The 137,197-nt window shown below is 45.5% G+C and overlaps 4 protein-coding genes across 5 annotated transcripts in view; 3 read left to right on the top strand and 1 right to left on the bottom strand.

The window, feature by feature from the left end:
- Positions 1-38,909: 38,909 nt before the first annotated feature.
- On the top strand, positions 38,910-82,141 carry LOC131258586 (adenylate cyclase type 6). Its single transcript, XM_058259938.1, has 17 exons — positions 38,910-39,023; positions 39,483-39,713; positions 46,204-46,300; positions 54,025-54,164; positions 67,163-67,346; positions 71,316-71,643; positions 74,827-75,249; positions 75,887-76,046; positions 76,120-76,938; positions 77,008-77,339; positions 77,415-77,499; positions 77,563-77,679; positions 78,638-78,718; positions 78,859-79,016; positions 81,145-81,385; positions 81,461-81,812; positions 81,882-82,141. Exons 1-17 carry the CDS (start codon positions 38,910-38,912, stop codon positions 82,139-82,141), a joined length of 4,122 nt encoding a protein of 1,373 aa, XP_058115921.1.
- A 1,954-nt stretch (positions 82,142-84,095) lies between these two features.
- LOC131272503 (SET and MYND domain-containing protein 4) lies at positions 84,096-86,379 on the top strand. Its single transcript, XM_058274254.1, has 4 exons — positions 84,096-84,654; positions 84,719-85,082; positions 85,144-86,065; positions 86,141-86,379. The coding sequence occupies exons 1-4, from the start codon at positions 84,096-84,098 to the stop codon at positions 86,288-86,290; spliced, it is 1,995 nt and encodes a 664-aa protein (XP_058130237.1). The 3' UTR covers positions 86,291-86,379.
- LOC131272505 (proton-coupled folate transporter) lies at positions 86,373-89,305 on the bottom strand. Of its 2 annotated transcripts, XM_058274258.1 has the most exons (5): positions 89,192-89,276; positions 88,555-88,670; positions 88,248-88,481; positions 86,739-88,165; positions 86,373-86,673 (listed from the first exon to the last, which is right to left on the bottom strand). In XM_058274258.1, the coding sequence occupies exons 3-5, from the start codon at positions 88,278-88,280 to the stop codon at positions 86,541-86,543; spliced, it is 1,593 nt and encodes a 530-aa protein (XP_058130241.1). In that variant the 5' UTR covers positions 88,281-88,481; positions 88,555-88,670; positions 89,192-89,276; the 3' UTR covers positions 86,373-86,540. The 2 variants fall into 2 exon arrangements, with proteins under 2 accessions (XP_058130241.1, XP_058130240.1); XM_058274257.1 differs by lacking the exon at positions 88,555-88,670 and having other exon boundaries at positions 89,192-89,305.
- A 35,037-nt stretch (positions 89,306-124,342) lies between these two features.
- LOC131258575 (uncharacterized protein DDB_G0271670) overlaps positions 124,343-137,197 on the top strand; it is a 19,153-nt gene continuing 6,298 nt past the window's right edge. The window contains exons 1-2 of the mRNA XM_058259927.1: positions 124,343-125,377; positions 126,913-127,051. Of these exons, the coding sequence (XP_058115910.1) occupies positions 124,343-125,377; positions 126,913-127,051 (1,174 nt within the window). The remainder of the gene's footprint in view (positions 125,378-126,912; positions 127,052-137,197) is intronic.

The raw sequence follows: 137,197 nt of genomic DNA, 5'->3' as shown, positions 1-137,197 counted from the left end.
GCTCGCCGTTCTGAGGCACCGGATCGGGTGAAGCCGGCTGTACATGCCCTGTTGAGCCATTCCTATCGCATTTTCCCTCTGCCAGCCAATTGGTTCACCGTGTTTTTGTCGAACCATCCGTTGTAGACGATTTTCACTTGTTCGATCGCCTGAAAGTAAACGTTCTTATCCACACTCTCAGGCACGCACGTGTGATCGAAGCGCGTGTTTCATCCTCCATACCACCCCTTAACCCACCCCGCTTCTCCCACTCCACCACCTCACAAATAAGCGCCCCGGGGAAACTGATTCTCCATAGAATGGTAAAAGAAAAATAAAATCATTTTCACCCACCCAGCGGACCAGCCATCAACAGATAAGATCTTCTTCCTCGTGTGGCGGCGCAGAACAATCGTGGAGGCTGAGAAAACGTAAACAACTGAGAAGGGAAAAAGTTAGAAAAAGAGAAAAAAAAACCAACGCACAATGCGGCGATTTCGACAGCGAACTGCTCAGCTGGAGCACCCCGGGGAAGTTAAATCAACCTGTTGTGCTACCTCCCGTCCCGGCGGAGGTGTAGACGGCATTGAGGTGGAATTGAGGGGTTTTGGTTGCCGCTTTCGCAGGAAACTTGTTTGATTTGCGCATGGGGGTGGGTTTCGAATGATAGCACGAGATAAGCTGGTATATTTTTTGTTTTTGTTTTGTATGGAAGGGGGTTACTCTGGTGGAATAGTGTGTTCGCTTTTGTTACGCCCAGCTTGGGAAATTGATTGCATTCTTGTGTTTAGGGCAAGATGATGTTGAGGTATAATTTTAAGGTAGAAAAATTACTCTAAATATGTTCCTTTTCTTTGAATGATGAATTAACTGTTATCAATCTTGGCAGTTGCCTAACTGTACATCTCTTCAACAAAGAATCGAGGTGGTTTTAATCGTTTCGCTAAAAACTGTCCTGCAATTCAACCTTATTTTCCGTTGGAACGTAGGCAAAAAACACAGTAGGCGTTGTCATCACATTATCCCCCCAGGGGAAGTCGTTTCTTTTACGATTGACATACATTATTCTCTTCGCCTGTATTGTATTTTTTTTTTAATATTTCCAGCGAACCGTACCTACCATTGGTTTTCTCACCTTATTTCATTTCATTTGCTTTTTCCGGCAAAAGCCCGCCAGAAATGTTTCCGGTTCCTGACGCTCTCTCACGGGGGATTCGCCCGCGTCACGCCGTTTCCCCTCCGGGGGAGCGGTTTTCGTTCGTGCGATGTTTTTCGTGCTCGGAGTCCGTGCGTGTGCTCGTGATTTCGATGTTTTTAATTCATTTTTCCTTCTGGTTCGAAAAGAAAAAAACACAAACCCCAGTATGCCTCTGAGAAGCTTCCCGCGTGCAACGTTTCATGGAGGCCGGGAGCACCTCCGCCAGCCGCAGCATCCCCTCTTGACCCTCGGCCCACGAGAACAAACGTCGGCACGGTCGGTCGTCGGATCGTCTGTCGGAATTTCGCCGCCATTCGTTCCGTGGGCATCGGACCAACCGGACGTGCGTCCTCGTCTGTAACCGTAGATAACAAAGTGGTAGCGAGAGAGAGAGTGAGACAGTGCGCAAAAAATCGTGAAATTCGTGAAAAACCCTCCGAGCCGATCGGTGCTAATTGTTCCGCCGCCTTCCAGGGTTCCGGGCGGGATGTTCCGTTGGTCGAAGAACTCGTCGCCGCCCCAGACGGCCGCACCGTGGCCCCAGATCTCGCGTGAAGTAGTGTAAATAATCAACATTTCCTACGTTCGTGTTCCCGCGGGCTACGGCGGTGCCCCTCGTGGGCGAGAAGTGTGGCGCATTCGTGTTTGCGGGCGCGCGTGTGTGTGAGCGTAAGTTGTGATTTTTTTCCTCCAACTCCTTGAAGATATGTAATTCGACACGCGATCCGCATGTTGAACTCTTCACCGCGGACAGACTCGGCCCGTGTAAACTAAAACCGTTGCCGATCTTCACTCCAAATCCGAGCGAATGTATCGAATGATCGAGCTCAACTGTCCGTTGGCCGCAAATAAATAGACTCGAGTCAGGCAAGCATTGTGGCCAGCGCTGCCAAAAAGAGGCCAAAATCACCCCCCATTTCCATTGCCCCGTGGCAGCTTGGATTTGGAGTGGGAATTGAATTCTTTTTACTCTTCTTCCACCGGTGCATTTTCCGCCAAAAGATAAATATTTTCTGTGCAAACTGTCGAACCGGCGTGTGCTTTGAATGTGTGTTCTGGTGTAAGCCGTCTGTTTTTCCGCTGTAGACAAGATTTATGGTACGATCGGGTGGGTAGGGTTACGCCGGTGGGTGGAAAGGGATGTTTGGGATCGATCGGATCTTCGTGATGTTTCCAATCAATCCACAATCTGGCGTCCGGGTACAGATCCGCATGTTTTGGATACCTTTTCTGTTATTCGTTTTAGTAAGTAATCTTCTAGATAAATATGCAAACTTTGGTATGGCGTTGGAAAAAATGTATCATTCGGAGGAAAGAAAACATACAGAATGCGCCATGTGTGGAAAACTACTGCCAGTTAGTTCGATCTGTTGTGGAAAGATGTTTTTTTGCTACCAACCGCAAACATGCTCATGAGTAATTTCCTCTGGTATTTCTGAACATTACTCGATGCGACCGGAGCGCAGTCGATTAAATTCCCGTACCGAGCGGGGGTTCGGTGACTCAATGTTATGACAACCGCGGAACTAACAGCGCTCACCGCATTGGTTTGAAAAATACCAGAACTCCCCATCCCCCTCACCTCCCCCATCACCCATTCCACGGCGTTCTTCGCGTCCAGATAGTGAACAAACAGAGCGTACTCCGCGTATCAACCCACCCTGTGTTGTGTTCCCTTTAAACCTTCAAAACCATACCTGCAAATAGAACCAGTGAGTCGCCACAAACCATTGTGAATCGATAGTGTACGAAAAAGTATCAGAATTTATAGGCCATCCTTCTTGGGAACGAGGAAAACCTTGGGAATGTTCGAGGAAACCCCTTTCCCGGTTGTTCAAGTGATTAGTGGGGCAGGCCTTTTCCCGGAACGCCCAGGTACTTTTGCTTTCCCTTTGGTCAACGTGAACGGTCCCAAGAGAGATCCATTGTGCTAGATATCGCTTGACTGAAGGATGTCCCGGTACTTTCGTCTAGGTTGCGAGAAGTGGTTAAAAGGGAAAAAGGGTCCGCAGCCATTGGAGGAGCGCATCGAACAAAGATTAATCGGTGTCCAAACCCGGGAGGGTGTTTGAAACGTGGAACAAATTTTGTTCCCGGAATGAAAAATTGAAATTTTCCTACGAATCAAATCAATATCAAAACTTGAATTCTGGACCGAAACACTAATTGTGATCGTAAAGCATTTCTTTCGATGGTGATTTCCCACACAGGATCTGTGCCCGTTACAGCTCCCTGCTCGTGTCATTAGATACCGAAAGTGTACGAATTGTGGTGCTTGAGTGATTGGGTGCAGAATGGGTGGCGCTAATCGGGAGTGAAAACAGTGAAGGGCCGAAAGAAGGAAAAGGAAACTTTCATCCACAAAAGCACCGTGACAGTTTGTGGTTGAATCGAATTTCGCTTCGCCGTTCGGTTTCAGATCAGTGGCCGTGAAAGGAAGGCTTTCCCGGAAAAGCGGAAGCAACAAACCTGGACCGGACGAACGCTCAAAGGTAAGCATTCCATTCCTTTCCGTTTTATTTTCCCTTAGTTTTTCGTGCGGTCAGCGACAGGGCACCGGTGACCTGCTTCGGTCATATTCGGCCAGCCTTCTCACCCCTTCACTCCACTGGAGTTGAAGTGCTTGATTATATCTCACCTGGGTTAACTTTCCGATAATCCTCCGGAGGGTGTCGCTCGAGGGTAAGGACCTGCCAGAACGAAAGGATACATTGGATGATGAAACATCCGGAAAGCTGAAGGAAGTAACGAACATTCGGAGAAGGAAGCCCCGGTTCTAAGCACGTGCTTCGGAAGGAGAGTCGGTGAGCAACGGGGAATGACGTCACAAACGTATTTGCTGTCCCTTCCAGGAAGTGGGATCGGTCAGTTAGAGAAACCGTTCCCCCACTACGAACAAAATGGAAGTGGACAAAGAACGCGAAAAATTTAGTCTCAAAACCGTTCACCGAAACATTCCAACCATTATTGCAAATTCCCAATGTCATGTCGTCTTTTACAACATGGTTTACAAAAGGAAACATCCACTACGTGACCGTCGGAAACTCTCTCTCCCTCGATATCCGAAAGGGATGATTCATGGCTTAGATTTTTGTAGTGTTTAATCGCCTTTCGAAACCATAAACCTTCCCCAAACGAACTGCTCGTGCTAGGTCGGCTCCCCTCACCTGGCACACGCAGTTGCTGATTGCGGTTACTCCGGTGTAATTACGCCCAATAAAGTCCAAGGTAAACGCGCTGGGAAAATTATCTCTGCCCAGCCGCGCGCTTGCGTTTCCACCTCGCCCGTTGCCGAGGTAACGAACTTGGACATGCGAGTTTAGCGGCGGACGGACCCCATTGCATCGATAAGCTACCGCGCTGGTGAAGAGGTAAAAAAACAAATGTGAAAAGCTGCTAGGAAAAATGACTTCTCTAATGACCTCTGCAACAACAAACCATTCGCAACTCGAGCAACGTAGTACATTCGGAGAGCATTGGCGCTAGCAAAAGACGTTGTTCGCGGCCGGTCGTTGGCATAGGGTCGCTCGGTAGATGTTTAGAAAAGTAGGCGAAGAAAATTTATTTTCCCAACATTGGCGGTCAGGGCAAGAAAGGAAAAAAGGTCACTGCTTCTAGCACCCTTCCCCCACCCTGCTACCATTCCTGCCTTGGGGTTCCGCAACACGCGTCCCGGTTACTATTTTTAGTTCCAGTTTCTATCGATGGTAATCGATGATAGGTTTCGTTTTACATGCACACACCAAACCCCCTGCACGCCCTCGCGGGGGCTGGTGGTTTGTGGTCGGTTTAGAATGTTCCTTCCATCAGCGCCAAGCGGGCGGGAAAGCTCGACTTGATTTCCCGCCCACAAAATGAAGGGTGCGGTCGTTGAACGGGCGAGATAAAAATGGTGTTTTTCCAACATGTCACTGCTGCGGCGGTGAGGTGCAGAATGGAATCTTTGCTTTTCCATTTTCTTCTCCGCTTTTCCGCGCACCCAAGTGCACACATACACACATAATGGTGTGTTGAGATGATTATTATGGTCGGGAGTGGGGCCTGATGGTTTTCACACGCAGCCTCTAGAGCGGCCGCACCGGGTGTATTTTAAAGGTAGGTCGTTTGTCAATCCAATTGAACGCTGGAAGTGGTTTTTAGGGCATGGAAAATGGCCCGAGGCGTGAGCACAGATTTTGGAGAAGGATTTCGGGTGAGTTTGATTAATGAACAGTCAAATGGCTGCGCTTCAAAGGGCCCCTAAAGGCGTTCCTCGTTCGTTTCAAGTGGTAAAAAGGGCTTTCCTAATTGTCGCACCGTTCTTTCGCATACCACTTTCATGCTCTCAATCTTGTATCAACACTCGAAGGAACCGGTTTTATGTGGGAAAAGGTAAACGCGATAACGTGTCTATTATTTTTCACATCCTCATAACCAAAGCGCCCGACATGAAAGTGGCAACCTGCTAAGTACTATCGAGGATCTTCACACATTACCGAGGAGAAGATGGTAAGAAATTATTCTGAACGGTGCTGTGCGATCCTTTGTACGAGGGAGAATCCTTTGCCGTCGCACACGGCTAGTAATTGAATATTTTCTTGTGGCCCGTTTTTCCCGTCGCCCTTGAAGCGGCACGTGGAAAAGCTGACACGGACGTGCATCGTTTTATGCAGTGAGCGTGGGCTCTTGCCGGGCTCAATTTCCGTACCAGAATGGGTCCCATCGGAAATAACTCACACGTAGAACGCGCTACGATAAGGTATAACAATAGGCTTTAAAAATACCTCTTCCCCATCGTTTCTGCGCCAAGAGCATTTTTCATGGCCGCTTATATTTTCCCATTCGACAACCGATGATCGATGGACGTAAAACAAATTGCCCATCCTTATCTTGAGCTACGGCACAGTTTCGCAGCATAAACATTTGTCGTTTAAAATGCCTGCGGAGTAACATGATCCGATAACCTTACGGCTGGCAGCGTAATGGTGAGGGGAAATTTATGGTAACCAAAAAATAATGGATCTATAGAGAGAAGGAAAGAATAGAAAATACTGAAGAGTTTGGCGTTCGATAGAGATTCACTGTGTTTTGCTAAGAAATACCGGCGTGTTTGGGAAATTAAGTAGCAAGACAGGGTCTTGCTTTTCCGTACCGGCCATACTCGCTGAACGCTTTATCAGCTGGTATCAGTTTACCGAGAAGGTACAACATTCCCTTGGTAACGACTACGAGAGGAATTAGTGAATTTTAAAACGGGAAGTTAAAGAAAACATTTTCACAACATCGTCCAGAACCTCCGTCCGACGACCACCTCCGTCCGACGGAGAGGGTTTTGTGGTCACTTCATTCCAGCACTGGAAAATCCTGCCTTTAAAATAAAGGATAACAAGCACCCAGCTCCGTTTGGGCAACGGAAGTAGCTCCCGGTCAAAAAGGCACGGTATGTTGATGTAATCCTAACCAAGCTTCCCGGTTGCCTTTTCACTCCGGTGTGAACTGTTCCCAGTTGCTATTTCGACTTCGTCGCTGGGCCAACATTCTATCCTTCTGTGTTCTGTGCGTGTTGCACAGATGTTCCCAGTATTTTTCAATACTTCCTTTTCTTCCATTTCTGGTCGGCGTGCCAACTTCTCCGTAAACGCTCAACGAACGATAGTTTTCGGTTTAAACTTTTCCGGGTAATTGGAATGTAAAAAACAAAACTACTCGAATTTCCCCCATCCCAGGAAAATGGATGCAGATTTCCATCGAATCCGTAACAGGTGGGCGTACGGTGGAGTGTACGATCGGTTTGTCGAGTTTTCCACCGGCTTACTAAGTTGCTCGGGAAGAGGAAAGGAAAACGGGGTGGTGAAGGAGGTGGATGGGAAAGTAGCGCTTGTTACCAACCCAATCCGACAGACAGTGCAATGGGTCATAATCGAAACTAAACCCATGTTCTCCGGTTGGCGAAGCTTCCAGAAACCAGCAAAGTTTTCCTTTGTTGCAAACATACTGTGTGAAGGTTCCGTATTTTTTGTTCTCGCTCTCTCCCTTTCTTCCCTTCTGTGGATCGAGCGAAACGGGACCGGGGGGTCGGAAAAGGCTATTGTTTCACCCGCAGGTTTCACGACTTTTTGCCCTTTGCCAAGCGGGGAGGTTTTCTGCAAAGTTGTAATGAAATGCCCTTCGCTCGGTGCAGGCTAACTTTTGCACCCCATTTTCCAACGCCAGAACATGTTGCTAGTGATTCCGTTACGCTTTCTACCCACCTAATGGTTTCTTCCGCTGAAGTCTTTGTGTCCTTTGTGCACGGTGTCAAAAGTGTACCTTTTGAAACAATGCTCCAGCACGGGATGCTGGCATGCAAGTGTTTATGCTTCAATCTGTTCTATTTGTTCATTCAATGAGAGCCTTCATCGGCTTGTGGAGCTTAAAGAAAGAAGAAAAAAAAGCTACACAAACACACCCATTCCGTGTGACAATCCGATAGGTTGTCCGTTCCGTTCGATGGAGGTACTCCTGGTGAAGAGTTGGGCCCTCCGTGACACTTGAAACGACGGGTGCAATGGTGGCAATTACGCTCAAAGGGTACCGAACCGGAGACGGAAGATTACATATTTGGAAAAATTGTTGCCTGTTGCTGGCTGTGAGCGTTTTCCCAGCGGTATTTGTACAGCTGCATTGTGTAGCCGAGACCGTAGGGGCTTTGTTCTTTTGTGTCCTTTTGAGTGCACAATGGTGGTCGGGGTGACATTTGAGCACTTTTCCGATTGAGTTGTCCTTCTAAAAGAGCCCTCTTTAATTCACGAAGAGTAGCTTTTACCAGTGTATTTGTTTATGATTTTGAAGTTTCAAGGAAGTAGCCCCCGAAGCGGAGGGAAAGTGCTACAACAAATCTTAATGAAACGCCAGCAAATGACGCAACGGTTTGACCTTTTCAAGCCACATCGGACGAGGAAGATATTGGTTTCCTTAAAAAAAAAGGAAAACACAAGCCATACCAAAATTAAACCAGCATCAGACGGTGCAGTCAGCAGCAACCTTTTAGTGGCATTGCTGCAACTGACGGGGCACCGCAGGAATCGAACTTTTGCGTGCTGCTCATGTGAAGAAAGTATCCATTGAAAGTTTTTACCAACAAGTTGGATGATAACAAGTGTGTGTGTGTGTCGAATTTGAGGAATTTGAGCAGACTTCTGCGTATTGAAAGTTATTTTAAAACCCATTCCACATATTTTCAGTTGAGGAAAGGATACTTCTACTAATGGAGGAAGCTAAAACCATGACCAAGAATTTAATTCGGATGTCATCGATTTGAGGTTCGTTTACTCCCGGATCGTATGAAATGTTCTTCTTTGATCTCTGAAGGTTGGGTTAGATAGAACTTCTCGTAGGCAATCAAGTAAGTAAGTAGAATTTCATTATGAATTCGACTCTTGAGATTTTTGTCATCTCTCTAAATCATGATGAAAAATATTATAGTACTTCGTTTTTCCAAATTAGAGCCTAAGATTGTTTTGAAGAGTTTTGGGCAATTATATGTTTTAAAGCATTTTATATATTTTAAAGCATTGTGGTGCAGGAAACAAACCTCCTTAAAGTACTCATGCCCGACAAATTCCCTCAACTTGTTGTCAAACATTGAGTCGTTCCTTTGACAGAAACGGTGGAAAATTACTGGCAAACTTAGCGAAGCAGATATCGCAGGCCAGCACGCCATACTGTGATTCGCTCGCTCGTTATCCGACACGCTGGGCTCCGATTTAAAAGAGAATATTTAATGCGAACCTCTCCGCCAATCTGGGCTACTGAAATTCCAATCGTTCAGCATTCCTCCGGTTGAGTTTGTGCTTCCGTGCCCATTTTGGGTCCACGAAATATGAAGCATGGCGGACGGCGCAACATAGCTCGGATAGTTGATGAAGATGCTGTACATGGACATTTTCAATGCGGAGAGGGAGTCGCAAAAGTGGGCAAGATTTATGAGACTCGATGTCAAAATCGTCCCTCAGCTTTTCCGCCCCATTCGCCAGTTCATTTGCATTTGGGTGAATTTTGCGATTTTCCCGCTGCGAGACGGAGTTGTCGTTTTCCGCCGCAGCCAATGCGTGTGTTCGCGAGACGGACTGGGCGCCTCCATTGGCCGGGAGAAGGCAAAAGCCATGTGTCTGCAACATACGGGCCCGGGCTTGACAACTTCTGCACGCGTGGAACACCAGTGCAGCAGTGGCTCTGCGATTGATTGATTGATTGATTGCGGAACCGACGGGGCCGGTGTCTACCCGTCACGGCAAGTGTGTGTGCGTGTGTGTATCGTGCGACACGATGGCTCCACTTATGGCTCGTTATTGAGATTTTCCGCCATCATCTTTCGTGCAGACCCCTCAATGGGCTCTGTCGAAAGGAAAAGCATGATTGATGTGAATTTTTTGAAAATGTATGTAAGCCAGCGAATCGGTGGAGCCTGTTTTATTAGCGAAATATTTTTATCATTTGTAGGAAAAACAACCGTAATCACTGAGATTATTTTTCGCATTCGACTGAATTTTTTACCATTAATGATTAAATATTGCTGTTTGCTTTTACTCGCTTTTTACCACAGTATCACAGCATTTTGAAAAAAATGTGCGGTTTATTTTATTAATTTAAATCGCACCGATTTCTTTAATTCCGTTATCGTCGTTTCTCTTGCTGTATGGCTTTGTTTATTTGTAATTTGCAGCTGTTTTTTTCATATTTTCCAACTGTAATCCCTAGGTCACACATAATTTTCTGTTTTGTACAACCAAGCGTATCGAGAAATCTGTGGCAAAAAACAGATGGCAACAGCTAAAAGATAAAAAATGAAACTTTTTGCAAAGCCGATGCGTTCGCTTACGCATTTGAAAAATCTATATGACGACAATATTTTACACTGAATCATAAAGTTACGTTTTTTGCCCTTCCATGGACGAATGATTTTGTGTTTGTTTTATTTATGGGTTGTGCCTTTCCTGGTATCATACAGTCCATAGATAGAATTTTAAAAATGCAGGTATTAAAACTATATATACATTTTATTCTTTAATCAGCGTTCAATTTGAAAGGTGTGCAAATTAATTTGTTTGAAAGTTCATTGATTTCTTAGTAGTTGATTAAAGTTTGTTTTCCGTGTAGAAATGGAATAGAAATAGAAAATATTGAAAATATAAAGCTTTCCTACAAGTCCTCTCTTTACCATCATAATGCTTTCTATTCCCTATTTTCCCTTTTTTTCATTTCAATGTACGGTAAACCCTACACATATCACTTCCGTGCGTTACAAATAAGCACTGGTTGGTCTCGCTAAAACTCTTGGGAATTGTATCCTTGAGTTTTGTCCATAAGTTTCTTGTAAATAATCCACGTACGAAGCGGCGCATGATGTTTTCCTGATTGCCAGGGGGGAAACTTTCCTGAGATGAAATCTTACCTACAAATGGCGTTATAATTATGGATACGTACGTAGAGTGTCGATCTTCAAACCACCTTCTGGAGATGTGGAAAATATACTTTCAAAGCTCATCCAATAGACAACACGAGCGAAGGTACACAAACTCATGGTATGGTAGAAGAAGGCACCACAAACCTGTTGCATCGGATAGCGAACGAGTTCCATCGAGCAGAAATGGCGCAAAGAAGATGAATTGGAAAAGTTGTGTGGTTAGATTTATGAGCTCCCAAAGTACCAATATTTCATGTTTCCCTCTTTAAGCCTGTATTAAATCTTAACCTTCGTATGCTTAAACGGTTGTGCCTGGAAGGGATAAGTTTCTGTTTCTATGACATGAAGGTTTCATCAATTTGACATGAGGGTTATTCATCCGCTTTGAGGCGGAAGTGATATTTTTCATTTATGGATGTGAAAAGTTTGCGTGATATTTTATTCAAAAGTATGGTATAATGCTACGCTGATGCCATTGCGAAAAAAGGCTACTCCAGGTTTGATGTCGACGCAAGCAGACAGTTTGCCAGTGTCAACAATGTCGACCATTGTTGCCCAACGTGTAGCGACGTGTGGATTAGTCTTGTAGCTCACAAAGTCGCAGTGCAGCAGGGCAAGATTGGGAGTAAAATGTAATGCTTCCACCACCGACGGAAGCGCAACACGGAATGAACGGAAATGTGTGCCAGCTGCAGTTGGTTGAATGTAATCCGAACTGTATGTTTGTCTGATAGGTTATGATCCTGCTGATGAGATATTTTTTCCCAACTGCATGAAATGTCACACCGGATGAGTGGTGTTGGATGTTTCAGAAGTCAGAATTACTCCGAAATGGATGAGATTTTCCGTACGCCTTGACCGTTTCCCCGCCGGACCCCGGCTGTGAGTGGTTCCGGCAACGAGCCGGATTTACCGCGCTGTCAAGGGATTAGTCGAATGATATGATGTTCGCCCTAAATCCGTTCACATGAACATCTTGCCCGGTTCTCAGCGGGCTTCCGACCTGAGCGATGTGGAGTTAATGTTTTTGAAGTTGGTTCGGTTTTCATTCATCACTTTAGACATACTTGAATAAAGTGAATAAAGAAGTACAAGACCAAGGGAGCAACGTATTTGACATGGGATACAAATTTAATCATCTTCGTCGATGTGCTATTGAAAACTTGTGCTTGGAAAATTTTCTGTATGTCAAGTTTAATATTGCGAACTTTGCATTGAGGTCATTGGTGTGGTAGAAAGTTTTTCTTTTATAACTTTCTCTATTCAAGAGAATGTATGTCTATGAATTACAACTTTAAAACGAAGTGTGATTATTATTTTTTCAAAGTAAAGACCATGTATATTTCCAAGGCAAAATTTAATATATCTGTATAAATAATTTCTTTGCCTCTCAAAAACTAATTTGATGCAAACTGATGACGTTCTTGATGACCCAATTGCGCACAACCAGAAGCAAAAGAGAAGGATCACAGCTTCACACCAAATTATTTTTCAATCACCGAAGGGAGCTTGTTTCCTGGGGCTGAAGTTATTTATAGTGCGTTTCCAACCCCCAATGAGAATAATAATGGCACTAGTTATTTCTTAAAGAGCGGATACAAATACGGGTCCGCTTTGAGGAAGGCGTTACCAGTTCCACCTCCCTTTCAGAAGCTCCTGCTAGGCCCTGCCGGTAGGATAAGGCAAACGTACAGGAGAGAGAAATCTCGTCGTTAGCTTTTCACACCCACCCCCAAACGGTTCATCCATCCCCCCAGCGAAGGCCAACGGTCCGATGGTGGGTGACAGAAGAAAGATGTGGTCGATGACAGAGCAAGCGGCGAAGCGTTACCCTAATTCGCATCCAGCCTTCGATTCAGCCGAGGCCCAACGGTGACGATGATGATGTCGATGATGGTGTTAATGGTGGCGGTGATGATGTCCCAGAAGTGGGCACCCTTCTCGTGGGCTTCCGGGGGTGTTGGGATGGATGGCTGGAGGGTAACCGGGTTCAATGGATCGAATCGCGCTGGGTCGCGAAAGCGTGGGAGGGAGGGTGCTTGTGTTGTAATATTAATGTGCTTCAAGCGCTATTGCTTCTATTCCAACATTAAGCATATTGAGTTAACATTCAACCGGGGCACGGGATGGGAGAGAAGCTTCACCTGGAGCAGGTTCTTCCAACCAGAAGAAGAAGGATCCAACCGAGGGGCTATCCAACCTCACCCGAGGAGCCGACAGTAGAGTCTTGCCCGCCCTCAGCCTGTGGCCTGGTGGGGGTGACTTGTGGGATCCGGATGCCGGATGTCGTTTCCAGAAGCCATCGTCTTTCTTTTGCCAACGTTACTCCCTGACTCACTGTCTCTCTTTGCCCAACTCTTTTCCTACACATTGGGACCCTCGGCCCGGTTGCTCGGCGACGGTGAAAAGCCATTCAGAGTAGAATTTGTAACGCTTTTCTCCATACGGACCCATGTTTTCCAACCTTCACGACATTTTTCCTGCTGCTAGGAGGCTTTCGGCGGAAGAAATCGTGTTCGTTCAGGCACGTAGCGAGAATGGCAAAGAGAATAAAACTGCCTTAGGCAGGGAAAATACGGGATAATGTGGTGTTTAAAATTTCCACTCCCGTATAAACCCCCTCCTCACTCCTTCACAACGTTCAGCAGAGTTGGCCCATGATTCGACATCGAAGAGAGGACAAATTTACGTACTTCCAATACGATTTGCTAATGGGGATGCTTGTTTCGTTTGGTACGCTTGTATTTTTTTTTATTTTATCGGAATATTTTAGATAAGGAGCTACTTTCTCCCATCGAAAAGAGCATATGTAGATCGGTTACTTACGAACCATCGGGCAGCTTTCCGTCCGCACGGAGCAGCTACGGCAGCCCGAAGGGAAGGCGTACCGTAGAACGTTTACCTTTTGTGCTCGAGGAGTCTAAGTGCAGTTTCTTGTAAAGGAACCGTTCGCGTGCGGACCATGGATTCCGGCAACGGTTTCCAACCGGCAGAAACGCTGAGAAACGAGCTCCGATGTTTTTTGGTTTTTGTCTCTACGATCGATTTCCTTTCACCCCTCAGCAAATGCGAACTGATGGCTTGTGAGCTCTTGCTCGATTGGATTAGCCACTGTTGGAGGTAGGATATAATGGTAAAGAAATTGAGCACGAAATTGATTGGTTTACGATTTTGTTGCGTCGATGTTGGTAGGATCGAAAGACTATTCGATACACTTTTACTTCTTTATGAAAACAAATTTTATTAGATAAAAGTAGGTGGTAAAAGGTGAGTTAAATAATTGCATACAAAGGCCATGCCAAATAATGTTTGTTTATGAATATTTTCTCATCACTATTTAGAAATATTCCATCACCGTAGCTCATTTATTTTTCCAGCTAATTTTCTTCCTGTTTATTCGAGCATCTATTTCCTATGCATGGCATTTTTAGCATAATATTTTCCATTCTGTTCGTATTCTTGTTTCCCAGCCAACGCAGCCATTGCTATTTGTGGTGGTAAATCATTTCGAAATTATGCGAACGCCAAATCCCCGACCAGGAAACTAATAAAAAGTCGTTCGAACGTAAGCTTACCAATCCCACCGCGTAACCGTGTCAAGCATTTTCCGGCCCACTCCGGGGTTTGACTGATTTTCCTACGCCTTTGTTTCAATCCCTTCTCTTCACCCCGCCCCTCGTCTGCCACACTGGAAAACCACCCCCCGGTCGGCACAAAGACTTGAGCCCACGCCAACGAGAGGGCAGTAATAACTCAATTACCGATGACGTGAATTCGGGATGGCCAGATCACCGTGGCACCTTAATAGATATTTTATTATCGCACGCGCTTCCGCCGGTTTCGGTTTATCGGCCGGGGGGCTAGTGTGTTTGTGTTTTTCCTCTTATTTTGGGTGAAGGTACGAAAGTTGCTTTCGTTTTCCTCCCCTCATGCGGGGACCGGATGGTCGAAAGTAATTTCCTCCAGGTGGCAAAGTTTTCCGTTGGAAAAGCGATTAAACTGACCTTAAGTGGAGTTTCCCTTTTGCGACTGTTTCCCAACCTGCCGGCCAGCCTGGTGGTCTAGGGAAAAAAGAGGGGAAAAAAGATACACGAAACGAAAAAGGGAACCTTTAAACCTCCAGACAGCGATAAAACAGAATCGTTACAAGTCGGCTCGGTGCGGAAGGCAAAAGAGTGCCGTGAAGACAATAAATTTTAAATCAAAGCTGTCCGCCGTCGTCCGAACGTGTGTCCCGGGGGCAAGGGCCAGACCGGAAAGACTTTCCTCATTCACGCTCCCGAAGCGCTCGCTGCGACACGATGCGCCACTGCCCGCCCCGTTTGGATTCGTGTCGGAAAATTTCGATAACTTCGGAGGGCTCAGCATATTGCTTCGGGAAACATGCTGAATTCATCATTTCCTTGCCGCTGCGTTCCTTGCGTCCCCTTTCCCTGGGCAGAAGCACAGGAAGAACAAAGAGTGGAACAATTATTTATGGACGAGTAAGGAAATGGACGGTGTCGGGCATCGAACGGCCGGGCATGTCCCGAAGATGTGGAAATAATTTATGTCGCTCGCTCGCCATTATGCGCCCGGTTCGGCCCTCCCAGAAGGCTGGTTCGACTTTTCGGCCAATTTCCCGGCGACACGCTGAGAATGTATTCTTGCACCGGTGCGTGGCTCAGCTGGCCGCCTTCTATCTGCCCCGATGGGAGGGATGGACGGGGCGATGGGGCTTTGTGGAGATTAATTTAAGTCACGTAGGCATTCAAATTAAATTACAAATCCTTCTCCCGGTCGTTTCCACGGGTGAGCGTCACGTTATAATGCTAAAAACATTCGCCTTGCGTCGTCGAAGCCTAAACGCAAACGCAAGCTGTTGGCCAAAAATATACTGCACCGCCACGCAGAAAGGGAGTGTGCAGAATGGGAAAACGGGCCACCGGGAAAAACGTTCTGACAGGGAGCGATGTCTTTTTGGTGAGTGTTTTCAAGGAGAAGGTCGTTCGATTTTTTCCGTATCCACAACTCTCAACTCGGCTGACCCCGGAGACCTTTTACGGTCTGTCCTTCAAATGGTGCCGGCGACACTCAACACTTGCACGGTCTGGTCCGCGACGAGCAGTGTTGGCAAGCGGCCCAGCGAGCGATCGGCAATGGACGAACACAATGCTGCATGCTAATGTCGGGAAACAATGCTCAGTAAATTTGGCGTTCCATTCACCATTTATTTTTTGGTGCATTTGACATTTTTTATGCTTTCTGATCCCAAGTTTACGCAGCATAGTTCGAGGGGTGGGCTCATTTGAGGCTGGCTTGGGACGGTGCGAATTGAGCGAACATCAATAGAAGGGAAATTGGACATGATTCAATGAAAAATAAACACCACCGTCGATGCCAATCAAAACACGACATATTCAGGCCAGCGAATGGCATTGCCACGTAGTTGGTTTTCGGGGCAATAGCAAATATTGGTGAGGAATTGTTGACTGTTGCAAAAAAAAAAAACGAGCCAATCAGCAGTCACCGAACGCTTTTCATGTACTGAATAACATTTTGAAGGCTTATCACACAAATAGGGATTTGAAGATTTTCTGTTAACTCTGCAAAAACTTTTCCATTAATTGGTTTTTGTGTTTGAAATAGTCAATCCATTATGCTTGTTTAATAAATGAGTCTTATTTTATACTGTTAACACTTCATTTGCCTCATTGTTTCTAAAAGAAATGCTCATTTTTTTTAACGGTGTCCTGTACCATTTATCGATTTTATATACAGCTGATTTTCCATGAATTTGTCAGCAGCATAAAACTTAACAGACAACAGTTAAGCTGTGTTTATCAGTTGAAGCAGCTTGTTGAGCTGAAATGTTAAAGTACCTTTGGCATAAATATAACGTAGCTTTAAGGATGATTCCTAGAAAACAAAGAGAACGAATCAAGTGGAAGACTTCTCCGAATAACTTTTGGGCATTTTATGAGGGTTCGGTTTCATTACTGGCTCAGTTTGTGACGGACCAAAGGAAAACCTACAGCATTAGGCCCTAGTTTATGGCGAGGCTGGGGGATCGTGATTGGCTTTTTCATGACTTTTCCACATACAGTATTTATGTTATGAGAGAAAAGTAGAAAATTAGACGGAAATTAGACAGTTAGTTCATGTTTCCATAGAAATACGCACGCTCCTCGTGTTCTAATGTTTTTAATGTTGTGATCCTAATCAATGACAATACTGCGTTTTCATAAAAAAAAACTTAGTAGCACGTAGTCTACTTGAGTTTTTCTAATGTATATTCGTTTGTATGAACTAAATCACTTTCATACGAATACATATGTAAAATTGGTTCATTTACAATTGTCCTCAAGCAGCAGACGTCGATAACAAACTAGGATTGATGTGAAAATGAGATGGTTTCTGTATCAGAAAGCTCCTAGCGAAAGTTTCCATTTTCCGTACACCATCAAACAGAAGAACCTTCAATTCACTTTTACCGACACGTTTAGGGCCCCAAGGGTCATAGGTTGCATAAGCCCAGGCAGCAGAATACTTTTTTTTCTAATGTAGAATCAACCGCCCGTTACGCAAGAAGGGATCGTGATGAAAATCTGATTAAATAGGAAGCCAACTGCCAGTTCCTAATGACCCCCGGGGGGGGGAAGGGGGTCGGTGTAATGTAACGAGTAGTTACATTTCATTATGCTCGTTCCATTAGCCGCCTCGTTTGTAAGGTCTCTCTTTTTCCGATAGTGTGTGTAGATCTTTTGTTTCCGCACTCTGAAAATGTATTGAAATGGAAAATCTAAAAAAAACCTTTTTGTGTGAAATGCGAAACAAAGCAAAGAAGCCAATATTGAACCCTTTTTTTCAAATATTCATTTACGTTGCGAATAGTAATTACGATTGAAAAAGTGTGGAAATCCCCAAACCCAAAACAGGAAATGAGAGCTTTGGGATGGATTGGTTAGACCTCCGGTGCGCGCCTCGCTGGGTGAGGCTAAATTTGATTGTACATTAATACTTCCGTCAGAATCGTTCGTGCGTGCGGAAAAGTTGTTTGCAGCGAAGCCACCACCGTCAGCATCGGGCACGTTTTCGGAGACACGCTTCCAGCTAGCTAGCGTCTATCCTCCTATCTCAAGGTAGGCATTCTCCAGATTGCCAGAATCAAGCTCAATGAGCCAACAACACCGACGCGGAGAAAAACCATCTGTTTGCGTCCGTGCCGGATGGGGAAATCGAAACCGAAATCGATAGCTTTACCGGAGCGCTCGATCGTTTACCCGTGCCGACGTGCGATCGCCAATCAGGGGCGGAAATTAATTTCCAAATAGCTCCACTGGGTGTTTGTTTTTTTTTTTGGTGTTGAGTGCGATTGTTCGTCCCGCGAGGGAAAAGTGTCATGCCGTCTACGGACACGACACGGGAGCAACACTTCCGGTTGGCTTTGAGCTCGAATATCGGACGACCGGAGTACTCGCCACGTGGAGCGAAATCGGAAGGAAAAAATCGAAAAAGTGGTATTACCAAATTTTGTGGGTTGAAAGGAGGAAAAGCAAAGAAGCATGGAATGTGCTTTTTTCATTTCCTCGACAGGCTTTTCGTCCAATATTTGGCCGGAAACGGTTGAGGTTGGGTTACGAAGGAAGCAATAAGTCCACCTTTACCGAGCTCTATTTGGAGTGATGGTTTTCGGACACTGTTTACTATTGTTGTTTTTCCTTCCGAAGTCTATGTTGCGCTATATTTGGTCTCAAAGCTTGACCCACGTCTCCAGTTGGCTTCGGAAAATATCTCTGGAGAAAATGGATGTCCGGCTGAGTGATGTATAGGTACTCTATCGTGTGAAGATCAGACAGGCACGAGGACATTCATTTTCCATTTTTCCACCGATAAAACCGGGTATTCATCGTCTCGTTCGACCCAGCGTATGGTCGGTTAAGCGGTGAAGATAATTGGCAGATAAAAATGTGATTAAAACGTGCGTTTCCTGTAATTAAATAATGATCATGCAGCAGAACGATATAATCGTAAATAATTCGCTGAATGTGACGCACGTTCGTTTCGTTTTTCATCGCTCGAGTACAGTGAACCGTTTGAAAAAACTGCACGTTTAGCAAGGAAAGTTCAGTGTGGTTTAATGTAATTCTATCACGTTAATTGAATAAAGGGGACTTTTTTAGAAAGTGGGAAAGGTTATCCACCCCCAGGGCCTCCCGGGAGCGAAACTTTTGAATGTGCTTTTCGTGTTTTTAATTTTCCTTCATAAGCCGAAAAGATTCTTACGATTTTGCTTCCATCGACCACTCAAGTTTTCCAAATAATATAAATAATTCATTGTGGCTCGTAATATTTCTGTCTATTTTTAGATACAAGTATTCAAAACTTACGTTTTACAACTCTGTTTTTGCTTTTTTCCCACTTGCATTTATACGGAAAGGTGGATTAGGTTTCCTTCCTTCCTTACTTCTAAGCTCTGAATTTTCCGCCATGAACCCGCCGTCAGTTCGCTTCCATTCGTGATCGGAATCCATCTGACGTCACCAGCTACCAACTGAAGGTTTTCCGTAACTAAACAATGTTACCGAAATTGTTTTGCCGCTGCTGCTATAAAATATGACATTCCATAAAATCGGAGGCGACAGGGAACGGCAACAGCAGGAGGTGTATGGCAGGCAGACAATATGCATAAATTTCGACGGAATCGATATTATTTCCCCTCGCCCGTTTACTTGTTCCCCCAGCAGTTTTTCCTCCCACCTAGATAGTGTACCGTCGCATGAAGCAATGGGAGGGAAAATTGATGAGCCAACTGGTAATCAGTGGTCGAATTGTTGCTGCGATGCTTGTTTACGAACCGGTTGCCCACGTTCGGGCGATAGTTGCCGATTCCCGATGAATTGTTTACGCTTCGGTGTGTTTCCGTGATTTGATTGGACACCATCGAGGTAACTCCGTTGTTTTCGCTTGCTGTTCTTCAATTTCTCAGTTTTCTCTCGCATAGATGTCGCGTATGACTTTAGTACATGCTTTCATCAGGTTGAGAAATTGGTAACCGACCTTGGGTAGATTCTGGTGTTTACTTTTTCACTTCATTCTAACGGAAACTGCTGGCACGAGGACATTTGTCGTAAAGCTCTTCTTTATGGCTTTCACCCAGTCGGCATCGCATGCAGAAACTTTCTCTTAAGGGGACACAACCACCGGATCCGAAACAGACCGACGTTATCGACAGACGGTCTGGCGTCGGACGTTCGGTGACCTTCGCCTTGCAAGCCACGGCACCATTGCCCCGAAGTTCGGTGCTGGTAGTAATTATAGATTTCCATTCCGCGTGTAGCTTTGGTCATTTTTTTGTAATAAGCGTAGCTTCGTGTTTATTTTTAAATACATCGTTCAGTTTTATAACCTTGGTTGCTTCTTCTCGTTTCCTTCAATTTATTCTGCCATACGCTCTTGAGGGTTTTGCTGTCGGAAAAGTTTTCGGTTCGTTCACGTGAGCGCTTTTATCTGGATGTTCTGGTCTGGTCTCCCTCTGCTGGTTATGCTTTGCGTAATAGCTTTCGTTTCGTTAGCTAGATTCTATTGACAAAAAATAAGTATAAAGTAGTCTTAGTATAAGACAAAGTGAAAAAGTTCAAACCATAGACAAAAATAATTGCTCTTTAATGTTTATTGTCTTATAAAACTATGGTTTATAAGTTGACTAAACTAAAATTGGAAATCCTTAAAGTAACAAAAAATCCTTTTAAGATTTTCCGCATGCCAACCACTACAAATAAAAACCGAGTGGTTACTTATGTACTATTTTACATAGAACTTTACTTATTCCATTGTGAAATTGCACTTGAAAATAAAAAAGAATGCACATAGAACAGAAGGTTAAGGTACGTGGTGTCCATGAAAACCGTAGAACGACAACCAAGCGAGCAACCATGCGTCCCGCGGAGTCACATTCAACGCTCGCAGGGTGGCGGTTTAATGAGTTTAGGAAGTTTTAATTGCTAAATTACGTTCATTCACTCCCACTTCGAAAGGGTGCAGCAAAGTGGTTAAATGAATCCAATTGGTGCGCTAGTAATGTTTTACCACATAAAATTAGCTTTCTACACTGAATAAACATGAGAACCAATTGTGTTTTTCTGTAGGTTTTTAATTGAAAACCACCGCTTAATATTTACTTTTATTTCGTATTTCTAATGTTTTACCGAGGGTTTTTATTTCATCAAAAAACAGTAAAGTTGAGGGGAATAAGATCATTGGAAATTTTTGATAGCTCGTCAGTGGACAGTGGACACCCCGAATGCAATCGATTGGTCAATTGAGGCAAACCAGGTGCGAACGCATCACAATTGTTTTTCTTTTCCGGATGCTGCGGCATCTGCAGCTTCTCATCCCACTACCATTGCCCCTTTCTGACCCGTTCTCGTTCCCTGCCTCAAACGCCCAGCGTATGTTATTAATTACCGATTATCAATGCATGAGAACGTTTCCCTCGGCAGTCGGGGCACGCACCTCAGAATCACCGCTCCGACCGCCGGCCGATGGGTGGCGGTACGCCGTTTGCGTAACACTGCAACTGCTCGCTAATTAAGCGTGGAAATAATATGCATCCTCCTTTGGAACGGTTCCGGCTTGGTTTGGAGCAGGGTGTAAGTGTGCTTGCATAAAATCATGGCATCGTGCAAATGAACTTTGTCGACGCACGCTGGACTGTTGGGGAGTGGTGGGAAGGTAGTACGATGAGAAATCGGCCAGTGGTGCTGCCAACCCGGACGAGGGCACGACGAAAATGATGAGCAGCGTGCGATAGTTCGTGATGAGTGCTTCAAACTAAAGCCTCAGATATTGAAAATATGGAAATGAGAACGTTCCCAGCAGGGGGGAAAACACTTTGGCCCCCTAGCTTCGCACGTCTCCAGGCGTATGGCAGCCTCTTTCACATACCGAGTTCTTCCAATTTCATCTACACCGCTGGCCCAACCTGCCGATGCCCGGTTTCCAAGCGCATTACCAAGCGATCCGGTAACGCGTACGAATTACTCGACGCCATCGCATTCGTGGCTCGTGTTACCAGCGACATTCGGTGCGGGAATGTTTAGCGGAATTTTTCCACTCCCAGCAGCATATTAGCGGAATTGGCAGGCGGTATCACATTTTCGGGGCCAACAATTTGCGACATGTGCACGCGCCAAGCGTTTCGGTGTTTTGTGTGGTTTGGTGTTGTATTTTTCCTCCTGCTTTTCTTGGTTCAGTCGTTGCTGGATGATGGGCGCGTGTTGCCGTCGGAACTTGATATGCATATTTTATTGTGAGGGTTGTGAAGTGGAATGAAAATTTTTCTTTTTACTTACCTCCGTCAATTGTCCTTATTATCATGGTTAGAGGTTTCTGTATTCCAGGGCATGTCTCCTATTTAGGGGTTTTATCCCAATTACTCTTAAAAACGTTGGTTTCCGTTGCCCAAATTTTTTTAAAGTTTTCAATTAGGTGTGGTTGTGGAACGACTGTTTGGATTATCCTGTCTTATAAAAGGAATTGAATGAATTTAAGTAGAAACGAAGAACATCTTATACTTGGTTAAAAATAAGCAATTTGTTGTAGTGAGAAGTATAAATCGGAAGAAGGGACTTACTCGAGTCAGTTCAATACATTTTCAATCCTTGTTAACATCAATGCTTGGTATGAAATTGAAACATCACCTAAACGAATGGCGACCGGTGGAAGTGGGAAGCCGTCATGCTGCATTCGTGACAGCGCGTAAAAGCACCACCAGCTGCAACTAATTACACTCCTGACACGTCGGGTGACGCTCAATTAGCGCACTGAGCACTCGAGACCATGGACAAGCTACGGTGAACGATTCCAGTCGACAATATGGCGGCCCGATTGCCCCCTTTCGCATGTAGCTCCTTCAGCCTCGCTTTCACACTTACTGATTAGCCACTTCAAAGTTGTCAAAACTGCATTCTAGCTCAATAATAATTTCGCTCAGAGAAAAAGGTTTAGCGTGAGTTGACATGAACGCTGCCTGAAGTCAACGAGTGAAAGTTTGTTAACTCTCAAACCTCCATCCCCTCCGAGGGAACCCTATGGCAACCTCAACATGTGGCTATTAATTTTCAAGCTCAAAAGTTTTCTCATTTCGAAAACGGAAACCATCACGTAATGATGGTACGGAAAATTCCTACGAAAATTGGACGACTCGTGTGCATTTTCGCTTCGTCATAAACGGGAGCCATTCGCTTTGAGTGGTTGAGCGATGAAGCACGAACTAATGAAACATGGTATTTCAAGCGCATGGAATGAAGTTACAAATATTACGGTTCTGTATACAATTGGTAACATTTTGTGCAAATAACAGGTATATCACCTTCAAACAGAACCCTTTAGTAAATAGATCATGTTGTGGAAAGATTTGGTCGTTTTTGGTTGCTTACAACGGTACTGCAACAAATAGCCTAATCTTTACATGCACTCTCTATTTGCTAGTAAATGTAGTTGTCTAAAATATGATTGACATTTCAGAAAGCTCTGTTTTAAATTGCTCTTCCTACGTAATAGACAAAATGGAATTGGATAATGGATGTAAATGGTTGAAATATAGTTGTTTGTTATAGAACTTGAATGGATATACCATTTACCGATGTTCTCTTTTTCCTGCAGTGAAATGGTTGATAGATATACTAGTAACCTCACGCTTACATTTTCTACATAAAATACCTCAAAATACACAGGTTATCCTTTGATGTTGCAAAAAGTATTGGCATTTTGATAAGTGAATGGTTTCGTTCGATTCAGAAACCAATTATTTGTCAAAGTTCGAATGCCTCTCGACAGTTTTTTTCCTAGCAGACGTCCATCGTCCATAATTAGAAACGTGTCAAATGAAAGCCACCCATTAGCTCCACTTGTCTGTGCTAATTAAACAACTGACCGTTGAATTTGATTCCTTCGTTCCATGGCCAACCCTATTAGCAATCCGGGCCGATTGGAGCAGTTGCTTTCCGATCAAACAACTCCTGTTGCGCGTGTGTACCACGTGCTCACTAGAAAAAAAGGTAAAAGTAATGAGTAAAGATCTAACGAGTGGGAGAAAACTCTTGTTTAACTTCAAGAAATTGTCAAATTAACATCGTAATATGGTTATCATGTTCTTCGTTACGCGTTATAACGTTACGAGTTGAATGGTATCCAAAGAAAATTTTCTTGTCTTGTGTCATGTGTTTTATTTTTTAGAAATCTGAGTAAATCAAAGCAATTTTCAAGAATTCTCAGCGCAAGGTAAGAACGGTTGATGGAATGTAATAAACGTATTTTTCATGCTTTCAAGTGTAATGATGTTTTCAAATGAAATCGAAATATGCAAAATTGAAAGAATTGTATTCCTCTAGTTCGTCATAAATACACTTAGATCAACGTTTTCTTCGAACGCCAAAAACGTTTCAAGGGCATGGATAAACATTCTAAACGATTTCCAAATTGGTTAAGTTTCGTTGAACGCGTTCAGTGCTCCGACTCTTACGAATTCAGCTGTTTTCTTCTTGTGACTGTAACAGTGTATCTGCCTAAAGGTATGCGTTTTTTCAACGTGCTATTCACCAACACAGTGTAGGTACGCTGAAAGGAAGACTCCCTTAAGAGATCTCTGCACCATTAGGGCAGCATGAAACCCACGCATGTTCTCTGTACTTGTGCAAAGAAAACAAAATCTACCAAAACAAAAAAATAACCACCGCTGGAGTGCTCGATGGAGCTGGGAAAAGTTGTCAAAAAACTTTGATTAAGTTGAGCAGCAATTTCTCGATCGTGCCTTCTTAGAGCGATTTTGGTCTTGGAAGAAAGCATCATCAGAACCTTTTTGAAACAGCCAAAATATCCAACACACCCACCGACTTTAATCAAAGACTTCACTGAAGACTTGCACAAGACGCTCGGCCGAGACATAATCTACATCACAAACGGGCCGATCCGTAAAAGAGACACGTATTCGTACGACCTTTCTGCCGGCTCTACTGTCTACCTGCGTTCTCCAGTGCATTCGTGAAAGGTATTTAATAATTCACCAGATTTCCGAGGTACCTATACGCAATAGGTTCCATTGCGTTATACCGACGCTCCGTTCCCCCGCGGTGTCCGCTCGGAGCCGCATCACCGTTTGTTATTCGTTTCTCTAAGGACCGTTAAACCTTCCTGCCGTTCCATTCGGGGGCGTTACCGTAAGGGTGTGTTTTTCTTGCCGTGTAAAAGTAAAAATAAAATGTGATTTGCACAGAAGAGAATGTGAAGAGGCCTCTGGCGAAGAGTTTCAGTACCCGTGCGGTCGTCATTAATCTTCGGGTTTTCCAGATTATTTTCTTACGCGCTGAATTTTATGCGACACCAGGCGCCTCCATCGCACGCCCTGGGCTATGGAATGAAAACAGAAACAAAAAAAAAAAAAACGTATGTTACCCTTCCGTTGCTTGCCGGTGGCTTCAAGAAGACAGCATGAACGGGCTTGACGCCAATGGAGAGATTTTGACAAATTGGAATATGCTAGCATTTTGCTGCATCTAACGAGATGGTGTAGAAAGATGGCGTGGATTAAAGTTTTGCTATTGAAATAAACTGCCTTTGATAAATGGATGTGAATGTGTTGATGATGGCATCAAATCGTTGTTAAGATACGCTTACACTCTAATCATCCGAGGGAGGAAATAAATAAATTTGCTTGTTTTTATTTGACAGCACACGATTGTATTCAACTTACATAAATAAATCAACAAATCAATTACATTTGCGTTTGGTTGACTGCGAAATATTACTTCATCTTTGGCATCGAATTAACTTCAACTGTATAAATGAATACGCTTCTCGTTGGATGGTACCTTTCCCCACTGAATAATGTTAATTTCCCCCGAATCGGAGGGAAAACACATCAGCCAATCCGGTTTGCTCGCGTTTCATCACTCAACGAATTTATTTATTAATTTCACCGTAACGGCAGCCGTAGTGAACCAACTCGATTGGTTTTGAATGTCACGTGTGCGTGGAAGCGAGGTATATTTTTGATTAACTTCTTCGGCGCTTCATCAGAACTGCTTAGGATGCGGAGAAAAGCGAGGCAGCCATCATCGGTGTACCGTTCTCCTGGGAATCATTAGTATGATTCCCCCGAAAGAGCCACGCCTGGGTGGCGAAAAGATGGTTGGTGCTCTCTGCTCCAAACCGTGCCACCGTTAAGCATCTCGGTGATTCTGGAGAATGGAATAATCCCGATATTCATAAATAATACACACGAGACGGGTTTGAAATGTGTGATTCGTTTTGCTTTATTTTTCCCTTCGTTAGTTTCGTCCGTTTACTCATGAATAGCAGGGCAATGAAATGGATTGCCATTGAGCGCCTCTCGAGAAAACACCCACCGAGTCTTTAGACGAAACCGATAAGCGGGAATTAAACGTATTAACGAGAAAACGTCAATCATCGCGTCCCGATGGTGAAACAAGACGCACCGACACACCGTTTGACGTTTGACGTGTTGCTTGCAATGGTGGTGGAGAAATTTTCTTTCGCAAGAAACCTGTTGTCGGGTGTCAAAGTTTGGTCAAACAATCGGGGCAGTGAATAAGATGTGCGATGAGACGGTGATGGTAAAACCTTGCTTCTCGTTTACCATCGCTATGCTAGGAGGGATGGCTATTACCATGCCCGATAGATCAGCCATTAATGATTCACATCGGTTTCGCACTTCACCGCACCGGTCTTCTTGGTCACTGGAAGCCAAGCGTGCCCTTGTTTCTTGCCCTTGCGAGCAACGATGTTATGCTATGCTCGAGCAGTTGACATGATGCTGCTGTTGGTAGTCAGAATCTTTCTCGGGGGCTGTCGAGCGTCCGGAAAAGCGTGAGAATCTGGCCAACTGTGCGATGATTGTTGAGCTGAAAACAAAAACAAAACAACTTTGCCTGCTTGTGCCGTTTGCTGTTTACCTAAGCCTGTCATGTGCTGCGCTGTTGTGATTAGCAGGGTAAATTATGTACAGCATTCAATCACGTTGTGGAGGAAAAAAGCAAGAGAAACAGACGCTCAAATGACGCTGTCATTAATAACTGGATAAAGTGGACGGTATGATGTTTGTTTTAATTTATGTGATTTTTTCAATGGCAGTGGTAACATGTGAAGTGCAATTTAAGCTCTTATCAATAGCCCTGACACCTCATCTAATCCAATCAAAAACGTATCAGACCATAAAAATATGACACCAACGATTGCGTTGGATGTTTATGATTTATGGTATTTATTTATGATTGCTTTACGTTTTTCATTACATTCAATTTATTTTATGTTTTACCTGCCTCTTCTTGATAGCCATGCCACATTTAAGTAGTTGATGTTGAGTTTTTCGACATATTTAAGTAGTTGATGATTCGTGCACCCATTTTCTATACTGTGTTATTCTGTATTGTCCCTGATATCTCTCCCCCAAACGTTTTTTTATATAACTTTCAAAGGCGCTTCAAACCGCCATTGCCAAATGAGTTCCCAGGAACAAATTGATTGGGATTTTATGGAAAACCTACATAAACATTTTTTTTATGTGGCACGACATCCCCTAGTGGGACAAGGCCTCTCTCCGAAGAGAGTTTGTGTGACCGAAAGACGGTATATTATAGATCGGTGGTCAGCCGTTCGTAATACCGGAGGGTGCCAGACTCGAGATTCGATCCCACACCTGTGGTGTGGTGTTTCCTCGCGCTACCGCTGCGCCATGGGCACCCCCCACACATAAACATTAAAATACAAAATTGACCACTCAAGTGTTCTAGTGAAAAATAGTTTCTATTTAGGTGTTAAAACGATCATTCTGGGGGAATGTTATTCACCAAACAATCGTATCAGCTATCTTTTACCATCGAAACATGATTTTGAAAAAATTCATCGCTTAAACTCAATGTTATCTTTCATTGTTCACCGTAGCTCATGTTTTTTGCAGATATCGTAAGCCAACATTATCCCAACAACATGAAGCATAAATCTCATTGTGTCGTACTCGGTTGGTTCCGTTTTTGTTGCAGTTTCGGCTTAATTTACAGCGTGCCATGAATCAAGCTCAGTCTGGAAGAGCTCTTCCGTCCACGCATCTCTTCGGTTGCATCCTGGCATTGCTCCGCCGGTCAAGCGCTGCGGTTGTTCATGGCGCGTCAACTCAAATTCTCTCCACACACTAACGCTCACCAGTACACACATACACACAATCCGGAACCATCGACGGACAGACGGCGGTATCGAATCGAATCTCGGTGCGCACGGATGAAACGCTGGATGAATATTTGATCAATGTCAAATTCGTGCCAACCGTCATCCCGTGCCAAACCGGGGCCCTCCGAGCTCACTCACGCTCACGGATGTGCGAATGGTTCTTGCGTGCCTTGGTGGTTTGCCACACGATGACAACGATGGCGCACGGAAGTCGGGCTGAGTGCCTTTGGGACCGACGGGAACAAAATCGGTTGCTGAGGTTTTCCATCCATCGATCGACCGGAATGGGGGTTTCCTTCGAAAGTTCGGTTTGGTTTTAGGTGTTGTACTCTGACATTATCGGGTTTAGTGTTCGCCAAAGCAGTGCTTCTGGAGCTAACATTTTGTTCAGTAATGAGAGTAATGTTAAGCTTTTAATACCCTTCACGAACAGGCACACAATGGTTGTTTGAAAAACAAAAATATTGATGCTTATCTATTGAATTTCCAAAGAAATAAATAAACATTCATTTAATCTACAATATTGTTCGAGCATTAACGCATTTCTTCCATTAGTATATTACGTCGTAGTAAGTTTATGGAATTGTGAATGCCTTCACTGTTAACTTTATGTACCTGAGCAACTGGTTATACCTTTCATCCAACCAACGATGCATTCGACGCCGCGCCATCCAATCGCATCCATGTGTGAATGGAGCATGACAGATCGGTTCGTTCGAAGTGGATGCAATGTGCCGTCGTACCGACTTGATTACCCCATCTGCACCTCGTAGCTACGGCAGAAACAATGGACTGTTGCAACGACATGGTTCCAGATACGAGTTCCATATCCCCTCCCTCGCCACACACCCAATGCAACATGGTTGAGGGAAATGTCAATCAAAATCGGCCTCCGCTCCAGAAACGGATCGAACGTGCTCAGTTGTACCGTCCTCCTCAAAACCCCGCATGGTCCGATCGTTGTATGCCTTCGGCCACTCGTTGGTTTGTGTTTGTGTGTGTGTGTGTGTGTGTGATTGCATGGCACGCGTGTTGTAAGTCAAAACCACTCCTGGTCGCCCTTTTTGCAGCCGCCAGGAGTGACAGGGCTCGCAGCTGCCAGAGCGTGTATCATGTGCCCGCGAGGCTGAAGGAGGATGCACCAGTATATGTGTGTGTGTGTGTGATGAAAGGCACGAGTGGCACGTGCTGTTATGCTGCTGAGTGCACTCTCCAGTTGAGCTGCGCCTCGAGCGGAAGGATCGGCAAAGCGGGATACACACGGTGTCGCCTCGGGGACGAGTTTGGGCATCTGTTCTTTGTTACGGCGAAGATAAACGTCACGCAGATGCAGTTCCGGTGGGACAGATGGGCACCGGAAAGGGCCGTACTGGCGGGCAGGGGAAGGAGTTATATGAATGCTGTTAACAAGCCAATGTGGGTAAATATTTTAGCAGCCTGCCTTACTGCCAGTCGACTCTTCATTGGACGGTTGGATTTTACGCCCAGGACCCAATCGATGAAGGTGAAACTCATCGGATTCCCAAATGGAAGGATTTAATTACTCCTCTGCCGCAAAGATAATGGTCTTACCGGTGCCACCATGCTGATGACGTCGAGCAGGTTCGGCTTTGCTTCGGATTGATTCAAATGAACTTTTCAATCCGATTAATCTGCTTTCATTTCCGCTTTGGGCAGACGATTCATTTTGTACCATGAAATATTAATCTCGGTGTGATCAACAATCGAGGAATGGATACAGCTTTGGGAAAACAGTCATTTGGAAAATACGAAAACCAATCATTACTGGAATCTGTATTCTAATGATGTGGATGAAAGATTTGTCAACATTGTAATTGAATTTACAACCGAAACAATGTTTTTATGACACGAAAGATTAGTCATAAAAGTGACCGGTTTTAGTGATTCCATCAAAATATACCACTTTAGTAAAAGCGCGTGGTCGGTTCCATTATTGGTACTCCGTTAACAGCAAACCAAACCGAGCGCAACCAACCACCTGTAGCGCTAGTTTGGCTTTTAAATTTGCGGGCTTCATGTGGTTTTCCATCGTCTGTGGGCATGTGTGCATGTAGGTCGAACTATTTTTCGATCTATGTTTTATGATTACCAGTGTGTTAATCCTTCTTTCAAGTGAATTTGAACTTCTTTGGTTGTTCAATTTATTTAAAATGGTTGAGTGAATTATAAACATCTGTTTAGAAATTGCTACTACGAATATTGGTTTAAAAAAGGGTAATTAAAAAAAAAATGATTTGAAAAAAGGGTGATTTAAAAAACGAAATCCCAATAAGCCGTTTCACCGCAATGGAGGCGCCTGGTTGTTTACGATAAAATGGGAAAGATTGTTCCATTTGATCGACCCAATTTTCCAACCTGCACAACAAAAACCAAAGTAAATGGCTTACAATGAAAAGCGCGAATGTTCCGTTTGCGATAGGTTCACTGGTGGCGTTATGGGTTGTCATTGCGGTCCCTCAACTGGGAACAGGAACTAGGGGCATTAATTTTTCATCGATCGATTTTTTCCTATCCGGCGTTTCTACCCTTTAAGGTGCGTTGAGTTTGAATTATGGCTGATACTTTCACTATCTGCTCCAATACTTAATGCATATTTTATGGAAGCCTTTCGCTTGGCATTGTTAAAATGACGAGCCCAGATTGAAATGCTCGATCGTGCTGCGTTCGCACGGCCTTTGTGATGTGGAACCATCCTGGCTTATGAATGTCCGTCAAGGAAGGGGTGAAAAATGTCTTCGGTTTCGGTTGCCCCTGAATTGTATCACTACGTATGGGTGTGTGAGTTGGGTAGGGCATTAGATTGATCATATTTCTTCCATTTTCTTCCGGTACGTGTGCCGAGCACGTTACAATACTACTGTGAAACGCTCATATCAATAAAATATAATCCACTCCGATTGGTTTTCTCGAGAAATGGTATCAATCAAACTAAAGAAATGGGGAGGTTAGCTAGCAACGACATGTAATTTATGTGCTAAATTATACAAATCTTCAAATAACAAACTTCGTAATCAAGTACCCAATTTGTAATACAAAGTAATAAACTTACTTGCTTAAAGTCAAGAAGCACACAAAGGTGGTATAATTCTCGAACATATCGAAACGAAATTCCGCTCAAAATCGATTTCAGCCGAAAGACGCTAGAACGTACGAGAAAGTTTGCGTGCTTGGCAAAGTTCATGATGCATCGATTTTATGACCTCAAAAGTATGTTACGACGCCGAGTGAAAGGGGTGAACTCGAATATTGGAAATTCTTCCACAAAATGGCGCCTAGTTGCAGTTTGGGCGGGCGGGTCATGAAATAGCGGGGCATTGAAAATTTGTTACATCTATTCTTCGTTCACCAAACTGTCAGAATAACACGAATTGCAGCAGAAGCTTTTGAAATATTTTTCTCAAAAATAATTGTAACACCTTCGTTTGGATGGAAACATGATTGACGAACGCTTAACCCTAGGCCTGCCCGAGGCAGGCTGCCTGAAAATTGCGCTAAACTAATTCGCATCCAACATTTCCGCGCCGGTAACGGTTACCCAAAATGAAAGTGGGGGAAAACTTTCGGAAAACCATGGGAAGAAGCACGGATTCTGCCGAAGCAAAACTTCTGAAGGTGCGCTGCGCTCCCGGGGTAAAACTTTTTAATGCCAGCAGAATGGCCTTGAACTGGTTTTCCGGTCGCTGTTGGCGTCTTCAGAAAGGAACACGTGCTGGAGCAAATTGGTGCGATTGAAGGCTCGTTAAACGAGGGAAAACAGTTTAAAACGATTCAGAGGTTTGCTTGCTGAATCAATCCTGTGCACGTAGTCTTACGCCGTCGGATTTGTAAACAAATTACTTGTCGTATTTTTTATAGTTATTTGCTTTAACATATGAATTCGTTAATGTTTTCAAGTTTTTATCTCGATCAAATAGATCAGTTTGTTTTTATTTTAAGTAAAAAAATTCTCACAATCCAAATCCTCGTAATAGATAGCATCGGACACAAATGAGTATTGGTTAATCACACGTTTAAATACCATACTTCCAGTACACAACGTTTAGAGAACTATCATGTAATGCTTGAGCGGCGATGAATAATTTCCTTCCAATCGATGGTTTGCCCAAGACACCAGAATATCTTTTGACATAGTCGTTATCGGGTATGGAAGCGTTTGGAATTCAATGAAATGCTCCACACAAACATGTCAAGATCTTTCCGGTACCGATGGAAGGGACCAACCTCAACGAAGGTCTGCTTACCGGAATGTAAAGTACAAACGAGCATCATTTGACCATGTGTTTGTGCCGCTTGTAATCTTACCAGAACCGTTCCAGAACGGTCCTTGCTTGACAAACATTGAATAATCGTCTTCTTCGTATCAGATCGTTGAGACGTTAGAATAAAATTGCGTCCAGAGAGAAATAATATAATAGAAACGAATCTTTCATATTTACTTAAATCCAAACATGTCAAACATGTTCGTTTAGATTGAAATGTAGAGAGAAAAGTGAAACTATCCTAAATGCCTGGTGCACTATGCAATTTATTTTTTCAAATTCAACATTTTGTTTCCTTGGTTCCAATGCTATCGTGCCAAGGAACACATTGATGGAAAATATGTCTTGTACCTTATTTCAACACCAACAGTCAATCATTTAATAAACCTGGTGTTAGTTTCCGGTGGTGGATGCCTTTTACCTTCACAAAAGCATATATTTTGCAATGCGATGTCAGCATGCCAGTTCGTCAATTTGTTCCTGTGTGCACATGTCTTTGTTCTTAATCTGCACTACCTTTCTTCCCTCTAACCGGGACGGGGTTAGTTAGACAACGTTTCCTGTTTCTTTTTTCCCTTTTCTGACGCTTCATCCATTTCCCTCCGGAAACGGATATCCTAGACCATTGAAGCGTACCTTTTTTTTTGTTTCCTTTCCTTTCCCCCTATGTTTTGGTCGTTCCTTTCGGGCGAAAAAGCGTCTGCCGGAAACATGAAAGGTTAAGCAACAAACGATGTGCTCGGTCCGTTCCGGTTGTCGACAGCTTCCGGAGCAATGGAAGGAATTTCATGACCGTCGGTGGAGCGGTCATGTTTGGCTTCCCACACCAATTCTTTTCCTCGCCGACATATACACACATGTACACAAACACACCCACACACACTCGTTTGTAGATACATGTTTTATTCATGAATCTCGATTCGAATCTTTTGTTATGCATTGTTCCTGCGGGTAGAAGGCGGGCCCAGGCCGGATTGTCCCTCGTATCCCCGGTGGTCCCCGTGGGGTCCCTGCGATCACATCCGCCCTTCATTCTGTCAACATCCTTTCCTGATGTGATGACGAAGGTAGTGTCGCTTCTGCCAGCTAAATTTACAACTGACCTATTGCAGCTGCTGCTCCGCTTCGTATTCGATGCAGCTTTTCAGCTGTCCTGACAATGATTTAATCTAGAGCTGGATAATAAATTGACTTTGGCCGGGCTGTGGACTATCGTACAGCTGCACTCGCTTGACCAGATAACCGGTGTGATAACGGGATGGTGAAGCGCCGAAAGGGTCACGCGAAAGAGAAGAAAGGCTGCAGAATAGCCAAAACCAAAAAAAGAGTTAACATATTCCCACAAAAGCATCTTCAACCGGGGTGGTGCTGCTGGTAGGGAGTGGAAACGAGGGGTATGTTTTACATCGCCATCGGCATCCCATGGAAAATGTTTGCAAAAGCAGCCTTCGGTATTTTTGGAATTTTAACAACGATCCTCCCGGCGCTGGGTTTGTCGAAAGTCCATCGCAAGGAAAGCTTAAATGTCACCGGCGTGATGACACATACCGAAATCCACACACACACACACGCCCACACCCGCACATTGGTTGGTAATTTTTCCCACCGTTCATCACATTTCAGACTCGGGGAGCTTTTCCGTTTGGGTTGGCCGTTCTTTTCCAGTTTGCCTGATAATCGCTCATACATAATGCATGGCGCTGATGTTGGATGTTCACTTTGAACTTGTAATCGCTGATGGGATAATATTGGAACAGACTTTTTCGTTTGACTTTCCCCTGTTCGGCAAGAGGAACGTTTTAAATCAGAGGTCGGTTGTGCGACCGAAAAGAGTTTTGCTAAGAGCGAATGCTTGTATCGTTTGATTGGAGGTTTGTTACGTTTGTTTAACTTACCCTTCGCTCTTTGATTTGGAAGGCGAGAATTAAATTTGAAATGATTTATCGGTCTTTGATAGAGCGAATTTCCCCAAACAAAAGCAGCTGGTACCGTTGGTTTTTGATCTTCCCGATGCGCCAGGGAACATAAAATTAAGGTAGATTTTATTAATGAGCTCCAAACAACGCCCTGTGAGCTCATTAATCATACGAGATAAATGATACATTCACCCATCAATCGTCTTCCGGCGACATCGAGAGCTTACCGGTGTGGGCGTATGTGTGAAGAATTAATTTACAAGCTTACAACCGGTGGCCGGAACACCGGTTCATCGATGTGTTTTTGCGCGCTTACGGACAGACAACAGTAGCTGCCGTTCCGGGTGATTTTGTGCGCCCATCCCGCCGAGAGATGGATGGGCCATTTTGGCCTTTGAGTTGTGGGGAGGTTTTTCGCTTCCTTGCTAATTGATCTGCCGTTCCGAATCGGAAACTGTGATCGATGGGGCTGAAAGCGCACAGGTTGGGGCGGCGAAAAGCTCCCCCGAGATGTTTCATTTTCGGGCGATTGGTTTTGCACACTCGCTGCGCACCGGTGCCGTTCGCCAGCATGTGTTCCGTGTCACGCTTCAGTTTCGGGACCTAATTTAATTAGACATGGTGGATCACCGAAAACAGGTACCGGAAGCGCCGGAAAGTGGATGCTGCCGAACGGAAATCAAATTATCTGACACCATTTGAGTTCTGGCGGAAGGAAGCGTCGAATGGACGCGAATGACTGCGATAAAACTGTGTTTAATCAACGGAAGAAAAGAAAATTCATAAAAGTGGAAAAAAAATCTCTGAAACCGATTGAATCAATCAATAACGAATATTGATAAATGTTTTTTCCTCTTTCAAGCGAAAAGCCATTTGATCGTAGAGGCATATTGGTGTTTTTATACCTCGAAAAGTCTCAGTCACTTTCGCCTCACAGAAGGAAAAAACACATATTGTCAACCGGTGATTGATTTTTGAACTGTCCATTTTGTGGACTTCCGCAGCAAACGTTGTGGCCGACGCGATTGTGCTGAGGCGCCGAACGATACGAAAGCCGGAGCTCATTAGTCCAATAAACATAAATTGTTCGATGAATGTTACATTTTCAACAAGATTTTTTCCCACCACACACAAAGCCCTTTTGTAGCTTTCATTCATCAAAAGGGACAGTTTTTGTCGCCACATCCCGTTCCGGTTTTTTTTCTCGGGCCACGATTTTAAGCGGAAAAAGGGTCCCATTTCGGCCCAATCATTCAAACGAACCGGCACTAACGACCGGCATGCCGTTGTGTTTGGTTTTTAATTGGACCCAAACCCGTTGTGGAAAACTTTTCGTTCCGCAAATTCCTTTATTAACTTGTTAAAAAGATTTCCTTTTTTTCTACTTCGTACAATTGTGTTTGCGGGCTCAGGAAAGTGATTCAAATTTCCGGAGTTTCGGTTTGCCAAACGGTTCAATGATCGTTTTCCTTCGCCATATAAAATCTAAGACCTACCATCATATATAAACACAAAACCTTGTCCTTAGAAAATGATGTTTTATCGGTAAATATTATGTTAATGATCGGTAAATATTATATTATTATATGAATAGTCATTATTTTATCATAAAATCGTTTCATCTTTTCATTCTTTACAATCGTCTAACAATGCTGTTTCTCCTGAGGAGGAAAACCTGAAGTGTGGAAAATGGCACGTTAATGCTTTGCAAAGTAGTTTATAGCTTTGCGAAAATAATGTGGCGAATAAAAGCGATTGAACTGAATGGATGGTTTCGCCCTAGTTGCATATGTACCGTTGCACCACTCGATAGATATTCGGTAGCAGATGAGCATCAGGCAAAGGTTGAGATCTGCCCCGACAACCGGTCGATGCCGTATCGTTCATCTCCGAAATCTCCAAAAGCTGGAGGGTTATGAGTTCGCTGCTCGTTTTCCCTTTTGTCCCATTTTTGTAAATGAAAACTGTCACAATATGAAGAGGAATTTGGTAGTCATGAGAAGCGGGAATGTAAGATCGAAGTATAATTTTTCCTGACGACCATATCGAAAGGGGTTCATTGAAACCAGTTTTCCATTGTGTATGTCCATTGTTCGATAGCGAAAGTCAATGTTCGCTAGTTTGGTTTAGTTTTAACGGCACGAAGTACTGCACAGAAAAAAAAAACCATCCGAGCTTTAACGTATCAGAGATTGGTAACCTATTTTGGTACATCGAACACAATGTTGTGCATCCCAGTTTGTGGTTCAAACGCGTGATGTTGATGACAGCGATGATAGTGAGCTTATACAGCGTAGACATATTAAACACACTGAATTCATCTCGTTTTATTTGTTGTGTATTATTATTAACGGTCCGAAAGACAAATGGAGCCGCACGGTATGGCACGACGGGCTAATATTTGTACGACCGCAAAGTGGTCACAAACTTTGTGGTCTGGCCAACGGCCCCTGGCAACCGTCAAACCGGCCCGAGCGAAACAAAGCGGCTCAAGAGGATGAGTAAACATGCCATTCCAAGAAGCTAAGCTGCGAGAAATCCCTTTCCGTTGCTTTTGACCCGGTCCAGCGACTTTGGGGTCGTTCCTGGGAATAATAATAATAAGCTAGTAGATGAGAAAGTTTATTTCGGAGAATTTTGTAGAACAAAGACTTCATTAGCGTCGCGCCACGTGGCGCGTCTGCGGTGGAAAGGGGACGGGCACGGATTGCAGACGATCAAACAAAGGTATTGTTGTTGGCATCATAAATTTGTGCTTTGGCGATGCATCCGTTCGTTTTCACCGAATTGCTCTCGCAAACGAACGGAAAAGTTGAACGATATGAATATTTCCCGGGACAGGATGCGAAAATAAAACTTAAAAGAGCAGGAACTGTACAGGTAATGAAGACTTTCCATTGTTCAAATCTGCATTACAATGAATGAGTAATATCTTGATCATTAACATAATTGAGCGTGCTCTCTGAGCGGGTTCCAATCATTGTTGATACTCGAAGAAACACCTGGTCGGTACACCTAATAATCATTAGTTATAAGATATTCATATGTTAAATCATGATCATGCTTCAAATAATGCTATTTTTAACAGTGTTTAACATGTAAACGAATAAAAAAATACTGCCACGTTTCGTCATTATTTTTTAAGGACGTTTTTTCAATCTATCATTGAATCAAAACTTTTAAACAGTTCATCTTCAAAAACTTCAAACGATAGTTATAACCAATAAGAAAATCCTATACTTTCTACTGTGAAAGTTTCAATATAAGTAATAGTAATGCAAAATTGGCCTTTTCGGTATCGCTTCATACTAACACATCGATTGAGTCCCACACTATTGTTCACGTTTTTGTTCTGCATGTCATGGAAGGTGGAAATCGAGAGAAAATTCTCTGCTGAAGGCGAAAAGGCTGCGCCTCGTTCCGGAAAAGGTTGTCAAAAGCAGCGATGCTAACTCCAAACGGTTCTAGGAAAAGAAAGAACTTACGCGTGATCTCCGGCATTTCGGCTCGAGCACTGTAAGTGATAGTAAGCGAAAAGTTTTCTTTCAATTATTGTGGCTGTCGGAATATATCACCGTCCTACGCCGTGTACGAAAACAAATAAATAAAAGAACGAACGAGCATAAACATGCTTTCCAGAAGACAGCATAAAAATGCTGGCAGATAAAATGATGACCCTTGTGGCGGCGAGAACAAGCCGAAGTCGGCCGCTCGGGAGAAGGAAGAAATTTCGGATTGGAAATGAGTTTAGCTGACAAAAGCAAATATTTACTTAGTATTTCTTCCTTCCTCCGAATGCTTCCCCTTGGCGTGCCTGTGCAACGAAGGAGAAGTGAAGTTAACGGTTTGTTTCGGTGCAAAATCAATTAGACATGCCAGTGTTGTTTTCGCTCGCACATTCCCGTGACGAATTTCGATGCCAGCTGGGGAAGACAAAGTCAACAACTTCATTTTCCCGACGCAACACGGTGGCGTGGATTGCGATTCGCCCGCAGCCCTCCGACGCCCAGGGGAGCGTAATGGGAAGGACCAAGTTTATTTAGATAGTACTTCTGGCGGTACAATGGCAAGTTTCTTCTCGGAGTGCTAAATGGTGCTCCGGTGTCGATACGAAGATCGAATTCATTACCCCGTCAATGGCAAAGCATTACACTCCACGAGAGAATTGTAACCAGGTTTGGGATTGGGAAATTTAATGACTCGCAATTTGCTTCCTTAGTTGTGCGCCTTTACGATTTCCATCATTACACCGAACGCTGCTTTTGTCTTTGAAAACAACTTAGAATAAAAGACGAATTAATGTAGTGACGAACTTGATGGTAGATTTAAAAAAATACTGTGAAAAACATGTTGCACAGTATTTAACTATTAAATATTTAAATAGAATGTTGAGCTTTATATATAATACATCCTTCAAAAAAACTCATTTGAAACTGAATATATCAATAAATATTGAAATACCCTTGCAAAATATTATACATATGTCCGTTACGGCTGTTTAACTTTCGTGTTCGAGTCCATCAAGTATGAATATGAAATAAAATAAATTTTCTTGACATGTAAACATCCATTTAACTGAAGGGAAAATACTACTAATTAAGCTTTTTATCCAAATTTGTATTGAAATGGAGGCGCATGGTGTTTTCAAAAGAATATCGTTATTCTACCATTTTGCTAACTATGATAACACACAAGTCAGCGTTGACTGTCTTAGTAAGCGTAGATGTAATAAGAAACATAATATTTCTTCAGTCCGAGAAAAAAGATAGTTCCTCTTTGTTGCTGCCTTTATAATAACTTTAACAGCAAAATAGCACCAACTTCTTCTAATGTTTAATCCTCTTTCATTTTCAGATTCTACTAGCATCCTTTCTGCATTACGTATCAACATGACGTCACCGCTTCCTCTGTTACGCTCGTTTTCGACCGAAAACCAGAACCGAGACTGGAGCAAACGGTTTTCCCTGCGCATCAAACAGAAGAGCAGCAACGATGGCAAGTTGGTAAGTTCGGTAAGGATGAACAGAAATATACCCACCACCACCGATTACGTACAACGTAATTCGTGGGGCAATTCCGGACCGAATCTCCGGTGACCTTTACTTCAGACGTTTTCCCTCGGGGGAACGGGGGGCGCACGCTAGGTGTATTTGTGTGTGTGTGTGTCACTGCCGTTTATTTTTTGGTTTTTCTCAAGCACCCAGTGACATGTTTGAAATACCGTTTGGGCCACCGTTTGGGCACCTTACACAATCTCACCAGAAATAGAAGTCACGACACCGCCATCTCCCCCCCCTCTCAAGACACTGGCCGAAAGCCCAAACACTCTCTTCCACGTTTGTTGATTATGTTTCGTTTCTTTCGTTCCCCCCTCAATTCACCGTGTAACCGGCACGACCACCACCCCACCTCCACCATCACTCAAACGGCAACAACAACAAACCCACCATCCCCGGGCACAGGACTTTGCGTCGTTGCGCAAGAACAAGTTCGCACGGCGCTGCTCGTCCCTGCGCCAGCAGCCCACCGACCAGACCACGTCCTCCGTCACGCTGGAGCTGGAGTCGGCGTCGCCGGCACATTCCATGACCATACACGAGAACAGTTCGCCCAAGAAGCCCAAGTGGGAGGTCATCGAGCACTTCAAATCGAACGTCCGCGGCCAGGAGTCGATCAGCAGCAGTCTCATAGCGGTAAGTGTATGTGTGTGTAAGTGTATTTCCACTGGTATCTTTTTCCGATGGCAGGTATGAGCACTCAATGGTCGTTCTAGGTCTAGGCAAGGTAGCTGCACAACATACCTGCACATAAGATAGCAATAACAATCTATGATTAATGGCTTGGAGCTGATTTTTCGTTGTAGTACGATTTTTGCGAGTTTGTTCAACGTCTTCGGTGCTTCCGGGAGTGCAGGAAGATTGAATCAATATTGAGTGCCTGCATCAGCGAAATCGATCGCTTTCGGTTTGATGGAAATCATTTTTCGTTCAGCGCCTCTTCGAGCCGAATGTTCGCTTCTCCGCAAAAGTGCTTCACTTCCGTTCCGGCTTCAGGTTGTTAATTGTGCTTTAAGACAATGAGAAACCCTAAACTCAATTCCATGTAATCGATCATGCTGGTGGCAAAACATTGCTGGTTGGTTGCCGGTTTGCTTCGTTCGTGCCCCAGATTTTGAGGCGGAAGGAAAGTTCGCCTCCAATGAGCCGGAAAAACTTTAACCCCACCATGGTATTAATAAATTTCTGCAAGCCGCCCCGGTGTGCGGAAACGTTTGCCACGTGCTTCAACCAGAGTGTTCCCATCATCAAGCATAAGAGAAAGGAATATCCGAACCGTTTCCTCTCGCTAGCTTCATTTCCCCCTTTTCCCATCACGCCCAAGCTCAAGAATGAATCGGTTAGCTAACAATCCCGTACGAAAACACATCGAAACCGGTGATATGCAATCGAGCGATTCGGCATTGCCACACGTTTGCGATCGGATTTATACGTTTGTCTCCATCTGGTTCGTTCGTTTCGGGTGGGTTGGGTATGCTGTGCTTCATCTGCTTCCTCCTGCCTTCGGCAAACGACGCGTATCGGCTGATGCCACGGGAATGCTAAATAGCAGGTCGCTGTGAAATTCTGAGAGCTTTTCCGCATGCCATAACGCCAGCATCCATGAAGGGCTGATAGGGCTCCGCTACGATCTAGCTGTACGCATTCTTTCTCCGGACCGATGCCAACGAAGGCAACGGCTGCGAACGGTAACCTTTGGTGCGCGATCTGCGTCTCGCAGTCAGATTTAATAAAATGTAAACGACATCGAACGAACGATATGCGCCACCAGCAGAACTGCTTTGCATACGTTGGAATGTTATCCGACGCAGGGCCAGAAAGGATGTCTAAACTTTTCACCCAATGCAATCGTGCGTGCGTGCGTCGATGCGGGCGAGCGTGCGGGTGAGTGTGTGAAAACGTTTCGTCATCACACCGCCGTCGAACGAAACAAACCCGGTCGGAACGATCGAAACGGTTAGAGGACTCTGGATTGGAGACCAAATTTTGTGACAAAGCTTCGAAAGTAAATTAAGTTCTTCCAAAAAATCCACAAAGTTTCGTCTGGATCCATGAAATGTTGGCTCATCAAATTGTGGAACTGTGGTGAGCAAAGCAGGCTTATGCCTTCCAAAGGAGGAAAATCAAAGCTTCATCATTTACTTCACCGAAACTCTACTCAGGTTCATTTTCAAACGCGTTGCGTCGGAGCAAAAAGAACGAACGGCCAGCGAGGTGATCCGTTGGAAAAAGTGAAATCCTCCCCCGGTGTATCAGCGATCATCCCCGAAAACGGTGCGATGTAAAGTTGGTAAATAGCTTCCATCGACCAACAGCACGTCCTGGAGCGCGTTGTTCGCTGGGTGAGTCCTTATCCCAACAGGACATGCTTTCAAGCTGCTTTTACTGGAACTGACAACCACAATGGAGTATGTTTGTGTGTATATATGTGTGTGTGTGTATGTGGATTTCCAGTAACCCTCGGTCTATGAGAGGTCGCTATCATATCGCTTTGAGCATCACCAGCATGGCGATAGAGGCGATTACTGCATCCGCCAAAGGACATTCACAGGAATTTCCCTGCACAGCTTTGAGGATCCATTTCCCCATGGAAAACCCACTTCCCTTCTGGAAGTGTTCCTCCTTTTGTTCGTTGTGGTAGAGAGCGTTTAAGGAAAGTAATTGTTTTATGCACGTGAAGCGATAAAGCGTGTTAACGTGGAACACACTCATGCTTTTTCGTTCTGCAGCATGCGTCAAAAAATTCAGATCCTGGCTTCAGTAATGGTTTGTGCAAGCGAGTGGAAAGAATCCGAACGCGTGTGCAGGACAATCGCGATACTCACTGTAGAGTCGAAGATATAAAGGTACAAGCCAACCATTAAACGTGTAGGTCCATTGTAGTGGGAGATGTTTTCACAAGATTGTTTCCCATGAGCTGCAAATATTCCGCAGGCTTTCCTTTTCATTCACACCTAGCTAAAACTGGCTACAAATTTGGAGATTTTTCAAGGAAATTTAGCTTTTAAAATAAATCCCTCCCGAATTGCGCCCAGATTTCAGAGCGAACTTACAGGAACGAAGTACGAAATGTAATTCAAAAATGTTTCCACCCGCTTAAAGTGCCGATTTCCCGTAACACAACACGGTCATAAAATGCCGTCCACGCGCTGGTGGATTTTTGTTTCCTTCGGTGTCTAAGCATTTCTATTTTATTTTATAATCTTCTGAAAGCTTTCATAGCCTCCTCTTAACGTCACGGAAAGCGAACACACGGGAAGATGACTGTCGTCGAGCCGCCAGGCGGTCACAATCTCCGCAAAGCTTCCTTGGAGAATGTGACTTGACGTTTGGTGATATTTTATCGCTTTCCGAGCGAGTTGTTCGTATGGTTGTGCGTGTGTGTGTGTTTTTTTTTATAAAATCATTTTCCACCATGCGGTTCAGGGGGAAAAATAGAATGTAAACGAATGCGCTAAGGTGAAGAAAACTGGCAATAAAAGTCGCTCAAAGAAACACACTGGATGATGTTTGTAGAGTCACTTCCTGTTCCAACCGTTTGGGCGACTTGGCTACCTCTTCCTAGATGGCCTCTCTATGTTTCGCGGCGGAAGTGTCGGCGAACACTTGAGGCAACACTTTTATGGTCCGAAATCGACAAAACGTTCCACTGGGTAAGTAGTGGCTGGGCGTTTCAACATCCAACCTACCCCCGCTCGCTGTTTATGTTGGACAGTTTCCAAATTTTATAGCGCATTTGCAGTAAAACCCGCGCCGCTTGATCGTTTGGAAAGCAATCATTGCCATTTTGCGGTCGGCTGGCTCGTTTCATCGTTGGCGGGGGGATGGTAATTATAATTTTATTGTATTTTGAACTGCAGCTGCCAGCAGAAGCGGGACGCATCGCGGTGGATAGTGATTATGCGTCGGTTTTTTATTTAGCGGTGCTGCTTTGCTGTGCGGAAGTGCGGCCGGTAGATGTGTACGTTCAAAGCGACGTCAGCGCTCACTAGCAGTAGTGAGGGTAATTAAAGGAAATGAGATTTCGACATCTAAAAGACGCTCTCCGTTCGCTGCGGCCCCGTTAATTACAATTTATCTAAGATGCCATCAGCAGGACAGCAGGGCAGTAAAACTGCACAGCAAGCCGAGTGGCGGAATCAAAGCGCTTTAAAAGCATCGCTGTTTTATTACAGAGCAACAACAATAATGGTATTTGATTATTAAGTCGTAATTCGGTGAGTGTCTGTAATTATGATTTTTTTCTTAAAACAAAGATCCGCATTTTAAACATTATCTTCGTAGTCTTTTATTGGTGCGGGATAAAATTGACTTTGTACTTGTGCCGATGAAAGTATTCTGCATTCAAATCGTTTGTGAGCGACTTAATTTTTTAAAGTAGTTTTTAAAACCTAAACATCATTAAGAATTGTTATTGGAATACACATATGCATTCCTCCAAGAATCTTTTATGAAAACTTGCCTTTTTAAAACTGCCCAAATAACTAGCCTCTTTTCGTCGTAAATGACAGTTTTGATTATTGCAGCGTGGAGAGTATTGTCGGTAGTTCTTCCAAATGGGTCATGTTATCCCAATATCAATACTTCGTACATAAAACGTTGAATTTTAAATAGCAACTACTTGCGTAGAATAGTTTTCGGCTGCAGTGCAGCTTAAATGAGCAGAATTAGGATACATAACTCTCAATTCAAAGCAAAACCAGCTGTAACTAAAAATTTAGCTGTAAAAGTTCCACTTTTTTACAAAGTAAGCATCTTTTCTATGAATCCCACAGAATGTTCTCTTTCGACAACAAATATTCCTAGTACTTGTGCAAAAATGCTCACGCTTGAATGCAAAACTATTGCTGTGCTGAATGTTTTCTCGTTTTACCATTCAAAATTCACATTTTTATGAGTGAATATTCTTCCTTCTGTAATCTGGTTGGAACGTCCATGGAAAAACACGGTAGGAAAAGAGAATTTTCTATCGTATTAGGAGTTTCGTGGAATAAAATTGTACATATGGGTGAAGTTGTAACGGAAGCGCTTTTAAAACTTCCTGAATAACTATGTTTATGCTGCCCTAGCAAATGCCCACACACAACCATGTGAAACGTATTACTTCTAAAGCATGGTGTATGTCCGCAACAATGCAGCCCACCAAACGTACGGAGTGTGTAGTTTCTGGTGAAATGAAATTCATCCTACCATATGCAACAGTGTGTGCACCGACCAACCGAAGCGTTCACCGTGCATTCAATCTGCCTCGGTTTTTACTCACGAAGTAATTTGCTCGTCGTTCGGTGAAACGAGAAAAACCTACGGAAAGTGAAGCAAGAAATCATCATACCGAAAAAAATGGAGCGGATTATAAATTTGGAACGTTTCCTACCGCACTATCAAACGGGCTTTGGTTGCGTTATGCTGCGGAGTTAGTGCTAAGCGGGGATGATGCTTACTTTCCTCCAAGCAAAAATACATCGGACGGATTGCATCCTTAGCATCAGCTCCTTGGGTGCATTTTTCCTTCCAGCATCCAGGAAGTGCATCGTTCCGTTGCGGCGGCAGCCAAGCCACACGGCTAAGGATGTGATAATGATGATAAGCACGTTGCCATCACTGTTAACAAGGTTCGGAATCAGGATGATGAATAGGTTTACGTTTTTCTCACCTCCCTTCTCCCACACGGTTTCTCCGTTACCGCCATTCGTTATACGGTGGCTTACCGAAGGAAAAGGCGACACTTGGCACGCTGCCGAAAGAATGAAAGGACGAGGTGAAATGGTAATTTGCGTGAAATGAGGAAGCAAATAGCTCCGTGTCGCTCCATCACCGGTGCTCCGTGTGAGTTCTTCCGTTGTAGCGGACGGCTATGCTTATGGAGATAAATGAAAAAGCATTGTGTCATGGCTCCCATAACCGTCGGTGTGCGGACATGAAGAAGATGTGGTGCAATTTTTCACTAGCTTGTCGCTTCTAGTATAAATATAACCACGTTTACCATTCAGCTGTTCAGTGGGGGCTTAGCTAAGGTGTGAAGTTTTCATAATTCTTTGATCTTCGTTGCACAAGACTAGAGTTTTGAATTTCGCCCAAGTCTAGATTTGCATTGCATTAAACCTCTTCCTTGAATTTTCTTATTATTTCATTTCATCAACCTCTTCCTTGATATAGAAGTTGAAAAAGATTATCCCTAAGCAGGTTAAGCTTAACAAATGTACTTTACGTTGGGAACTGTTTTCACCTGCTTGCATCTTTTGCATGGTTTCACAAGATAACAGTTGCAGTTGCGAGGTTTAATGCAGTCGATGGAAATTACATCGCTATGTTATGTACTTTAGAGGGATTAAAACATTCACCTGAGGGTATTTTGATTCTGGAATAAGTATCCCAATTGCACTTAACACTCAAAGTTATTTGTTCCAAGCTTCTGGTCGTTAAACTATTATGATTCTTCATTTCAGTTTAGTCACGTTATTAACCGTTTACTAGCTGCAAGTCCAATTACTCTCCAAGCTCTGGGGAAAAACTTTTCCAGATTGTTTGTCACTTTTTTGTACACCAACCGAAAAGGAAAGAAACACCGCCCAAAGTTAATCATAAGATAGTCATAAAAGTGTACCATAAAAGTACATTAACGGCCTGCCGATCGTGGACCCGCGGCGTCGAGTTGCTACGGGACGCCGAGCCGCTGACTCGATTTAGCTCGGACCGGATTAACTTTTCGCGTGATTTATGAAAGATTTAACGATGTCTCCGGTGACCTCCGTGCAAATTTTCTGCCCGATCCCAAACGCAAGCAAGCAAGCGGGAGCGCCCAAACTGAGAACCGTTTATTAGCGGACGGTGAATGAGTTTTCGGGATTAGTTTGTGTTTTTTCGGGGGCAAGGTTGTTGCTTGTTTCCCGCTTCGCGGGATTGTTGCCAGAGTTTTCCCCCCTCGCACCGATACGGTTTGTTCTCGTTCTCCAAGGAACGCAAAACGGCGACCGGCCCAGGGTCGGGACTGAGCAGTGTGTTTTAGGTTCGCTTCCTCGAAAGTTTATTAAATCTTCACTTTACGCTTGTTTAGGTTTATTCTTTTGATGAAAAATTAATGGAAAATGTTGTGTCGTTGACGCTTCTCCTTCTTCTCGCTTCGCAGGCCGGCGTGACGGCGTTCAACCTGGACGACACGAACTCCAACTACTCCGGCACGCCATCGATACGGAAGAAGAGCTTCCAGATTTACAGTGGCGCAGGTAGGTACACTCGGAGTGTGGGCAGGCCGTTAGATGTCTCCTTCACCGAAATGGACTCGCCTCGCAAAAATGCACAGCAGATAGAAAGCGCGGGGTTTTTATTTTTGATGAAGTCCTCGAACGGCACCTCCCGAGGGGAATAATTCGTCAAATTTTTGGCTCGTTAGGAAATGCGTTTACTTTGGCCCGGTAACGTCCTCGTCGCCGAGTGCCGCCGTGTACGCGCGCGGGAAATTCGTAGCCCAACAGGGAAATCATTATCAAATTGTATTAATCATAGCTGGGACCTAATTGAATACGATAGAATTATCGCTCGGTGCGATAACAATTTCGCTTCTCGCGCATATCGCTCACCGCTGAACCACGATGCCCCAAGAGTAGAACGATATTGAGAAAGAGAGAGAGAGAAGAAATTTTCACTGGAGAAAACCTTTTTATGCTAGCAGGGGAAAGGGCCGTCATTCGGGTTTTTGTTTTAATTCCTTACTGTCGTACCTAGAGTTGTGTAATTCACATTCAGATTCATGAATCTGAATGATTTTCTGCGTTTTAGAGATTCATGAATCTTTTAATGAGAGATTCATGAATCCCAAAGATTCATCAAAAGATGAAAAGTTAGGCGCAAAAAAATTGGCAGAGGGATCACCTTTTTTTGGAAGGATTTCTTTCGTCATGGAAGAATCACGTAGATTCGTCCAAGATCCATGAAAGATTTATGAAAATTCATTAAGGATTCGAAAGATTCATAAACGTTTGAAGATTCGAATCCCAAAAGATTAATGAATCCATCTGAACGAATCTTAGGCGAAAGATTCATATGAATGAATCTCGCCAAAAGATTCATAAGGCACAACTCTAGTCGTACTTGCTTGAAACCGTCACTGGGTGCGCTCTCCCGGAGTGCGCACCCTTGGGGATAGGGAAGTTGGAAAATGTTGCCCGGAGGGAAAATTAGACTCTGATGTCTTGCAGACGCCCACCCCCGCGCTCGTGCCGTTACATTAATTACAAATTCATATTACATTAATTAATAATAAACCATGTGGCGCTGTCGGCAAGGCCATCCAGAGTCTGCCATAGTTTGAACCTGGCGTTACTGGCCTCCCGTTCCATCGGCTGGAGTTGACTGCCGCCGACTCCGAATGCTTTCCACCAGTCGCTTATCGCAGGTCAAACGGCGGGTTGATATGCAAATCAGGTCACCGGCTCGGAAAAAGCTTTAAACTATCCGGGCAAAAACACCGCATCCTCAGCAGCAATAGTTTATGGTGGTATTCATGAGCAGTAATTTCGCACTTCACTTCATCGGGCCGGATTAGGGCCGGTTTGAAGTGGATCAAACTGTACGACTTGGGCTAGGTAGGTGATAAAAAGCAAAAAGGGTTGTTGTTTTTTTTTTTTTTTTGGTGGATGTTCATCTTCGGGCGAGTACTGCAAAAAGGTTCATCGAGTTAATTTTAGACTCTTGAGAAGGGGTATCGGTACCTCAACTCCCGGAGGTGAACGCTTTCGCACCCTCGTTAACGCCGTTCGAAAGCAATCGAAACCTACTGACCTTTTGGCTGCTGAAAAGGAGGTTTAGTCCCTTCCGACACGTGGCCAGCTTCTAACGAGATATTTTTCCAGCAACAACATGCCAAACACGTAATATTCTGATCTTCTTTGATCGTTGATGGATGTTTGAAAATAGAAAGATAACGGTTTCGCAGTAACTGTGCAATGAGACTGTGTATCCCCGCACTCCTCTCCAACAGGTTTGTGTAAGCCTCAAAGTAAAAGTGATCGCCAGACCAGAAGAATCATTTACTACCCGATTCGATAGCAGGACACTGTTCCTAACATTATTAAATTGAGTAACCCCTAGGTCGTCGGTTTCCGGTTCATTGGAACCGAGCAAAAGTCCGGTGAGTTGTCCCGCTTCGTAGCAGTTCTTTTTTCTCGTATCCCTGCAAACAACTTTACCTCGGTGTTGCGCGATAGAGTGGACCTACCTAGCTCGCCAATCTATTGATGGTCCTCGACCGGGAGCCGGTAGGGAAGCTTTCTTGGCTGTCATGTTTGCATGCGAAACGAACGTGTTTACACGGCGTGCGACTTCCGGGTGGGGCTTCGCCGGTCGGTGCGGGAAAGTTGTCTGTAATTGAATCCACTCCACTTCTTCGTTCGGACGCTGGGCTCATCCACCTACCAGCCTAGCTCAGCTGGTCGCTGTCCTCGGTCGGGGTTTGTCTACGTGCTTCATTGCTAGGGATTCACGGGAGTAAGGGAGATTGGAAAATGTCGTCGGGGCAGCGGAATCGGTGGGAGGAAATTGACTTCACACGATGTTTGAATACAACGACGACGAGATCGTCCTCGGCCAACGTACGGCCCCGTAAAACGGCGCAAGCAGTTCCACGGAACACATCAAGGCAAGTCAAGTGAATTGGAAAATGGGGACGAAATACAGGAAGAAGCAAAAAAAAACGATACCAATCCTGCAGTGCTTCTCAGCGCCAGAAGGAACCTGTGCCTCACATTGACTTCTTTGAAGTCACGAACTCGAGTCGCACCGTGGTTTGGATAGGGATTGGATTCGCATTTCGCAAACAGACCGGTTCCCTTTTTCGAGCGGATAATACGACAAAATGTAATCATACTTGTGTTTGCCCGTTGTTTGTTTCGTCCCGTTGACGAACAAGGCTTGCGCAACGGGGAACAGGGGGCGGGTAAAATAGGAACGTCGTGTCCCAATATCCGTGACGGAATTGAAGAGCTGTTTGTGCGCACACGGCACAGTGTCTGCAAAATGTGTGTATCCATTCCGAGTAACCTTGTTACGGGAAATCCATTTTCCACAATTTCGAAACAAGCGAAATTGTATTGATTTGATGCAAAACTCACACCTGGTTTGCGACCCGATGTAATAAAGTGACTTGTTTGATAAAAACCTTGCGATAAGCTTTGAAAGTTTACGCTTTTTAAAAATTCAAACATGGAAAAGATCACGTCAATTTTGATCTTCAAGACGTCGCATGGATTAAAATAAATTGTCCCCAACAAAAAAGGGTTAGGTCCTCTATTACGAAATTATCAATCGAACAAGTTGAGAACAAACTTTCTTATCCCCCCCTTAACTCCACCTCCTCACGAGTTATCGTAGGTGGCACTTTTCTCGTTATCTCATATGATTTCATTCTACTTTTATCACACCGAAGTCAAGTACAACGGCTCCGGTCGTTACCCAGGAAAAGGAAAACTTTTCCATTCGGGGTTCGCCGTACGCTCGACGGGGGGGACACGCCAATGGCAGACGAAAAGGACGCCAGCGACGGGCCAAACTAGGAGCGCAGAGGCGAAAAGTTAAAGTTTACCCGACGTTCCTAATGTCGTTCGACAACGTGAGAACACTTTGTCGCCCTTTGGGTGCTGGCGTGAGAGGAGCGTATCTAAAAAGTTGTGTTTGTTTGCCGTCCACTCGAGACGGTTGGCTGGCGGGATGCGTGCCGACATGGATGGTGGAAAACTTTCCACCAAAGCAGCTTCGAACACATGTTTTTGCAAACGGCAACCGGCAGTAATCGACGGAATGGCAATCGACTTGGTCAACTATTTATCAATGCCATGCCGTGACAAGATAAACGCTACGCGAAGGTGGCGCGCGTGCCGGGAAACGGTAAGTGCTTAAGGAGGATATTAAACTATCCCGAGCACCGGCGGGACACTCTCCGTCTTGACCGGGGAGTTACCCTTAATGGCCAACGAAATCGCTCCAAATCTCCCGAGAAACTAAGAACACAAATCTGCGACCGGGTCATAAAGGGCTCCGGTTGGCAAGGCGCACGTAAGCATTTAAGCGACGTGTTGTTTGTGTGCGTTCCGAGGCACTTTAAACCGCAGCGCTAATGGATGTACTCTACGTTTTCTACCGAGAACGTGCTAACAATTACTTTATGGCTTTTCTTTGGCAGGCGGGAGCAGTTACTTACGACCCGGGTCTTCGCCCGGTTCGCCCTATGAACACAATCTTGGTCGACTTCATCCGAGGAGAAGGGACCTCTGGGTGCTTTAAAGCCAGGAACTCTTGTCGGTCTTCGCTTGGAAGGTCCGTCCATTGTTGAGAGCGATAACAACGGAGCCCGGGCGTATGTGCGTGGGTCTTGCTTGAAAGCGAACGAGCGAGCCTCCCGGAAGTCGGAGCTCAAGTTATGAAATATGATGTTTATGTACGTTCCGTACCCTTGGGCATTTCATTTCACTCCGGTGGCCCCTTCCGCTCGCCCGACCATTCGACGGAAAAACGGTTCCTCCACGCGTGTGGATGAAGGTTTGTCCGGACACTCCCTTACCGATCCGAGTGCCAATATCTCGGCGGAAGGTGCTTCCGTAAATGATGAAACCCACCCCGGTGGGTGAGCAACTTCCGATTAACTGCGGTCGGAGAAGGTCGACCGGTGATCGGTTTACGGGCGGGACATAGAGGGACATCATTTGTGACTCAACGCATCGCAACGCAAGTCGTATCGAATCGAAAGAACCGAGGGCTGCCGTGGGGGCGTCCATCATAACAAACTTATTTGCTAGCAAAACCAAACAAACATGCACAGTGCAACATTTATTCATCGTCTCGAGGTTTTCCAGAGGGAAATTTCCTTCGAACGAGAAGTTCGGGAGGCAACTGTTGAACATAAATATGGCAGCAAAACAGCACTTTTCCGAGAAAGTGGACGGACTTGGTACAGTTTTCTGCCCCTCGTCGATTGCAAAAAGGTGAAATTGAAAAGATTCACCTGAGATTCGCTTTAAAGAGAAGGGTTGTCGAATTGCGCACTCAGTAGTAAGTAGGTCAAGGCGCGTTTTCAAACATTGGCCCCATCTCTTTCTCAAACTTTTCGATGATATCATTTTAATTAAATAATTTCTGTTTGCCTTGAATACACCCTCAAAAATGGTTCCATTGAGAAATTTGGAACGTGGAAATTTGAAGCAACAAAAACCAAGTAACAAACCTCCTTTTTCCGTTATGAAAGTATTTTGGGCGAGAAAGTATTTTGAGGCGAGTTCCGGCAAAGACTTGATCCCCGAACCGCCCGATTCTACCGTCGGCAAGGAAGACATTAATGCCACCGAGCACGCTGGCGCAACTTTTCCCACCCTTTGGTACACTTGGGCCATGAATACCATTATCCTTTGAAAGTGGATTCGTACTCGAGAAAGGCTTTAACCGAAAACCCCCATTGGGGGTTTTCCCGGCGTCGGAAACGGACGTTGGCGTGCGCGAACCGAAGGGACCGAACGACGAACCGAATTGAAATAAATCAGCTTAACTTTACCGTTCCGTCGACGGGATGGACTTTGGGGAAAAATAAAACTCAAAACCGGAAGCCAACCACTGGCAGCCATTTCCGGTGGGTTTTTTCACTCCTCATCCTGAAAGGCTGGTTCCATTATCCCCGACAAAAAGATCTGCAAAGAAGAAAGCGGTAGCTTTTTCTTTCGACGTCGGAAGCTTGCGAGTGCAACAGGAGGAAAAAGGGAGAGTGAAAGAGATAGAGAAGAGAAATACTCTTCGGGCGCGTCCCTTCTAAAAGGGAAATCGATGATGGATGCCTCGAGGACTCGATTAGTGATTGTTGAGGCTGCCGGTAAGCGGTACTTAAGAGGTCAACTCAAGCAATCGGTACGCGTGCGTTGGTTTGCCCTTCAAGCTGTCGGGAAGCGACCTGTTGAACTTCCCTTTACCGTCGGTGTGTGTGTGTGCTTGTATTGTGTGGGCGAGTGTTTGGCAACAGTTAGGACCAACTTTACCCGCAGGACGTCGATATTTGCATTTGTGATTGACTTGCTGGCCGCTCGAACTATCGCTCTTTAACGAGCTGCTTTAACTCGTGGAATCGATTCGAATGCCCGGCCACAAGATGCGGTCTTTCGAATAACAAGCACCGCTTCTAAGCAACACCTCTTCTCCTTTCCCCCCTCATCGTTCATGGAAATGATGTTTCTTGTTTAACTAAACCAAACGATCGAATGATTCGTCTCACAGTAACCGTAATTACTGTATCAGATTTAAACAAACGTCGAAGCTTGCGGGCGTCTATTCGGGCGCGGATGGTCGGACGGGAACGGATACAATTACTGTACCGGATCCGGGCTAGTAATTAGCATCCGAAATCGACTCGCATTTCGCTCGGGTCCATGAGTCCAGCTCGGATTGACCCATCCGCGTAGGTGCTTCAAGGTGCAAGTGCGTGTTTGCTTTGGAAAGAAAACCGCAACCCACAGTTTACACGCCAATTAGGGGCGAATTACTCTAATTGGGGTTAAGCTGGGGTGGGCGGCGGTCGTTACATTTAGAAAACGTTCGTATTACGGATGTGGATGATGGTACGGTTAGTAATCGCAATCACAATGTGTGCAATTTTGTGGTGGTGTACGTGGTGAAGTTCTGGAAAAGAATGGATATCGTAAATTTACGTGAATGACTCAATATTTCAAAATGATGAGGAGCTTGTTTTAAAAACTTCACGCTCAGCTACATTTTTCCAAGGTTTGTTAAAAGTCGGTGGCTTATAAATTATGTTTTAATACTTCGACTTTTGGGCTATCACGTGTATAAAACCTCCTTTATATAAAATACTAGCTCGAAGCCCCGGCGAAGCTCGGGGAGGAAAAATGTGACTAAAGTTTTTATTCTTGGTTCATTTTCTATGCTACATTCAGATTGCCTACAGACATATAAGTACCTGTGATATCACTCGGAAATTTTCTTTCATCAATAGTCTAGGGGGCAAAGTGCATGGGTGTTGTTCCGGAGGATCGGAGTTCGAATCTAGGCTAGGAAAAACTTTTTTGTTGACGGTTGTAAAAAATTTTTTTTCATGATTTTTTTTAGATATTTAAATTACTTTTTCAAATCTGATCATATTTTGTTACATAGATTTCAAATTATCATAACCATTATTAAATTAACAGCTTGGTGGTTCAATTTATTCACATAGCCATATATACCTGTATTTTCCCTATGCAATCCACTTGTACAACTGGTATACTGGCAGTGGTGCTCGAGCCTTGTATCAGAGGTTTGGTGTTCGAATCCCGAATGGGAAAATCTTTTATAGTACGAAATAAAATTTTTCTTCAAAATCTACGTTTGCCATTCAAGTAGCGATATTTCCTCACAATTTTTAACTTGTGCTATGGTTCCTCGGCAAGACTACGGCTTCGCTCTTGGTAAACCCGTGTTCGAGTCCCGGTTTCCACTTAGAGTCAGATTGTAAAAAGCATGCTTCACGTGCACTGTAAAAATGTAGGGTTTATTGCCTCATCTCATCACGGGACTTTGAAACTGAGATTTATAAAATTAAAGATTATTTTGTCTCTATTTACTATTTGAAAAATGAATACTTTGATTCTGTTGAGCTCATCCTAACTTTTAATCATTTCGATAAAATAATGATCACATTTAGTGCAATTAGATTGAATAAATGTTCCATTGATCCCCAATAGTTATTGTTGTTTACTTTTCAACTTAACATTTTTTTCGTTGCAGCCCATCCTTCTGGGTCAATCCTGAAAAATGTTGAATGTTAAATTTTCTTCAAAATATTCAAATTTTAAATAATAATTTGCTGTAATATTGGATGAAAATTCTTCCCGTCTTAACATTCAACTGATGGAAACTTAAAAAACCATAGAAAATAACTATCTTGCATTAAAATAAAGTGTATGAATCTTTCATTTTCCAGCACAAGAGGAACTGGAACCGCTGAACAACCTGAACATCAACAACACCACCGAGGGCGTGTTCGATACATCCCGCTGCTGGAACACGGTCAAGTGTTTGTTCAACGGTGTCATCTGCTCGCACAAATTCAAAAATGTCCAGGTAAGTCAACCGCAGCTAGCTGGTAGAAAAACACACTCCACGACACAGTGCTCTCCCCAGCCGGGAAGAAAAAGGGGCGGAAAATCCATCAAAAGTTTTTGCGTTGCAGACGCAACAACAACACGCTCGCCAAATCTTTCCCATCAAAGTTTCCCCCTGGTGGTGAAAATGGTGAATGAGAGAATGCTAAGAGCTGGTCTCCCTACCTCAAGACACACTGTGCATTGTGCAGGTACGAAACCTGCAAAGTTTGTCGGTGGCTTCAGCCTTCACTCAGTCGGACCGGGAGGATGAAGTTTGTAGAGATATTTCTTTTGCGTTATTCCTACCTTCTTTGGCTGGTCGCGGTAAAAGTTAAATATCGCTTAAATAGCAAGAAAACCGCGACGAGCAACATTGCCGATGCCGACGATGTTCGACTTTTATTCGCTCTGTGACCGCTGGAAAATCTGGACGCGGGAAAAATCCATAATACGGTATTAAAGAAAAAATTATAAGCGAGTTACCAGTTGTTTATTCTACCCACGTCGTGTACTTACTTTTATTCAATTTTCTCACCATTTCGAAGCAAGCTGATCTTTAGGAAGTTTGCCGTAGATAATGGTTGAAAATTTCACTTTGTTTCTTCTCTCCTTCCCTTTTTCCCGTTGTTACCGAAGAAAAACTTATGCCGTGGATGTCTCCAACGGGATGGGAAATTCTTGGTAGTATAAATGTGTTTTGTCCACCAGTTTTTTCACCAACTCGTTCAGCTTCCGGTTTTTCTCTCGCTCTGCAAGATGGGAGTGAAAAACAATCCGGTTTATCACGTTGATTACTTTCTTCTCGATTTTCCAACGTTCTGCATTTGCGTTGAAAACCACTAGGAACGAATCGCATTTCGGCGATACGCGTTCCTTCGCGTTGTTTGTTTATTTAAATTTGTTTATTTCAATTTCGCAAAAAAAGTAAGCTCAAATACACGAGAGCGAAAGAGAAATAACAACAGCACGAGAGGCGAGTAAATAAAACCGAATTGGAACAAACAGGAATAACGAATCAGCCCAGGACACGCCGGCTGTGGCCAGAAGCTTGTTTGCCTTTGCACCTGGAGAAACAAATAATTTTTATTACCGTTGAACTGCACGCCGCCGGAAAGAGGGCACGTTGCACCGAGAGGCAATGTTTCGTACTTGTTTTTTAGTATTTATTTTTCAACATTTCCACCGGCACCGTAGACGAGATTGCAAGATTTATGGTGAACCGAACGAGGCGAAAAAAAAGGAAGAAAAAAAACGGTGCTCCACTTGGAAAATGGAATAAGCATGAAACATTAATATTGCGAACAAAGAGCCGACCACTGCTGCTGCATCGTCCCACGGGAAATAGGGGGAAAAACAATAGCCACCGGGAAATGCATGTGCAATGCACCTGACATTCGCGTGCTCCACAACGGAACTGGAGTTTCATCAACGCACACTGCTACAATGGAAAGTGCTCGAGGGGGTGGTTCGGTAGGGGTTGGTTTTGAAGAGATGGTGTAAACTTTTTCCTTGTGCTTTTCCAACGAGAACCGCTTCGTCCTGCTTGGATCTGATACGCATCAGCATCGAGGCGGTTCCGTCGCTGCTTCCTCGTTTGGCTTCGGTTCGGTTGGCAGCAAGCCGAAGCCACCGGAAGTAAACCAATTCGCTTCGTTCGTTCCCTCCGAGACGGGTTATTGAAGGCCAAGCCGGTCACTCGGGTCGCTTGGAATGCGATTCGTCTTGCCAACACACAAAATATGCATAGCTTTTGGAAAGGAAGCGGAATAAAAATCGGTCCGGATTGAGTGCGCTTTCTTGCACACGTCCCGGGAATGGGTTATCAGAGTATGGAAATGAAGAAAGTTGATGACAGCGAGCGGACCACAGCGAGGGCCAGTATCTGATCAAACTAGCCCGTTGGTACCCAATGGAACCGAACCGATTCGTGTACCGTTCCGTCGGAAAACCAGCACCTTGCGGTAGTTGATTTTAATATGGCTTTCCATAGCGCACCGAAGCGCATTTCCGAGGACTGGCAGGTAAAGTGTTGGCGGTAAATTTGTCCGGGCAGAGATTGACACAAAGGAAGGCGAACAAAGACACCGACGATGGTGGTTTGGTACGATCGGTCGGAAAGATGCAGTGGAACAGAGATTTGCAATCGTCACAAAACAACGGATTTTGCGGTACGGCAGACGCCTTGGGGAGCGACAAAAGGTGTCGTCTTAAAGGTTTCCCACAGCGTGTTCCACTCTTTGTAAAACCTTGGAACAAGCAATGGCAGTGCTACTTTTCCCTCCATCCATCCCGGGGGTGAAGCCCTACGAGAGCTTTCCCGAGCTATGCCTTATCACGATGGAACGGTACCGGTCGGTTGAGCGCATCTCGTTTCACTCCGGACGCCACTGCTTTATTACAGCATAATCGAAAAAGGGTTTTCCCTATTTCGCCGCTTAAAAGGAAGCATTTTTCAATCTTCTTACCATGGTGGACCCATTTTATTTTACTTCGGTCCCACACGACCCCTTTGGCCCTTGACTGGATGGAGCAGCATTTTACCGGCGGTGCCACAACAACAAAATAATGCCGAGGCACTCATTTACACCCGCAACATGGGAAAAACATTTTTCCAATCCGGTCCCGTACCGAGCTTACAAAAAGGCTTCTGTGGGGGAACGGGAGAAAAAAAAACAAATCTCTGGAACTTTCAACAACCATCAACCGGGGCCGAACAAAGTGACTGTTAATTAGATTTCGTTCAAGCAGGCTAGAGCAGACTCTGGCTCACCGTGACGTCCCCTGTGCGGGGTCGGTGATTTTCTCCCCATCGAATCGGACCATCGGTTTTGATGTATGCGAGCCATTTTTGATATGTTTTTTTCCAAACACAATTTTCCCTGCTAGTTTTCGACCCTTCGTTCCCCCGAACCACTTATGGAAATAAGCTTGTTTGAAGGTGCGCCCCCCTGTTGGGTTACCTCATCGGAAAGCCTTCACCGCAAAATCACGGCACGGTCCCGGGGGGTGGTGAGGGGTGGTATTCAGTTTTTAACGATTGTGGCTTTATTTTTATCAACCTCAGCCAGCTCGGCCGAATCACCGGACGGGTTATGGTTTGTTATTTCGCCTGCGGTCAAACCGAAATCGGGTGGAATATGATGAATTTCATTAAATCTGTTTCAGGGTGGACATAGGGAGGAATCGGGCCGCGGGCGATCATGGTGATTAACTATCAGGTGAAAGTTACCATCAATAAATAATGTTTAATTTTGACGCCAACAGGTCAATGCATATTAATCAGGACGGAAAGTTAATGTAAATCACGACTTGTTTTTGCCTAGAGAGTGGGAAATATGAAAATAATATTTCATCACGCTGAGAGTAATACATCAATGTATAGAATTATTATATTTTTAAAGAATACTTTTATTATATTGTTATAGAATCACGAGCTCTTTAAAATCGGTCATATTTGATCTCGTACTCAGCTGGCATCATAACAAATACAAATTTTCAAACTAGTATCATCCTACTAGTTTGTCTAATAACTATACAGACAACACAGATACATTTTTTAAAGCTAATTAACTTTAAAAAATAATTAATTTCCTAGTAGCACGACACTCCGGGAGGAAATAAAAAGATGCAGAGTATCCTTAATTTAATCACATGGCAACGAAAACCTCCCAGGGGATGCGTTTTAAATAGAATCTTGTGTTGAATAAACTCCCACCGAAGGCTTCATCGTCGAGAACAAATAATAAAAAAGGACATATTGCATAAAGCTCACATTCAACATGCAGCAATGCCGTGTCTTTCTCTCCAAGGACAAAGCCTTCACCGGAGCACAGATTCTTATTTTGATTTGCCACTACAAACAACCCGGTTGAAAAGTGCTTCTCAAATGAAAATTTTCCCTTGAAACGCAAGCACCATGTGTCCGTTTACGGGATGTATTACTTCGCACAATAACACTCGAGCATGGCAGAAGAATTGCAGCATCGTCCCGATTGCGATCGGTGGAAAGAAGTGCTTCTTCTCGATTGGGCATCACTGCAGGTCCACTTTGCACTCCTTCCAAGCTCTTCGCTCGTTGAATTGCATTGCGATTTCCTTCGCACATGGTGATGCATCCCGGCGGATACCGTATCCAATCCATAGAGTGCCCGTGCCATGAAGTGATTCCTTTACGAGTTTAGCTTTTCCCAGTGTGCGCTACACTCGTAAAACCTCCTCCACATCCCCGGCAGTCCCGTAGAAGGTGGCTCCACGTGGCTCAAATATCAAATTAAATGCGCAACCCTGCTCAATACCGGCTTCACGAGATTTTTCTTTCACACACGTTTGGTTCAACCGTTGTGAGCGATTTCAATGGTATGAAACGTTGAAATTATGGGAGTAGATAAAGAAAACTCCAAGAAGACACTACCCACACTTTGGTTTAAATGAAGGCTTTTCCACTGAAACTGAGAAGATAAGACTGGCACCGATGTATGGTGGAAATGTAATGGATGAGCACACGGTGTTTGTTTTTTCCTTTTGACGATTTGTTTTCCTTACGAGAAAAAAAAAGCATTCAACGGCCATTTGAAAAATACTTGAAGCCAGTTGCATCCATGTTGTAAAGCTTCTCTCGGCTTACCGGATCTTAGCCAGCAATATGCCCGTTTCATTGCGAACGAAGTTCTTTTTTATATCAAGCGCAGTGAAAGCCTTACCGCAGGATTTGGATATCATCGTTGGTGGTGTGCTTTTCGCGGGGAAAAGAAAAACCTGTGGTCACCATTGACACCTCACGTTCGAATTCAAGCGAAGATGAAAAAACAGTCGTTCATAAGTCTGTTTTAATAGGGGATATCAGTAGTTTTTTTATGGAAAGTAAAAATTTCAATAGCAGAACTTTTGCCTCCAACCGTTTTCCCGACTTAGCTCGAACTGCTAAGAAAAGCAATCCAACGAAGAGATGGCCCCGCTGAACGCTGAACCGTAGAGGGTATGCAAGAATCGTAGAAACGGGTGAATGAAACTGAAGTTAAACTTTTTAATATACTTACCCGACAAACACGATCTCCCGTAGCGTGAAAACTGCAGTAACAGTATCGAAGTGAAAATGGCTCCCATTACGCAAAGCATGAGCTGCTAATTGCATTCACCGCCTGGTGCGAGGGCAAGGAAAGTTTGTGAGCTTTGCTACTATGTAGCAGTTGCGATTCATTACAAATTAATGATTGTAATTAAACGATGCCTTTCCTATTTTAGGGAAGAGGATTAGAATTGGAAACAATTACCAAAACGTTCATTAACTGCAGTTCCAAAGGGTTGAAGCAATTGAAATTGCCTATGCAAGGAATAGTACACCAAACGTTTAGACAGGCATAATTTAACTAAATGATATCATTTTGATGACAGAAACGCTCCTAAGTTTGGCGTAAATGGCATTGTATCTAAACTGCTACATCCGAACAGACTGGATGAATAATGTTCCGATTTAGAGGCGAAATAATTCATTAACCTCAGACCACCAGTTCCACTGCCCGGTTCGTACGGACACGAACAGATCCGATAATTTATGTCCCTTCTAAGATCGCACGTCGCACGTAACTGAGGTTTAGCGCAATGGCCAGCGAGGAACGCTGACGTGCTAGGTTGGACACGAATGTGCTTTGGAGCGGTTTCAACGGCGGTTCCGATGAATAACTGGCCGTCGTTTCACGAGAGACCGTGATTTATACAGCCTTCCGAATGGCGTTCGGGGAATATTCTGGTCAGTGGTGATGTGGTTTTCCGATTGCAAGGGTGTTGGGTAAGTAATTGGAAACTGTTCTGCTGCACTTGACTCGTATGAAATTGTATGTGGAACAAGATCCGAAGAAATCTTGTTTGTTTACAGGTCTCTTTTATTTCTTATTTCGTTTATTTTTAATTCATTTATTTGATAAAGATAATTTGTTAATGTTAGAAGGGTATAAATAAGGAAGTTTATGTATTATAAGGGAACAGTTTTTATCTAAATGAAACAGATATAAGAAAAGAAGAAAAATATTGTCACAAACCATTCGTTTGAAGAATTAAGAAATAACACAAGGATTAAGACGACTCGAAAAACGCTCGTACTAAGGAATAGTATCTGTAAGTTCGATTTCATCGCATACTTTCATCTTCGTCGTTTGTTCCACACATTCTTGCTTTTTGGTTTTTGCTCTCTCACCGTCTACTTTTTGTTTTCTCTGTGTGGATTAGGTAATGGGCTTGAAATATCCTTTGGCGAAGTTTTGTTGGTATTTCTACCCCGTCTGGTATCGTCTTCAGAGACGCATCCTTTTGCACTGAAAAGGATACCGGTGAAGGAAAAAAAACGCAAGCACTGGAAAAAAAAACACACGCCCTAAGTGAAAGCTGCTCCAGCGAGACGGTTCTATCGTCGGCCAGTTTTGGGATTCTTCGGATGGCCAGCAAATTGATGCTCGTTATTTTTCGTCCAACTGTTTATGGGAATCTTTTTCGGTCCCTCGTCGCCGCCGTTCGCCGAAGACAGCATGGCGTTTCACGTTCAGGTCCGTTGACTCTGGCCAGTCAGCTCGAAAGAAAAAACCACTGCAGGGTGTACGTCTTAATGCCTTCAACCGGGTGTAGTTTTTGTACGTGCGTTGTTTTGGTTTGCGTTTTTGTCGGCGTGGGGCTTTTTTGGGGAGGGGTGTATTTTGTTCGTCGTTTGTTTGCCCTTATGTTCACCGTTATCCTCTTTGTCACATCATAAAATTGGGTGCGTTTGTATCACTTTGCTTCCCTCACCACATTGGCTGATCATTTGCAGAAGGTTTTTTCTGCCTTTTTTGTGTTAGGTAGCTTCATTCACGCTTGTATGAACGTGCTTTTTTGTGAAAATGTAGCAGATAGAATGTTGGCATATATTTTGTTGAGCACAATTTACTTCTATTCTTGGTGTGGTAAAATGAGACAAAATTGTATGAAATGGTTGTTATATTTGCAACCTTGAAAATGGTTTTTTATTACTTATTCCTTCTAACATAATTGAATTAAAGATTTCCGACGCATTCATTGGTCGTGCTTCTAGCTTAACAAACAAAAACACAAACATAAAGTTAGTTATACATCCCACCATGAGATTTCTGATATTTTATCCTTTGTTCTTCTAATGATTTGCAATGCAGTGCAACAATTTGCTGGTAATTAATTGTTTTCTGAAGTGTCCATTCGCGCACTGAACCACCGGGCGCCTCCATCGCTTTTATTAAAACCGAAAGCACTTCCAGGAAATAATTACGACGCAACTCCTTCCCAACAAAGGTCTGCTGCAGAAACAACGACTGGTCATTTGGAGCTCATGCGATATCCGCCCTGCGGCATAAAGACGAAGGTTGCAGAGTGATTTACTGTAACGACCCCCATCGGCTCTGAGGCACGTTCCGCTTGGTGTCAGCGCTATCATCATCGCCCGCGTTCGTTAGCGTTGCATGCTTTATGAAGATCGTGGCTCAACAGATGCCCCCATTTTGGAAAACCGGGGGAGGGAAAACTTTACCAAAGGGTCAGCAAAGTGTCCTGACTGCCATTTTTCCTTTGCGAGCGAACAGGAACGCTGCGCTGAACATTTTGTAGTGACATTTGTTTCATCCGAAGCCTGTGTTCAAATATTTACTGATGCGATTCCATTCACTTCAGCTTGCACAGGAAGAAGGTTGAATGTACCATAAAAGGGAAATAGAGAAGCACAAAAGAATAGAGGCAGGGAGTTGAAGGGTGTGTCGAGGGGTGTTGAGTAATGAAAGTGTATCGATGTACCGTAGATCAACAGCACTTCTCAGTAGCAATTTGACGTTCGAGCTGCTAGAGTAGGTTCAATTATGGTACAAACAACTGGGCGCCTCCATCTTCAATTACTGACTGAAATTATGATAAAATTAACCTCCTACATACCTACATTTTTCACACAGTGTGGCTGATTAACGATTAATGCTTCTCCCAATCATCGAATAAAAATATATTTTCATTGAAATATGCGTCCTTTGTGACATTCCATTAGGTCCAATATGAGCGAAACCCTTCTGGAAGGGCACACACATTCCTGGGCCGCTGCATACACTGTCGTTCCACGTAAAAGGGTCAGTTAACCGAAATAAAAGCGAAGAATTTTGTCAATCATTTCGGTCCGAACGGTTTCAATATCAACTTGTAAATTATTAACGAGGCACAATGGTCGACCTTTTCTATCCCCACGGGCATTCTTCATGCCTTCATAAAGGGCTAACTGCACACATTTTCTCAAGAGCCAAGACGAATGAGAGAAACTGTGATCGAAAATAAAGCAAAATAGAATCGGGGGAAAAGCATGTTTTCCCAATTTGCTAACGGCCACCCGAAAGCCATACGTCTGGCATATAGAGCAACAAGTTCAGTTCGGAAAACTGCGGGAGGGAAACATTCCACAATTACATCCCACGTTAAGATTTGGTTTCGGGCAGGGAGAGACACCAAAGGGTAGCTAGACGAGTTGGAATCACCGTTTTGTTTTCTTTTTGGTCCTGCAAAGGGTTTTATTGGATTTTTGATTGGTTGATTGGTTGGTCAAACGAGATGAATTTCCCGACCCGACGATGGAAAGTAAACATTGTCGAATCGAGGCTCTCCTAGTCACACATTCGTTTCGCTCTTCCATCGTCCTTTTGCATGGCCGAAAGCGCAATTTCCGTTGACCTATCCGCACAGGGCACGCTTGTTGATGCATACATATTTAATGCGTCCGCTTGGGAGGGACGCGGGTTTCATGTTCGTTGTTTGCTGTCGAGCCCAACCTCGATCATAATAGCGACTAAAAATAAACTCAAAGAAAAAAAAAGTTGGGAAAAAGGTCTCTAAAACACCAAATCCACCACGGTATAAGTTCAGGCTCCATCAATCCCTTTGGAGCATAAGCCAAAATATTATGTTTTCGTTCACTTTTACTTCCTCGCGTTGGAAGGGTAGGATCACTCTTAGCCAATTTGTTAACTAATGAAACAAATACTACCTTGCAGACCACGTTGAGTTTGAAAGCATATCTTTGTTTACGTTGTTTTAAGTTCACTTTATCCCTCGTTAAACTAACGCAGCACCATCACAGTAGAAATTTGCTGCATTCTATGTCCGTAATATTACTGGAAGTTACTTTTCCCGCTAAAAATCAAGCCCTATACACGGTGTAAGCTTTCACTCAGCAAGGGTTCCTTTTACCGTGCATTATTATCCCGCTTCTCTACCACGCTTCCTGTTTGTAGGCTATTTTGTTTTCCCTCAACCATTCTTTTGACCCAATTTCTTTGGAGGGTGCGATACAAAGCAAGAACGCAACCAAACAGAGGAAATTTCGTCCGCAATACGCGCGTCTAGAGCAAACTGTGAAACTTTACCACGTCGTTGGACGCTCCTTTGCCTTGTTTTAGAGAAATATTACCCCATCCGAGAGCCTCAGGATTATAAAAGGTGCTCACGGAACGGGGAACAAGGATGCGCAGATTTTCCATTTGCCCACGGTGCTTATCCTTTTCCCTTGAAGTTGCTTTTCGTCAGCCAACGGGTGAACGTAGAAAATCTCTAGCGCCATTACGGAAACTGTCGACGACTCTAACTAGCCTTACCGAATCTTTCAGCGTCAACGACACTAACAAGCATGTTGTTTCCCTGCGATGGCATACTCCACTCAAACTCTGGTGCACTCGAATAGTAAGAATATTGTTCAAGCCGTGTTCCTACTACTCTGTTTGGCCGAAGAAGGGGAAGAAGAACAAGTTGGCGCAAGAAGAACATCCAGCGTCTAGTTGTATCAACCATTGGAATCATCAAGTTTAGGGTCGATGTTACACGGGAATCCTTTCATTCAGGAAGAAAGTACGCTTTCATAGTCTTTAACATGTTGATTATACACTGTTTTTCCAGTTACCCTACACCAGATTCTTTTTACCATCTTACTTATGTGGAGCACATTTCTTCTTTTTGCTTCGGAAAGCGTTATCAGTTATTAAAGTCTTGAATACCAAAATTAAGATTTGAAAAAACGTTACAACGTTTCTGTTGAGGAAAAGCCTACTTTTTTCATAAAAGTATTCCAAAAGGCGTTGTTTTCATATACACATTTTTTCTCTTTGTGTGAAAGTTTTTTAGTTTTAAAAACATTAATACAACCATTCCATAAATTACATGCATCAAGAAAAGTTCTATTGGGAGGAAAAAAATATAGGGGAATTATCCAAAATGCCACGTTCTGAGCATAAGATTTTTATGCCGGCGCAAAGCGAAGATGCTTTTGCACGCGAAACGGTATCATCGATATAACGAGCCACTTGAGCGATATTAATATTGCCTCATAAAATAGATGACTACGTACTTTAGATGTCAATGACACCGATTACCGTAAGTAACAGTTTAGATAAACTGTGTTAGGTTTTAACCTAGTGAACAACAGTTTGGACCAGGTTCCTTAGCGTGTTCACCGGTTTCTACAAAACAATCAATTCTGTAAAGGTTGTGAATATTGTTACATATAAATGTAAAGAATTCTTATGGGTATGTTTAATATTTCGATCTCGGTTTCATAACACTTAGTGTGAGAGAGAATTTAATTCGTAAGATCCTTTTAAAGTAAGCTAATGGGACAGCTTTGTTCGGCGATGAGACTTTAAGGACATGCATGACGACCTTTCCTTCGGGTTGACTATACAATATTTAAAGTCCTCAACCCAGCCTAAGATCCATCGGACACAAATGATCGATTTCTGAGGCTACAAACTCCCGGATGAAGCTGCCAAACTGCCATTGTTCCACCTCTCGAGCGAAAGATAACCGAACAAATTGAAACAAATTTCACAATTTAACTCAATAGGTCCGGACATCCTAACCTATCATCCTCTAATCTTTTACCGCTTCACGCTCCTTTCCCGACCGTTGGACGGACGGAGTCAATTCGAATCAATTATCCTTCGGCTGTGACCGAACCCGTGCGATACCTTTTCCCCAATTACGATTTCGTCATTTCGGACATCATCATTCTCATCCACTCAAGGTGGTTGCGGAAGGTCTTCCGGTGCTGCTGAAGACTTTCGCACCCGCGTCGGGCCCGGATCGGCGAACCACTTGAGTAAACAAATGAATGCCAATAACAATAACCATTCTCTGCCACTTCACATCACAGGCCCACCGCGGGAGAAAATGGGGTAGGGTAAAGAGAAAGGTACGGAAACCGGATCAAAGGCAGACCCTTGGCGGCCTTCGGTGGGAAAACCCATCCCACGGCACGTTGCGGTGATTGAGGGAAGAGGACAAGAACTGCCAAAACGTGACGCGCCCTCCGTGGAGGTCGCGCCCCCCTGAAGAGAATACATGTCCGGCATAATGGTACAAATTAGTGTCGGTTTATGAGTGTGTGTGTGTGTGTGAACATCGGGAAAGGCGGCGGCTTGGCAGGTGGACTTCCGCGTAGGAAGCCAATGAAATCAAACTTGATTGGCGCCCGGAATTCGTGATGAGTCACTTCGGTGTAGCGCCTGGGAGTCGTTCCGATGATCCACTTGCTGGGAAAGCGGACCACGTTTCCTATTTCCCATCGGCAGCCTATTCGGTGTCGGACACAGAATAAACAATAAGGAACCAGTTCCGTGCCTGGACTAGTGAATTCGAATGGAACCCGTTCGGCATACAGCGTGGCCGAATACAGAACCATTCGGTTCATCTTCATCGGGTCCTAATCTTTTTAGCCGTCATTTCAAAACCCACGCAGCATTCATTTCCGACGGTTTGCGATCATTCGTTTCCAATTTTTGCTATCTCTAGCTAATCGCTTCAACTGTTTAGTGTGCTATGAACTATGAACAATCTTTTTTGACCCTCCTTTAGGATGAGTTGATAACATCGACTGATTAAAAGTTATTTATTAAACAACACTTCAGAAGAAAGCTTAGCGTTAAAGCGTGGGGAAAATGAAAAACTGTTCTTTTGAAGTTTAAAACCTACTCGAAGGCATTATCTTGAGTCGGTGAAAGCTTCGCGGTCCTTGAAACTATAAGTTGGTAATTTGATATCTCTCTCTTGCCGTGAGTCAGCTGAAGATGGTTTTAGCTTTTGTATACCAAAGTGAAAGGACTTTCCACTCGACTATTCCAAAGCTGACATCCAGCGAAGTAGAAGATAATTAGTAGCAGCTACAGGTGTGACGTTAAACAAATTTTCAATTGCTTGATGTCGACACAACAGATTAAAGGGTGTTATTTGAAAGAGCATTCAGAATTTGGATAAAGGAGCTAAACTAAATGTATTATAATATATTTTAGACTATAAATTGTTTTTTACATTTTGCTTTTTAATATAATGAATGAAATCTCCTTACCTATTTTCGTATGTCCTACGGATCTTTGTCAGGGCTTTATTGAACGATCAATTGTTAATTCCTCCGGGTTTTACGTGGTTCCGCGTCCATGGTCATTAATTTCCTAAAGTGACTGTGAAAAAACGCTGTAATAAGTTTCTGCACATCCAAGCGCATGGTACAGCATCATATACTTTCTAATACCTCAAATGTTTTTCACACAAACATCGTCCAGCACGAATTCAAGAAAACCAAAACGAAGAAGTTGCCGTAATCTGCCCTTTGCTATTAGCCGGTACACTGCCTGGGAAAACGAAGTAAAGTGAGGTTCCCACACTCAATATCCCTTTCCGGCTTGACGTCCCGGCAATAAGGAACCAGCTCTGCGTGGGTACACATACACACAAACACACACACATCAACGCCCTTTATCCGCCCAGAGCCACTCCTAATGGCGACAACTAATGAGATTTTTCTCATGTCGGATCATTCGGCGTCTTGCTGCGCCCCCCTCGCCCGACCCTTGTATTAGTGGCGATTTCCGCGGAAAATACACGTACCCAACCTTCCAACATGTTTTCCCCCGTCGCGTTTCCTTGCCATGTGTTTCTATGAGTTCTTTTCCCTTTTTTCCGCAGGTGGAAATGCTGTACCAGCGGTACTTCCTCCGCATGAATCAAAGCAATGCGGTGCACATCGTGTGGCTTCTGTTAGGATTAATATTTATCTTAGCGCTAATACATCTAGTGTTTACATTCATCCTGCAACAGTCGCTGGAAAGCTGCTACGAGCCGCCGCTGGATGGAGCGCACGCCGGTCAAGGTAAGCGGTTGGTGGTCAGGTTGCACAGTGGGACTGTTATCAAGGGAGTGAGGAACAAAATATTGAAGACATTTTTGATCAAAACATTGATAAATTTGTGTAATTAGCTAGTTTAGCGATTCTATCCAGACAATTATATTAGCTAGATCAACAGATTATATAAAGAGTTCAATAACAATTCTCCAAAATTGATGGTTGATAAGAACCCCATTTATCCCACCGCTAGTGTGGAAAAGATGGGTTAAAATTAAATAAACTGCATGTTCAAATATTTGGTCAACATCATCCAACATCCCACCATGCGCGTGATGGAACTTCCGGAAAACATTTCCGTAGCCCCACGGAATAGACTCGACATGCTACAAACGAAGCGTTTGGTCGAGCAAGAGGACGTTGAGGCTGCGCTCCCTGCGGAGAGGCAAGTTATAAAAGATACTACCGAGCAGAGCTGGCCTGACACAATGCGAGCAAGTGGCAATGTGGGATCGGATTTGTAACACATGGACGGTTTTCAGATGAGCTTGCTTGTCCTTTTCCGGGACCGTACGGTTTTTCTTCTAACTTCCTTTGCCTTGCAGTTACTGCACACACAGATTACCGGATAAACCCCCCCGCCTGCACTGGCCCACGTATGATTGAAAGCGGAATTTCCCGTTTACGGACATGCGGTTCGTAAACACCTACACCCAGGTACTGCACGGACATTTGCTGACACTGACAAAGTCTTTCGGTACAACTTACTAATATGGGGAGATTAAATTGTTGCATCTGAACTATATTTTGAATGGTATTTACCTTCCATCTTTTTCACGGTACGACTCCGATACTTATGGCCTTTGCCATCCAAACCCGGGGGTTGTTAGAACACTTCTACATAATGTTGAATGTTGATTTCCTTCATGGGAACGGCAACATTATATTATTATGAGAATTAATTTCACTACCCCTAGCTTTTGCTCCTGAGGAATAAACAGCTTCAGTGTCGTGTTTAAATTCTAGATAAAACCACTTTCAACAGGGACATTATTTGCACATTAGGAAGAAGGGCTTTTTCGAGGAACAGTAGGGGCTCAAAAGCCAATGTTACTGTGTGACATTACTTGTAAAATAGACCACAGAGTAGGTTGAAAGTGCGTGCATTAGCCTAAGTCTATCGTTTGATAGGTACTAGGTCAAGGTACTTTGCTGTGTACTCAATTAGGGTACATTGTTGTACAGTATTAATTGCCTCTTCTACAGAAACTACCATTCATTACGGGGTGAAATGCAACATCATAATTTGTACGCTGAACAAAGGAGCAGTTTAACGTTTGTTCTACATAGAAAGTCGGATCGTTTGTAGCTTGCTGAATCGTTGTTTTTATAATTATTGGGAGCCGTAGCATATCTTGGTCCAGACTACTTAGTATTTATTTAATCACAACTCACTACAACAAACCAACTTTCACCATTCCAAAAGTCCGTTCAACAGGTGTTTTTATGGAATTTGCTTAGATAGTGATGCAAGCGGAATGAGAACGTATAGAAACTCCTTTTCGTGATGTTTTGTCAGGACTTCGGGAGAGTTTATTCAGAACTAGCGGATAGCAAAAACATATCCATTCCGCGAACAAACTTGATTACGAATTGAACTTTGTTTTCTAAAGAAGAAAAACATCAATAGATCATGTTTTTCGCTCTAAAGCATAGAAAAAACTTTGATCTTAACATAATAATGAGAAGTTTTGCTGATAAATGACCATAATGCATATGGTGTAGATATAGAAGGTTCATTTCATATTCTCCGAACGAACCGAAAGTTATCATTGTGCTTGTCAAAACTAAAACCAGATCAACATTCTACAGTTTCCGGGAACACAAGAAAATAAGGACAGTCGGCGAACAAACCGACTCAAATCGAAATTGTAATCGTCAATCAACTTGCGAAGGGTATTTGGGAACATCCCCAATTACTGCATCCACTCGGATGGAAAACCGATAGGCTTATGAAACGAAAGTCGGTTTTATCGTTCGCCTGCAGGCTCGTTACGTTTGGCGTTATCAAATTGTGTGGGACTTAAATCATTTCTTTCCCAACAGTCCATCGTGGTGGCCGACAGTTCCAGGAAAACGAAAATCCGTTGTCGTACCTGTGATATCCACCATGCTCGTATATTGCTGTATCAACGCATACGCTGCGAGTCAACGGGCATCGGTCGCCACACACGACCGTCTCTATTCAGAGTCCGATCCATACTGACTACCCTCTATCCGTGTAACCCGAAACCCAGGATGCCACATCCTCCCTTTGGCAAAAATAAAGCGTTACCTATTCCCACAATTCTCTACTCTCTACACACATGTTCAAAGTACCGCTTCGGTGGTCTTATTTTCCTACCGCTACGCCCTTCAGACCTCTGATTCTCTTTGAATGACTCTTCCTATCTTCCCTCGCATTACGGTCAAATTTGGCAACTTGGTCCCGATCCCTCAACTCCTCGTCTTGAGGACGTGCTGAATCAACATTAATATTGGGGAGCAGATTCCTCACTGCTCTACCAAACAATCAATTGTGCTGGAGGAATTTTCGTCACGTGATGCGGCCATGAGTTGTATGCAACCACATAGTCAGCCAAAACATCCTTGCAATTCTGTTTTTTTTTTCAGCCTAGCTACGGTTACCGTTTGATTCGCATACCCTTTTAATACCTCTTCTGGATGCACCGTCAAATCCTGGCCATAGTGTGGAACTTTTGTCTTATTATTTGCCACCCCTGGGTCGTGATGGTATTTACCGTGGCCCCGGAGTCGATTAGGAATGTGAACCTCTCAGAACCAAGCACGCAATGTACCAACCGGGGATCCCCATCGCTATTGGAATCGAACTGCGGAGTCATAGGACACCCGGTGATCATCTATTTGATTTCACCGGCAATCAGCACCAGCTTGATTTTCACCTTACTCACCAATACCAAACCGCTGTTCCGTGCCACCGGCCTAATATTCATGTTTCATCCTGTTTCTTTATTCGTGCATATGGGCTACCGTTTCCCCTTCAAGCAGTCTAAAACAAAAACAAACCAAAACAAAACAAAACTCAACGCTTTTCTGCACTGGTCATGGGCCGAACCCTACTCAGTGACGTTCGCGATCACCGCACCGCTCTGTTGGTCATGGGCCGAACCCGACTCAACTTTCGTACTCTCTCTCTCACTGGTCATGGGCCGAACCCGACTCAGTGGTGTCTCCGATATTACCTCTCTGTTGGTCATGGGCCGAACCCGACTCAACTGTCGCACTCTCTCTCACTGGCCATGGGCCGAACCCGACTCAGTGGTGTCTCCGATTTTGCCTTTCTGTTGGTCATGGGCCGAACCCGACTCATCTATCGCACTCTCTCTCACTGGCCATGGGCCGAACCCGACTCAGTGGTGTCTCCGATTTTGCCTTTCTGTTGGTCATGGGCCGAACCCGACTCAACCGTCGCACTCTCGCTCACTGGCCATGGGCCGAACCCGACTCAGTGGTGTCTGCGAAAATGTTATCCATTTCCATTATGTCATGGGCCGAACCCGACTCAACTTTCTTCCCAAAAACTCACATACGCGTCCTCCTTTCTTCATCACTACCGGTTATCAATTTTCCACTTCGTTATCATGGCAGGATCGCCAATGTGATATCCACCATGCTCGTATATTGCTGTATCAACGCATACGCTGCGAGTCAACGGGCATCGGTCGCCACACACGACCGTCTCTATTCAGAGTCCGATCCATACTGACTACCCTCTATCCGTGTAACCCGAAACCCAGGATGCCACAGTACCACGATTTGTTGTTCGCGAATTATTCTCCGACGGGCCAAAGTTATCGGTGGTTTGAGGAAATTTTGCGCGTTGATCCACCCGAAAGATAAAAGAAACTCATCCGTCTCGATCCAGTTCTTAACCGTTCCATGACTGATGGCCTGGCGATTCTTCTACACTCACAGATCAGCTGAATGTTACCGCATTGACCGCGCTCACTTTTGGCAACGAAAGCACCGCGGGCTACGAGGGACCACTGGGGTGGAATAGTTCTGCCGAGATCGAGCCTCCCGATCCGACCGACAGCACCGACGGAGGCGCAACGAATCATCGTGACCGACGACAACGACAACGCAACGAACAGGACGACCCGGGAGGCACTCGTGGTGGGGAGGACGAAACTTTTCCCCGGGCGGGACGCAGTCACCGGAGTGCCGGGAGTGGCGGAAGGACGTGGCAGGTGGTAGCCGGAAGCCGAATGCGACGGTGGACGCGAGGGCATTCTCACAACAGGTAGGACTGATTTGATTTTATTTGAAAAACTCTTATTTTCATCGATTCTGCCTATTGTATATTTTAGCTTCATTTTTTGTATGGAGTTTTATATGCATACACTAAGAACTCGACAAATATTAAACTGTCACTGCTGAAACTTTTTTTACAATGAGCATGTTGCTGAAGATTTATTTGATTCCTGTATTTTTTTTTATAAAACTATCTCAACTTTATATTTCAAGCTCAGTTTTACCAACTTAAACAAAACAAACATGAAAGATCTCTACAGTGCTTAACAAAGTCGAATACAAAGAAACGATGAAATATCAATTATTTCAAATGTCCATTATTTATGTCCAGAACTGGATTTCTACGTTCTTGGAAGTGTTTCAAATTCAGTTTTGCCGGAAAGGGTCAAAACATAACTTTAGAGCAAGTGTAACAATATAACTATAAAGTAAAGAGTTAAAAATATCTCTTGTTTTCTCCAAACCTTCTTTACCATCGCCGGGGCGTCAAGCTACATTACAATTTAATACACCAAATGTAAAAAAAATTAGCAAAATATTTTCTGCCTTTCCTTCGTTCGCTCCTTTAAGGCGAACGCAGCCAATTTATCGTTGAATCGATTCGCCATTTCTATTACTCTTTTCCATTGAAAAACATAATCCCCCGGCCCTGTTTCAATTACAAGCTCGGATACCAATTGCCCTAAACTGATATAAAAATTGAATTTTCTTCCCCAAGTCGGTGACACGCACATAAAAGCCGATCGAGTGATTCAATGGAAAGCGTCGGTTAATGGAGTTGGTGGAGATAATTTTCTGAGAACTACCTTCGGCCGGAGGGAAACCAAAGAGGGAGCCTTTTTTTCCAATCGACTACCCTTAGTGGATGTAACTTGAACGGAGTTGAACGACGTGTTAAACGACGGGACGAACGCGCGACGGACACGTTTTTTACACCTTCCACTTCAGGGGTGGTTTGAAAATAATCCAATCGAGACCAATTGTTGCTTTCGTGAGCATTTGATGAGATTTCGTTTCAAACGGCGAACCATTTTCTACGATGCGTGAGTATGAGAGTGACGCTCCTTTCAGTTCGTTCCCAACTGTTGTTATGGTAAAACGTGACTGAATGATGTTCGAAGATTCCAGCAGGAACAAGAAATCCATCCTTTCATGGCCACGATTTGACTGATTCCAGGCGGATCTAAATAACTCAGCCAAACCGCTGCTCGGCATACATTTGCTTCGCTTGAATACATGAACCAGATTGAATGATTGTGGATGACAGAGAACAGCACAATGATGGGGCTGATAAAACTTTATGAATGGAGGTTGAATGTTGAATTCTATACCAGCATATGCAAAAACAAGCTTATTACAGAAAACCGATATCAAGCAGCCTCGTAGGAAAAAATTGAAAAAATTGACTTGTGCGTAATTTGGTTTTGCAACACATTTCCGGTTAAATATTTATTTTATGTAAAGAAAATTTACGTACATTAAAACGCAATGATCAATGCAAACAATTCAACGTCCAATGGCTTGTCCGTATCAATTTATTAATGATATGAAATTTAATATATTACTTTCGTGGTTCAGATCAAAATGACCGATGCATGGAGAGCTCGGTCATGAGGATTTCGTGGAAAATTATTCCATGATGCACTGTAAAATACAAAATTCGCGTTGAACTTGCCACAGATCCAATCGAGATAATCAAACATTCAAATATGATTACTAAACCACCAATGTCTTCCCATAATGCAACATGTTGAAATATAATGAAATCGTTCAACATGCACACCTAGAAGGTTATTCTTATTCCAATGGGATCAGTTTTTTTTTTAATAACAGAAAAAGTTCGCCCAACAAATTTTCCAACTACATAAATCATCTTTGTTGAAACCATGAAAAGGCTTTTCGCTCCATATCAGCTGGGAAGATGAACAATATTAGCAAAATGATTAATGAACAGAGTATCAAATTCTGCTCTACGAAACCGAAACACTGAACCGCTTTTTTTAATTTAAACGAGTAGTGAAAGAAAAATGAACCTAAGGATGAGAGTACGAACCCTTGGGATGACATTGATTGGAATTGAAACTCAACTTCTGTTGATCACAAATACCCGTGCCGTTCGATGTCCTTGAAGAGGACGGGTTTTGGGAAAAAAAGGTAAATGTAGGCGAACCTTTGCCTCTCATGGAAGTAAAATATGCTTCCCAAGCGGTTAGGAATGGGACCGCTGGCGAATAAATACTGATTATCTTTCCAGAAGCATAAAGCTCCCTTTCTACACCATCCCAATGCTACCGCTTCACCACAAATCATCCACTGTCTCGGTGGGTTAGTCTTAATTAACGCGATTAGGATACTTTTCGAGGATATTCTAATACACTCACGCCACGACCACACGCACACACACTTAGGTGCCCGAGTCCTGGAATAGATGCCACGGAGACTAAGCGGGCGTGTCGTTAACCGGTTCGCAAGTGTCTTCTCCCTTCTCCGGTGAGCTGACGTCTTCAAGGGTCATGCCATCGAAAATTATGACCAAAATTGGCATAATTAATCATGATAAACGGTGACACACCTACACATCCTCCAGAGGCTTCTCAAGAGAAATGGTCCTTCCCTTTGTGGTCAGCATAAGAAAACGGATGAAGGAAATCTTAAAATTATGTTGCACCACTTTCTAAAAACAGTTAAGTTTGTTCGTAGTTATTATTGACACTTACTGTCGAAGTTATAATGGAGATGCAAAGCTCTCGGAATTGCTTCTATAGCGATGGATTCATAAATTAATGCTATTATTTCATTCTTACTTCGTATTCCAGACATCGGCAAGAAATATTCTCTCTGAGAAAAACGATAAAAACATTAACAGATTGCTGTTGTTTGGTATTGCAACAAATTTTCCAGAGAAGAAAGCATCAAAATCTTTCATTTTCCTTGAGCTTGTCCATTAGTGGAGAAAGCATGTACTGAAAATGAAAACAAAGAACTGGATCTAGTGAACTGGCGATGAGTTCCGGAGTTTTACCTCGCGTAACTTTTTTTTGTTTCGAATCGGTAGCCATTTAAAGCTGCTCCGGAGCCATTAGGGACCGGAGCGTCGAAACCGCTATTTTTAATCTTCTTTTCTTTACTTTCTGGCGCTCCTTCCCAACTGCCTCCCGCAATCGGCCATTAGAAACAACAACGTCGACGCCGAAGACCAAGGCAGCATGGCAGAAAGTGTCGCTGACAGCCCGTCATCCGATAGTGGGCAGCGGACATCGTCGTCGTCGTCGGTGCCGGAAGGCGAAATCGTACAGGACGGAAGCCAGCCGTCCGGTAGCCCCGTGACGACGTCCCAGCAGCCGCCCGCCAACGTCAGCAGCGAGTACTCGGAGGACGGCGAGATTCCGCTCTGCAATCGAGACTACTTCACGCTGCTGAAGGACAACATGACCCAGATCATCGTGCTGGGCGTTTGTGCGACCGTCTACGCGCTGCTGCTGATGTGCCTGTACAAGCAGCGCATCAACGAGATCTACCTGTTCCAGGTGTCGTACGTCATCATGGTGACGCTGCTCGTGCTGGACGTTTGCTTCAGCTTCACCACGTCGGCCAAGTAAGTGCTGCGTGTCCCGCGGGAAGGTGGCTAACTGTCGCTTCTTTTAACGAGGGACATCACTGGAGTGAATGGAAACAATAGTGCTTTGAGGGATAATTAATCGTTTTTTCAGTTCCCAAACAAAAACACACATGAAAAGTATGTCGACAAAGGGAAAGAAGATTTAAAAAAACATAAATTAACACTTTCATTATTTCAAATCAATATTCTGCCGTTATGAAGAATTTCACGAATCAGGATCAAGAAAAATCTATTGTTAGAAGAAGGAATAAATTGGAATTAAAAATGATTAAATTTCAGAATAATTTGAAAACACATATATTTTATGAAACTTCAAAGAAAAATAGTTTTTCACAAACTCAAAAAAGCATGTAGACTGGTGAAAAATCTGTTACATAAACAGATTGTTTACTGTTATTCTATCTCTATGATAAAGCTCAAAACAGCACTACACAATGAATGATCATAACAATCGGATAAGTTTGAACTTCCTTTGCAAGCAGTTCAAAAACTTTTTAATATTTGATACAGAAAGCGTGTAAAAAACATTATTTAGCTTTTGCTGAATGCACATGACTAAATTTAGCTTGAATTTGCTCCACGAACTAAAACGAAAGTTTTCTTGTTTTCGTAGAAAATTCACCTCTTCCGGTGGATGTACGGTAATCGCCATCTATATTATCTACACGATGCTTCCGATTCGACTACGGGAGGCCGTCGTCGGCGGCAGTCTTCTTTCCATCTCGCACATCGTGCTGATGTTCTACATGAACGAATCCGACGACACGGACGTGGTAAGTATCGCGTCAAGCTGAAGGTAGTTCTCCCGGGAAGGGTTGTCTGATCTCTCGCGTTCTCCCTGTGCAGCTTTACTGCGATCTAATAACGTTGGCGTGCACGAACGCGACCGGCATCCTGCTGCACTGGCCGAAGGAGAAGTCCCAGCGCAAGGCGTTCATGGAGACGCGCCAGTGCGTGGAGGCGCGCCTGAAGATCCAGCGTGAGAACCAGAAGCAGGAGCAGCTGCTCCTGTCCGTGCTCCCGCGTCACGTGGCCATGGAGATGAAGAACGACATCGCCGGGCAGCCACGGGAGGCCCAGTTCCACAAGATCTACATCCAGCGGCACGAGAACGTGAGCATCCTGTTCGCGGACATCTGCGGCTTCACCAGTCTGAGCGACCAGTGTACGGCCGAGGAGCTGGTGCGTCTGCTGAACGAGCTGTTCGCGCGCTTCGACCGGCTGGCGCAGGAGCATCACTGTCTGCGCATCAAGCTGCTGGGCGATTGCTACTACTGCGTGTCCGGTCTGCCCGAGGCTCGGCCGGATCATGCCCTGTGTGCGGTGGAGATGGGCCTAGACATGATCGACGCGATCGCGCTCGTGCGTGAGGTGATGGCGGTGAACGTGAACATGCGCGTCGGCATCCACACGGGGCGGGTGCATTGCGGGGTGCTGGGGTTGCGCAAGTGGCAGTTCGATGTGTGGTCGAACGATGTGACGCTCGCGAACTACATGGAGAGTGGAGGCGTACCGGGCCGGGTGCACATCACGAAGGAAACGCTCCGATGCCTCGGGGATCACTACGACGTCGAGGAGGGGCGCGGGGCGGACCGAAACAGTTACCTGAAGGACCACCAGATCCAGACGTATCTCATCGTGCCGAAGGATGCTTCCTACCGACCGGTAGGTAAACGCTAATGCTTCCTTTATCTGCAATTGCAATATCCGGCTATGTTGTCCTTCTTTCGCTAGCACACGATGTCGAAGCAGTCATCGTCGGTCAATGGGAACGTCTCCAAAGAGCTCCGCATGATGGGCCACTGGTCGAAGATGGGCTTCAACGACAAGACCGAACCGAAGAGCACCGAGGAGGAGGTGAACGAGTATCTGATCAAGGCGATCGACGCCCGCAGCATCGACCGGCTCCGGCTCGATCACTGCAAGCGGTTCCACCTGACGTTCATCAAGGACGACATCGAGCGGAAGTACTGCCTCGAGCCGGACCCGATGCTGAACGTGTACTTCTACTGCAGCCTGATCATCTTCTTCGGCATCATGTCCATCCAGGTGCTGGTGTTTTCGATGTAAGTAACGAGCGAGCGATGTCTCGCCGAAGTCGAAGGAGAACGTTTATTGAAAACTGCTTTCGGCTCCTTCAGGGATCATTACAGCTACTGGGTGTACGGGTTCCTTACGCTCACGCTTCTGGTGTCCTGCGTTCCGGTGTTCACCCGAGAAGATATGGTATGCCACTTGGCAGGCAGGAAGTAGTGTTGGTATCTGATGGTATTTTTTTATGAATTACAGAAAATTTCCACCTTCTTTCGTGCACTGTCACAAAAAATTCACGGCCACCGTGAGCTAGCTCAAGTGATATCGCTCTGCGTCGTCATTACTGTGATATGTTTATCGTACTACAAACTGGTAAGCGCGGTATAGGCGTTAGTAGTTTAAACATCCCGACACAATAAAAGTGGGATACTTAAAAATCCGGACAATCGTTGCTTATCTTCTTCCCCGAAGACACGAAACTTCGTAGGGGATTTCCTACACCTTTTCTCCCTTTTATGGCAGGGGTTGGCCCACGTTTCCAGAAAAGAGCTAAATGAAGAATCAAAATCTAAAACCGCGGGCTAGCTATCTTAAACGATGTTTTCATGTTTTGAATGTTAAATTTTTTTATATTAAACCCTTTTTAAATGGAGTATCAATTTTCTTCTCCGAAAAGAAGCATAAACATAATATAAAATATTTCAAAGTTCAACTGCCATCGTAAACTTGGGTACATATTTTTGTTTAAATAAGTACTTTTTCAACACATAGTTCGTTTATCATACTCTAAATAAATTTATTTTATATTATTCAACTAAATCATTTACTCAAATTATGTTACCGTATCAATGATTTTCTGACTTACTCTCAGTTATTAAAAATAGCTAAGCTTCAAGAAATTTGAATATTGTGAAACATATTTTGTTTCGCCATGTTTTCAATAAAATTAGCTGGCGGGCCAGACTTTGACGACCCCTGCTTTATGGAAATCGAGTGAAAATAGTCTTTATTTCGAATCCGGAATTGTAAAGCGAACAGTTTATCAAACAAAACTTATTGTTTTAATATGTAGTAGCTTCTTCTAACCATATCGTCATTGTATTGTATCCATTCTTCGTTTACTTATTCCCATTGCTTTCACCACAAATGTAGCCTTTTCAAGTGTCTTGTTGGGATATTCATTTAAACGAAAAGTTGCAAAGACTGCTGTTAAGATTCATATCTTTAGCAGCTTAGATGCAAACTTTTTTTTAAAGATTATCCGGTTTTTAAGTGTTCAACATTGTCTACCCAATAATGAACGGCTAACCATATCTCACTTCTCTTTCAGACTTTTATTTTGTACCTTTCGCTTTACGACGAGTATCCGCTTGTCCGGCCTAGTAATTGTAAGGAGTCGAAAATTATCAATGTAAGTGCACTCTCGTGTCGTCCACTCGGCGTAATCCCTGCAGATTTGCGGTTCGGCCATATAGTCATCCATTCTAACCAACACTGCAAGATTTACCGCTTTTTTTTCTTCTCCTTTTCCCCCTTCCGGTCCGGTTGCAGATTCTACTATTGCTTACCTTGCTTGCCTTACTGACCTGTGCGGTGCATCAGTTTATTAAAATTTTATTCAAAATGCTTCTGCTGATTACCATACTCGTCCTGTACGTCGTGTCGGTCGTCGTCCTGGCCCTCATCTTCGAGCGTCACTGCGAACCATGGTAAGTTCAATCGATCTCGAGCGTTCGTTACAACGACCCTGGGGGTTTTTTGAGGGAAATGTACGGTTGACCACTTAGGTGTATGAATTGTTTAAAGAGTAACTGGAAATCACCCTTGCCATACAATTTCGGGGAAACGGAAATTGATTCTGTCCAATCGAGCGGAAATGAGTGACGTGTTGCAAACCCCAATTGAAGCACACATAATTAATTCAAATCGAGTAAATGGTGTGGTTTACCTGGGGCAGAACTTGGAGAAAGGTTGAGTGACGGATTTATTTTACTTTTCAACACTGAAAACAGGGAAAAAGGTTTTTCCTGGACATCGATGATTGTTGGGAAAGTAACAAAATGGAACCATTTATAAATATTCAAGGTGCTTGAATTACTTTTAGTTTCTCCAGAAATTATGCACCATTTAAACATCACAAATCAAACACAAAGTGAAAGTACACAATTTAATCGGAAAAAGAACATAATCCGCAACAAGCTGCTTCCGGCCTTACCGGGTGCGATTATCAAGTTTATCGTCCGTCCAGGACTGGTCGTGAAAAGTTCACCTCGGTAGTAATCAACGTTGAACCGATCAATTTATTGGCACTTTTGCAAAGACGGCTGCGAAAACTTGGCAAACATCTACAACCAGCAGGCCGTGAAGGTCCCACCCGTTTCCTCCCGGTACTTCCCCGGGGCGGCCCATCGCATCCGTCCGTCCGATGGATTAAAAACTTTTCGACCTGCTGCTACATAATGAGGATTTATCAACCATTTCTTCCGCCCCGGTGACCAACAATCCGGCCACCAATCGCGCAATTCGCCCAGCTTTCCTTCCGGCCGGCGCTGAAAGTGTCGGTGGAGCCTGTGATCGGTTCGCCTCCTTTCACCCTCCAGCTTCGTTCCATTCGCTCCGAGGGTGAAAAATTGCCCTTAAAATTCACCTTTTAGCTTGTTAATCACTCGAACAAAAGTTTAAGCCATCGAACGGTATCGGAAGTGATTCATTAATTCCTTCGTTTCCGTCGGGAGAGTTTGTGTTGGGTTTGTTTTGGTCCGCTTTTTTTACCACTTTTTTCTCCTGCTCATCGTCGCCGAAGAGAGGAAGAGATGATGGGAGCAAGTAAGTTGATTAACAGTTTTCCGAAGATAATCATGCCAAAGTGGGAAAATTCGATTGTAAGGGCTTTCATCGGAGCATAAAGAAGCGTCGAAGTGGAAAGTGAGAAAGATACCTTCCTAGCGTGTGCTTCTAATGCTCTCGTGTTAGTTTTGTTTTCGAAAAATATCTTGCTATGGATCGGAGAAGAATAGGTAAACCGAAGATCGGTTTGTTTTTTGGGTGAAAATTAACATAAAATCCACAAATCATCCATTTTCAAATCCCCAACCGCGCATGAAAGCCTGCCTAATTTAGACCATTAGTCCAACCACTGGAGTGGAATGCAATCTTAAAGGCTCAAGGGATTAAAACATTCACCTCATCGCGTCCACAAAAATGTCCCCACAACCGATAGCGATGCGGTTCGTTAGCATTAATTAGGTCCGGAAACTGGTGGAAGGTGAACTGTCGCCCGAAATGGTCGAACCTTTTCGCTTCTTGGGTCCAGGTTGTCCAGGGATAACCGCAACACAGAATGGACCGACCATACGCATCCACAGTGCTTTGCCACCTAACGATGACGATGAAAGTTTTACGGGAAATCTGCTCATCATTCACTAATTACTAAACCGCAACTGGCCGACCACAGCGAAACAGCGAACCAGCCCAAGCTGAAAAGTTGGATTTTCATACGACGATACGTGGCGTGTGTGGTTTTTTTGTTTGCTTTATTTATTTTCCACTTTCCACGATGCCGTGGTGTATTCTGCGCACGTACACAACGGGTAAAACTGGATGCTGGGAATGGAACCGGAAGTGAGGGATAGTGTTGTACGATGGAGTGTTTATGAGCTGCATTCCCGTTGTAACGAATTAAAACAATCTGATGGAAGAAGTCCACCGATTATGGTACGATTATGAACGTGCTTAAACGGTCTTACTGTTGTTCGAAATTCAAACATCATTTAGTGGTTGTTGTAGAGTGAAATTAAATTAACCTGAATGGGGGAACACCTTGCTCGATCGTTACAGGTTTCTAACGACGGAACGATTTCTGATCGACGTCGCGTTCCTGGTGGTGTTCGTGATCGGACAGATCATGCACAGCCAGCAGACGGAGATCACGCGCCGGCTCGACTTCATCTGGAAGCTGCAGGCCACCGAGGAGAAGGAGGACATGGAGCACCTGCAGGCGTACAACCGGAAGCTGCTGGCCAACATCCTGCCGGTGCACGTGGCCGACCATTTCCTGATGCGCGAGAAAAACATCGAGGTACGGTGTCCGGGTTGAACACTTGAAAACGCAGGGCACAACTTAATCTTTGGTGTATTTTGCGTTTTGTTGTAGGAGATCTACCACGAGCAGTGCGACACGGTGTGCGTGATGTTCGCCTCGATACCGAACTTCTCCGAGTTCTACATCGAGCTCGAGGGCAACAACGAGGGGGTCGAGTGTTTGCGCCTGCTGAACGAAATCATCGTCGACTTCGACGAGCTGCTGGCACTCGAGCAGTTCCGGTACGTGGAGAAGATCAAGACGACCGGCTCGACGTACATGGCCGCGTCCGGGTTGACGGCGAACCGGGGCGACAAGAACGACTTCCAGCACGTGGTCGCCATGATGGACTACGCGCTCGAGCTGTTCAAGAAGATAACGGATGTCAACGAACATTCCTTTAACAACTTTCGCATGCGCATCGGTGAGGAGTTCGGAAGTCCAGTTTTGTGAGAGCTCCCTTTACAATATGTGTTTTCTCTCTTATCCACAGGAATCAACATCGGGCCGGTGGTGGCAGGAGTGATCGGCACCCGGAAACCGCAGTACGATATCTGGGGCAACGCGGTAAATGTAGCCTCGCGGATGGATTCGACCGGCCTGATGGACCACATCCAGGTCACGGAGGATGTCTACCAGATCGTGAAGGATAAGGACTACAACCTGACGTGCCGTGGTACGGTTAACGTTAAAGGCAAGGGTACGATGATCACCTATCTGATGCCAGGCTTGGCCAAGGAGCAGAACAACTAGACCGTAGAAAGAATAAAAGACCCACTTCGGTTTCCGGGCCGTAGAAGCCTAACTGAGTTCTAACGTATTCCCTAAGGGTAGGGTAAACTTCAAGTTCCAAACCGAACATATCAGAACACACAACCCGCAAGTCCCGTTCGCGCTCACAACCAAAGATGGTCTCTGGCTCTAAATGTTAGTAAATGTTCCCACTATACCTGGCTCCCTGTTACCCTGGGCTTCATGTCCCATTTTTCCGTTGATTTACGGAACCATCCCAGTAGAAGAACGCACTTACTGAACCACAAATCAAATCTACCTGTTACCGTGCAGAACTACCAGAAACAATCGAACCAACCAATCGTATCAGTATTATATTTGATCTGTACAACAAACCGATGTATGTATTTCCGAACTCGTAGCGAGCTCGGGCAAATCTTTCCAAAGCAGTGAAGGAAAAGGAAAGCCACAAAGCAAGACCGTTCAGCCGTTTTCCCCATGGAAACACTCAACAATCAAACTAACGAATCATTTATTGGTATGCTTCCATTCCCATCGCCGTCGAGGGAAATTGTTAGAATGACTGTTATTACTGTCCCGTGATACTGTTTACTGTACACAGAAAGTTTAAAAAGGGCATAGGGTAGTCAATTACACTGTCACTGACCAATAGCATGTTAAAAAGAATGTTGCAGACATGAAAGACTTGGATTAAAATGGAATGGGAACATGAGCACGGTTACGAGAAAGGCAAATGGGGAGTAATGGAGTAGAACAGAGGATAAAAAAGAGTAGCTATGCAAAACGTCACGAAACTGAAGATATATTTTTGGAAACATGTTTATACCTTAGAATCTCATCATTTTTTAAAACTTTCGAACGTGATCCTCCTAACATTCAATGGCCCAATACCAAATGGTTTTCACCGATGGGCGTGCTGTCGGAATAGATCTCTTCGATTTTGTGTTGTTGTTGTAGTTGATCTATAAACCTAAGAAAAACCAGAGCTGAATATTTTTTTTCCGAAATCTCATTACATAGCCAAAGTACTGACCGTTGGGTGCGCAAACAAACTAAAATCCCACTCGGTTACAATAGTAAGAAACATAATACGAAAGTCAAACGAAACGAAACACAACTGAAAATAATCGCTTGCAAAACGAACAACTTATACAGCTTTTACACACCTCTATGGATGTTTGTAAATTACATGTACTTACCTCCCCCACGCCGTGTTTCCCTCCACGATGATACAGGAGAATGTCCGACCGACTCGAGTCGATCTTGAGCGTACGAGCGGCCTCACCGGAGGCAACAAGCATAGTGAGAACATATTTAAATACATTATTAATATTATGATTACCACTGGAACGTATTACACGGCGAGGTGCATATTGAAGCAAAAGGGAAAAACAGAAGAACTATACAAACACGAATCGATAGCATTGTACTACTATGAAACCAAAGATGAACAAATAATGTTAATAAAAAAAAACCTCTGGATGGAATTTAATTCGATGAATAGACACAAACAACACAAATCATATAGGAAAAGAGCGATGGCGGAAGCATGGAGAGAGAGAGGGAGAGGGATCAAGAAAAAAACATTTAAGTCCACATTTGAGCGTGGAAAATAAAGGAACTTATCTGGTGAAAACGTGAAGTTTGTGTGTGGGTTTGGTATTGAAGTGATGAAAGAAAGTATGTTTTATTGTACGAACCGCGTTTTCACGTGGTTGAAACATTGTAAACAACCTATGGCGTAGGTTGCGCCTGCGCCGGTCACACCCCGCTTTCGCTCGCTCAAATGCGCCGGGGGCAGAAGGGTTCTAAATTTAGGTTGCATTTCTATTTCTCAATTCTCCGACCGGCCGCCTCCAATCAGTCTCGAGCGGGCAGCGAACTGTGTTGGAGTTTTGACCGCGTTTTTGAGCTCTAGTTTTGTATCCCGGCCCGTTAGATACCGCAAAAGAAGATGGCCACGATCGACAACGATCCCGCCTTTACGTCACTGTGCAACGAGAAAACGCTGCAGTCGCAGAAGGAGGGCTTCTTCAACGTGTTCTACGCGTCGGTGGCGGAAAACTTCACCGGAAAAAATGCGAACTGGCTGACAGAGGTGTACCAGCGGCTACCAACCGATGCCGAGAAGCTGCGGGTGGTTTACGACGATCCGGTGGTCGCTTACGAGGTGCTCGGTACGCTAGAGCACGTGCAGCCCGTGTTCCGCGCCAAGGATGCCCGGTTCTCGTGGCAACGGCGTGAGCAGGCGATGAAGCTGCTGGGAGAGAATAAGTTCCAGCAGGCGCTCATGATGGCCTGCCAGGCGGTGATGCGTGCACCGGCTCAAGGCGTCGATAAGTTTATCGACAAAGGGCTAACGCTGGCACTCGCCTTGTGGACACGGGCGGAGGTATTTATTCGCATGCTGGATGGCAAGCGGGCCCAGCAGGATCTACAGCTGGCGGTCAAGTGTGGTCTTCCGGTGAAGCAGAACGCCGAATACTATTTACGCGTCGCTAAGTGTTACGCTCGTACGAATCAAGCAGGCCATGCACAGAATGCGTTTCTCATCGAACGTCAACCTTTCTCTTTCAGTCTGCGGTGAGGATGGTCGTGCGGAGGTTGCGGCGAAACTGTTCCATCAACTCTCCGGCCACAACGATTATGCACTCGGAAGGTTAAAGGAAGACATGGAGGATCTGCGGGTTCTGAAAAAGGAAACTCCAACGGTGGAGCAGGACCGTTCTCTTCCGGCGCTGGCCGGCGCAGGTGAGAACGTCGAGCTGAAGGGTTGCAGTACGAAGCTAAAGCTCGTCGGAGCGCAAGAAGATCCACGCGGACGGTACGTGATAGCGGCTGAAGATATTGGTCCCGGGGAACCAATTGTCGCCGAACCGGCCGAGGCTGCGTGTTTGTATCCCAAGTTTTTCGGATCACACTGTTACGCCTGCTTTGCGAGGTAAACGTCCAAGAGTGAAGATCGTGGTGAAAGGAATGTAACGGACTTTTTCTTATTTAAGGTTAATTGCCCCGGTGGCGTGTTCGGAATGCTGCGGTGTAGCATTCTGTTCCGTTGCCTGTCGGGACAAGGCGTGCGCCACGTACCACCGATTCGAGTGCCAGTATCTCGATATGATGATCGGTTCCGGTATGTCGATTTTGTGCTTTATAGCGCTGCGTATTGTCACCCAAGCTGGCACTCCACAGAAGGCCATCGAAGCGGGTCAATCGCTGTTGGACACGCTCTGCAAGCATACGGAGCGTCGCGACCCAGAGGACCACTTCAAGCGTACCCTCATGACCACCTTCCTACTCCGGTGCCTTCAGAAGGCCGAATTCTTTGGCCGACGAACGACCGAATCGCCCGAACCGAACCCGCTCGAGTTACAAGTCGGTGCGATCTTGCTCGGTGCGCTCCAGTCGCTGCAGTTCAACGCACACGAAATCTACGAAACACGTGTCACGGGCGAACATCGGTTCGATACGGCCAAGGTGCTTTACCTCGGGGTCGGTATCTACCGGGCGGCGTCCATGTTTAACCACGAGTGCCGCACCGGAGTGCTGCGCACGTTCCTCGGTACGTCGATCATTTTCCATACGGCCCGAACGATTCCGCGCGGTGAACTGGTGCCGGAAAACTATGGACCACACTTCCTGCGTCAACCGAAAGCGGTGCGGCAACGCAATCTCCGCTCGCGGTACTGGTTCAAGTGTGAGTGCAAGGCGTGCATCGAAGATTGGCCCCAGATGGACAAACTGACCGATAAGCCACGGCTGCTCTGCCCCAATGGGAACTGTGGTAACGTACTGCCGTATCCGGGCAAGCCGTCGCAGCGCAATCCAAAGTGCAGCAAGTGTAAGACGCAGGTCCATCTGGAAGCGAGCGTCAAAATGGTGGAAGCATGCGATCAGCTGTATGTGACCGCAGCGGAAATGATGGCGGTAAGACGGCCTACAATGACATACAATTGAAGTGGAACTAGTTCGAATTTTAACGATTTACATTCGAACTTTCAGAACGAACAGGTCGATCAAGCGATCGAACTGCTGAAGAAAGGTATCACCATCTTCTCCCAGGTGGCCGTCCCACCACACAAGGCAACCCACATCGCGCAGGAGGCCCTTCGGTCCTGTCTTGCCGACAAGGGCAACGTCAACCATTACTGAACGTCTATGTCTTCGTCTATTGATGTTCATCAATTTTACGAGGCAGAGAGAGAGAGAGAAAGAGAGAAAATAAGGTGTGATTATAAAACCAACCAAAGACATCGGCGTGTTGGCGTATACTAATCTATTTTAGGGTTGCTTTCAAAGCACTGTAGGATGATTGGCTTTCGTTTTACAATAAAACTAACACTTTATCACGGAATGGAACCACCCGAAGGAAGGTGCGCTCTTTGTTGAATGAAGGAACGAATTAATGAGCAACACTGGGTGCTTCATCATCGATCGCTGGAGCCTTCGCTTCGTCGATCAGTCCCGTGCCGGGTGGTTTTTCGACCGGAGTACACTCTTCCAGTGCTCGACCACGAAGTGAGAAGTGAATCGCGCTGAAAAAAAGACATTGATAAGATTTAATAAGAGTCATCGTTGAATGTTTAGGTCGAAAACTTACAGTGCAATGAAGAACACCACCATTTGGGTGCCCATGGTGAGAAGGAAAATCGCCTGGGGGTACGTATTGATCGAAGAGTTGTAAACCTGCGTATACAGCACCCCACTGAACAGGGGAACGGCGTTATCGAACACGGAAAGGAAGGAGAATATTATTCCACGCTCGTTGGTGGGAACCATTTTGGAAATCATCGACCGAAGAACCGGTGCCACAACGGGGCCCACGCTGGAGATCGTTGCACCGATGTACAGCACCCAGCCAACCTCGGCGAAGATGTAAACGAACCGCGCACTGGCATGCGCCAACGCTCCGATCATGATGATCAGGGTGTCCTTCAAACCGAGCACCTTGGTGAACAACGGGACGCCGAGAAACATCATCACCACGTACGCGGCCGATTGGTACGTTTTGAAATAGCTGTACAGATCCGTGTCCCAGTTGAAGCGCAGCTGGGTGTAGAGGTACATCTTTGGCTTTTCGTCCCGCTGGAACGTGTAGAAGGACATCGCCACCATCAGCAGGTACAGGTAGGTCCGGCGGTGCATCGTTCGTTTGCGCAGGAACGTGCTAACTGACCGTACCACATGCTGGCGGTCGAAGAAATCCAGCGGCATCCGGTACCAAGGTAGCTCCCGGATCGAACACTGGCGCTCGGTTGTGCGTGACTTTAGACGCACAATCGAGTAGAGGATTGAGCAGGCGAGTAACGATGCGTTGATGGCGAACATGATCGTGTAAGACTTTCCCGTGTGGTTAAAGATCACATTGCCGAGGGCGACTCCGATTGGCATCGTGCTCAGGTAGGTCGCATCGAGGATGGTGATGCGTAATGTGCGCTCCTCGACCGTCGTAATGTCGGAGATGTATGCAAAACAGGAGGCAAAGATGGCAATGTCGGCTCCGGTGAGAACACTCGGGATCGTCGCGGTGTAGATGATGTACTCAACTGGCCACGATGGCATGCGCGTGTTTACCACGATCATGAGAGAGTAGATCAACTTTCCGGTAAGCCCGAGAATGAGTGGTAGCTTCCGACCACGTCGATCCGACCAAGCACCAAGAAAAAGTGCTAGCACAATCGGTACAACATACATGGCGATGTTGTTCCACTGATGGAACGTCGAGGTTGTCACCTGGACCTGTTTCTTTATATCCTGGTACTGTTCGATATTTAGGCAAATCTCGTGCGAGTACCCATGGTCAACGGTGCACGCTTTGTAGAGGAAAAAAGCCTGCTCAACGACCGAGGTCAGCATGAACGCCATCATGTACAGGAACATCGAAGGTTCGACGGAGATCTTCTGATACCATCGCTCGGCCGGTTGCGGCGCGCATTCCGGTGTCGAGTTCTCCGTAGCAACGCTGTTACTCCGACCCGGCTCCGTAGGTCCAACCGCATGATTGCTGAGCTCGCCGTTGGTCGACCGCTGGAATGGGAACACCATGAGGCATAAATAAACATTTCCGATGGTGCAACGCGATCGTGGCGCTCAGGTTAAACTTGCTTACCTTAGCATTTTCGTCCGTAGCCGTCGACGACATTGCAGCTACGCAGGAGATGCCGGAAAGCGACGCAGTCTGGAGGTTCAATCAGCACGACGGTTCGCGGCCGACTACCGGACATGCCTCGACTTGCGACCGTGGGCGAGGATCGTCGGCATTCGATGATAATTGTATCACACGCGATGGTGGTGGTGGCCCTTTAGCATCTTCCAGCACGGACATCCACGTTCACACGAGAAGCTAGAAGCAAACAGATAGTGCTATCAAAGTTGATTCACATACAAAGGAAGGTGTTGGTGGAAGCTGAGGTTACAATCTCTAATTGACGCCGTTAGCTGCGGTGATGCTGCAGAGACGCATTCATACGGACTCGGAGTGAGAAGATAACCGGCTTCTGACGACAAGAACGCTGATTGAATCCTCCGATAGCTGCTCGATCGGCCATTCGATTGTGGGGCGTAGAAAAGCAGATAACGAGGAGATGAAATCGACATCAGTACTATAGGCGACATAGTAACGTTTGTTTGAACCACTTTTCATTACAATATATAATTCGTTTCACCACAAGCGATAAGACAACACAAGTTGTTGTGGTTCGTGGACCAGCGTTAACACGTGTTTTGCACGTGCAGCATCTGTCAAAAGTTTGTTTTGGTTTTTTTTTACACGCACGCGCACTTCACGTTGAAAAAGGCGGCTACAATGTTTTGCGCTAATTTTGCAGTTTAATGCACTCCACTTGATGCAAGCCGGTCCTATCTAAATCAATATAATTACTTGCACAAACAGCCACCTCAAGAGCTATTATTTCTCAAGGGTCGGAACAACCTTCGCTTCAATTATCTACCGGGAGCCTACTTTGTTGCGATTAATTAGCATTGTTTTGGCTTGCCAGTGGAATTTGGTAGCGTATTTTTGATAAGTTATGAATTGCACCTTCGGAAACTCACCGTTATCAAGATAAGCAAGACAGCGGAGCGGAGGGGTCTTCTCTAAAATATCCTGGATTCTACCACAGTAAAATAGCACACTTCGAACGCGCAAAGCTGCAGATGAACTGACGAGATCGCAAACAACGACCGGTTTCGTAACATTTAGACAAAAAAATGAAAAAAGACGCATCTTTGCCGGTTGAAAAGGCATAAATAGCCGAATTGTAAGTAGCTGTTTAGCCGCCTAACCGATTTGTACATGTGTCCTCTCAAATGTAAGGACTTTTTAAGAGAAAACATTTTTGTAACACGACTTGGTCTATTTCTGCTAGTTTTGAGAAATTCTGAAACTCATCTGATTTCTATGACTTCTATAAATACCGGTTCGTGTTTCAGGGTCAAATTACCGATTCGTCATCTAGGAGTGTGCTCGTACTGTTGCATACAAAAAGGCGTTTAAGTTTTAAATTGACTTGCGAAAGTTGGATTGACATGTTTGGCAAGCAGAACAAAATAAAAAATCATTGCGAACCAACTACAAATGGAGTATAAACCCATTTTTATACGCTTCTTTAAGATCTGATCTTCTGTAAACAATCTGTGAATGAACCGCTTGCTTATTTTAATACCTTCTATAACATTTTTTAACTCTATAACCCTTTTTCAAATTCCAAACTGCAACGCACTACAAGAAAATGTGTGGTTCTTTACAATATGTTATTTTGAGTATAGGCTGTGGCAGAATCACATGTTTTTAAGGACTTTAAAATTATTCACAACCATTTTTACTGTTTGGTTGTGAATAATGTAAAATATTTAGAAGTATTTGTGATCTTTTTATACTCCCAATTGAAATTGCACTCAGGTCAATGGAATTTTGGGCTATTTTGAAAGCATAAGCATATTCCAACATAAGTGCATTCAATGATATTGGCATGTTTGACCTATTATCTAAGGATATAAAATATCGATAAATTATATCGAGGTCAGTAGTTTATTGTTTTTTTGTTTTTAAGGTCAGTCGAAAACCATTGCAACCAACCCGTTGATACGCGTTTGATTGTTTCCCGAGAATATTCAAGCACCGGTTTCTTCATCCATTTTCACCCTTGACCAACATACACACCCGGCCATCCCTTCCCGTACACCGGGAACATAATCGTTTCCGAAGCATCATTTGTCATGTAACTGGCACACGGTGGCGGCGAAGATTCGGCGGGGTAGAAAAAAAAATTAACATAACCATACGGCCCTCGATGCTGCTAGCGTTCTACTCCCAGCACCCGGCCGCAGCATAAAACCCGAGCATAATGGGTGGAACCCACGGGTGTGGGACGTCGGGACAGGTGGATAATCAGCAATCCGCCGTCCGTGCCCGGCCTTGAATTGTGAACTGCGCTCATCCGTAATTATCATCGAAAATGGGTACCTCGAGTGCAGGAACACCTCCCAGTGGGAAGGGGCTGTGCATGGCGCTTTTATGATTACCCAATTTTACCGAACCCACAAGCGCCAGGCCGCATCGGGTCGGGAAACGTTGGTAGTTATTTCCCGGGCTCTTTTCCCAAATTCCGGGTGCCTCGAGTGGAATCAAATCGGGAACAGTTACCGAACGCTCTAGCAGCACACAAACACACTCATGCACCGTGAATCCCTGATCTCGTCGACTTGGAGACTCTCGTCTTCACGGCGATGCACTCCTTCGCCGAGGCTCTTGCGATGATGCAGGCGGGTGGTGGATTTAATTGATTGGTACTCGAGGCGATCGAGGCGGAGGGTGGGTATGAGTAAGAAGGCGCACCAGATGGAGGAGTGCTCGATCATCCACTTGGGGGTTGTGTATTTTCTTTTAATCCACACCCTCCCTCGCGGCGAGAGTTCTTCCAGCTGTTCCGAGCGCCAGCAAAAGCAGGTTCGAGCTCTTCTCGCGTGTTCGAGCCACGAAACATTAACCTATTTCCTTCCGCTTTGGCGCGGTTGCGGGCGCGCGCGCGCGCGTTCCCCTTTCTGTGCCACCCGAATCCCGAGCCCAGCGGTTTCCACCCTCACCGGTTGGCTCTTTGGCCTCTTTGATGCTCTTCATATGCTACAGCATTTGGCACCTTGCGCACTTGCGCGTCGGCGGTGTGTGTCGGTGTCTCTGGTTCACTGGTACTGTTTTTGGCATACAAATTGATCGTTCATCGACGCCCGGGACCGATGCGAGGTTAATCTCGTATTACCCGGCCACATTTGGTGTCGGTGCGCTTTTGTAAACTCTATTTTGGACCATTCCAGTGCGGTTAATTGGCGCATTTTTGGGGTCGACTTGGCGCAAAAATAGTTGCGATTGCCGGAGGCTCATTAGATGTGGGAGGTCAGGTCAATGTAGCAAGTGTTTGCCCGGTCGGAGTCCGATGGAGATCGATTTGCGGTGATTATCTTAATTGGAGCTTTTGCAAGGTAACAACTTTATAATGTCTCAAATCTAGATCAAAACATATTCCGTTTAGTAACAAAAATGTTTTTGTCTGTTTATTTGTTGTTTTATTTTAGAAATACGGAAAATAAATTGTGTGTGAAAAACATACCCCACGAAAGCAACATATGTAATTTAAAGCAAAATGCGTAAGATATTCGGGTAGAATTTTTTATGTTGTCTTTAAAAATGTGTTTTTAATTTCATTACTTGGTCAAAGACTCCGAAAAAAGAACACAGAAGCAGAACAAATATAGAAATCATTTTACAAAAATATTCATGTTAGATTCTTTGATACTAATTAAAGATATTAAACAATAAGTTATTTGCAAGTCACTTCTCAATATACACCAAACAAACCGAAATATGCGCACATTTTGGATTAAAGTATGTGATATTAAATTGAATCAATGTTGCATGGGTTATACCATAAATTAACCTTTTGTTAAGTAAAGGGATATTTATTTTTGAACAGTTAAGGAGGTTTAAAATTTTGTATCGCACATGATGCCGTTTGTTCAAAATCTTGTTAAAAATCGAAGCTCCCGCTCGTTATCGCAAACCATCTTCCTAACGATAAGGAAGGGTGCACTCACTGCACTGCACAGCATCGTTGTGTCGAATCATTGTAATAAATTCATCCCAGCCTCTCACGACGCTGCATCCGATTGGCCGACGTGTGCCAAACTATTGAAATGGCACAAAAAAACTAGACCCAACCAGCGTGCATGCAAAAACCAAACCGATCCGGAAGACGCCGTACGGCATGTGGATCCCACCGCGCCGAGGCGGCACAATGGGGGTCGAGCAATGTCTTCATTAGTGCGCTTTCGCGGGGCAACATATAATTGTTCGGTAGGCAAATGGGGACCCATTTCGCCTACCCTCCCGGCCCGACCCTAACGCCAGCGCTTTGAAGTCCATTCCGAAACAACGATTCGGCCCCGGGAGGCCGCGCGAGGCGAAACGAAATGGACAATTTTGCACTCCGCTCCGCACGAGACCGATCGCGTTCACCTTGCGCGAAGAGCTGTGGCCCAAATCCAGGTGACATTGAAATCATTAACCGCTCCGTCGGTCGTCCCAGCGTCCCGGGAAAGGGCCAACGCGCGCTCGGTTGGTTCATTAGGCCATCGGGAGCGATAGAGGATTTTGCTTCGCTTAACGTTCGTCATTATTTGCCTATCAGAAAGAGTGGCAAACGAATACGACGCCACCGAACCGTTTGTTTTTTTTTTTTCGCCAGGGAATCTTTCCCTAGCCTCGTTTTCGCTACCTTTGACATTGACACCGCGGTGCCAGCGTCGGCTTCTGCGCCTCGCTTTCCATTCCCTTCCCCCCACACCCGGCACCGGGCGGGCAACACGAGCACGAAGACTTTGTCCCACGGTGGCGCTCCCATTGTCACGCTGCATCCGTTGCGACGATGCATTTTCCCTCCCTTTTCCCGTTTCGGCGCTAGGGGTTAAGTTCAGCGATTATTTGCATCCATTTGCTCCGGTGGTGGTGGTGGTGACGGTGGCCAACCGGTGGTGCCGGGTGAAACATAGTAAGGGTCATGTTTACGGCTACGGGTTCATCACCGGCAAGCCACGGCGGGAATTCTTCGCCGGTCCGGTGTATCAAAAAATAGCACAAAATAAAAGTAAAATCAAATGCAAATGGCAGGCCAGCAGCTCGGCGTGGTGGCTTAAGAAAAGTAATACATTTGAATAAATCACATTGATCTACTTTCGTCTTTTTTTTTTCCTACTTTTTCGTGAGTTTTTGTTCGACGATAATAAGCAATTGTTATAATTTGTACATAATAACATGAACGAGAAAGTTGAGAACAAAGTAGAGAAGCTGGTTGCAACCCATCATAAGCCATTTTTTTTTTAATCCTCCAGTATTTTTAAATAGTTAAATGTAGGGATGAAATGTAGGTTTTTTTTAAACAATACAACTATTTGTTAACAGAAAAGTAGTTTATTCACTTTAACAAATGTAGCCCTATTTAAATACGTGTCGACAATTACAGCTCAATTTACAAATTGTTTTTTAATTGTATTAAAAAAAATTGCATTTAGTTTTATTTCGAACGAAACATAGAATAAATCCAAAGAAACGCAATATTAAAACCCTCCAGCAAGATACGGCACCCTAACAAATGATTCATTTTTGCGTCACTCAACTCCTTTCGTGGTGGTCAAAGCTCAGCCTCTGGTTGACATTTTCCCTAAAAGGTTTTTCCCTCCTTACCTTACCACTTTTCCTGTCCAATCAGGCGACAAATCTACCAGAGTGTAAAACAACAAAACATGTGCGCAGTGAAAAAGATGAAAAAAGCACATTAGGAAAAACGGACCGGTATCGGCCGGACGTGGGAATGTCACGGTTGACATGCAGCCGCTCGGGAGAAAAATAAAAGGAGTTAACCACTCTGCTCAGTGCGACAGGATGAAATTCGACCGACCTCCGTTGGAGGATAATTTGCATTCCATTGGAACCTCCGTTTTGTGCAGCTCGCGTTCGCATGGAATTCGCGTTCATTTTTCCGTATGTTTTCCTTTCGGTTTGGCGTAGACAAGGAATCTTTTTTGACTCGTTTCCTTTTTTTTTCGCTTCGATACCTACGTCAACCCATTTCGCTTTTCAAAAGATCCACTCGCGCTGTCAGCCGCAAAGCGGAAAAAGACAATTTGCCCACTGAAAGGTGCAAATTTTCCAACCCACCTGTCGCGCGCCACGCCTAGGAGGGTCTCCCCTTTCCTCCGATTGTTTCTTTTCCGATCGATTTCCTCCGTCGGCCTTCCCAGCTTCCCGGTTGTTCTTTTAATGCGGGCAAAAGTTTCCGCCGCTTCGACGGAGCTCGATTTATTTAAAGCGTCTTCGAAAGCCGGGAGTCATGAATTGTGGCCTAATTCGATAGGCTTCGGCCTTCGAATGGGCCCGTGTGCCGAAGGAAGGAAAAGAGCACGTGCGGCGTTAACTCCAACTGGATTAACCAGCCTCCCGAACGGCCCGACCTCCGTTCCCGGTTTGGCTCCCGTAAATAATCAGTTCATTGAACGCAACCAGCCGATAAGGGAACGATCGAATAGAGCTATCACTTTTGAAGCAGGTGGGTCCGAGAAAACGGGTTCGATCGGGGTCTCTTTTCACTGTCAAACAGAGCCTCCTCTCGCATGCTGGGGGACAATTTTCCACCCTTTTCCGCACCGTCCAAACCAGCCGGACCAAACCGGAAAAGCGATTCAACACCAGACCCGAACTGGGCCACACATCATCGGCTAAGGGCCCACGCGGAAACCCGGCGCAATCAAAATCAATGACACGGTTTGTTGTGAAGAGAAACATTGCGAGGGCATAGAGGATAAGGACACGAACCTCGCACGACAACGACACATCCACCCGCGATTGCGACAATTTATTACGACAATTAGCGAATTAAATTTCCATCCACCCACCGCGCCGTGCGAGGCGCCCGTGTGAGCTTTTCCTTTCGCTTTCACCCACACTAGAGAGCAAAACAAAACCGGGTTCAGACATTCTCCCAGCCTACCTCCACTCTCGCAGCGATATCGACGTTCGCGACATGGCCAATTTAAAACAGCGATAAAATAAGATCATCAGTACACCTTCGCTGAAAGCCGGTGGACGCGAATCTTGGTGGTTATCTTTCGTGGGCGAATGGAACACGTAGAAAACGTAGCAAGCTAGCACTTGTCGCTCGGGAACGCGCTCGGTTCGCCGTGGTCCGTGTGAGACAGGCCGCCTTTGCATCGCAACGTGCCAATTGAAGTGGAAAGCGATTATTGGGAAGAGATTTACGGCCCGCAATGTGGGAGGAATATGGAACGGACATGTCCGGGGGAAAAGTCTGCCGGGGAATTCATGTGAAAATGGTACCCGATGACAAGAAAGTAGGTGATATTTTAAATTTATAGTGCGTGTAGTAGGTTTGGTTACCAATGGAAACGGGCCTGCTGACAGGTGGATGCAATAAATAAATCACACACCTTACAAATTGGTCCTTAAAAAGGTGGTATTTAAAAGAAAATTAACTTTCTATAAGCTTCACTGTTTTCGAACTAAATTCAACGCGGGACTGCAACGGCTATGACCGAGTTGAAGCTGAGATCTGGTGAAGCTTTCAGCAGTTTACTTTTCATGTACGACGTCGACATGCTTCCGTATTACCGCGTACAGCGTTGAACTTCCCTTGAGGGCACTCGCATCCAAATGCCCTATAATTCTACGGTTCCGTCGATCACGTGTCGTTTTGTGAGGCTTAAACAACCGTCTTTGGTGATTCCCAAAAGAGAGCAGGAAGCCAAGCAGTCTTCGTTTCCCTGCGAAATGGAACGGATCACGGGGAATGGCTTCCGGAGGGACTGTCAGTAGGACCTTTTTCTGTCCAAAGTCCATGCCATCCGATAGTGTGTCGGTTTCATCGGCCAACCCAGTTCCATCGAGCAACGTCTCTATTGGCCGGCCGGATCACGGTGAAGTGCGAAGTGAAGCGCACCAGTCAAGTGTCGTTAGGATTTACGAGCGTGAATCGACGGAACCGTTTGTGCTTCGGTGGTACGGCGAGGATCTACGATCACGTCCTCCGGAGCGCACAGGAGTTTTACGACGCCAAGGGGTCTTAAATTACCGGTGTGCTCCCAAGTGTGCATACACACCCTAGCCACAGTCAGGTTGATCTTCACCATCGGCGAACGATCCTATCAGACGTTGGGTATCAGCTCGCAGGAAAAAAAGGGCTCAAGAGGGTGATGCTTGTTTCGCCAGTGGCGTTTGTGATTTGCCAATCGTTTTTGTTTGGCTTTTCAGCCTTCTCCACGACACCTGAAGAGCCGGTCGTTTGCAGATTTTATCACCAGCGAGTCCAGCGATACGCCATCGAGCGCTCATCAGCACCCAGCTTCGTTCGGAGTGAGGTCCCGGCATTAACCTTTCGACCGACAGGTGGCGCTTGCGATGGCCGGCGGTGTTGATTTGGCGCATCGGACACCGAACCGCTCATTAGGGAGCGCGGGACTTAGGCGGGTTTCACTTTTTCACTCCCTTCCCCCCTTCCCTCCCTCGCCATCGAGCAGGGAGGAACTTTCGCCTGCAAAGGTATCTTCTACGAGAAGGCATCCATTGAGGATGCTTCAAGCGAACTTCCGAATCTTCCACGCGACCTCCGACCTTTACGTGGCAATCACAACCATCGTGGTGAAGAATTTCGCCCCTCTTTCGAGGATGATAATTTACGAGTCATAATCTTTTTTTTACCTCTCAGTCTTTCTTTCTTTCTTTCTTTCTTTCTTTTAGCTATCCCGTCTTTCAAATCGACGAGGGTCACGTGCGCCAGACCTTAATGACACGACTTATGATCGATGTTCACTGATGTAAACGCACGGTTGAGATACTCCAACTTTTTATCTGGATTTACTGAAATTGCAAGGCATTCAGACGAGTGTATAAAACTTTTATCCTTTTCTTCTATTTTCTTTTTCGTCATCGTCAAGAGCTCAATTATCTATTGCATTTTAGCGCAGTATTCTTTTTTACGAAACTGCTAGTTTCTACTCTTATTTTTTGGACGGGTTTTTGTAAGTTCTAAGCATGATTTTAAAATGTGAAACAAATCATTAATGTATCTTAAATTTCGTATAACTGTTTCACTATCCAGTGGTTATATTTCAAACAAAAAGTAAAAAATGAAAGCTCAATCGCAATCCGATAATTTTAACACTTCAGGTAAAACGGCAGCCTCATTGTTCATTCGTGAAAAACAAAACCAGCTACACTCATTTTCAAAAGAAACGTTAGCAGTGCGCCATACTTTCCACCCCGATGAAAGATCGCTTTCGGGTGCCCGGGGGGGGCTGTCCACTGCTTTTGTGCTAGGCCAGCACCCGCCTGCCTCCCCGATGACGCCGATGACGGTGATGATGGCGCAACCTAATTAGTTTTTACGTTCCAGCGGCAGCATCATTCTCCACGGCAGCATCCCGAAAAACCATGACAAACGCAAAGCGGACGCATTCTTCAGGCGTCCGAGAACTTTCACGGCACCCATCGCACGGGATTAAGGGGGGGGTTTTCCCGCTCCGGCGTCCGGTAGATCGCGCCCATTCACGGGAGCACTTCCGCCCGGGCCGGTGTAACTAACTAAGCTAAATGTAGCAAATAGTTACACGCATGTTCACGCATGTTCCGTACGAGGCATTCCCGGGGCGCATTCTTGAGGGCCGCACAGGGGAGAACCAATTTTCGGCTTCCATATTACATCATCATTAGGTTAATTTTCGGGCGCTTCCCTTTTCGCTTTAGCACCTGCGTTGGAGTCCGGTTGGCTCGCTTACCTAATAGCTCCCGTCTGGAGTTAGATAATGTCTACGAGATACCAGGCTGAAAAATAACGACGTTGAACTACGAAAGGAGAGGAAACATTCATTGGAATGTGTGGAACAGTGTCTGACAAAAAGTGAGTCCAATTAAAAATTCTTTTCATCAAATCATGATGGTCAAACTATATTGCTTTTAGCATTTGTTTATATTACACACATAAAAAGGATGGGTTCAATTATTTTTATCAACATACTCTAGTACCATATTTGATCCTTAATTTAATATTTTCCCCCCCCCCCCCCCCCAGCTCGCCCTTTTCTTGCCCAGCACTGTACTGCAGCAGCTTCCGAAACCACTTCCGCAGGTTTTCCGTAAGAATCCGGGATGAAAACGATCGCCTAAATGAACGTCCGAATTAAGGGCAGTCGGGCAGTATCGGGTGTGCAGCATCCCGCCGGGCCGAGAGCCAGCGCCGACGACGACGACGGCGTTGGAAACGTTTTCCGGGTTCTCCATCCTCCGGCCATTCGGGGCCTCCCCCGTGGGCTTGACGGGCCCTGCAGGCTGTCGTGCGCCGCCGCGGTTGGGGCGAGAATTGATGGAGATTCGGTAATTGGATAACTCACTTCTGACCACGAGCGTTGAAAAAACCGCTAGCACCCAGTCGGCGGGCCCGGTTTGGTGGCCGGAGCGGGAAGGCACGAAGATGGATGGGGCTGATTCTCGAAGGCAACGAAACGCAGCCAGCCCAAAGGGTGGTGACCTTAATTCTCGCCTCGCCGGAGCTAATCGGCGCGAGGTGCACGATTGTGCAATACCCAGCGGCGCGCACCGTTCGTTTACCGTAAGGCACACATTCCGGTAGGCTACGCGGCCAGCTCTGCAGGTCCTCGGCAGAGCTTCCGGCAACGCAACGCGCCCGAAATGGGGGGTTCCATCCGCTTCGCTCGGTTCCCATCGCCAGAGTGCACCTTCGCGCACGGAAATGCAGATCGTAGGAAATAAAATATTTCTTCCATCAAACCTACCTTCGCTTTATGCCCCTTTCGAGGCTTAAGTTCACGCTAGATGGGTTTTTACATGTGTGACATCAACGATCGACAAGGCGACGAACTCGACCCGAGAGCATCGGAGGGAAAAAGGGCGCTCGGAGGCCATCTGCAAATCCGTGACATGCTTGACGTGGAATTCGTTAGCATTAGCCTTACAATCAAGAAAACTTGTTAGACGTGAAAATAACTATTTAACCCTTTCCTGCGTGGTAGATGTCAGTTAAAACCATTTTGAGTGTTATGATTGTTTTTAAATGTTACATGCTTATGATCAACAAGTGTCTCTAACCAAACACAATTCGTAAAAGAAACGATCTTCATTTATAATAATATTTAAAAACATAATCCTAAATGTTTTAAGGGTTAGGAAACCACGAAATAGTTCCCGAGCAAGACAAACCTGTGTTTACAAAACCATAAGCTGCAAGCTGCCTTCGATTCCGACTCGCCGCTCCAACCTGTTTAGCATAAACGTCAGTCAGGCGAATCATCAACCACCGACCGAGCATTCTTCTCGTTCACTTTCATTCTCCGGCGCTTTCGGGAACGTCACAACCGGCAGCGGAGGATGAAAACGAAATTCGTCACCCTCGAGATTTAAATCGACGTCTGTCGTGTCCGGCGTGTCCCAGGCGTGCGGTGGCGGCGGCGTGGGAAAGTTTACTTTCTACCGCGAACTTTTCACCGAAAAATTTCCATCCATTTCGTCTGCTGGCGGGCGAGTTATGTTTTTCACTTTTTCTGCCCTCCTCTCCGAAACATGGACGCTTGCCTGTAGATGATGATGAATTTGAGAACTTTCAACACAAAAGCCTCAAGCGCGCGATCGTTTAACGATCTTGTTAGGGGGAGGCTGAACGGTCGGCCAGTTGTAATTTCGGGTTCGGGTCCATTCCATGGACATTTGTTGACAAAAAGGGAAAATTGTCCCACTGGGCACACCGGCACGGGTAGTAATTTTCTCTTCCCGGGAAGGAAACGTTCCTCCCACGATCGGTCTCATTGTTTGTTTAATTACCACCCACCAGTTTGGGGAGGGAGGGTGGTTTTCTCAAACAAATTTCTTCGCCAGCCCAATCGTGGTCGAGCGAGCTGTCAAATAAAATTAAGATACAGCACGCCCGCTCACGGTCAGTCACGGGTATCAGTGGGGGAAAATGTTTTCCTCGCTATTGCCGTACCTGACGTTGGGTTTATTTTGTACGGAGGAATCTTCGTCTATTATTGCCCAGGGTGGTGTAAATTTTTTTCTGTCAACCATTTGTCAGCGCTCCATTTCAAATCATTTCTCGCTATAATTATCAATTGAAGCCGACGAAAAGTTATCAACCAACGGAACACAAATGAAGATGATTTGTTTGCGCTCGTAAACCTTTGGGCTGTTAAGTTAGTTTTGGACGGTATTAATTGGCTATCTTGGAGGTAGATTTGAAGATTGATAATTATCAAAAGAAATTGATTAAGGTTTAAATGAAGTAAAACCTGTTAAAATATGTGATTTACTTGAAGCATTATGTTTAATTTTTTTTTAAAGATATATGCACAGTATTTCGCCTTCTCGTACAGGAAGAGATGTATTTTTCAAATTTAACATTTTTCATTTGAAATTTAAAATGTTAAATCACATTCGAAGAGTCTGATAACAACCTGCCTTTCCCTTTAGCTTGAACCGCGCTGAAAATTGACTGCTCCGAAATCCTACTGAACCACAAAATCGGTGCACTATAATTATCGAATTAACATCCCCACCTTTGAAGAAAAAAAAAACACAACCCAAACCACTTCCAATGGCCACAGTTTCCCTCTTACCCCCTCCCGCACCACCCCCGGACCATCGGGAGTTATGAGAATCGATACTGTTATTTTCGTCTTCCACCGTTAACAAAACGTTTGCGGAAATTGAAAAATGATCCCTTACCGTTGTCCCCCGTGCACTCGTACACTCATTAGGTCGGGGAAAAAAAGGGAGCACCGGAGCATGGGAAAGATTCGCGTGTGGGATTTGCAATAGATTAGCCTTCTGCAGGCGGGTGAAGCAGAAACCCACCAGCTAGTTTCCCGCGCTACACTTGCCAGACCTACATTAGACCTGTCTAGCCTGTCTTGTTCGCGTTTTGGGGAATAGTTTTTAAAAATTGGAAATTTATTGTCATCACGCTCGTGCGGGGCCCGGCCGGGGGCTGGCAGGAAATAACGATCAAAAATCAATCTCCCAATGTCATCGTCGGTGCCTGTCAATCCGGTCCGAGCCGGAGTGGTGTAGCGAAAGAACCGATCGAGTAGGGCGACCGTTTGAGAGCAATTTGCTGAAGCAACGGGTCCGCAAACTAATTCGGCCTGCCGTTTCGGATGGATAGTTATCACAAAATTTGGGTTTGGTGGACCGAAAAAAATCACGAACTGAGACAATCTTTAATTCCGGTTGCACGTCACATATGAGCGGAGTTCGTAGAAAGGAGGCGTTTAATGGAAGCGAATTTCCGGAATTCAAAAAGTTCTGCCACTGTTTACCAATGCATGTCGTGAGAGAGCTTTCTGAGCGTATTTGAGCAGGACCCGGGGTAACGTAAATTTGTACCTGAATTTCTATTTTTTTGAGGGACCAATTTGCTGTTCCTAACGGACGTTTCCCACCATGACATCATTGCTAATAGGGGCTTTAGGTCATGAAAGAAACTAATGCTCACCTGGTTCATTTATCATCCCTATTTTGACTTAGAGCCTTCCTTGAGTAACACCGCAACAGGGAAAGATTATAATTTATCAAAGCTTACGCAACAGTAAAGCAGACGATAAACGAAGAAAAAGAGGGTTCAAGACAGAGCGCGTACAAACCAGATTTCGGACGAGCTTTCGTTCTACTCTCTCCGACCGGCAGAGCAGCTTCATCATTCACTTTAAACGTTGAAGATGAGGTGGCTTAGACTGGCATTAGTAACGGTAATCGACAGGCAATAATGAAGAAGGACAGATAAACAGAATTGAGATGTTGATATTGAACGCCGATTGACATGTAACTTTGGACAAACGAAGACCATTTTGATATTGCCAGCCTTTTTAATATAATAATTCGATTTTTTTGTTTCAAAACAAAACATTTTACTTGTTTCTTATAAAATATGACCAAGTTTTTTACCTACCGGCATGTACTTGTGACGTAATGGGAAACGGTCTGCCTTTCAAGTATGACTGATACTTGTTTTAACCTACCGGAGGTGCAATTCGTGCTGCTACCAATTGTTTCCACATTAAAATGAGAAATTTTCCTCACCGAAACCATATTTTATCTCCACCGTCTTTCACCGTCGGTCCGATACTATCGCCGAAATTAATACGGCGCGTGGAAAACAAAGCGCTGGGCGCTTGGAAAACACAACCGGAACACCGAGGAACCGGAATTGAAATGTTAATAAACATTATGATCGGCCGGAGGGAGAAACAAAACAAAACCAGAAACGAAACCAGAATTGAAACCATAACGCTCCAACGGCATCGTGATCCCAGGGAAGCAATTGCAGCGCACGACCAAATCAACCCGGTACGGTACGTTAAAAAGGGAAAGCGGAAAAGCGCGCCCGGCACGGATCGGAACACACACGCGCGCTCTCGATCTTCTCACGGCGGGTGGGGGATGAAATCATATTTCACACCTCACCAGCGTGAAATTGAATGCCAAAATGTCAGTTTGAATTTTTCACCACCGCGAAACCCCGCCGTCCCCGGTACTGAACCCGTGATCGTGATTCTTCCCCGCATGGGGCGACGGATGCTGATCTCGATATAATGCGCCGCCTGCCTGCCTCTCCAGGGCGGCATGTTTTTCCCGGGCTACAAATTGGATGCTGAAACAGGCCCTCGGAACGGAACGCACACGGCGGTGTGTTGCAGGCCATAATTCGCACCTGGCATTAATAATATCGTTTCGCTCGACGCCTCTGCCCGCGGCACGTTCGGCACGATCCGCCCGGCCGATTCGCGATTCGGTACGCGAAAGTGTTCCGGGGTGGCGCCCGGGGGAAACGTGCCCCGAACCGGAAGGAGGGAAGAGGAGGATGCCCAAAACCGGATAATCGTATGCATTTTGTGGTCCGCGAAAAGTTAAATGCGACCAAACTGGTCACCGAGCGCACGAAGGAAGCGAACGAGACCAAAACATAGTAGGATAGTAGGGTTGAAAAACTCAAGAAGAACTTTAAATCGAACAAAAAATCGTAGCAACTTTATAGTATAACAGTTGTAACGAAAATTTGGAAAGGAATGTAAATACCATAAAATAAATGTTCATTTCACAAAAGAATTCAATAATTTTTAAATACGATATGATAATGTTTCTCGGAACATCATTGTAAAAAAAATTCTAATGAATATAATAAAGTACAAATTTGGACTGTTGTGGAGGACACTGTTTTTCCAGATGCTTCCCACATTGTAACTCGTGGGTGTTGGAAACGGTTCAAGTGACCACCTGTGCTAATTTTACCCTTTTAAATCGACCCTTGCCTCCGTGGTGGCTATATCCGGAATAACTGGAATGGTTTTGAGTGCCAGGTCCGTGGGCCCAACCGGCATGAAAATCACGTGTGAACCACGGAAGAAACCGCCTCCGTCGAAAAAAAACGATCGTTCGAGCCGGGTTCGTCGCTTATCGCGGGTTGGAAGTGCAACCACAAGCTCAAGTCACTGTTGGTGGTGGGAGCTGCAGCCACCATCCTCTACCGGGCGTTGTCTTGCAGAACACGATCATCACGACATTCGATCGTGGGCCGGTATCGTCTGCCCCTCCTGGAGGGCAGCCGGTTCAGTTTTAGTGGACTTCAATTAGATCTGGAACGATCTGGACTTACCAGCCCCGCCCGTCTTGAAAACCGCCAAACGCTTCAGTCGGGAGAAAGTGGTCCCTTTGGTGGAGATTAGGGCAAGAGGGTAAACCCTGGGCCAGCTTTACCCAGCATTCGAGGGAATGACGTGCCGTCTGCGCAGGAAATCGATTTGATCGATCGGCACAGGGGGGCAATCCTGCAATGGAAAACATGGTGGAGCAGGGGAAACCCCTGCAGAAAATAAACACCCCCAGCAAAACGGCGGTTCCCATTGTGACCACAAAAGCTGATACCATCCCGGAGCGAACCGACCGGAAAATGGATCTCTGTTAAGCAGCTAATTTTCCACTTCGACGCCACACCTCGGGATGTGATTCCGTAGAGGTTTTCCAGCAGCCATGCTGTTTTTTTCACACGCTAAGAAACAAGTGTGGTTACGATGACATCTAATGAGAGTTATCAAATGGAAAAAAGTGATGCTGGCGCTTTGATGAATGTGAAAATGGAAAATCAATGCGGTTTGGTGTAGGATGTTTTGGTTTAAAGAGTCATTTAAATTAAATTTCTATCGGTAACCGGTTTCACATTTTTTGTTAACAGATTTTTACTTGTTTTCTAGAAAAACTTTCACAGATATGGTTTTAAACGTTAAATACAATAAAAATAATAACCTTACAAAAAATGGCCCTTTCCCTTTTACTATCACCACTATTACTAGTCGACTTTGTTCTACCAACATTTATTTTCCATCTTCCTCAATTTTCACTCAAGAAACAATAGAAACCAAACAAGCCTACATTAAATTGAAAGCAAACGAATAAACCAACCTTCTACGCAGCGCGATGAATTGACATTGTATCCGAGAAATAAAGATCATTCTCCCAACGCATTCACAGGGAAGCACGTGCAACATGCGTACCATAAAAAGCTCAAACAGGGCAGTATAATCATAAAATTAGGGCCGAGAGCTCCTGTAAATCCAGACGCCAGCCTGTTCCAGCCTGGTTCGCTGGTCATTATCAACACCGGGGTCGGGAAATGGGCAACCTGTTTCCTGCGTTTCGTTCGCTCTCAACAAGGTCGATGATAAAATAATTATCAATGTGTGGACCACAAGAGGAGAAAAACAAACAAACCGGGAACAGGCATTGTTTTATCCACACGGAAGAAATGAAAGGTGATTCAAATAGACCATTGTTACGGATATCTATTTGCGTCATGCTTTTGATTGCGACAGGAAAGTAAATTGTTTTGTTTCATGCACGAAAACACGCCTTCTTAAGAGGGAAACAAATTAAAAGAGAGACACATTTTTCGTGAAAGCAATGACTTGAAAACAAATAGAAATCTTCCTACGGAAAGAACAATCACGAACAGCGAAAATGAATTCAGTGTTCTTTCCTAGGTCTGTTGTTTCCTTCCTGATTGGTCTTTTTTTTGAATTCATGTTGTGCATCGTCATTGCGTCCAATCTTCCTCAAACATCCATTTAACATCGCGATTTCAATGGCAGAACCCTCCAGAAACGATTGACAGTGCACTACTTTCATGAAAACGTGTTATTTCCTCTGAACGGATGGGCGATGGAAACTCCAGAAAAGTTCACCAAATAAGAGTTTCAATGCTCCCTCAGCTTCGTCATCTCCGGAAACGATCGGTTAACAACCTATCAACCTACCTTCAGGCCCAACATCGGAAGAGGACAAAGGTCAGTCCAGCTTATAGTTGCTTTCCAGCACTCCCTTTGGGGCGGCACTTGCATTGCCGAAAACCGGAACGGATGCCACTACCCGGATGCCCCGGGATCGGCTAATCGCAAACTCCGCCCGAAAAGGTTAATCGATCGATTGGGGCGTGTGTTTTGCGCAAAATCTGGGGCCACGATTTGGACGCAACCCCCCGAAAAAAGCGCACTCGATTTCATCCTATCGAAACGATCGATCGCACGGCTGACACAGACTTCGTGCGAAAACGAAACGAACAGCGACAGGCGGAAACGGTACGCACAAACTGACCTTCACCTGATAAACCGCTCTTAAAACCGGTACGAGGGGGAGCGGGTGGGAGAGGGCACTTTTTGGGCAGCGGTTCGAGCGGGCGGAAAACCGTGTCGTGGCTGCGAAAAGATCTCATTTCGGGTGGAAAAAAGAAAGCGATCATGCGAACGGAAAGAAGCGCAATTATGCTTAAAACGCCTTCCGAGCCGGTGTGCGCGCACTCGTTCAATGCAAATCTCGCTTTCCGCCTCGCGATCAACTATTTGTGCGGTTTTTCGTTTTGGGGGGGAGGAAAAGTTTGAAGGCGAAAGGTTATCGAAATCGAATCGACCCTGATCGTGATGTCGTTCGCGTGATTTCCATTGCGTCCCAATCCGGTGCTCGATGGTTTCACTTAAGGCTTAAGCAGCGATTGGGAGCAAGTTCGATTTCGTTTTGAGTGCGAACCAAAATGTTGGGCCGAGAATGCTTGAGTGTTGGAGAAACTGTGGTTTTATCGTGGAGCGCAAACAGCTTTTCCGGTGGTTATTAAAAAGTGGATACAATTCTGGTTTAAAGCTATCGAATTGTATTCGAAGCGCAACAAAACTCAACGAGAATGTGAGGTTAATCGTACCTCACATCATTTTTCTTAATCATCTTTAATTCCCAAATCACATTTTGGACTGATTAATCCGTCATAACAAATCCCCCTTGCCTTGCACTTCACCCCATTCGCCTATATTTGACCCAAATTTGTCAATGTCACCTGAAGGAACCCCGAACGGGGTGACACCGCCGCTGCTGCCAATTGGACTGGAACTTTTTCCAACATACATTTTCTCATTTTCCCCTGCGACCGCCAGCCCGTCACACATCGCAGACAGTGAGCTTTAATCTGCTGACCCCGCGAAGGAACGTGTCGGAAGAAAGGGGATCGGAAAAATGGAAAGAAATGCTGCCCCATCTCTTCTGCATAAGGGACTACGAGTTTGGTGCAAAAGCAGGTGGAATTATCCAACGATGGCGTGCGAGGGGTGAATGCCAGCATTCGAAGAAACATCGAAATATAAATCGAACCCACCCGTTGACGTTCGAGTGATACGGTTTGAATCGGAGTGAACAAAACAAAAATGGAAAGGGATTCCAACCTGGGATCGCAATTTGTGGTTGCGCATATTTTAATGGCATCGATTTTGCATCCCTTTTTGTTGCTCCGCGTTCGTTGACAAATTTGGATGCGCTCTCGGATTGCGATTGTTCGCGCTTTTCCCTTTTCACACAATCACCCAAGGGGGGTATCTTCTTGTTGTTGAAAAGCGTCCAGGCAGGTGAACTCTTTATTGGCCAATTTGCAACGGAAGCGACCTGCCAGCGCCAACCCCCGGGGGTGAGTTTAATTTGGCCGAGACAGACGCCCCCCGAACGCTCACTTTCACGCACACAATGCGGCACGTGTCGTTTGCTGTGCTGCCACATGTAAGTGTAGCGAAATAGTATCAAAAATAATGGAAAATAATAAAAGAAAAACCTTTGAGGGCTCGCTCAAAAGGCCTGCCAATAAGTGAGTTAAATTGTCCGTTTCAGCCATGTCTTGTCGAGGTTTCAACCGAAAGGTCGCGTATTCGACTTTCACGCTGAAATGATGTTGTTTGATGACAAACATTGAATTGTGCTACCGTTTTTCCGCAAGCCTGCAACTCTATTGCTTCTTTTACGCGAATTGGCCGCCATTTAGGGAATCAAATCTCCTCTCAAGTAATAGCGTACAGTTTGGTTGACTTGAATAAATGTGTACGTTGAACGTTTTTACTTAGAAAATGATAATAAACTTCATCACCATTTGTTTTTATAGTATACATTTTTAAGAAATAAACATAATCGTTTCGTTTTATTCCTTGTCGTCATTACAGTGAGATTAACAAATGATGGATCCCAATGAAAGGGAGGATAAAGATCATTACTGGAGCTATTGTCGCAATCGTCATCATGCCAAGATGAGTGTCAATTATTTTCCCTTCGCTGCGTGGACATACGAAAACTCTTTTACCGGCCGACAACGATGTTGAGAAAATACCGCTCTTGGGCGAAATCAAAAACAAATCTTCATTCGTGCCTGATGCCTTCGGAAAGATATTGATTCATATTTGGACAGTTTTCTTTTTTATTAAGCACTGGCATCGCTTTGCTCACTGACCTTCCACCCTCCACACACACACACACATACACACGCACGGAGAAAGGCACCACGGAGAAAAAAGAAGGAGAAGAAGGAGCAAACCAAAAAAAGATGTATGTTTGAAACCACAAGAAAAACAACAGTCAATTTAGCTGCCTCCTCTTTAACAGTCATCATTACTCGAAATCTCATGCGATGTGTATGTTTCCATATTGTTTTCTGTGTGCCTTTTCCTGCCGATTTCGCTTCACAGCAGCTCAGTTTTCCCACAAGCGGGGGGGGGGGGGGGGGGGGGGGGGGGGGGGGGGTTGTTCCTTTTCTAGCGAGCCGGCCGGAAAGTGGAAAGTCCATTTCAATGCTAATGACCACGCGGAAACGGAGCCAAACCGATGCCGAAGCCGAAGCCGGCGCCGACCGCAGGCTCTCGAACTAACTCAAATTACCTGTCGTATCGGATTTATGGAGTGTCCATCGCGCATCCGCACGCTTCCGAACTTGCCGGGCCTGTGTCCGTGACTTCACTGGCGCTGCACGTTCCCCCCGGCCGAGCTGAATGACATTTTTGAGCCCCAAAGCTGACAACGGTGACGGCGAAAAAGGAAAGGCCGCACGGAGCGAAGGGAGCCAGCCGCGAATGGAAGAATCCCTTTGCAATCACGATGCAATACCCGTCCGGAACGTCACGTGACCTTTGGGGCACCGGCTGGGATCCATCCTTTTCCGCCCTTGGCGCCCTTTTCCCGTTGAGCCTTAGATCAAGGGCTCAGTTAAAGATGTTTTTTTTTCTTGCCCACCACCAACGACAGGCGCACCCCTGCTGGCTTATCCGCCTCGTCCATATCGTCTGCTCTCGACCCGCTTACCCTTATCTGCCCTTCAAGCAGTGCAGGGCTCGACCCTAATATCCGGCCCAGTGTGGGCTCAAGTGAGGGGCGGCTTGTTCACATACTTTTCCCATATTTCCCGACGCCGACCGGGCGTGCTCTCTTTTGCGAAGGACCAAGGGTGCTTCGGGCGATGGAACCGTTGAAAGTACATTCCCAGAAACGCAATCGTGCAGCTCGTGGCCGCAAGCGTCGTTCCCTAGTGATGCAAAGCGAGATAAGTGCGTCAATTGTTCGACGCTACATCTAAAAGCGATAAAAATCAAATCATAATTAAATGTTCATTGTAAATCACAAAAACGACATTTTTCCAATGAAAAGTTTGAAAAAGAACTTATTAAAAAAAAATACATTCGATTTAGAATATTATCGAACAAAAACAGTTCACTGTTTGAAACAATTTTACCATTCGAAATTTGCTGTTCAATATCCATATTTAAAGCTTACAAGGACAAGCAACAGTAAAAACATACATGAACGTAATACGTAAGAAAATTAAAACAGTTTGTTTAATTAAAGAGCGAGCAGCAAAGCGGTAGCATTGCGTCGGAGTACTTGACTTACGCAAGCGGTTCGTAATTAATTGCCAACTTGTTGCGCTTATTACACCACCACTTTCTTCTCGGCTCAGCCGCTAACGGCTGTTTGCAGTTTCATCCCGTTGCATCGCCGATGGTTCGGAACGGTTTATTTACGAGCCGAAAAGTGATCCACAGCGCGGGCAAACTCGGCAAGAGAGTGAACGACTAAGGCATACTTGACCACGCTGCGTCTAGACACACATATTAACACTCGGGAAAATGGGAATAAATTTATTATCGACAACCATTAGACGCGATTTCAAGCAATCGGAGCCATTCCGGTCCGTTGGAATTGATGATTTCAAGCACCGAATTGCTGACCGAAGTGGAAGCACTCATGTTGACCCGCGATGTGGAGAAACAGTGCCGAGAATGGAATGCTCAAAAATGCTCGTATCATCCTTCACTTCTTCCCAATCGAACCAGTAGCTCTTAGGAGGATAAATATAGTTAGATGAAACGCAGTGTGAACTGAAGATTGAAAAAATGGCTACGAAGATGAAAGCAGCAGCAGCATCAGCAGCTATAAGAGGACCCGATCAATTCCATGACCATGCTCAATTCTCGATTTCCGATATGCTTCTGCTGACGAGTTTCCACCGAAAAGTGGCGTAGAAATGGAAAAGAAAACATCCCACCTCGCTTGTGTGTAAGTGTGTATGTATGTGCGTGTATGTAGCAGGGCGTTCTGGACAATCGATTAAGCTATCGAATGGTGATCTATTACCGTTGCGACGGTGCTCGCAGTAACGGACCCGGATGAGTTTGCGAAAACGTTACGATCGTCCAGATACCGCACCGTTTGTCAAGATGCGCAAGATGAATCAAAGGAGATGATTCGGCAAACGCATCACAATGGGCTTGGATGAGTAACCAGCGACTAACGAGTTCTGCTGGGCTAACGACTTTATAATTAATCGGTCGAGCGGCCAGTTAGTTCTCAATGAGTTGCACAAAGCTGAAAGCAGTTGATCCAGTTCTAGAACGAGCTTGGACTTATGCAACTCAGTATTTGAGGTTATAATGAGATAACGACGTGAATTGTCAGCTTTCTCGACAGGGCTTGTCAAAACCCCATTCTAAATGTAAAAACACGACAAAATTACCAACCGATGAGAAATTATCGGTCTGAGTTTTTGTTTACTTTTTGTACACGACTTTGACAAGACGTGTCGAGAAATATGACAGATGAAAACCTAAATTGTCTTCTTTCAGTGCTAATATCAACCAATCTAAATAAAATGTCCCAGTAAAGGAACAGTTTGTAACAAAATAATTATTTAGTTTGTAACTTTGGAACGCGCTGAAATGTTTTAAGCAAAAAAAAAAATGCATTTTTGTATATTGGACCAAAGATTTACGGTCAAGACTCCTATTAGGAATATGGAAATGTATGTTCCTTGCAACTACATTTATTTTAATTCAGCCTTGAAAAGGTTCACCCGTTTCCTCTTCCAACAGTTCGATGATAAAAACGAAAGCAGCTTCTCGGACTGGATCACCACTGGGATACCGATCGAAAATAACCAAAAATACCAATCTACTTTCTGTGGTTGATGTTTTGGCTAGTGTAAAAACTCCTTCCCCGGATGAGACATCTGATCCGGAAGCACAAAATACCACCTCTGATCGACCCTATCCGGCCGATAATCATTGCGCATTTCAGCGGCCTTCCGGTACCGGCACCATGGAAGCGCTTCAAATTATACTTTCGCACCCGCGATCGGGAGGGAGAAATTGCGAAAATATGTTAAATCACATAAAATCGACATCTGTTCAACGTCGGTGCGCAAGGCACGTGCAGTCCTCCCTTCGGCGATTAAACATCGTGGTACACGGCTTTGGCGTAAGTAATTTGTCCCGCCGTAAGAAACATAGCCGGCGGGCAGATTCGGTTCATTTGTGTGCTTTTACTTTCACGTGTCAAAGATGATTTTTGTGCCACCATTGGTTGTAATGAGCGTAATTTGGGTGAAACATCGGCTAAACGCCCGTCGTTGTGCCGTTTTGCCGAGTCAAACCCGATCGCCGTCAAACACCGTATTAAGGGATGAAAACGGACGTCTCAAAATTAATCTACCCTTTGCCAGTTCGATGCTCATTTTGTGAAAACAAACGCTCAAGTATCAATTGGTAATGACGATGGGGGGTTTTCATTTCTGAAGCAAACCCTCAGAAGAATGTAACCATAATGCCAGATTAATTAAAATACTTACAGTACATCATTTCGCGGCATTACAATGCCCGAAGCCGGGTGGTTACTCCGAAGGCACCCCCTTTGTAAGGCGAAGGTTCTTCCGGTCCGCCTCGGGCGGAGGAAACAAAGTTTCCCTTTCGAGTTAAACGATTCGTTTGTTCGTTTTTGGGAAGCATCCACATTCTGTACCGCATCAAAGGGCTACCTTCGCACTTAAAGATTGCTTTGTTGGAAACATCTCTTCCCCGCCTCTTACCTTCACACTGAAACGAAACGAAAGCCCGCCAACGCATTCAACTTCCGCCGCGTGCCGCAACCTGGTTCGCTTCCATTTAATGACAAAACAAACAATTTGATCCACGGGAAACAGCGGGTTTTACATACGCTTTAGAGGGGTGGGCCCGGTGGGTTAAAGAGGGCCAAGGGAAGCTACCAAACCACAAAGCATTTTCACACTTTCTCTTCACGCGCAAAGAAGCGACGCGCGCCACCAAAATGACAGTTCGTGGTCGGTGGGCTGGCAGCTGCTAAAGGGCAATTGGGTGCTTCTGTTAAATCGGCGCTCGTCTTAGCTTAGAGGTTGTTTTTTTTTTCAATAAAAGGTTTTACGACTTCATGATCGAAAGAACCGGCAGGATAAACGGCAAACGCAAAAGGGTGTGGAAGTGAAAGAATTCCGCCTGTGGTGACACATTTCCGGCACGAACGCGATACTTCGCATCTCGAAAGGGGTAAAAAGAGTCGGTTTGTTAGCTGCATGAAACTACGCCTTTTTTGCTCGGTGTCCCCCGTCAAATCTATTTTTAGCATCTACATATCTACAGTAAGGTTGAAGTGAGATCTTGCAGCATTTTATATTTCATGAAATTTGCAACATTCCTCAACCTCCCACCTTCATTAACGGACGCGTTCGTCGTGGAAAAACTTCGTCTATCGTCTTCCCTCCCATCGCATATCCTCGATACAGTGTTACTTTCGCGTTTTCAGCCGAATTATTTCCATACAATCGAGCACTTTCAGCGACACTTTACGAGCCACTGTACCGCGCCGGGCTGGTGGGGTCATCGAATTGCAGGTGAAAAGTTTAAAAAGGAAAGTTTTGTACCAAAACTAAAACTGCTAAAACTAAAAAAAACTGTTCTCACATTAAACTCCGAAAGTTTGAGTAAATAAATGCAAATGGCTTTCGCAATGGCTTGTAAATGTGAATTTTTCACAAACAAACAAGCAAAAAATCAACTTGTCAACACACTATCCGGTGGTGTCTTAATTATTTAGTTTAAGTCGGTTTTCTAAAAAGATGCAATTAACCCCACAACCAACTAAGGTACTGGCAATATTCAATCAGTAAAACTGTAGAATTTGATAACCCTTGTTAAATAATATTTGTATATTATGCAAATAATGAAGACTTGGGAAAAATGATACACATGTATGTACACAAACCATTTTAAAAGAAAAGACTTGTAATTTCATAAAAGCCCTGTTTGAATGTTTTTACTATTCCACGTCATACTTCTCTGAAGCACCCATCAACCAAGTCCAATGCTTGTGCCATATTCAAATCGGGTTTCAATGTGTATGAAATTGTCCACTTTTTGGCTCCCGAAGAACACTTTCCGCATTCCATCGACGAACGGAGGAACAGATTAATTCCCTGCATCGCCCCGTTGTGATGCAAATCTGGACGACACTGGAAAAGCAGGTTAATTTGCACTCCACCGAAAGAGGAATGCGTTGGTAGGAGGTTATGTTTATTGTTTATTGTTTATCCGTAGAAGAATGGTCAGGATGGCTCCGAAAGCCGGCGGATCGATGGTGGATTATGCGTTTCGCCACCGGATCACGTACCGTAAGCACTCGAGGCAACTGAATCATCTGAAGTGTTGATGTCGAGCGGTTGCGGAGATGGAAAGGAAAGGAGTGCAATGTGGGGCCAGGGAAACGCGGGAAACGTAAGCATGGAGAGTATGAGCATGAGCATCAAATGCTCACGGTGGATCTTGCGAGGCAGCACAGATTCGCTCCATACGATCTTTTGCACTAGAAACTGATAACCGACGATGAAAAGGGAGGGATAGTGAAAGAAAACCTAGTAAATAAAAGAAGAAGAAAGAGAAAGAAAGAGAGGGAGAAATCAGAATAGTAAAAAACATCATTTGTGCGAAAACGAGATGAAGAAAGCGAAGAAGGAAGGAAAGGTTTGCCTAAGTGTTAGATTTTCTTTCCGACCAATGCTTTGTCGTCTCCCTCACGCTGTACTTAGATTACGTTTGAAAGCATGTATCTTTCCTCTTTACTCCGCCACACCACTTCTGCTTCCGCCCGTTTGGTTATCTCTTCGTAAGTCTACCACCGATCATCACGATCATCATCGTCAACATGATCGTGCGAAGCATAGTATGCTCGGAGATGCTGCTTGTTCGGCATTCGCTCAGCTAACGGCTCACCCATCGGCTTTCTCTCTTGATCCCCTGCACGCTCTCCTTCTTTCTTTTCTCCTCGCTCGCTTGGTCGATCTTTCTCCCGAGATTATGCTCCAAAGATCGTCCGTTTCGCGCACTTGCAACGTCTTACGTTCGACTCCCCGGGTACAGTTTTTCATTCATGAGCAGCTTCGTAGCTCGCCACCCGCCATCCACGGCGCCTCTTTTTCCTCCCCTTTACGATCACGAGTTCATTCGTGTTCATTCGCGGCTGCCCGACCGTTAGCCCCGTCCCGACAGCCGGGGGGAAAGACCGCGAACGCCAGCATTAGCGCCACTACCACAACCATGGTCCGACCGTTCCGTCCGGCATCATCACGATCGTCACGAGCATCACCATCATCATCGTCATCGTCAGCATCTGCAGCGTGAGCATCGGGCGCCGGGTAAAGCTAACGGAACGGACCGTGCGCGAAGTTCCCGGGCGGATCCGATCCGACGGAAACCTGGACGGTGGACCGCGCGCCTACCGGGCTTTCAGTTTTCCAGCTGTCGTTGGCCAGAGTGCACGTGCGCGCCATCGTTCGCTCCCGATTTTTCCGACACCACACAGAGTCGTTTTCCGTCGTTGTCGCCGTCGTCGTGCGAAACATCGTCACCGCGGCCAAGTGCAGCCGACCGGGAAAATCAACCGTGGCGCATTACGTTTGTCCCCTTTCGTCGTTGCGGTCGTCTGCCTAGTCGCGTTCGATCGTCGTGATCGGGAAAGTGTTTTGGGTTTTGCTTTTCCTCAAGCAGATCGGTGGAAAAGTGTGTCACTAGCATTCAGCTTACGCTCGTCAACGATTGAGAGGAACGGTAAACGGTTTAAATAGGAAACCCAATCTTGCATTTTTCTTTGCAACGAACGGTGCAAGAACACAACGGAAAGAATGTTTATAGAGTGCTAACGTGCGAATCCGTCTAACCACGCGTAAGAATCCAATCCAGTGAAGTTCCTCCACCCCAATTACGGGTACGGATTCTTCGATCTTGGCCGAGCGTTAAAGTGCGAAAATTAATCGTTCCCCGTTCTAGAAAGCTTGTATTGATTGAATACTGCAAGAAAAACAAACCCGAGCAACGGATAGTGGAAAAACCTACCGCGTTGGGTTAAAACTGCAAGGAAAAACAAATCAAATTAGCGTAAACAAAAAAGCTCGTGCTCAACGTTCGTAACGTTCGTCGGCTGCCTCAAACGGTCATCTGGAGAACATCGGCGCACCGCTACTTAACAGAACGAGGTAGGTGATTCGATGCAACCGTCCGCCGTTTGCCAATGATTGCAGGAAAAGCTCCACCCCGTAAATCGAAAGACTGCAGTGAATGTTAACAAGCGACGAACCTTTTTTTTCCTGCTGGCAACCTGGTTTGCCTCCGCCGTCCGCCGTCCAGTCCGTCGACTGTCGACACCGGGAATTATCGATGCGAACAATCTTAATTAATCATTACGACCATCGGTGTTCGGTGGAGGTCCGGAAGGGCCGATTCGGAAAAAAGAGGCAAATCAATTGCGAGCGCACTCACTAAAACCGATGTCGGTGCGATAAACCCCCTACTCTCTGGGCGGGAAAAGGGTTTTAAAAAAGAACGAACTGCCGTTCCGCTTCTTTTTTATTTGTGATTTCCTTCGACACGAGCGGCAGAACAATTACAATTATTAATTAAAGTTTAACTGCCGACGTTAACTTTATGAACTCGGGGCATGTAGCACATGAAGATCGTTTAGGGTGTGCCTTTGCGGAAAGCGTGCCATAAATCATTTGTGCAGGTCTCCCTAATGGACCTGGTATCATCCATAACCCCTCTCCAAAGGGCACATATACGACACACCAACACAATTATTCTATTGTTTTCCTTTTGTTCCATCCTGATGCATATTCTTCTTTACCGTAGGGAGGAAATAAAAGCTAAGGGCAAGTTATGGCACCTATCGCCTTTGTTTGGCATTTATTGTGTTTCATACTGTTTTATTGCCAAGATTAATTTAAACCAAATTAAACAAGTGTGAAAAAGGTACAATTCCAGCCATATTGTGTTTATCTGGATTCCAATACAACGCTTGCACAGGACAATGCTGTGGTATTCCTGTTACACGATACCTGCCTTTTCTCCCCCCCGGGGGAAACAAGAAATGATTGCAATAAATTAGCGCACGTTACATGCAGTGCAGAATTCATTCACTTCGATTCCCTCGAGCTCTGCACCACCTTTTTTTGCCGCGCTTCCATAAATAAATTCTCAGTTCAATCAACCATCGTTGCGCGGAAACGACCACATGTTGCATCGCAAAGGCCACCTGGACTGCGAGCGGAAAAGCTTGAAGTCGGGGCGGAGAAAAAAACCCAATAAAATAGAACCCAACCCGAGCCGAGCTCTCGTAGCTTGGCGATTACGTGAGCAAGTGGGAAGCCAGCGCAAAGCATCAAGAAACAAACAAGTAAAAACCGAGATCAATTTTACCAGCTTTTTTTTCCCCGACCCCTCCCGCACTTCGCACTCGTTCGCGGGCCACGAAGGTTGAACTCGATCTCGGCCCGGTCAGAATGCAGCCTCCAAGATGATGGCCTCCAAGATGGCTGTAAGGCAAGTCGGCGGGCAGGAAAGCAGACAACGGGCCAAGAATTCGCGTCAGGCGCGTCGTGAATAACACTGGGGAGGGGTGGGGCGTTGGCTTTATCGTCGTCGGTTTTCCCATTTTACTGCGCACGGGCGCACGGCAAATGGGCAACGACAACGAACGATACGATCGAACTAGTTGCAATTGGTGCCTCATTTCATGTAATGCGGTGGAAAATTGAGTTCTTTGATCGCACACCGGTGACAGTGTGAGCAAATCGCTCTCGCGAGCGTGTCGAACCGCACCGCGCTTCCTTCGCCCCCGGGGAAAGGTTTAAAAAAAACGGCAGCTAAATTCCCGGGCGGAAACGCTCGAGGCGGTAGGAAAAATATTGATCGTCTTCGAGTAGTTTTATCGATCGTCCAAGGGGTTGTAAAATTTGATACCAACATTTTTATGGGACCAATAAAATGGTTCCCTCAATGTGATAATGTAAATTAACTGACCACTTTAGCGTGTTCAGGTTTGTATATTTTAATATCGTTCCTTCACGTTTGGTGAACAATGTAAAGGGAAATGTTTGGGCTCTTTTAGCCAACATTCACTCCCCCCCAAGTATTCCGTTTCGCACCATTACCAAATCAAACAAATAAAATGTAATAGCACTTTCGCTTCGCATAAAAATCTCTCTGCCTAAATTCGACAACAGCATGCAGAATTATGCTGCATAATTCATGCCAACCACGAACAAAAATGTGCTTCCGACCGGTGTTTATTAACTATTCATTTCCCTGCGCCTAAACGAAAGGGGCGGGGGGAGAGGGTGAGGAGGGAAGCCCACTGTTAATAGACGCTCTCCATTGTACGGCCAGCAGCTTTCACCACTTTTCGGCAGCGGCCACCATAATGATCTAAGCGTTCGCGCAACAACTGCCAAAAGGGAGCGCAGCATCTGCGCATGCATGTAAAGCTGTCCGTATCGTCATAAAACGGATCATAAACTTGTTGCCACCCCGTGTGCGTGTGTGCCATCGTTCACCCCATGATGGGCCACACTGAATGGTGATTTTCGGCCGGGATCGTTCGCCGTCGAAAGCCTTGTTCAAATCTCATCACACATTTTAAACCACGTAAAGTGGCTCGTGGAGGTTTGGAAGGACGGAAGAAACGACGTACGTTTTACGCAGGTAAAACTCCGAAAAGGGAGGAATTCCAGATGGTACAGTACGGTTTTTGGTTGTGTTTGCTTCCTTTTCCCCCCATACGGCACCGTTTGCGAAAAACTCGACGATCGATTCGAATCCGTTTATAGGGGGGGTCCGCCGTTAATCATTTGCGGAAACGGATCATCGGTCTATTTCGTCCAGCGGGGCCCGCATAGTGCACGGGGCGGGCTCGATGCGGTAGGTCCGGATGGGATTAAAATGCGGCTTAATTTGCCTCCCAACAACACCAACCATTGAACGAAACCGCAAGCCAGGGCATGCCAGATTGTGCCACGGCGGTCTTAAGGAATAGAAACACAAAAATGGAAACAAAGCAACATAAGTACGCGCGGCACATTTGGGCCACCGGCGTAGAAGAGCATCGAAACTGTCCCCGTTTTGGCGGCGGAAGAAATTAAAACCAAACACACGCCGGAATCAAAAGTGCCGCCGGGAAAGCGCCCATGCTTTTCTTTTCGAACGAGATTAAATTGAATCACACCCCGCGATCGCACGGAAAGCGATTTTCCATGGGCAGCGTATTGAAGCTTTTGGTTGCATCTCAGCAAATAATACCACCGCGTACTTATTAATGGAACACTAACGAAATCGAACGAAAAGGATGATCTAATCGGAAGCCTTTCATCAAAGTGCGTGACGCAGGCCGAGGCAGCTCAAATGACTTTCCAAACAGCGTGTACCTGGTAAACTTGATGCCTTCTTTTCTTACTTACATTTGTTATTCGATGTTCATGTTTACGGTTTACGGATCTCTGACGGCATCGTTTACTTTACGCTCGATTAGCAGTTGCCCCCAAACAAAATCCACTCCGTTCCAAACGTTTGTGCGCCATTTCGGGGGGACTCAAACAGGCAACAACAAAAAAAAGCGGGTGCGAAACTTTGCCACCAAGTCCAAGGCTCCGATGCCAGTGGAACCTCAATTCCTCAAAGGTACCGCTAGCTTTATAGCAAAAGCAAGTATTAGACGCCAATGACGGTCTTGAGCTCGAAATAAAAAGTAAATGGCAGCTAAGATCGACTGTTACACTTCGGGGGCAAATTTGATGACCACGGCGATGGCGCATCGGGTTTAGGTTGGTTCAACATCTTCTCTCGGTTGCCCCCAATATTGTGAGCTCCGTCCCGTTCCCGGTTTTGTTACCCTGCCGTCCCTGTCCCCTGGTGAAGAACCGGGGGAAAACGTGGCCCAGATGATGTCAAAATAAATACATTCTCCAGAACCGCCGATCGTGGAACGTTCCCAAATTGTGGGACAGTTTTTGGCGAAAGTTCAGTACGCCACGCTGAAATGCGATTATCCCGATTCGGTTTCGCCGTCATACCGCCGATGTCACAAGAGGAAAAAAAATATGCCGCGTAAACAAACGCTCGGCAAATAGATCGCAACTCTGCGGACCGCTGTTGTTGGTTGAAAGGTGTCAAATTGCAGGCAAACAGCATATCGACCAGAAGAACAGTTACGTTAAACGATTTCAAACGATCGAAAAAGTTCGCAAAAAAGTCCTACCTGCTTAGGTTTTGTTTTTTCACCACTTTAACAACGTACTCCCATGTGGCCACTTGGTCAGTAATCGTTCGGCTTCGGATTCCGCGATGGCTTAGGGGATGGAACGGAAAGTAAATGAAAAGCAAACGAACGAATGACCACTTTGGAAATAAAAATTAAATCACATCCAGACGACATAAGCGAAGGTAGAAAGGGGGAGGGGAGGTTCATATTAATGAATAATTAATTTATTCTACCGCCCTATCTCAATGGTTTCTTTAATCTAAAGCGTCCAGCCGAAAGCCCTCAAGATGGACGGGAATGAACCGAATCAAATGAAACAACACGTGAGCATGCGGAATGAAAACATACTGAAAAGTCAATTAGTTGAATAAACCATCTGCCTAACTGTTCGCCAAACGGTTCCGGATGCATTTGAAATGAGCCGGGAAGACAAAAACCACCGTTGTCAAGGACCGACAATGGCTAGACCGCCACGCACCGGGAAACTGAGCGCGTAATAAATCTACACCGTTTTCCATTTGAATGCAAACAACCCGCGGTAGAGTTTATTTACTCCTAGCTAGCTTATTATCAAACAAACTCGAGCTTTACTTCTGCCCAGCTGTAATCATTATCACCTTGGAAGGTGCTTCCTCCTCTTTGTTGAATCTACCGGATGCACAAACAAGCGCATCTTGTGTTAGTGTCAATAAAATGTCATAAAATATTTCTCCAGCGGTGATTTGGGATCTTCCTTGGCAGCTTGATGTCTTCATTTTCATCGGGGGTTGGTTTTGTTTTGTTTGCTTTTGACATCAGATATCGCGGAGGTTGTGATAATAATGTACAGAAGATGTCTTGCACTGTTGACGGATGCGGTCTAGAAAGATGTTTCAACTCGAATCTTCCTGCTATAAATTAAATGATTCAACAATACGGTGCTTTCTTTTCTTCAAAATATAGTTTCAAAACCTGTTGATGCTTCCCTAAAGTCAACTCACCATCAGAACAATCTCGTGAGAAGCTTTAATTTATTCCTCAATCCAACGCTTCATCTCGCCAATCCAAATGTCATCTTTTACGAGCCGGAACCTCGTGCAATTCCTTCGCCATTGCATCCGTGGCGGGCAAAAGTTTTACGACTTCCAAGCTTTATCCAACCGAACAACCTCCCTTTCGGCACCGTTCCCGGGTAAAGCGAACCTACTTCCTGCCCGGGATCGTTCCCAGGCCAAATGATTCCTCCGATTTCGATGCTACGTTGCCGGGTGCCTTCTGCCGACCGCCTCCCCCAAAACCACCCACGGGGCGCTCATGACTGTAATCATGATGATCATGATCGTAAAACTCGTCTTTCCAATTCTCGCGAGCGCGCGCGCGCGCGCACGTCCGACTGGCGCAGGCTGGAAAGTCTGATAGTCTGGAGGAAGTAAGCAACGCCCGGGAAGACCCCTGTTCCAGCCAACACAACCAACTGCTAGGCCACGACCTAACTGCAAAAGTTTGGAAAATGGATGGTGGCACTGTCGGGAGGAGGGTGGGGGAGGGACGAAAACTTCGATCTAATTGCACTTCGCCCGCGAAATTGACCGCTGCCTTTGCCTCGATCCGATAGCCTCGGTCTGGCCCGGAGCGGGAGGAAATAATATTTCATTTTCTCCGGTTCGGTTTCGGGGGAAAATGGGAACCATATCGGGTTGGTTATCTAGCTGGCGTACACCAAACCGAGGTGCGGCTGTTGTATCCATTTTGGCTCAAGAAATAAAGCAGATTTCTTTACCTTCTAAGCGCCATTGGTTATCTCAAGTATAATACCTGAGTTTTCCAGTTCCAGCTTCAGTAATACCTTTGAATTTAAATTATTTTTCACACAAAGAAAGGTGGAAAAGAAGAAAAGGTCATTTGCAAGAAAAATATATATCACCATCTAGCCTAGAATATAATTTATGCCAATGGTTGCTTATCTAGCATCAACGCGTGCAGCCAATAACAAGCTTGTCATGAATTAGCCCTCCACTAAACGGTTACACAAATCGTAACAGGAAGCAAAACGATCTGCGTTAATGTCTACCCGTCCGGCAACCCCACTCGGCTGGAACGAGAAACTGGATGCGCCACTGCTCGAGAAAATAGCCCGCGGCATCCGAACGCATCGATTATGGATGCAATCACGAAGGAACGCATGGGATCGTTTGTTAGCACGCCTTCGGGGAGGGAGAGGAAACGAGGCTCCAAATTTATTGCCCCAATCGAACGCGACGCTCCGAGGCAGCAATGTTGTATTTTATATTTTCTTGACACCTGCGAGTGGGTTTTCCAGTTTTGGGCACTCGGAAAGGGGGCTTCGATTGGACATTTTCACCTCGACATTTGCTTAATCGAACGCTTCCCAAACACCTTCTCGGGCGTTTGGGTGAGCCGTCTGGGAAAGCATTGATGGTGACCGAGTGGTCGTCAAATCTGGATCCATTCCATTCGATTTGAATTTCATTCCAAAAGGTGGAGAAAGCCTTCAAACGGGGCAAGGTGCCAAGCGAGTGGCTTCTGAGGGGCAGCAGATGAAAAACGGTGGCCGTGAAAAATGACCATAAATAAAATACTGCCGCTACCGGACGCTGTTCAACTGTGAACCTTCGCTCGTTTCAAGAAAGGGACCATTCTCGTAAAACGCGTGAGAGCGCTATAAAAGTGTCTATCCTTAACTGATACAACGGCTTTCGGGAAGGTTCAAGGCCCCCATACGTTCGAACTTGACCGTGCTGGCTGGCCAGCTTTGCAGGTGTTTTCCGAGTGGGTCGCTGTGCATTTTCTCGTTGTGATTGATTGGAGTGAAGGTGTGATTTACTGCCAACCCGAGAAGAAGGGATTTTTCTTCTCGAAGACGGCGCTAAATGGGGAAAGCAAAAGTTCGACAATCTAGGTCGATGGAATTGGTCGTTTGAACGAGACGTATGCGTAAGTTATTTACTGGATTTATGTTGATTAATTCTCACAACAAGAATGTTTCAAACAAACAGTAAATAATATCGTACACTAAATTAACGAGGGAAATAATTGGATACTATTGAGATAAAGATTCATTAAATCTTAAACAAAACTTCGCCAACGTGATACAATTTTCCGTTAAAAAAATAACATAATTCAACAAAAACCTTATATCAAAAAAAGAAAAAGGAAGGTAAAATTGAACACGCAACTTCACTGACAGAATGACCAAAGAAAGTTACGCAAAATCTGGCATGGCGCTTGACATAATTCCATTGCAGTGCTCCATTGTACGGTTTGCATGCCTCTCTCGTCGGCCATCTCAGGGATTAAGGGGGTACAGTAGGAAAAGCAGATCAATTCGTTTCATCAGGTTCCTTCGGAAGACGCCAGAAGCTTGAAAAGATAAAAAAAGGAAAAAGAGAGAGATAGAGGAACTCCAGATGCAAACGCGTGCCGATGAATTAGGAATCGCATAGGCCGAAGTGGCCGATTGCGATCACATGGCTTTACTCATGGCGTCTCAACGCTGGCGCCAAGGAAGCGGAACTCCAACAACAAAAAACACACACATACACGTAAGCCTTGAGGCAATAAAATAAAACAAAAAAAACAGTCTCTGGAGTGGAGCATGACAAGTCAATTAAGCAACTAGAGTACGCAAATGGGTCTGGATCTGGAATGATGCCCCCGACGATCCTAGCATTGGATGTCTCTGCGATGGCTCTGGCATCGACTTTCCCTTCGGGTACGCACCTGTGCCGAGCACCTAGTGACGACGCGGTGTGGAAGTAGCGGTTTGATTTGATGCGTTCCTTAAACGCGATGGAAAAAAGGGAACGGCCTTATTGCCCCGACGTTGGCCTCTTCTGGAAGTGCGTACAAGATGCCATTTGGGTCGTTAGCGGCGTGAATGGTTTCGTTTGAGGTGTGCCATGTTTTTAATGATAACACTCATAGCAGGCTGTATCTAATAACTTTATTTGCGTCCTGTTTAGATGAACGCCAAAACGAAAAAAGAACTAAAAAGCGAGTTATGGGCTTTTCTGACATTTAGAATAACTCATTACAATGCTCCGTAAACAAATCCGAGATATTTAGAATAAATTTTCCTTGGTGTATGTGATTAACAACACATTTATTTCAAGATATGACACTTTAGATTGCTATTATGGACAGCAAAAATAACATATTATTGTAATTATAATACGCCGTAATGGAGCAAATGGGCCATTCAAAACTCTTAAATAATTAATACATTGTCTTTGATGTAATTTCCTAACCCCTTTAGCCTGGGGCTTATCGTAATGGCATCGATAAACGATGCGTGTTTTCCTCCCCCATCGAAGATTAATGGATACAGAGCGCTCCGATAAGATCTCCAGAGGTCGGTGTGCTGTTCCAAAAACTGACTACAAATTACTTTCCACCTCCATGCCGGCGACTGTTAGCCTAGTCGGTGGTCTCTTAATCTCCAAGACAGTATGACAAACCACAATTGTGCATTTCATCATCATCTTCATCAACTGTTTTTTTTTTGTTTTGTTCTTTCCCCTGACAGAAATAACACTAACCTATAATTTCGTTCTCTGTTTACTTTTTCTCTTTCGGTCGCAGGTTCAACACACGGTTTGGGTTGAGTGACTTTGAAGACCCAGACGGAACGATCACCGGCATTGTCTTACGACACAGGAACAAGCTTGCCGACAGATTTTAGATACAGCCATTTTATAGCCTCTTACGCCGCGGAACTAGCGTGGGACAATGTGGTACTGTTGAGCAAGCAGTCATAGCAAGTCAGTTCACCTTTTGCAACCCTCCCCAGTTCCCTCGGGAGCTGTGCAAAGTTCAAGTAATCTCCGCGCAACTGGAACGTGTCGCCTTAAGTCGGTGCATTTAGATTACGATCGAATATCGCTCGCCGACAAAGTCGAACCCCAACCCGCACAGTTTAGTCGACAAAAATGGTGACCTGTCAAAAGTGGTTGGCGCTGCTGCTGAGCGTGCAGTTGCTAGTGGTGGGAATTCTCGCAATCCCATCGGTGCCGAGCAAAGTGGATCCTGCGCAACGTAATGATGATGATGGTTCGGTGACGCCGCTCGACTCCGACACCGGTGACGATCGCGAGCTGAAGAGCGACGATGACGGGTACGATTTTCTCTCGATCGATCAGCTGTTCCTGAACAATCCACAGTACCGGCAGCTGATCAGCGATCTTCAGGCGCACACCTTCGGTAGTAACTGGCGCCGGAAGCGAGATGTGTCGGAGAATGAGCTCCCTGAGGCGTTGCGCAGTGAGGAGGCGCAAAGTTCACCCCGGACCTCCACGGTAGCGTCGTCGACGACGACTTCCACCGTGACATCGACCACGACGACAACAACGTTGGGCTCGAGTACGTCCACCGAAGCGCTCACGAGTGAAGTGGCGACCAACCGAGACATCACTTCCGCGGCGCCTTCATCCGATCTGCCCCGTGCCGAGGCGTTGACCAGCACCCCGACAAAGTCTGAAGCCACCAAGCCTTCCACCACAAGCGCGGCTACCAGCAGCACAACGGCGTCGACTTCCACCCCCATCCGTGGATCGACCGTCTCGACGAGCGCCTCCTACGGGTCGTCCGGTTCGACGGAAGTCCCAACGGCACGGAACGCGACCCTCGAGATGACGACGGCCGCCGCACCGATTCGAGCGAGCACCCCTCGACGTCTGTCGCACAAAAACGGCTCCAACAAAAACAAGAACAAGCTATCGGCGGCTGCTGCTGCTGCACAGGCCCAGGCGGCCAACAAGCCGACCACCAATGCTGGCGTTGGACCGAGCACGATCAACGTAAACAAGGTCAGTGTCAGCAGCAATGCCGTCGCAAGCAGTAGCAACGGCAACGGCAACACCGGCGGCAGTGGCATCAATGGCCCTCAGCAGACTCCACCGGCGGTATCGATTCCGGCTCCAGAAAATGGCACCGCCTCCGGACCGGCTGGGAACAACAAAGACAAGGTAGGATCTTCGATGACAGGGCAGTTTGTTTTTCCCCACTTCCCTTTTTCCTACCCCATTCGGTGTCTTGCCCAAAGCTATTAATCTCGCCACGCCGATATTACGTTATGTAGCCCCGAAGCGATCCGAGCACATATAGCTCAAGGTTCCGGGTAGTAACCTACAAGGTGAGATGGAACACGGTTGTGGAACACCCCGTTTTTTCCCAACAGCCACGAATGCCACCATCGTCGAGGCGCATTCGGTTCGGGAGAGTTTAACCTAATTTTCGTGCCCTAACGAAGAGATGACGAATAACCAGATATTAAAGCCACACCAGATCGTAGAAAAATAAACCAGTTCCAGCGTTTTCCCGCGCTCCAGATGCTCCAGACATATTTCGTTGAATGACAGTCTCAAAATATTTGGGTCCGGTGAGACACTACTAGAACTGTGGGGAACGGGAAAGCGTTGTTGATTGGATTGTGTACGGCAGGAGTAAAGACCCACAGTGAATTGCCGTTTTATGGACCGAGAGATTGTGTAAACATAACCTCAATAAGAAATATATGGTTTGCACTGGTACAATCTGAAGAAAAGTTAATTTGTGTGGTTGATATTACGCGATTCCCTTGGATAGAGGTGACAGTTTTATTGGTCTATACATAACAACACGGTTTTTATTAGATTAAACTAATCGTAGGCTTAGCAGTCAAGTGGCTATAAATTGTTTCTCGCACTGGGTGGAATTTGTTTCAAGTGCTGTAATTAATAGCAGCATCATATCCACTCACCGGTGGAGTGGTAATAAAATATAGAACAAATCAGCACTCTCACCCACATTACAATATCGGTCGGCGGAGGAAAAAGTAGGTTCCACCGTAGTGCACTATGAGTTGCGGCTAAATTTATAGCCCAGCACTCGAACCTAGCTCGTCCCGTACTAGAGAATTCACTTGCGTTCGTGTTGCCACTCTCGCCACCTCGTCTAACCGAGGGGCCAGTTTTGCTCAGGCCTCATTTAAACCGGCAAACATCAACACACCACCAGGCGGATAGCTTTCGTCGGCTCGGTACGATCTTGTGAGTAACTTACCCGACCAATGCCTTCCACTTCGGTACCTCGTTGAGGAACGGTTCCTTAACGGTTTATTCTCGGGCTGCATAAATCCCAAGCCGAAAATCTTATCCATCCCCCCCGCTGGTGGCTGTAGTGGATGAGGTATTTGCCGGCCAGTTCCATTAAGATCAACTACGCCGGCAGGTAATCCCGTAGGCCGACAACCAGACGCGATCGCACTGATCGCAACCGGTACAGTCTCCATTCGGCTCCAAGTCGACCCCGAAACCCGCGGAGTTTGCGAGTACGGAAGCATCGGAAAGGTTTTGTCCAGAGCGCGATCGCCAGGTTGGAGGAAGTAACCTTCGCCAGTTCGCGTCCGACTCCACGAAGTGGGACAGCTCCATTACCGATCAGCTGGGCAAAGGAAAGTGCCGCCATCACGCGATCCTCGCCGTAATCGCCACGATACGCTAATTAATCGCCCAACTTTCAGGACCGGGGCAAACCGGGCGTGTCCGTTGCCCCGCGAGCCGATAAATCTTCTCCCGGATCCTCTATCTATGAGGCGAGCGTGCACCGAAAGGAACACATCAATCACCATGATCTATCGGTCGGTTTGATCGGCGGTCCGGGTATTTATTGCAGGATGCACCATGTTGCCCGCCGGGAGGTTCTGCAGAGAACCGGAGCGAACCGTAGCAGGTCATTAGAGGGTCCCCCCCCCCCTTTTTCGAGAATGTCTTCCGCATCGCAGCGCAGAACTGGCACTTGGAATGCCACATCGCGTATAATGAGCCGTAGGCGTGCCATCACGGTCAGGACCTAGCCGCGGTCCAGCCTGGTCCGGGCCCATCATCTGGAGGGCCTACAGCGCGTGCGTCGAGAACTTTGCGGTCGTGCAAGAACAACGGCGACGCAGTTGTTCGCGGCACAATTTACGAGAGGCGTCTTTTAGTGGCCGGGCGTAATTTGTACTTAACAGCACTAGCGCCCGTTGAGACACCGTTAGGATTTGTGGTCGCCCTTGTCACTCTCTGCCGACCGCAAACTTGGAATTTGTGTCACTTGGCGGCGTACGTGGGCCGATTGTCCATGGCCGTAGGGGTGGGGGGGAGGGAAGGGAAGGTACCGGGATGCCCTGTTATGAAACGGTCATTATGCAAACGAACCGCAGCGCGTTGCGTTGATGGGCCATTCTTTGGGCCAGACCAGAACGAACTGGAGTTCGCTTCTCTTCCTTCCTGGTTTGGAGAATGGAATCGCACGGAGGCCTCGGAGGGCGTAAACAGTTATTGAGAGCTCCGGGCCAGAAAGAACTCTGCGGCTCGTTGGCGTAGGTCAATATTAGTTCTCCAGTGTGTCGCTGCTACTGTTAGCCATACATCTTCCAGATTCTCGTGAGAAAAGACCTCGCTCGGTCGTAAAGGACCCGTTTTATGTTGCCCAATAGCCCAAAATAATATTCTACCCTCCGCGAGCTAATTTATGGCATGAAACTACTGCAAGAACGGGGAGTTGTATCATAAAGCGTAAGATTTATCACTGAGCTTATGAATAAACAATTAGGGGTAGGAAAAATTCTAAACAACACGGAACAGCAACCTGTTCTAGGTTTGAAAAATGCGAATCTGAGGAAAACTTGTCCACCGGATAAGACATACTTAGGGATTCATTTATCTTCCCATTTCGTCTGAAGAAGAGTTGCGATAATAATGAGGATCAATCTAAAGCTCTTTAACGATTTGACTTTCTTACACAAAACATGCCTCCGATAGACACTTCAGTGGACCATGAAACCTTCCCTCTGGACGCACCGTTAGAACGATAACAATGGTTGCTTCTAACATGACCCCCGAGCTACCGTTCGTGGCTTCACACACGAGAACTTTAGCTGTCCAGTTTTGACAAACTACAACAAAAGGGAAAATATTACCTTCATTTCGAATTTGCCAAACATTCTTGAGAAACGCCTCTGCGGGCAGTCCGTGACTATTCTGTGAGTTCGGTGCGCCATCTCTAGTTCATATAATTAGAGTTCTCTGGTCTTTTACATCTTACTCGCCAATTCTTTAAAACCCCTCGCCTGTTGAGTGTATGGTGGTCGTTCTATTCTATTCTTGGTTTTCTCTCTCACTTGTAACAATCTTCCCTCTCAATCACATGCTTGCGCGCCGGGAACCGGAGCGAACGCTGGCCGGAATATCAGCTCGCGAACCGTGAATTTACCGTCCAATTATCGCCCGACTGGCCGGCCAGCGATGTGGACACAACGAAAGTGATGTGTAAACAAACGGCCACCGGGAGGCCGGACGAACGGGAACGGACAACGCCAGATGAAGATACGCATTTGCGAATCGACCGAGAACGCAGAACGGGAGTAATTGACGGGGCCGCGGAGGGGGGGCCCCCGGAGCTGGGTCCCGATCGGGACAGAATGAGGAATGACCCCGAGCACTACGGTACCGGTCTAATTGGATAATCACCATCCGCAGGAGCATCGGTAGTAACGTGATGGTGCTGAAAGAATCACATTAGGGCCGGCGGGGGAACCGGGCGCCCGGGGAAACCTACACGTTTGGCCCTCCACGGAACGATTTGTCGAGTAGTTCGGGTGGAATTGGGATGGGTACGAAATTAAGCCATTGGTGTGCCATTTGAACGCTCCGCTTGGGAGATACCGGGATACGCTTCGAATTAAATTTAATTAAACAAAATTGGATGATCTAATCAAGCCAGTACCGGTGCCGTGTCGTTCTGCCCGATTCCGGACCTGACCGTGGTATGGATCGGCGGTTAATCAACGTTCAGCCTCCCGGGGTGCGATCGAACATCACTCGGAACCCCCGCGGAATGGACGCTTCCGTCAAGTTCTCCACTGATCCATTCATTCAACCACCTTCAGTGGTAATGATCTTCACTGTCGCCTTTCGTCGGAGAAACTTAAGAACGGCGGGGTGAGGTACCGCGTAGTCATGAGCCCTTACGCAACACATTACCCGGGAGTTTAGCCACTGCAACGGCCCGGCTAGTACAGTTAGTCACAACCACGGTTGACAGTTCACGCCCGTCGCAAACGCAGTTCGCCACACCACGAGCGACGAATTTCCGGCGTTTCTCCCGTGCTTTGTCTCGACGGTGAATGCGGGCCGTAAATCCCGCGGCCGAAGGGTTTTCACGGAAAAACGCAGGAAAATGCTCGTCGCTCGTACGTGGTTCCGCCGGCGAGGGCAACTGGGCCGTTGGCACCATTTCGGTATCGTCACCGACGAAACCGAAGCATCAGTTCTGCATACACCGGTCCCAGGGGGTGGGGGAAAGGGTAGGGGAAGGTCTGGAAAACCTCCGTATGGGGTTTGGGCCCGCACGGGCTGCGCTTCCCCACACTGACACACTTCACACGCCACGGAGGTTGAGCATAAAATTTGACGTTTATCATAAACGCCCTTTGCGAGTGGGAACACTGCCACGGGGAGTGCACCAATAATGGTACCCGAACGTTGCACTCCCATGGGAAACCGACCGTTTCATCGGTGTTTTGCACCAGCAGTCGGAATGAAGCCATCGACAGCCGTTGCTTCCCTTTGTTCTTCAATGACTTCTGCCAACGAACGCAGAACGAAGTGGCCACGATCCAGTTTTTTTTTACGACAATTACAACAGCCCCATCAAAATCACGCCCTTTTTAATTAGTTCAATTTTGTAGCAGCGCACTTTCCCGGGACGTTATCTGTGGCTGTTAGTTAAGTTGAGTGTTTTGCTCGATGGGCGTGTTTAAAGGGCACCTCAAAGGTTGAGGGAAGAACCCAGAGGAGGTATAATAAAAGTCCACGCAATAATTTGTTATGTCAATCTTCTTTATGATGTCAATAAATTTATCGTGTTGTTCATTATTGAGATTAAATAAGAACCTTTTCATTTGTCAATTTTAAAAGATTGAAAACTACTTACGACTTCAAACATCATAAATTTGTTTTATTATTGTTAAAGGCATATAACAGTAATAAACACAACAAGAAAAAGACGAGAAACATGTGATAAAACCATCAAACGATTAGAACAATTCCTGACAAAGATTTATATTCATGCGCAAGTAACAGCACCTGAATTGTTCCACGGAACCGATACATTTCCGATAAGCCCATCATTGATGCACATAAATCAAATTAATCTTAACCCAGTGCACAAATCGAGACCGTTAAAGCCCCCCGCCCGTCGTGAGATGGCTTCATCCATGGAACCGCTAGGCATCAATGCACTTGTCAGCTGCCATCGCCTCGTGACTCCTGTCTTTTCTTTTATCGTTCTTAGCGGTAACAAACGAGCGGGAAGGTCGTTTACGTTCTGATCGATCGGCGCGGAAAAGAATGCCTGAATGAAAAAAAAAACAAACTGGTCGGTTGTAAACAGGGTTCTCGTGGCGGCAGGACCAGTTTCTGGGCCCTGGTGTGCGTGCTTCCCCCTATCGGTGTACCAACATCGATGCGCACCGACGACGTGCGCTTGCGCAACCCTGCGTGCTGCTGCGTGGTGCAACAAATGTTTCTGATTGCATCGGCTGGCCGGTGGGCTCGGTCTGCTGAGAGGAGACCACCGAGGCCTTCCGGCCGCTGATCGACACATCCACCACCGACGTTCGGCTCTCGACGACCGGCTCGGAACGTGCAGGCATCGCGCCCGCTAATAGCCTTCAAACTGCAAATTAATGCCGACCGACGGACGGCTGATGGACGACCGCCACGCCGGGCGATTCCCGGCTGCTCCGGGGTTCTTCGCCTAACCCGTTTTGGCAGCTCATGCCAGCGTTACACAATCCGCAAACCCACGGCAGAAGTTCTGTGCGATTGGCAGTGAGAGTCCGGGAAATACTTTCCGTTTTCCCGTTGTGCGAACAGGTTCATCAACTCAATCGGTAAATGGAGAAAATTGAATTTATCCACCCGACTTGCACGCAAACACGCATACAAATATAAATGGCTGTCTTCAGAATGGAGGGAGGAGAGGTGCGGAAGTTTAATGTTTTCTACGAATCTGAAGCATTAGAATTTCTCTTTCCACTACCTCCCTCGAGGGGTAGCATTCGATTTCAGTTAGCGAAATTATGAATCGGCTCATTGTGCCCGTGATCGAACCCCCTTCTTTCACTTTCCACCTCTTGTGTGATGGGAAAATTGAATTCTACACCGATCCGTTCCGAGCAACCCGGCTGACAGATGGATGCAGCTTATTTACGGTGCCCGTTGAATGATGAGTTTTCTTGGTGCGGCTTTCCCATCCCCGCGGGGACCAATTTCTTTTCTTTTCCAGGAAAAATGCTAATCATTAGCAATTCAAATGGCACAAATATGCGCTCGGTGCGCTTCGTAAACACTCATTCCAATCCATTCCGGTTCCCATCGAACGAATCCGAACGTTGTCGACGGGTTCGGAATGTTTTCGCAACAAAAAAAAACAACCCTTGGGGATGAGAAGTTGACGATGTCATGCAGCTCGCCGCGTCACCTAGGCTCTGCAAGAAGGGTTGATAGTAATGATTATAATAACTACGCGGGAAAAGATGGATGGGTTTATGTTTATCTACAGCATTACCGTTCCTTCCCCGCGGAACCCCGCGGTATCCTTGTACTTGCAATGGTGGTATTCTCGATCGATTAACTCGCACCGCTCGGATGACACGCCCTAGGAGGTTCGTCACCTTCGTCGCATCGAGCTCTTTCTTTCCTTACGCAACGACCACTCGTACCGGCTAAGTAAGCCACTAGTAGGCTCTACTACGATCGGAACAGTGAACGGTATGCAGAAATGATACCCGTTGCACGGCAATATTCCTTCCCAGCACGACAACCGTTATTACCACGTTGGCGATCGGGATGATCGAAATTAAACTTTAATGATGATGGTTGAAGCCACCAGCAGTACCGCTTGTAGATGATGAGGAGCCGGGTTCCGAAGGTGTCCGCACAGGTTTCGTTCGTTCCGGCCACCCGTCGGTTCACACCTTTGTCACCAACGCAGAAAAGTCAATCTTGGGAATCAATCTTCCGGCTTGAAATCTCGGAAAAATGATGCACAATTCGTGCAAACAATGGACGCTGTGAATTCTACTCTCCTCAAGGTGAACAAATAAACAACAAATCCAATGTGTTTCGAGCTGAGCGATGAAAACAAAACTAGTATGACGAGTCAAAAAAAAAGGTTTCGGATGCGCTACCGTTAACTGAATGTTTCTGCAGGGGCAAACACATTGTAAGAACGTTTTCCAAACAGGTTGCACCGTCAAGAATAAATCAATTATCCTCGTCTGCAGCTGTCAGTTGTTCTGCCACATCACAAACCAGTGAAGTGTCGGTGGAGTTCTTTTAAAAAATTACCTAGAATCTTCTCGCAGCATAACCTCAACAAAAAATTGAACCACGGAGGACGGAAACGGTCCGCCGTCCATTGCATGGAAGATTTTGCCATCCGTTGACACTTTTCACGCGCTTTTATGATGCTTTCCTACATCCACGCCAAATGGGCTGCTTTACGATTGTAACGGCCGGAGAGATTCTGCTCCAACACTCCCGTAGCTTAAACATTCCCGTGGGATAGTTTTCCGCAAGTAGTCTAGAATTCTGCGGAGTACCTGGGCGAACGTGCTGCGAATTAAAAAAAAGGGATGATTTTTACACCCCTTCAGCCCCATCTTGCAATGATTTCTATTGGCGGAATCAAACCATTCTCCACCAAGGCCATTGTGAGCTGGAACTTACGAAACTCTCCCAAAAAAAAAACGCAGTTCTATCGTCTGCCCGTGTACCATTACACCAATGACCTAGAAATAGTATCCGCAAGTAACACACCATAAAAAAGAACAGCTACACCTAAACCGTTCCGGAGCATTGCAGAAGAGAAGATCGCGGGCGAAGAAAAAAGCGAACGAATTTCCTCCACAATCACACGGCGAGCCATTGTCCGGCCCTGAAACGGTAATTAAAATGAAATGCTTACCCCGAAATGAGAAAAACGTTCTTGATTTGATAAAAATATGGGAGTAGAAGGGGGGTAAAAATACAGATCAAAACTGGTGCCTTTTGGGATTACTAACCCACCAACCGAAACAAACCCGTTGCGGTGTGGAGAAAATTCCACTTTTCACCCTTCGGAGTGTGGCAACAATGAAGCAACCGAAAAGTTGGCGCAACTTGGCGGACTTTGGAGCTTAATTCTCACCCAACAATGTCTGACGTTTCGGCGGGGAAAAACCCGAAACCCCGCTCCACCCCGAGGGAGTGGTCATTGTTTGGGTCGGGATAAATATTATGAACGCCTCGCAAAAGATTGCGCGCGACCCGACGAGAGATGCGAATCAACGTAAACGTTAGCCATTACTTCCACACTTCCAGCCCGGGGATCGGGTGCGCGATTAGGTGATTAAGATTAAGGTCAGGTGTTCCCAGGTGGTCGGTCGGAGCGTGCGGTGTCCGTTACGGGGAAGTTGGTCAGTATTTGGGCCCTCGGGCTGGGTAGGTCATAAAACCGGCACTCCATCGAAACAATAATCGACGCTTAACGCCACAACGCCAGGGATTGGTGGTTTTTTAAACACATTCACGCACGTTTTTGTTCTCAATCTTATTTCCTTGCGGGAATCAATTACGCCGTACACTTTAACGTAGTATTAAAATGGGCTATTAACTAAAAAAGTAAGACCTGAATAGATAACATTTTAAACATTGTTCAGCTCGTTACCAAAGAGTGACTTGATAGCTGTTCGAACGATAAGCGTCGAACCGCTTTTCGAATAAAATAAAACAGATTTTCCTCTAACCACGTCACACCCTTGAAAAGAAAAAGTAAGCTTACTCCAGTACCACAGATAAAATAAATGCGGGTCGATACTCATTTTTTTACTTTTTAAAGAGGGTACTCCTGACATTAATGCGCCAACCGTTAGCCGTTCGGTGGCAACACACCACAAACCAACACACATTCTGTACTACAAAGGAAACAAAACTCCGGAACGGAACTGATGTAACTTTCTATTTGAAGTTGGATTGCTCCCCTCGTGTTTAAATTGTCTGTGTGGCAAAGTCCGTTGCTTACTGATTACTTCTTCCTCTTCTTCCCTTCCTGCTGCATCAAACTGGAAGCGCAATTTGGTCGAACAAATCGAAGATTTTTCGGGTTCCGAGACATAATGCAATCAGAAGGAACGGCTTGAACGGTGGAAGCAAAATAATAGAGTCATGAAAATTTAAACTGAAGTGTTTGTTGATTTTTCCCCTTCCCCGTTACTTCCACAGGGGGTTGCTCGTTCTTATACCAGTTTATACGCGTTAGATTCTGGCACACAGAAGAATTCCCGTTTGGATACGAGATGTCTTTTTTTTCCCCTACATTCACGTTCTACCCTGGGAATAGGTTTTTGGGTCGATTTATCCAAACAAACCGGAATCTTCCACGGCCCAGAGACGCACCCTAACTGTGGTGATTATCGTTTTTAATCGCCACTCTTCAAATTAACGGTCCACCCGTCCGGACGCGACCGTGTGTGAGACCTTTCGGGTGTGTTGGTGTACGTATTGACCGCTACGACTGCATCGGTGGCCGGTGGATGTAATATGCTGCAGCTTTCCTCGCCTACCATTAGTGGGTCGAAAACATCTCGATTATGATTGGTTCGCTTATTTTTGTGGTCTCGTCAACTTTTTTTTCCCATCGTGAATTAGCATAAAATGGAAGGTAAAGGTCAGCCCAAGGCGCTAACGTTGGGGCTGCAAGTCGCTCCGGGATCTGGTCGATCGGGAACCTATTTGACTTCGTGCAGTAGGGTTTCCCCCCGGATCATTACAACGCTTATAATGCCCAAAGACGGTCCCGTCTCCGAGGGAGACCGAACTAATAGGGTGATAACGATCGTGTTTGGCCTCGGCGAACCTTGGATTATTCTAGCATAAATTACTTCACGCTGTGTCACGGACTCGGGCTGCATAAGGCTGCATTTTCCCTCCGCCAAACGCTGCAGATAAAACAAGAAAAACTGATCGCCCTGATCAATCGGGACAAAAAACCAAAACCCTACATTTGGAACCGTGTACCTGCCCTTAAAAGGAGTCCCTCCTAGGGGTATCGTTCGCCGCCGAGACCCTCCAGTCTCTCCCCCGGACGGCGCGAGATTAGCCACGATTAGGGAAACAGATTACGGGGCCGCACATTTTCCCGCCCAACTCCACCCGGCCATTGTTGCCCGCGGTGGAGCCTTTACCGAGCAAACCAACCGACCGACAAGAAAGCCAAACAATCTAATGACCTGGTTGGCGATCAACAGCTCGCGACGGCTAAATTCTGATGGTTTCACTCATATTTCCATCGCATCGCCCGGCACTTTTCCACTTCGCGGTTCATTTGAGACAAATGCCGTACCATTAACTTTCCACTTCGGCTCCTCCACGACACCGAACGCAGGCGCATCGACCGTTTCGTTCGCCCGCTGGCAGGGAAGGAAAACGGGCCTTTTTTGCGTACGCCCCCATCCCGGCGCGGAAAAAGGAAAACCTCCGCAAACCGGCCGGGTAGTGAAAGTGGATCTGCATAGTTCCCGCTAAAGCACCATCATCGTGGTCAGCGAATCGATAGAATTGACTCGTTGCGAATCCGATGCGATCGAGAGCAACCTCCCGGGGTACGCAACGATCCTGCGGTTTTAATCTCGTTTTCAGCCCGCAGGTTTGGCGGTCGGGAAAAGTGTGTTACGATGGCCAACGACCGGTGGAAATGGGCACGCGAACCGATTGGTCCGATTTTGATAACCGAACGCTAATGGTTTGCACAGTAAATCAAGAAAATGTGGTTTTGGTTTTCTATCATTCCATCATTTCGATTTCAAATGTTTGTTAAGGTTTCGATGCAACACACGTTCAAGGTTTTCTAACAAGACAACGACAGGTTGGATCGATCTATTCAACTGCGTACACTTTCCCTTCATCGCAAACTTTCGATCGAAACGAAACAGAACGTTGATTGACCATAAGTACACCAATCATTAAGCGGTTGATCGGTAACATCCTCCCCAACTCAATACTCCTCAAAATTCTAACACATCCACACGACACACGGTTTGAGAATTCGATCGGAAGTAATTTGCCTGCCATCGAAGAAATCAACTCCTAATTATGTAAATTATCGGAATTTATCCGCACCACACATCGTTCTACATCGAAGCATTGAAATCTCTCAGGTGATATTCACGGGGGACGATAACCTTTCGTGGGGGTATGTTCGCCGATCGCCGTACCGTTGCAAGCACCATCGATGCTCATCATGCAATTAATCGGCGAGAGTTCATTTGCCTGACGAACGAGTTTGAACTCTGGTGCGTGGAAAGTTCAACTGCTTCGTGGTGGAGTTTCACCGAAGCATAGAAAAGATATACATAAAGAATAATTGATAAAAACTGGACCACGAAGAAGCAACTGGCGGTTTCGTGAACGATAGGCAAAAATGGCCACTAAGAATTGATGTACAAAAACACCTGAACTGACCAAAGATACATATTGATGACATTAGAAATTAAACTTGTTAGCATATCTCAGACATAACGCTGCACAATAAAAGTGCAATCCGAATCCTCGACAATAAAAACGGCATTTACTGTCCATCGTTTATAGCACTGATGAATAAAATCAGCGTATCGCCTAGACCTAACACAAAATTTAAACTCACGGAAGACGGAACTGCCATCACTCGTGCAGTGCGGAACATTTCCATCTAATCCATATTCAAACGGCGAACACCTTGCA

The sequence above is a fragment of the Anopheles coustani genome, chromosome 3, assembly GCF_943734705.1.
Source record: "Anopheles coustani chromosome 3, idAnoCousDA_361_x.2, whole genome shotgun sequence".
Taxonomy (NCBI): Eukaryota; Metazoa; Arthropoda; class Insecta; order Diptera; family Culicidae; genus Anopheles; species Anopheles coustani.
The sequence above is the reverse complement of the archived record's forward strand: the minus strand, read 5'-3'. Positions and strand labels throughout refer to the sequence as shown.

Bases quoted from the DNA above. Each gene is read 5' to 3' on its own strand.
- LOC131272503 (XM_058274254.1), top strand. From the start codon at position 84,096: ATGGCCACGATCGACAACGATCCCGCCTTTACGTCACTGTGCAACGAG. The intron at 84,655-84,718 runs GTACGAATCAAG...TTTCTCTTTCAG, and splicing joins CGTCGCTAAGTGTTACGCTC to TCTGCGGTGAGGATGGTCGT. The intron at 85,083-85,143 runs GTAAACGTCCAA...TTCTTATTTAAG, and splicing joins TGTTACGCCTGCTTTGCGAG to GTTAATTGCCCCGGTGGCGT.
- LOC131258586 (XM_058259938.1), top strand. From the start codon at position 38,910: ATGACGTCACCGCTTCCTCTGTTACGCTCGTTTTCGACCGAAAACCAG. The intron at 77,500-77,562 runs GTATGCCACTTG...TATGAATTACAG, and splicing joins TGTTCACCCGAGAAGATATG to AAAATTTCCACCTTCTTTCG. The intron at 81,386-81,460 runs GTACGGTGTCCG...GTTTTGTTGTAG, and splicing joins TGCGCGAGAAAAACATCGAG to GAGATCTACCACGAGCAGTG.
- LOC131272505 (XM_058274257.1), bottom strand. From the start codon at position 88,280: ATGTCGTCGACGGCTACGGACGAAAATGCTAAG. The intron at 88,166-88,247 runs GTAAGCAAGTTT...TTCCCATTCCAG, and splicing joins CTACGGACGAAAATGCTAAG to CGGTCGACCAACGGCGAGCT. The intron at 86,674-86,738 runs GTAAGTTTTCGA...TCTTTTTTTCAG, and splicing joins GTGGTGTTCTTCATTGCACT to CGCGATTCACTTCTCACTTC.